Raw genomic sequence first — 138,391 nt, 5'->3', positions numbered from 1 at the left:
GCCCAGCCACAGCTGTGAGGAACGTGTAGGGTGGAGACCTGGACATGGACTGCCTCATTCTCCCCCAAGGACCAGCACGAGATGAATGCTGTCCCTGCCAAGCCAGGGGCCTGGGGCCAAACTGCAGCTGGGGCCAGCGGGAGGCGGGCCGGCCATCTGGGAGCCAGGCTGGCCTGCGAGCAGCAGGGCCACAGGTGCGCCTCTGGCCCGAGTTGTGGGAACGCTCTCCAGCCCGAGGCCCCAGCCTAGACTCAGGGGGCCAGAGTGGCTGCTCAAGGCCCCGTGTAAGCTGGACATGTCCTTCCCAGGCTGTGCATCGGTCTAGACCACACCCGACCGTCTACACCCCAAAGAACAGGCTGACCTTTGGCGGGGAAGGCTCGATTCGTCAGTCCCTCAAGGTCATGGACTCCTGACCTGAGCCAGGGAGCACTCTAGAGAGAGGGGGAGCAGGCCTGGGGAGGGGAACAGCGATGTGTACCCCTCTAGAGGTGGGGGAGGGGCAGCTAGGGTGGCGGGACTGGGGTGCAACCAGGATTGCCTCTGCCTCCCACAGGCAGGAGCGTGGCCTGGTCCACAGCAGACAGAGTGGGGGGCACTGCCAGGCAGCTTCCAGCAATGAGGTCTGAGGTGGGGGAGCTCTGGGGGAAACTGAGGCAGGAACCGGGGAGGGCTCCCGGCCGTTGCAGGCTGCAGATCAGGGAGCACAAAACCACGTGGAGCTGAGGCAGGAACCACCTGGCAGGGCAGCCCTGACCTTGGGCACCAGCCAATCCCACCCCCATCGTGAGCCAGAGGCGTTTGGGGCCAACTCATCCCGCCTCTCCCCCTCCCCATCCTGGCCTTCCCTCCCCCACCATCCCGCCTCTCCCTCAACCCCCAGCCCTCTAGCTAGTGCCCAGGGCAGCCCAGGGCCACATAGCCATGCTGGAAATCACAGAAGCCTGCCAGCCCACTCTCGCCCCACACATTTTACTGGACCCTGTCAGGAAGAGGCTGTGGGCAGAGCCAGCATGGGTGCAGGTGTGTGCTGGGGAGCCCAGGATGGTAAGACCAGCTGGGGCAGGAGCCCCACGTGCACCCCAAGGTATCTGGTACACCCAGGTGCCAGGTTCTCGTGGGGCCGCCCCAGCACAGGCGCTGAGAGCCCAGATGTGTCCAGAAGCCAGGGCACAGGGGGTCCTCAGGGTTCCAGGGGACACAGGGGGGCCTCAGTAGACCCCTTTCACCCGCTTGTTGTCAGGGTCGAAGGGCGACTTCAGGTGGGCATGGGCAGTGTAGGTGACCCCCATCCTCTCCAGAGCATAGTCCCCGCTCTTGACAAAGTCCAGCGAGACCTAGAACAGGGACAATGGCAGGGCTCATCACCAGCTAGGAGCTGGGCCTGCGCACCTGCCTTCCTGGGGTGTCCTAGCCCTGTCTCCCCTCTGTGGACAAGCCGACCCTGCAGCCCAAGCTTGCTCCCTCATGCCCCCTGGAAGCCCACCCCATGTCCCACATGCCCACAGACTCAGTAACAAGCCCAAGTCTGGGCAGTCAATGTAGCCCCTCCCTTGGGGCCACACACCTACGTCCCCAGCCAGCCTCGATCCCTGGGAACACAGGCGTGGACTGCATCCCTAGCTCGGGGCCAGCGCAGGGCTGGAGCAGAGGAGCCTGGGTTTCTCCCACAGTGGCCTTCCCTGCTTCGGCACAGGGCACTCACCCCCATCCCGTGCCTGACTGCTTGAGGCCAGCCTGAGCTGGGGGGCTGGAAGGAGGGGCAGGTGTTAGGGCCTCCAGCCCACCCTCAGCCTAGCGGTGGCCAGCGACTCAGCTGTGGGCTGTGGCTCAGACCCAGAGCTCGGGTCACTCAGGGTCACTGGGCCAGTCCTGGTCTCCATGGAGCCACGGTCCCCACCCCCCAACCTCAGGAGCTCTCTGCTGGCCTGGCAGGGGCTTCACTGGAGGAGAAACGTCCCTGGAAGGTCACTGTGGAGTGGGGTCTGTCTGCATCTTATAAACCAGGAAGCCCAAGTTCAGACAGACAAGCCACTGGTGAAGGTGACAGACCACAGAGCAAGCAGAAGGTAAAGGGCAAGACCCCACCTCCCTGCCTCGCAGCCCCCTGCGGGGCTCCGGCCACCACCTGCCACCCTCCCCAAGGCCTGGGTCGCAGCTGCGACGGCCTGTCCCTCAGTCCCTCAGCTGGCTCGCTGCAGCACCTCCCCGACCACTCCTGAGTCTGTGAACTGCAGCCCGGGAGCCCCAAGTCTGCTCGGGCTCAGACTGGAAGGTTCTGGAGCTAAGCCAGGGGTTCTGTGTGAGGGGCTGGGGCTGGGGGTCAGCCACCTCCCTCAGATTCCTTAGTGTGGTGGGAGCAGCCCAGAGCCTTTGCCCTGCCGCCAAGCAGGGGTGCCCGGGGACAGCACATGGGAGCTTGCCTGCTCCGGTCTACTCCAGCCTCCTACAGCCTGGGCCTGTGGGTGAACACTGAGCTGCTCTCTGGGCTGAGGACTCTGGGTAAGGGGGCTGGGGACAGGCCAGGTCCCTGGGCAGGTGCCTCGGGGGGTGGGGAGGAGCCATGGTTCCCAGGGCAGGGCTGGCGCACTGGACTCACGGGGCCGCCACTGGGCTCGCGGATGTAGCCATAGGCGATGCTCTTGTCAAGGGCGAAGCCGAAATCAGCCCTGCGGATGTGGCCCACCACCTGGCCACTTCTCCAGATGGCCTCCAGGCCAAACAGGGGCACCTTCCTGCAAGGAGGGCATAGCAGGGCCAGCTGAGACACAGGGCCTGCAGTGGGATTGTCCCTGCCGGGCAGCGTTGGCCTGCTGCGTCCCCTTGGCCTTCAGCTTCTGGGGTCCCAGTTGGTAGACTGGAGTGGTGGCCCCGGTCGGGCCTCTCACTCATCACAGGGTCATGGGGGCAGGGAGCGGACATCCCCCCTAGCCTGGGGCTACCTGACAGCTCTGCCCACCCCTGGCTCAGTCTCCCAGGAGAGGGTGCTGGCCTGTGGGGGTGGGCTGAGCCTGGGAGCCGCGGCGGGCAGTGGCCACTCACTCCTCCAGCGTGAAGCACACCAGGCGGCGGTGTAGGCCGTTGGCCCGCTGCGCCTGCAGGGCCTCGCGTCCCAGGAACGGCACAGCCGACCGCAGCTTGCAGGTGAAGGCCAGGCCGGCTTCCAGGGGGCTGTCGTCTGGCCGCAGGTCTGCATGCCAGTGCCGGTAGCCTGAGGGGTGGGAGGCTGGCATCAGAATCAGGAGACACCGTGGGTGATGCCCAGCCCCAGATCCCTGCCCCCAAGCACCCCAGAGCTGCTCCACGATGGCTCCAGAAAGTTCCCCTGGGAAAGCCGTGAGAATGGGCTGACCACTCAGCACCATGCCAGGGGGCTGCCAAGGTGGGCTTGTGCCAAAGTGGCAGCTGCTTTCCCAGCCTGACGTCACTGGAGCGCCAGGGAAGCCAAGGCACTCAAGACCCCCGCCCCCGGCCGCCCCATGTCCCTGGCCCCAGTGCAGGGGCCACAGCGACTGGCGGGCACTGGGGAGGGACTCACACCCGTGGGCACCACAGCTTCTGGGAGCCCCTCACCTTTCTCGGCACTCAGGGAGTCGATGGCACGGTAGCCAGCGTTGACCAGGCCGTGCTTGGCTCCCGCTGCCATCACTGCCCGGTACACTGGCACACAGGAGGCCTGGGGCACGTGCAGCTCCCAGCCCAGCTCCCCCACGAAGGACAGCCGTATGGCTCGGACCTGCAGGACACAAAGCTGGGGTCAGTGGATGGCGCCGGGCCACCATTGTGGGGATTCTCCCTGCCCCTGCTGGCCTGGGTCACCTCGGGTGAGGCGCTGTGACAAGCTCTGGGGAGGGGGGGAGAGGGCGGCTCGCTGTCCATCACAGGTGACCACAGAGGGGGGCTGGGGCTGCAGCAGGAGCACTCTCCGTGCTGGATGCTCATGGCACCCCAGAGATCCTGCGTCTTACAGCTCTGAGGAGACCCCACCTCTCCTCTGCCCCAGGGGGCCCACCTGACCCTAAAGATGCCTGCCAGGAACTCAGGCACAGTTCCTGGGAGCTGGGACACGGCAGTGACTGTGGGAAAGCTCCTGGGCCTCCTTTGGCCTCAGTTATCCTCGTCTGTGAAATGGGCTCAGATAAGCCCACTTCTGAGTCTCACCTAAGTTTCCCCCCTGAGCTGTGGTTTTCTAGGGAGCATGGGGGGTTGAGGGCCATTGCCCTGGCTACACTTGAGGGTGAGGAGCACTCGGGCTGCCCTGGCAGGTGCTGGGGTCTGCAGATGGACATGACCTCTATGCCCAGGAGGCAGGTCTTGCACAGGCCAACTGGGATCAGCGCGTGCCTTCCAGGGGCTGGCCAGGGCCTTGCTGGACCAGCAGACCCCGCTGCAGGACCCCTGCCCCCAACTACTGCCCTGGCTGCCAGTACCTGACCAGGTAAGACGCGCGGTGACTGCCCACCTGTGCACAGGGCTGGCAAGCTGGCACGGGGCGGGAGCAGACTCCTTCACACGCTTAGTCAGGGTGCGGGTCAGGCACCCCTACCTCCACACCCCCACGGCGAGGCAGCAGGAGCCCAGCAAGTGCCCAGACCCTGGGGGGCCCAGCGTGGGGGAGGGGGACTCCCGCGCCCAGCAGACTGGCCGGCTCCACACAGCTTCCGGCTGGCCAAGTCCCGCTCTGCAAACCCAACCCATCCGTCACGCGGCCGCCAGGGGCTGGGTTCGGGTTGCCATTTCCTCAGCACTTCTCAGGAAACAGAATTGACACAGAAAATGGACGGCTCACACCCGCCTGTCCCCTGTGCCTGCTGCAGGCCCCCTGACAGAAATCACCTTGTCAACCAGGTTCTAATTTTAGGCAGCCCAAGGAGCAGCCTGAGGCTCAGAGCTGCTGTCTTTGTGAAACCATGAAGATCTTCCCTACAGATTAGCACGAGTGGCCCCCTGACAGCGGCGCCTGGGCAGCCATGGGGGAGGTGTGATGAGCCATCCAGCACCCACGGGTCTCCAGGATGCCCCTGGGCAGGCCTGGCCCATGCGGGTGCAGAACAAAAGATCCCTGGTCAGGTACCCCAGGGGCAGGCAGAGCTGGTGGGAACAGTGTGTGGCACCACAGGTTAAGCCACCACTGGGACACGCATCCCCATACCAGGGGTCCCGGATGCTTCCAAGCCAGTTTCCCGTCAGCATCCTGGGAGAAGGCAGGTGATGGCTCTGATGCCCACGTGGAGCTCCTGGCCCTATCCTTAGGTGGCCCTGACCATCGCATACCCATGGGGAGTGAACCAGCAGAGGGGCGCTCTCTCTATTTCAAACAAATGTCTTAAAAATGACGACAACAAAGCCGCCAGTGTATGAGGAAGGACATTTGGACTCCCCTGGGTGGACCCTGGACAGATCGGGTAGAAACCCACTCCCATGAGGCCCCAGGGAGGTAGACCACGAGCAGGAGGAGACAACGGGGAGCTACTCCATGGGCAGTGCCCAGTGGAGAAGGTTCTGGAAATGCGTCTCGTGGCAGTGTGAGCGCCCTGATGTCACTGACTCTTGCCCCGGCTTTTCCTCATCAATTCCTCAGGGGCTGCCACAGTAAGCTAACCCACCGGCGCTGCTGGCATCCTGCATGGGTGTCGGTTCCTGTCCCACCACTGATACAGCTCCCTGCCTATGGCCTGGGAAAACCTTGGGAGGCCAGGAGAAGCTCCTGGCTTCAGATCTGCTCGCCCCGGCTACCGGGGGAGTTTGGGGCGTGAACCAGCGGAGTGAGGTCACAGCTCAGACCTCAAGCCGCAGATCCCAGCACACCGTGTCAGGGCCAGCCTCTAGCAAAGCCGACTGCTCTGCCCGTGATCAGCTCCCAAAGACACACATTGGCTTGGGGATCCAAGTGGCAATTTTGAGTCAAACCACACTTGGCCGGGCAGGGTCACTTGGGGAGGGAGGATGGTCAGGCAGGGAGGGACACGGCAGGGCTGTGGCGGAGCTGGAGCAGCGCTCTGGGCTAACGCTGCCTCCCAGTGGGAAGTGGGGTGCTTGGCACTTGGGCAGGAGGGGAGGCTCCTGAGAGTGGGAGCAGCCCCCTGGAGCCAGGCACCCTGCCATCAGCAGCCAAATATAGCTCTGTAAACAACCACCGAGCCTGGGCCCCTGCCACAGCCGCCCGGCCCTGCAGGGGCCAAGGGCTTGGGAACCCAGGGCTGGCTCCGTACAGGGATGGAGTCACAGCAGCCACAGCTTGCGGTCACTTCCTCCGGGGCTGCAGAGGACAGTGGCAGCAGAGAGCGCCTTGGGAGGGGCTGGGCCCAACCACCGCCCCATTCTTGGGTGGACGTCACTCAGAGTCGGCCCGAGGACCCACTTCTCTGGGACAGCTCTGGGCGTCGAGCCTCCAGTGGGGCGCCTGTCGCCTGTGTGTCCCCTGCCTCGCTCAGACCTTGAGGATGGCAGCCATCAGGGAGGGCAGCAAGCACAGGAGGCTGCTCTGAGCCCTGGACAGCGCCAAGGCTTATCTATCAGAGCCCAGAAAGTGCCTGCTGACCCCAGCCTGGGGCTGTGTGCACGGTGGGTACTCATGTCAGCTATGATGTCACTTGCCTAGAGAGAAGTAGGAAAACAGGGCAACATCAGGCCACCCACCGCCACTAACACCCATTTGCCACCTCCCACTGGGTCCCAGCACCCACAGCAGACGTAGGACAATCGGGTGTTGGACACCCCCAGGCGCAAACATGGGTTTGGGGCTGGCAAACCCAGCAGGGCTAAGTTCGAGTCTCCAATGTCTCACCTGCACCCCCACAAAGCCAGGATGACCACAGGTTCCTGGGAAGCCACAGGACCCTACATGATGTGGGCAGGGGCATCTGCTCAGCAGGAGGTGGCAGGCAGCTGGGGCTCAGGGAAGCCAAGTTACCCTCCGGCACCAAGAGTGGGAGCTCCTGGGCAGTCCGGGGTCGCTTGGAAGGAGCTGCTGGTTTCCATGGTGTGAACAGTCCCACCACGGCCGTTTCCAAGCCACCCACGATTTAACAACCGGCTCATGAGTTTTCCTACAAATTTAGCTCTCAGCTGCTGCGAGCTGCTGCGAGCTGCTGCGAGCCAGCTCCGGCATACGCCGAGGGGGCCCTGGGGGGTGCTCTGGGCGCACGGTGCCAGCGCAGTGTCCTCATCTGGGTACGCACCACACAGGGGCAACCCCGGTGTGCTGCACCACACAGGGGCAACGGCCCAGTCCTTCCAGACCATGTCAGGGCATGGCAGTGTTACGAGTTTCCAACAACACCCAATGCACACAGCCACCCCTGAAGAAGCAGGAGCCTGGGGGTACCAGGAGAGTACCCCCCTTGAGGATGTGCGGATTCCAGGGGTTCAGGAGCACAGGACGGACGAGAGCAGGTGCAGCTTTCTGGCACGGCTTGGGGCCCGGCCCACAGGGAAAGGAAAAAAGTGGGCAGAAGTGAAATGGCCCCATTTCACAAGCTCCCTGATTCTGCACACAGCAGTGCCCACTCTCTCCCCACTGGTGGGGTCAAAAGCCAGCAGGGGAGGGGAATGAGGGTGGCTGAGGCTGGTGATGATGGTACTGGAGCAGTGGTGTGATGATGGTGGTAGCCATGGTGATGATGGTGGTGATGACAGGCATGGCAATGTGGATGGTGGCCTTGGGGTGGTGACGGGCTGATGTCAGTGTTGGTGGTGGCTGGTGACGTGGGGTAGTGACAGGAAACTCATCGTCCAAGGATGAACAGGAAATAAGTGTGACATGCTCCAGCCACACCTGCACCTCTCTGAGGCTCAGACGGGTTCTTAGGAGCTGGCCTGTGCCCAGCACCTGCCTCCCAGCCTGCAAGAAGGTCAGGTCAGCCCCAGACCACACAGGGGGTGGCGGGGAGCTCCTCTTTCCAGCCTCCCCGTCTCTGGTCCCCAGGACCTCAGGCAGCTAGTGAGAGCCGTGTGCATACACAGACTGTGGCAGTGGTGTGCAGAGAGGACCCTGGGAAAATGGACCTGGATGTCCCAGAGGCATGGGGGGATGCCAGAGCCCAGGCCCCGGTCCCCCAGCATCGAGCCTTGCTGGTGCCCAGCCTGGCTGACCTCAAGGCCCTGGCCCCAGTGCCGACAGCCTGCCCGTCTGGTCTGGCTGTCACGGAACCAGCTCCTGGTCTCAGTGCACTGACACAGCTTCTAGGCATGGGCTGCCACCCATGGTGCAGGTGCACTTTCAGCCAGGGTGCTCTGTCCCCATGGCCCTGTGTGGCCAGAGCCCACCCAGGGTACCACAGGAAGGACCACTCACTGTCAGGAGCAGGAACAGCTTCCCACCGAGCCGAAGTTAATTCTCACAAGAAAATCAAGTTATCACCTTGTTCCTAGCCCAGTGCCTATCACTTTGCCAAAAAGGGCCTGCTCTGGGCCAGGGCACCCAGAACACCGCGTCTGGCTCACAGCTGAGCTCCGGGGGACGTGCTGGGAGGGCCCCCACTGCCCCACCGCCAAGCCTTGCTGGCCTCAAGGCAAGTATTCAGGGAGCAGCATGGACAGCTGGTGTGCTGGCTGCAGAGCGGACAGTGACGCCTCTCACGGCCGCTTTTGCTCCAGGGATGCTGGGGCACAGCCAAGTGTCTCTGGGAGCAATTATACTCTGCTGGACACAGCTGACCCCCAGACACAGCTGACCACGCGTTTCCCTGTGGCGGGGTCATCAGGCTGGGGCCGGGGTCCTGGCCCAGGCCAGGTCTGTAGCACTTGGCTCCCGGCCCTAGCATCCCACCACTGCCTCTGGTGCAGGCATGTACATTCTGTTCCCTCAGCTGGTCGGCCGGTTGGAATTTGGCCCATCTCCTGTACATGGTTGCCTGCCCCCCATCCAGGCTCCCGTTCCACAGGGAGGGGTACACCGGCTGCACGTTTGTAAAACCAGCCAAGGACACCCATGTGGGGTGGGAGGATGTGAAGTACTGTCTGGCTGCAGGAGGGAGTCCAGGGCCTGGACAGACATGTGGGTCAGCCCAGGAAGGAGCCTAGACGCTGGCTAGCCTTCTGGTCTTAGGGGGCACCCGCAGGGGCCTCACTCCCAGCCCTCCCCCACCCAGGGGCCCCCACCTGCCCCCGCCGGGGAGGCCTGGTGAGACCTAGTGCTGCTAGCCAGCGCTGCCTGGGGTAGAGGTTGGGGGAGGTGGAGGGTAACCCCGGGGGCAAAAGTCACAAAACAGAAGCCAAGCCTTGACTGTTCCTCTGCTCAGTGTGAAGTGATCCCCAGAGCAGGACCTTGTCCTACAGGATCCCAGCTGCACCACACTTTGTGGGGAGCGGGATCCTCCCAGCACGGCAGACCGCTGGGACGTGTGGCTGCTATTGGGTCCCTACACACGGTTGTAGGTTGCGCCCCAACCTCATTGGGTGGTGGGCTGCTGGAGGGGAGGGGTCATGCGGTCCAGCCACAGCCCCAATCTGGTACCTGTCACGCTGGGGGCCTAGCCAGCACATCCAGAAGTAACTGTAGAGCCAGGCGGGGCAACCAGCTCTGAGAACACACCCTGAGATTCAACAGGGTGGGCCTGCTGGACTCTGCCCCCGAGTCCAAGATGGCCAACAGGGGTGGCCAGTATGGAAACAGGGCAGGGCAGCCCACACGAACACCAGGAGTCCACCCTGTGTCCGAGTGTGACCTGTACCCCCAGCCCCTCATCAGCTTGCTGCCTCTCCCCCTGTGCCCCAGAGGTTAAGTGTTCCCCACTGCCCCTGACTTCTCCATGCAGGAACCGGCTGAGTTCTCCCACCCAGCAGAGGGCTGGGTTACACCAGGCATGCAGAAGGGTACAGAAAAGACCAGAGGACAGAAAGAGCACATGCCCAGCCCCTCCCAGCCCAGCCCTGCCCAGCCCTGCCCAGCCCTGCCCAGCCCTGCCCAGCCCTACCCAGCCCCGCCCAGCCCCTCCCAGCTCTGCCCTGTCCAGCCCTGGCCTGGCCTGACCAGCTCCTCCCAGCCCCACCCAGCTCCTCCCAGCCCTGCCCAGCTCCTCCCAGCCCTGCCCAGCCCAGCCCTGCTCCACCCAGCCCAGCCCCTCCCAGCTCCGCCCAATCCTGCCCAGCCCCTCCCAGTCCCCCAGCCCCTCCCAGGCCTGCCCAGCCCAGTCCTGACCCTCCCAGCCCCGCCCAGCCCCCAGACACTCAGGCTCAGAAACTGGAATGGCAGGAACAGGCGACCCAGAGGGCAACTTGATGGCACTGACTGCTGTGAGATGCCACCCATGGGAACACGCAGGGAAAGGCATGGGGCCTGGCAGGGCTGGGGACAGGTCTGGAGTGCCTGTGTGTGTCACCCTCGTGTCCACACATGCTGGCTCCAGGAGGGAGCTTCCTGCCGCATGGGGTGACCCCAGGTTTAGGGCTGGAAGGTTCAGGGAAGTCAAAGGTCATGCCCCAAGGCATCAGAGCCAGGCACACAGAACTCTTCTTCCCCTGGGCTGCCCACTTGGTGAGGCTGGGGATGTCCAGCCTGCAGGTGCAGCACCTGTAGTGGGGGTGGGCTGGCCCAGGGCACCTGGGACCTGGCTGTGCAGCACTCCCAGGATCACCACCCTCTCTGGTCCCATCAGGCGGCTTTCCTGCTTCAAGGAGGCAGCAAGCCAGCGAGACGGAGGTGCAGCGTGCTTCCTGCCCTGGCGGGGGAGAGCGAGTGGGGTGCCCGCTGCCTTTAAACCCCTCTGGCTGCTCTCTCCCACCACAGTCATCCTTGTGTTGTTTATTTGCGAACAAACCACAGATTCCTCCCCCAGCCCTCAGCACGGGACTGCTCCCAGCATCCCACAGCAGCCTCCATGACCCCTGGAGCCGGGATGGGGAGGGGCAGCGAGCTGGTGCCCATACGGCCCCACCCCCTCTTGGGAACCCTGGCCCCATGTCCCCAGGCCACCAACCCTCACCTCTCTGGTAACCCGACCACAGGGATCAGGGGCCACACTGCCAGGTCCTGCTGTCAGGCTCCACTGCGTGTACCCCCCACCTGGGCCACCTGCCCACAGGGACAGGATGTGTCTGAATGCCTGCCGGGATGCACAGCACCGCCCCTTGACCCCAGTGCTGGCTATGTTGGAGCTGAGCCCCTGTAACAGGCAGATGGGTCACCCCGGGAGCCCTGGGTACGGCAACAGGGAGGGTGGATATCACCATGGAAGCTTTGTTTCCAACAGGCCCAGGAGAGGGACACGCTGGATGGAGCTGGACCAGCACTGGGTCCCTGGCCAGACACAGCCCCGTGCAGGAGCCGGCTGGGATGAAGCCCTGGTCAGCTCCATTCACAGCCCCCACTTCCTGGGACTGGCAGGGATATAGGCCAGAGGCGGTCCATGGGGGTTGGCTGGCTCTTAGCGAGTGGGCAGGGGTGGGGCTGAGGCTGCCCATGGCCCTGTCATTTACAGAGGCTGGTACCCCACCCAGGGAAGAGGGGCAGGCCTTCAAGGGGCAGCATTGCCAGCATGTGCCGGGCTGGAGGCGGAGGACAAGAAATGTTTACAACAGGGCCCCTGCCCCTCAGAGCCCCCAGCAACCTGCGGGCAGGGCCTCTGCCAGGGTAAAAGGACCTCCCTGAGGCTACTTGGCGCCAGAGCCAGGCAGCATGAACCCCTTTCCATGCCCCAGGGCAGTGGTCACTGCTACTTACCAGGTGCCCGGCAGCTCTCACCAGCTTGTGGGTGGAGAAGGGAAAGGCTTCATGGCTCAGATCTGCGTCCAGCACCTCCTGCAGGATGGCCCGGCTGTGGGAGACAGCACTGGGGTGGGTGGGGGGCCTGGACCAGGCGCCAGGGTGGGGTGGGAGGCACGGTGGGAGCCCAGGCCACGGGACCATCAGGCATTGTGTATCTGTGAGACGGCACGAGGGACTGGCAGATCTGGGACAAGCTCCCTAGGGTCTTTGCTCCCCAGAGGGGTAAACTGAGGCAGAAGCTAGCCAAGAGCCTCGATGTGGTCACCACCAGCCAGTGTGAGTCACTGCCCCGGGGGCCGCTGTGCTGGAGACATGCCCCACACAGGGCAGGAGCGGCTCCCGGACGCCCCCAGCCCAGAACCCCTCCTCTCCTGGGCATGCCCCACCCGGCCTCACACCCAACCAGTCTTAAGTGGGTCTAGGGGCTGGTGCTTGCCTCAGGGGGTGGCAGGGCCTGGCTCTGCACCTCAACAGCCTTCCCAGTGGATGCCAGTTGCCCAAGGGCTGGCCAGCTTCAGGGTCCGGGCTGTTCCCAGCACAAGACACCCTCTGCCCCCGACGACAGTGCTGAGCAGACAAGGCCACATGTGTCATTCATGCAGCTGCCTGTGAGGTCAGGGCACCTCCACGGTGCCCAGCAGAGTCTGGCCCCCACCCTTGCTGAGTGACCCGAGATGAAGCTAGGCCGACCACAGTGCCCGAGGAAGCTCGCAGCCCCAGCACACCTGCTCTTTCCTCCAGGACCCCCGACCCTGTACCCCCACATCCTCACCCTGTGCCCCTGCTCTTAGTCACCCCTGAGCTCTTGGCTCAGCAGCTCTCTCCTCTAGGAAGCCCTCCCAGACTGACCGAGCCTCGGGCTTAGGGGTCCAGACCATCCTGCAAGGGTAGCTCTCCTAGGAGACGCATCCTCCTCTCTCCGCTCCTGAACCAGGAGCCCCTCCCTAATCCTGTCATGTCTGGCACGGCAGCGGAAGACAGCCCCCCACTTCTGCCATGCGGGGTCCCAGCGGATGCCAGGCGGCCATGGCTCAGAAGGGCTGCCAACCCGTCCCCACCCCCTCCATGCCAGGAGCTGCCACCCACATCGCCTTGGTGCTTGGCGCCAGGCAGCCTGCCAAGAGCCTTATGTAACCCCCGGCACCCACGCACACAGCCCCTGGAGAGCATGCAGCGGCCTGTGCACCTGCTCTCTGCACACCAAGGGGAGGCCCTGGGAAGGAGCCCCAGAGTCCTCCTCGTGAGGGGTGAGCCTGGGGTCAAGGATTTGAGGGCTCTGACCCAGGCCACCAAGAGAGGACAGGCAGGCCCCAGTCCACTGGGTCCCCGCTGGGCAGCCAGAAGCTGTCCCGCCCATGGGAAGAGCAGGAGGCGGGAGGGCTCTGCCTCACCCCATGGCGTCCTGTAGAGCGGGTCCTGCCTCATGAGGCTGTGCAGGTGAGGATGGTGTGGTGGAGTGGGACACCCATTTCCAGGACGTATGCTGTGTTGGTCATGCCAGGCTGTGTGGCTTCAAGCCCGCTGCCATGGAACACTCACGGGCAGCAGCTTAAGCTGTTCTGTGCAATGCCCACATCCCGATCTGTAGGCTTGGGTCCAAGTCCTGGCTCCATTCAGATCTAGCTCGTGCAGCTTACAGCTCAAGAAGCAGGATCCCGGTCACCGCCGTGGGAGGCGAGCTCGAGAGCTCGACCCCTGGCCTTGCCCACCCTAGCTGTGGCAGGTGTCTGCTGAGTGAAGCAGCGAGTGAACCAGCTCAAGCAAGCTGGCTGTCTCCCCACCCTGTGTGTTTCCCCCTCTGTCACTCTGCCTTTCAAAGAAGTGAATACATTTAATAACAATGTTTTCAATTACAAATGCAGCCACACAGGGCACCCCCGTGAGGCAACGTGCAGGAAGCTTCCATCACACGGTTCACATGGCAGGCAGACGCTAGCGAGGTGGCAGCGGGGCCCTGTCCCCTGGGGCGGCACCTTCCTCTGCCTGCCTGGCCCTGCTCCCCACCTTCCCCACACGGAAGGCCAGGGAGCCCCCCTTCCCTTCTCCTGGGGGACACGTGGGGTCGGGCTCCTTCAGAGCAGAGGTGCCAACCCAGCCGGGCACCGAACAGGCAGGGTCCCGAGGATGGCCTGAGGGCCGGCACCCCTCCCCTTGGCTGCTGCTCCTCACTGTCTCCTGCCCCGAACACATGTACCCCTCTTCCTTAAAACCACTCTAGCTGAGGCCTTGGGAACAGCCAAGTTGGGGCCACATCCATGTGACCCAGGAACCTCGGGATATAGCCACATGACCCAGGAACCATGGGATGCAGCCATGTGACCCAGGAACCATGGGATATAGCCACGTGACCCAGGAACCACAGGACACAGCTCTGAGGCTTCCCTTCCCATACCAGGCCTGGCCCTGCCCCAGGACATTTGCATCTGCTATGTCTTCCACCAGAATGGTCTGTCCTGAGGGCTGCTCACCTGGCTGGGCCCTGGATACTGATCAGGCCCAGGTCCTCGGAGCTGTCGAGCAGCTGGCAACGAAACTGGCGGTCTTGAAGCACAGTGGTGATGTGGGACCAGTTGTGCTGGGCCACAGCTCCACCCACGGCCAGGTAGTAGCCGTGCCCTGGAACAGAACAGACGCACCTGACTCAGCCCAGAGCTCCAGGGCCTCCTGGGCAAGAAGAAAAACGGCCTTCATTGCAAGAACTCTGTAAGAAGCCCGGCCACTCATCCGGGCACCAGGGCATGGATGGGACAGAGCCTAACCAGTGGCCTGTGCTGCCTGCAGGCTTCCTCAGCATCCGACTGTCCCGGACGAGCCGCTCCGCTGCTGCCGCCACCTGCCAGGAGACCCTGGACGGCTGCTCTTCCTTTCTCACTGCCCTCACTCGAGCCGCCCAAAGACCCAGTCTCCCTGTTTCTGTACCCCGGCCCTCAAGACAGCCCATGCTTTCCCAGCACCCACCAAGAAGCCCCCTCGTTGGCCCCGCAGCTCCCCACCCTCTCCTGGGATGCTCAGGGTGTATGCAGGCACACATACACACATGCACTGTCACACACATGCCCGTACGTGTGAGCTTGCTGGCATCCCACCCACCTGCAGCACCCCCAGCCTCTCCTGGGCTGGCCCAAATCACCAAGGCCACGGGGTCCCTGGGCAGGCAGCGGGGTGGACCCTCCTCCTCCAGGCAGCCATCTCTGGTTGACTGCTTAGAGTGCCAGGGCCCAAGGCCAGAGGTCAGTCCACCGCAGGCTGATCTCACACACCTGACTGCAGCCCCACCCACTGGCCAGGGAGTCCCTTCCAGCTGCGACCCCGGGTCCCCTCACAGGACCTCAGAGAACTGGGACAACCTCGTGCCCCCACTGTTGTCCCCGCCCCTCATGGCTCCCCCTGACACACCTCTGCTCCCACCCCACTGCTGTCCCCGCCCCTCTCACTCTCCAACAGGCCCCCACCCACTGCTGTCCCCGCCCCTCATGGTGCCCCCACACACCTCTGCTCCCACCCCTGGCCCCACTGGCTGCTCTTCCAACCCACCTCCTGCCTCCCAGACACACGTGGGCTTCCTCCCAGCGCCTGACAGAGCAGGTGCATGGAAACCACCATCCTCGCGTCTCATCCTGCCCTCCCTCCTTCCCTTCCACTCCCCGGGATCCTGACTGGGCCACGCTGATGCACCCAGAGCCTGACTGGCCCAAGATCTCAAGCTGAGACCCCTTCCTGGAGACCTGCCAGCTGGCACCTGCCACCTGCCTTCCTCCCAGGGCAGGGCACAGGACCAGGGATGGCCCTGCCCTAGTGTGAGCCAAGGGTCAGGAGCAGGAGTGCGAGCTCCAGGAGACAGCCCCTGGCTCAGTGGCATGAGGAACAGCAGCCGTGCGCTCCGGCGCTGGGAGGGTATGGGGCCAGGCGGGCTCCAGCCGGCCCGTGGAAGGTGAGACCACAGCTCTGCCAACCCGTGTGAGTGGAAAGCACAGCCTGACCCCGGCTGTCCCAACCTGGGCAGGTGAGCCAGGCACACCCACAGTGGGGCATTCCAGCCACCGTAGCCAGAATCACCAAATCACTGCCTGCTGGCACTGCCAGCCATGGGAGGACTCGGCCTGCACTTAGCTGACAGTGCAGCCGATGGTGCAGCCTGTGGCACTGCAGCCGTCACCCTGCCAGCAGCTACCACCAGTCCCCAGGGTGGTGTGCCCTGTCCTGGTGGCATCTCTTACCTTCGAAGGCGGGGGCCAGTGGGGAGGCCGTGGCCTCTGGGGCCAGGCAGCTGACGGTGAGATCGCTCTCAGTGCCACCATGTTTGTTCAGCATGCAGGTGTACACGGTGGAGCCTGGGGGGAGACAGGGCAGTGTGGGAGGGCAAAGCCCAGGCTGGAAGCCCCAACGGGAGGTGACCTCAAAGGGGTCCCTGGCTCAGCGATGCCTGTTGGGGACCCGAACAGGGCAGTAATGGGCAGGTCACCCCTTGGTGGTCCCCTACAGGCAGGCATGCTGTGTGCTGCTTAAAATGTTCTGACAGGGCCACCCCAGCCCCGCCCTGAGTCCCTCTGGGGCTCCTAGCCCTGGCCCAGTGGTCCCCCTGCCTTCAAACAACACACTGTGAGATCCCAGCCTGGGGGCCTGTGTGGCCCTCACCTGGGACCCTGCACCCCCAGGTCAATGTGAGGGCCTTAGCAGTGCCCACCTGGCATGGCCCCATCCTCATGAGAAAGGGGCGCTTAGGGCCGGGACTGCACTGCAAGACAGCATGGAGCCACCCAGGTCACCCCAAGAGCACTGGGGGGTGGAGGTGAGCATGGGACCGCCCAGGTCACCCCGAGAGCACAGGCCAGGCTGGGGTGGGGGAGAGCGTGGAAGGATGGTGGGTGAGAGTGGGGCAGCATGGTGGGTGGGAGTGGGGCAGGATGGTGGGTGGGAGTGGGGCAGGATGGTGGGTGAGTGTGGGGCAGCATGGTGGGTGAGTGTGGGGCAGGATGGTGGGTGGGAGTGGGGCAGGATGGTGGGTGGGAGTGGGGCAGGATGGTGGGTGAGTGTGGGGCAGGATGGTGGAACAGAGGCGGGCCGGTGGCTGAGCGTGGCGCACCTGGATCAGGTGAGTCAAAGGAAGTGAGGAGGAGGAGGAGGAGGGTCCTGGGGCCAGGGTCTTGGTGACAGCCGAGGGCTGGGCAGGGCCTAGGGCTGATGGTGGCCTTCCCACTGTGGGCCTGCCCAGTGCTAAGGGGAGCCAGCCCCAGCCCCGGGCCGTACCAGGGGGCCGATTGATGTCAGCGGAGAAGAGCCAGTCGGCAGCCTTCCTGGCATCCGGCCCCAGCAGGAAAAACTTCCCGAAGTAGGACATGTCGAAGAGGGCGGCGGCCCCGCGGCAGGCCAGGCACTCGGCCTTGATCTGGAAAGTCCCGGAGAGTGGGGGTAAAGGGGAGAATGGCAGGGCGTGGAGTCCCCCTCCCCCTCCCCACACAGCTGCCCAAGCCCCGTCTCCCCGTCTATCCACGCCACAGCCTTCCCAGCTGGGTAACAGTCACTCTCTGGGACTGACCACGGCAAGCTGCGAGCCAAGGCGCAGGGAGGGCAGAGTGGCTGAGGCCAGGTGACACTCTTCAGCGCCACCAGCAGTGGCGGAAAGGACCAAGGGAGGCCCACACTATGGTACCTGTGACACCAGCCTCCCACTAGACGCCAGTTCACGTCCCAGCTGCTCCACTTCCCATCCAGCTTCCTGCTTGACTCAGGAAAGCAGCGGAAGACGGCCCAAAGCCTTGGGACCCTGCACCCACATGGGTGACCTGAAAGAAGCTCCTGGCTCCTGGCTTTGGATCAGCTAAGCTTTGGCTGTTGTGGCCACTTGGGAAGTGAACCGCAGATGGAAGATTCATTCTCTCTCTCTCTCTCTCTCTCTCTCTCTCTCTCTCCTCTGTCATTCTTTCAAATAAATATATCCTCCACTACTAACAACAACAACAAAAAAGCTGGGAAGCTCACAGGGCGGGAAGTTCAGCAGCCCAGCACTGAAAAACCCAGCCCTTGAAGACAAAGCTCGCCAGGAAACTGTAGGGCCCTCAGAGACCCAACCCCGCGGGACTCGCGCCCACACCACCCGTGCCACCAGATGCTGCTGAGCCACTGTGGCCTCAGACTCCAGACACTGGGGAGGGACCACGTGAAACCCCAAGCCGGCAGCAGCAAAGAAACAAAGGAGCAGTGGAAACACAGAGAAAATTGGCAAAATCCCTAAATCGACTCTTGGAGAATGTGAGCAGATGGACAAGACTTCAGCTGGACGGACGGGAAAGAGAGAGAAAACTCAACGGGAGTCCCCAGGACGGGGCAGGGGAGAGGCCCCCTGAGCCAGGCCACAGCAGGGGGAGGCCAGGCGGGCCCGCAGGCAGCTGTCGACTGGCACCCTGGCCTCACGGGGACTGCCGTCTAGAGGCCCAGGCCCCGGGTGCCCGTCAGGTCTCAGCTGCTCCACCTCAGGTCCAGGCCAACACTGCGAGCTCAATTAACACCATGCACTCCCAGATGTCTCTGCAAGAGCCGGAAGCACTTTCCAGTTCACTGTGAGGCCAAAAGCCGCAGGGCAGCACCTCTCAGGGGACGGCAGGCAGGGGTCCCCCACAAGACACGGCAAGGCAGATTCACCCCAGCTCACAAGGTGGGTCTGACGCTGTCACCACAGTAAGGGGACAAACAGGGGCCGGCTCTGGGGGCAGGGGGCTAAGCCTGCTGCCTGTGAGCTCCAGTCCCGGCTGCTCCACTTCCCTTCCAGCTCCTGCTGATGCCAGAAGCAGCGGAGGACGGCTCAAGTCCTGGGACCCCTGCACCCACGTGGGAGACCCGGATGTGACCCCCACCTCCTGACTGCTTAGTCCAGTTTGAGCTATTATTGTAGCCACGTGGAGAGTAAACCCGCTGATGGAAAATCTCTCTCTCCCTCAGCAACTGCCTTTCCAATAACTGAGTGAATCTTCTGTAAGAAGTGAGAATAGGATCAACTGTCAGCACATCCAACGGATGCACAGAAGGCTTGGCCCAAATCCACCTGTCCCGAGCTCCAAGGCCTGCAGCTGTGGCCTGACGGCAGGGAGCCGGCCGGGCATCCATTCTGCTGAGGCCAGCTGTGGTGACTAGCCAGGGAACAAACACGAAAGGAAAAAACAAACAAAAAAACCAGCATGCAGGTAAGAGGATTTTGCTTGCTGGGCAGAAATCCCCAAGGAATCCACTAGAAACTATTAGGACGAATAGAACAGTCCACCCAGGTTACAAGATACAAGGTTCATACGGGACAACTGCGGTGTTTGCAGCCACCGGCACCAAAAAGAACCCACTGCTGGCTGGCACCGTGGCTCGGCAAATGAAGCCACTGCCCGCGACACTGGCAGCCCAGAGTTCCAGCTGCTGCACTTCCAGCCCCCACTACAGCCCGCATCAGAAGCTGGCCACGCACTCGGGCCCAGGGGGAGACTCGGCCACACCGCAGCTACCGGGAGTCCCTCACAGGCCTCTGCCGGGGCTGCCAAGTGGGAATCGGAGCAGCCGGCACCTCCTGACCCAGAGATGCCAGTGGGCGAGGACTGCCAACGGATACCAAGTTCCTCCAAGGGGACAAAAATCATTTACAACTGGATGTGGTATTGGACGCTGCAATGGCTGCACAGCAGGTGAGCCCGCCCTCTAAGGACGCCCTGCCCAGGCTGTGACCAGGGCCCGTGAAGCTGCCCAAGCCCCAAGCCCCAAGCCCAGTGCCCTGCCCTGAGCCCTCTAAGGACGCCCTGCCCAGGCTGTGACCAGGGCCCGTGAGGCTGCCCAAGCCCCAAGCCCAGCACCCTGCCCTGAGCCCTCTGGGGGTGCCCTGCCCAGGCTGTGACCAGGGCCCGTGAGGCTGCCCAAGCCCCAAGCCCAGCACCCTGCCCTGAGCCCTCTGGGGGTGCCCTGCCCAGGCTGTGACCAGGGCCCGTGAAGCTGCCCAAGCCCCAAGCCCCAAGCCCAGTGCCCTGCCCTGGACCCTCCCTCTGGGGGTGCCCTGCCCAGGCTGTGACCAGGGCCCGTGAAGCTGCCCAAGCCCCAAGCCCAACGCCCAGTGCCCTGCCCTGGGCCCTTCCTCTGGGGGTGCCCTGCCCAGGCTGTGACCAGGGCCCGTGAAGCTGCCCAAGCCCCAAGCCCAACGCCCAGTGCCCTGCCCTGGACCCTCCCTCTGGGGGTGCCCTGCCCAGGCTGTGACCAGGGCCCATGAAGCTGCCCAAGCCCCAAGCCCCAAGCCCAGTGCCCTGCCCTGGACCCTCCCTGGCCTTCTCTTTGCTCTGCTGTTCTCCCTACTTCCCACTCAGCCTCCAATGTGCCAGCAGCTGCAGAGCTGGGGTGCCAGCCCCAGGGGTTCGTTGCAAAGAGAGATCACAACAGCATAGGCCCGGCAGGCTCAGCATTGCTGGGGCCATGGCATCTCCCCTGGCCCACCTGCTCACGGCACCCCTGTGCTGAGGCCAGGGCCGGGGCAGGCAGCGCAGCCTGCTGGTGGTTCGGACGTGGTCACCCCGCCCCAGGGAGGAACCTTACACAGGGGAGCCCTGCACCTCCCAGGACAGCCCCAGGCACCGTCCTCCCTGGAACCCCACTTTGTCGTGCACTTTTGCTAATGTGGCTAGGCCTGCAGACAGCCCCAGCACAGCCTCCCCAGGCTGGGAAAGTGGCCAGTACCAGGAAGACGTGCATGTCCTCACGCATACCGTGAGGCTCAGCCATACCGTGTGGGCGGGAGGAGGCCCAAGCCCAGCTGGCATCTTCCCCAGACCGCCACCTCCTCGAAGGGCCAGGAGTTCCATGGGCACTGGCGACAGGTGGGAGTGGAGGTGCCAGAAAGACCTCTGCCACCTGCAGTGCCGTGCCGGGGACTCAGGCCCCACAGCCCCCTCGGCTGAAGCAGGGACACTTTGCACAGGGCGCGCCTTGGAGGACGCAGAGGGACAAAAGTGGGCACAAGGCGGTGCCTTCCCCAGGGATCTGTCTGCAAAGTCACCTTGCTGCCAACACAAGGTTCTGACTGTCCCTCATCCACTCGGGGAGTGACCCCCGGGCACCGTACGCAGCCCGTGCCCGGAGCAGCCTCAGCTTTCAGCTGCTGAAGAGGAGGGGCAACGAGCAGCTATCCATGCCGTCCCACAGACACCTCCTGCAGCTGCCAGGCAACTCTGCTCTGCCCCCACAGGGCCCCTCCTGGGCTCTGTGCCCACCATGGCCTGGCCTTGCAGGATGCCCCGGCCGGCTTCGCAAAGCCCCTAGAAGCACAGGGTGGAAGGCCCTGTGCCCCCCAGCCTGCCTGGAGCAATGCCCTGGGGCCTAACCACAGATAGGGGGACCCTGGACAGGAAGCTAGCAGGTGTCTGTCTGCACCCTGAGCCCCAGACAGATGGACAGGAACTCCAAGAGAGAGTGCCAAGGTGGGGGTGGGAACGCAGTGGGCTTGGCTGCTTACCACGTCATGATGGGGCGGGAAGTCGAAGGTGTACTCGTGCCGCAGCAGCCTGCCGTAGGTGGAGTCCTCGTGTGTCTGGTGCCCGTAAGCCCCGTAGTAGTCATAACCCAGTACCTGGGAGGACAAGATGCCCGGGGCAAGCACCAAGCTGGTGGGGCGGGCCAGCCAGTGCTGCCTTGCCTGCCCTCTGGCAGGTGCCACTCACACAATGTACAAATGACACAGCCGTCCTGCACAGCTGGGGCTGAGAGTGGGAGCAAGCAGGAAGTTTGGGACCCAAGGTGGAGACTGTGGGGAGGACTGTAGGGCACGCGGGGCCAGAGCTAGGGCAGCGCAAGGAAGGCAGGGATGCAGCTCACTGACCAGGGTGCCCGGGAGGAGAGGAGTGGTCACAGTGAGGATGTCGGGTACTACGGCCATGGTCACTGAGCACCCAGGCCCTGCTCTGAGCCGAGCCTCGTAGGAGCAGCCAGGTGGGCAGCAGCGTGGCCCCGGAGCTGGCCTCTGCCTGGCGGCCATCGTAACTACCAGCACGAAGCCCCAGGCCCACCTGCCTGAGCTTTACCCCGCTTCCAGGTGACAGCCGAGGTGAGGCTGCTGCACCCAGCCCGAAGGTGGGCCCAGGCCCTGGGGCAGGACAGAGCCTCCCAGCATCCTGCTCGGTGTCTGCTGCCTGGGCAGGTGCACACCTGAGCTCCTGAGACCACACTGTGGGCAGCCCCCCAGCTGCAGTGTCTCAGGTGGGGGTGAGCAGCCTGCACATCTTGGGGCCTGAGCCATCCCCCTCCCTAGGGAGCAGAGGCACCCAAGGGCAAACTGGGTCAGCCTGGATAGGCTGGGCGCACAGGGGCCAGCACGGGGGTGGGGTGGACACGGCTTGAGGCCGTCGTGCCCCCCAGCCGAGGTTGTGTTCTCACACTGGCTGTCCGCTCCTCACTGATGCCCTGACCCTGTCATGGGGCCTGGGTTGCCATGGCAATTAGAGAGGGCTGCCTTGGAGTGCATTGGGAGAGCCCAACAAGGGGCGGGGCCTCCTGGATGCCCCTGCAGCCACCGCAGCCAGCCAGCATGCCTGGCTTCACTCTCCCAGGAGAGCCCGAGGCCTGCAAGGTGCAGGGAGGTGTGGGAGGGCCTCCGAGGCCACAACGTGCGAATCTCGGTGGATAAACTGAACACGCCGATGCACAAACCCGCCTACTAACCAACCGCCCACTGGCACAAACTAACAGTTGGGACTGACAAAAATACAACGCAGCCTTCTGCACCCTGGGGGAGGGGCAGGTGTGGACTGCGGAAGGCGGAGCCCGGCAGGGCGGGGGAGGGGTGGGCAAGGGGGCTGGGCAGCTGGGCCGCACGCGTGTGCCCACTCACCGGGGCCGGCCCTCCAGGGTTAAACCAGCCTGGCCGCTCCCAGCCATGCCGCTCCTGGAACACACAGCCGTGGGCAAGCAGCTCCTGGGATGGGGGTGGTGGAGAAGCAATCACCTGTCATGGGGGGCAGCCGGGGCCCCCAGGCGGCCTAGGGCCCAGCCCAAGCTGCCCGAGACTCCCACGTCTGTGGAACGAGCTTGGTTAGGCCACCCCCTCCCTACGCCATGAGGGGAGGCCTCCAGTCCCAGGGTGGCTGCAACCACAGGGTGGGCCCCTGCTCTGCCAGGACTGCTGCCCGGGGAGTGGCAGAGGGGGCCGATTCCCCCCACACTTGACCTGTGGCCTCCGGGCCTCCAGAGCTGTGGGAAGCGGCTGCCCTCGCCGCCCAGCCTGCCCTGGCAGCCCAGCAACGCCACCCCTAGGTCAACGTCCTAGAGGCCTGGAGGCCACGTCCCCGAGGACCGGGTCCCGACAGGCTCTGCCACAGGACTCCTGGGGGAGGGACAGCCCGAGCTGGGCTTCCGTTCTGGCAGGACTAGAGCCGTACACGGGACCACACCACTCGCAGCAGCAGAAGGTGGGGACCGCCAGGGTCCCCCAGCGCATGGGCGGCCAGACCAGCAAGGCGTGCAAAGGCTTTGGGCGTTCACCCAGCCACAAGGAGAGGCCAGCCCCGACACCTGCCACAGACATGGACAGACCTGGAGAACACTCCCAGGGAACAGGAGGCTGGGCGTGTGTGCGTGTGTGTCCCCAGAGTAGCCGGCTAGTGGCCAGGGCTCAGGGAGGAATGACTGACAAGCACAGGGCTCACAGGGGGACAGGACATGAGCCAGCGGACCTGGACAGTAGCAGGGGACAGATGATGGTATACCAGCACTGCTCTCCACTGAACTGTGTTCTACGGAACAGCTCAGTGCAGCATGTGACACCACTGACTGCAGTACCGGCATCCCTATGGGCGCCGGTTCGAGTCCCGGCTGCTCCACCTACCAGCTCCCTGTTGATGCACCTGGGAGACCGGGGGGATGGCCCGTGTGCTTGGGCCCCTGCACCCACGTAGGGCATCTGGACAAAGTTCCAGGCTCTCAGCACCGGCCCGGCCCAGCCCCAGCCTCGGTGGCCATCTGGGGAGTGAGCCAGTAGATGAAGGAGCTCTCTCTCTTTCTGTAACTGCCCTTCAAACAATTCTTTCAAAAAGTGGTTAGAACTGGAGGCGACATTGGGTCTAGTGGCTGAGCTGGCCCCCAGGGCCTGGGTTCAAGTCCCAGCTCCGCTCACAGCTCTGGCTTCCGGCCAGTACAGATGCTGGGAGGCCATAGGCGCTGGCTCAGGCAGCAGGTCTGTCGCTCACACGGGAGTCCAGACCCTGGCTCCTGACTCCAAGCTGGCCCTGTCTCTGCCGCCATGGGCACTCAGGGAGCCCACCTGCCTCTCCCTGCCCTGCCACCTTTCAGATAAATGAAATAAACGGATGGAATGGCCAAGCTGGCCCGTTGCACGCGCTGTGTCCTTTGCCTCAGGAAGGTGGACACCGACCCAGTAACCCTGGCAGCAGCAGCTGTCATGGAATATAAATGTCTAGGAAAAATTCCTGCACGAACTCAGCAGGACCCTGGCCCAGGGCTAGCCACACAGGTGATGGAGCCCAGGCCAGGGCTGGGCGGGCTCAGGCAGCTGAGGCCAGCCGTCCAGGGAGACGGGCGAAGGCAGAGCCCAGGCAGACTCTGAGTGTGGAGAGACCTGGTTACACAGAGAGCGGGGACCCCCGGCGAACCCTCCCTGTAGAGGTCTCCAAGGGGCCCCGACCAAAGACAAAGCCATCCACGGAGCAGCGAGGGACAGGAGAGCCCAGAAGAGCAAGGCCCCCTCCCTCAAGGCACAGCGCCAGGGGCTGCCCAGCATGGGGCCTCTGCCCTGGGCCGGTGAGCTTGGCGTGCCCCCTCAGGTCATCACGGGACATGTCGGAGCTGCCATGAGGACAGTGGCCCTACCCTCCTGCTAGGAGATTGCTGAGCTGTCAGAATGCAAGGAGAGATTGACATGTGAGCGGCCAGCGCAGGCTGGGGACACCCAGAGGCCACGGGGACCCTGAGATCCTAGCTGACCCACCTCACCAGGCCCAGGGGCCAGCACAGGTTGGGGACACCCAGAGGCCACGGGGACCCCGAGATCCTAGCTGACTCACCTCACCAGGCCCAGAGGCCAACGCCGTCCAGGAACAACCTTGTGTCCCCTGACCTCTCCAGGCCACAGCCCAGGAGTGGCAGCTGGAGCTGGGGCCTGGGCCTTGGGGTCCCAACCCACTCCCTTCACCCCGCTACTTAGCAAGTAACTGAGCAAACTGCCCACCGCAAGATGACCACGGAGTTGCAGGGCCAGGCACAGGAGGCCGGGCAGCCCCAGGGCAGGGCACCTGCCCGCAGGTTCACCCTGGGAGGCAAAGCCCTTAGGAGTTGGGGGTTACCCCAGGCAGCCCCACAAGCAGATGCCCATCTCCCCAGCAGCCAGCAGCCCACCTGCTCCCCTTCTGCCGTGCACCTGCCATCCAGCAGTCAGAGCCTCCTGCAGGTGTGTTCCACCACTGGAGGGGGCCACTTCCACGCTGTCGCCCACACATCCCTCTTTGCTTCCCCAAGGACTTTCCCAGAGGCCGAGGCAGCCTGGGGCAGAGCTGGCGCCCAGGAGGGCTGTACCTCGTGCAGCGGGCCCGTCCTCATGTTGCGCCCAGCCAGCGGCTCGTCGTGGGGGAAGACCACAGAGTAGTTCTTGGCGTAGGACTCATGGCTACGTTCGCGTACCCAGCGGACGTGGTCGGTGAGCGAGTGATGGAAACGCCTAGCATGGAGGGGCCTGGGTCACGGCTGGCTCGGCCCACCAGGAAGGGGCCTCCTCCTGCCCTCGCCCATGCATGGCAGACCTGGGTGAGCCCAGCCGCTGCGGGCAGCCACCCCTCCCCCAGAGTGCTCCCAGGGATCCTGAGTGGGCAGTGCTGGACTAGGCCCCAGGCACCACTGAGCACCGCACCGCCCTGTCATTACGCCGCAGCCTCAAACCAGGCTGTGACCTCTTGGCAACCATCCGCCTGTCCTCAGCAGGCTACGCAGCCCCCGCGCCCACTGGGGTCTGCAAGCTGGAAGCTGGGTCGCACTCCAGCTCCACCCAGGAGCCCAGGGCACAGGCAGGTGGGCGGCCGCTGCTGGAATGCTGGGCCACAGTCCCCGCCAGCCCCAAGTGACCCCCTTCTGGGCTGGGCCTGAGGCCCACGGCTGCAGCTGAGCACACAGAAAGGCCCAAGGGAGCTGGGGCTCTGAGCACAGCCTGCCAGGGAGGTGGGGCCAGCCCTACACTGAGGCCTCCTGCAGCTTCTGGAACATTCCTCTGAGAGCCCCAGCCAGGCCCTGAGGTCACCAGGCCTGCGCAAAGCTCACCCAGGCCCAGCCGGAGAGGGGGACCTCGGCGCCCGCCTGTCTGTCTCTGAGAGGCCAGGACTGGAGGTCACCTGCCCCCTCCCTGAGTACATGCCCTCCTCAGGCCACCAAGGGACGGGCTTGGAGGACTGTGGGGTGTGCTGAGGCAAGGCAGCACTAGCCTCCCCCCACAACACCCTGGCCTCAGGCCACAGGGCAGCTGGGGGCTGTCAGGACGGCCTTCCAGAGTGTATGGTGAGCAGGGGGACCCTGGCAGGGATGGGGGCTGGGAGAGACCAGGGCGGTTCCCCTTGCAGACTGCCCGGGGTGGGGCGCAGGTGGGAGCTGCCCTCCTGGCCCTCCAGTACCCAGGTCACCAGCATGCCTGCTCTGAGATGCCTGCTGGGCAGAAGGCCACCTCACACTTAGTCACTGCTCGTGGAGCTTGGCGGCAGGGCCACCGTGACTGCGTGGATCAGCTGCCCAGCTGCCAGTCGGGGCTGCCCGTCTCCACGCCGCTGCGTGTGCTCTAACCACTGTGCCAGCTCAGCCCTGGTGCCCTGCTTCTGCTCTGTTTCCCCAACTAGAAGGCAGGATGAGACAAGCAGGCCGCTCTGGGACAGCTATGGGGGGTCCATGTGACCCGGGCGCCCCTCGGCAGCACTGCCTGCTGCCTTCCCCCCTCCTCCATGGATGCCACCACTTCCAGGAAGCCACCTGGATTAAGGAGCGCCCTTCTGTCCCGTGCCCGCGTCGCAGGGCACACACTCACCTGATGTCATAGCTGTACATGTCCTTCTCTGGGCGCCCGTGGACAATCCAGTGGGCCAGCTCCTGCCCACAGCCGCCTCCCAGCATCATTCCTGGTGGGCAACCGTGGGCTGTGGCCTCCCACTCCCGGTCACGACACGCGGCACCCCTTTCTGCAGCCCTCCCAGCGTGTCCCGGCCCTGCCCGTCAGGGGCACCCCGGCTGTGCCCTGTCAGCCCCCCGACGCTCTGGCTGTGAATCTGGGGCTGCGCTCACCTGCACTGTTGAAGCCGCATCCCAGGAAGAAGCCGCGGAGCTCCGGGGCCTCCCCCATCAGGGGCTTGTGGTCAGGCGTGAAGGACTCTACACGGCCAGGGCGGCAGGAAGAGAGCGGGACCTGCAGATGCTGGGACCCAGCACCATGCCTCCTCCTCCAGGGAGTCCTTGGGATTGCTCCCACCCATGCCCCTCTTTGCTGCCAGAACCCCCAGGGGGCCCGGAGCTGAGGGCGAGCCCCTGGCCAGCCCAGCCCCTGAGGCCTGGGGACGCCCACCGCAGCTGGGGGCCGCACACTCACCCGGGCCACAGACCGTGGATTTGATGCCCGTCTGCTCTAGCACTGGCACCCTGCGGACGGCCCCCTCGATGTGCTGGGCAAACACGTCCCAGTCCAGATCAAAGAGGCCAAAGCTGAACGTGTCTGACACCTGTGGGGGCAGCGCAGGGCGTCTCCTTGGCCCTGTGTTCTGGGGGCCAGCCTGCACCCGATCGGCAGGTGGCTTCCCAGCAGGTCCCAGGGGTCAGAGCACCGAGCGGTCAGCGAGGCTGCTGGCAACCTGTGAGCAGACCCTCAGCTCTACCACCCAACCCCTCACAGCCTCCCCGGCCCCATCTCAGGCAAAGCCCCTGTGGGCCCACTCTGGGGGAAGGGGAACCTGCTGGGCTCTGAGGGCCCAGGGAAAGGGGGACCCCACGGCCTGGGTCTTGGCAGCTCACCTCCTCCCAGAAGACAGGGTTTGTTTCATAGCCGCCCACGGAGAGCGCGTCTCCCTGGAGCCGGAGGTAGACAGAGGCATCGTGGTCACGTACGTTGGGCATGTTCTGGAAAGGGGGTGTGGACAGGCCTGGCGTCAGCCCCTCACCCAGGGGCCCCGGGCCTGCTGTGTACCACAGAGAGAGGCTGGGGAGCAGAGGGTGCAGTGGGTGGGTGGGCTCAGGGCTCACACAGGGCGATTTGGGTCCCGGCCCCCAGAACCCGCAGTGGCTGAGCCTGAAGCTAAGTCGGGGTGCGCTGACGTGTAGAGACCACACAGGGGTCTGCGGGAGAACACGATTCCACAAACGCGAGTCACATGGGCTGGGCCGGGGACGTGCGCTCTGACCATGCCCCACCCTGACACCTCCGGGGGAGCCCAGAGGCCCCGTGTACAGAGGTGAGTCCCGAGGGGCCCCACCTGGGGACCCCCAGCTGACCAGAGACCCTCCGGCTGCCTGGGGTGGCAGCTCCCTCATCATGGAATCCCATCAGAGATGGGGTGCTGCAGGAAAGGAGGGCTAGAAACCAGACGTGAGAGCCGGAAGTGCCACTCAGGAGGCGGGCACATCAGGCCGAGCTGGACGTCTAGAATGACGAGGGGAGAGGGAGGGACACAGGACGGCCCTGGTCAGCCCTGCGGGGGCTCCAGACAGCAGAGCAAAGGTCCTGGGGTAAAGGTCGCACGGAGGTCACCAAGGCAGGGGAGGTACCCCCAAATCTGCCCAGAAGCCCATCTGGGTCAGCACAGCGTCTGGCAAGCCAGTCTTCAACCCAGAATCCCCGGCCTGGCCAGACTGACCGCTGGAGATGTCCACCCGTACCTGCGTGCACACGCCTCTTCGGAGCCCCGCCGCTCTGCACCCCCGCATGCGCGCACACACACACACACACACAGAGGCACACACACGCGTCTCTCCAGAGCCCCGCTTCTCTGCACACAGCCAGGACCCTGCTGCGACAGGAGCAGATAAGCCTAAGCTGGAGGGAGAACGCCACAGGCCCCCCAGGCTGCAGACCCTCACAGTGGCGGGCAGAGGCATGCCACAGCTGACGGCCACGCCTCAGCCCACCACAGGCCAGGCTGGCGGCCACGAGCCCCTAGGCGAGGCAGTGCTGGGGTCAGGGGGCCTCTGTGGGCTCATCCGGCCTGTCCTTAGAAAACTGACATGTGTTTGGCAAGGAAAGAATGCAGCTGAACAAATAAACACATACCCAGTTAGCTCCAGAAGCAACTGGAATCCTGTGACCAACAGATTACGCCATGATGGAGTTTCCTGAGAAAATCGGTCAGCCATTGCAGCGTCCAGCCGGGGGTGGGGGCGGAGGCTGTGGCCCGGTGGGCTGGCCACCTGCTTCCCCCCGGGAGTGCCTGGGTCAATCCCAGCCTCTCAGCCTCCCATCCAACTCCCTGCTAAGGCACCTGAAAACCGGCAGGGGATGGCTTGGTGCTCGAGTCCCTGCCAGCAGGTGAATACACTCGTGGTACAGGCAGGCACTGGGAAGCCGGCCCAGCCAGGCTACGGCTGGCATCTGGGGAGTGAACCAGCACCGGGAGCTCTCTCCCTTCTCTGTCACTCTGCCTTGCACGTAAAATCATGTTGTTTACCAACACGTGAGCGTTGCAGCATGTGCAGGCACAGCACTCAACGGAGTCCCTCACGTGTCGTCATAAAAGCGACTGGACAGACACTCCACGAGTTGGCTGCAGGATTTCCTCAGCCCTGATGGCCCTCCTGGGGGAGAAGGGCTCCCTGGCTCCCCACTCGGTGCAGGCGCCCGCTGGAGGCCTGGCGAGGGGCCGGGGCAGGAAAACAGCACACCGGCCTGTCCCCCAGTCATGCCACCCGACGCCGAGTGTGTGTCCTTGATTGGAGCTGCGGCCCAGGGCCTGTGGGGTCTCTGGGCAGAGGGCTCTCCTGGAGGCTGGGCCACGGGCTCACGGTGGCGCTGCCCACAGGAGCCTCAGAGGACCCGGCTCCAAGGGCTGTGGGCAGAAGGATGGACACCAATGTGGCCTCCGTTGGGAAGAGAGGTCCAGCCCCCAGAGGAGCCAGGAACCACAAACTGAGCAGGCGGGCCTGGAACACACGGTGCCATGGCGAAAGCCAGGTACTTGGCCTGGCACCCCACACGTGACCCCAGAACACATGGGCCACCGAGAGCTGGGACTGGACTGTGGCTACTGACGGGCACGGGGCTCCAGCTGGGTAATGACAGCTCTAGGTGAGGGCACGCGGGTACACGATACATAGATGGACGGATGGGTGACCGAGAGCTGGCCGAGTGCGAGCCAGACAGAGACAGAAGGCGGTGAGGTGGGAGGACGATCACACGATGACTGGTCGAGCGGTGATGGGAGGGTGACAGGTGCTTGACAGGTGGTAGACGGGCAGGTGGAGGAAGGGTGAAGATGGAAGACCACAGGCATGGAGTGTGCACACACTCACTCGCTCACACCCACTCACACTCACTCGCTCACACCCACTCACACTCACTCGCTCACACCCACTCACACTCACACCCACACTCACACACTCACTCACACACTAACTCATACTCACACACTAACTCACACACTCTCACTCAGACACACACTAACTCACACTCACACACACTCACACACTCACACACACTCACTCACACACGATCGTGTCTTAGCAACCAGAGCAGCAACAGAGAAAACCCCTCTGATGGGCTGAGGAAGCACTTAGACCTGCTGGCTGCTCCTCATGTTGCCAACCCCACCGGCCCCTCCTGCCCCTGCTGGCCCCTCCTGCCCTGGCTGTCCTCTCCTGCCTAGCTGCCCCCCCTGCCCCTGCTAGCCCCTCCTGTCCCTGCTGGCCCCACCTCCCAAGCTGGCCCCACCTGCCCCTGTTGGCCCCACCTGCCTCTGCTGGCCCCTCCTGTCCCTGCTGGCCCCACCTCCCAAGCTGGCCCCACCTCCACGGCTGGTCCCTTCTGCTCCTGCTTGCCCTTCCTGCCCCAGCTGGCCCCTCCTGCCCCTGCTGGCCCACCTTCCCAGCTGGCCGCATCTGTCCCCATACCCCAGACTATGCCTCCTGCCCTCAGCCCCTCGGGACTGCTCCAGCCTTCACTGGCCTCCTCTTCCAGAGTGCCAGCCCCCTTAGCCCTCATGGTCAGCATCTCCATAGCTGCCACGTCCTCAGCAGTGGCCATGTGCCAGCTGCCCCCTTGGCTCCTTCACAGCCCTCCACGCCAGCCACCGTGCAGCAGGCAGGCACGGACGAGACTTGGGCACAGCTTCGCGCCACTCCTCAGCTTGGCAGTGGTAGCACGCAGGCAACAGGGATGTGAGACATTGCACAGTGCCCACCCACACCCACCTGCTGTCCCACTGCCAAGGCCAGGTCCCAGGAGGGGAGCCACCTGTGTCCTGCAGACAGCTTGTGGGGGGCACACCCCCCAAGACGGGCCACCTGGCAAGCTGCCAAGGGGTCAGACCATGGTAGGAACTGGTCAGGGCCAGAGACCTGGCTTCACCATACACAAACCCCACTTGTCCAGCGGCCACCTCTGGAAGGCCCAGCTGCCCAGAGTCCCCCGTGGCCGGGAGGCAGACCTCAGCCCCAGCCCCCAACACCCGCAGAGCTCCTGCAGTCTCCCAGCTACGGGGGTTGGGGCCAGTTCCTGGTGTTTTGTAAGCAACAACCCTGGCTTATGGCTGACTGTGGCACCATGAGGGACAGGTGCAGGAACCTGGGCTGACTGGGCCCTGTTCTTCCCTAGAAGCAGGTCTGGAAGGCAGGGGAGGCAGGGGGAGGGGGAGAGGCAGGGGGAGGGGGAGAGGCAGGGGGAGGCAGGGAGAGGCAGGGGGAGGCAGGGGAGGTGGGGGGAGGGGGGGAGGCGGGAGAGGCAGGGGGAGGGGGAGAGGCGGGAGAGGCAGGGGGAGGCAGGGGGAGGGGGAGAGGCGGGAGAGGCAGGGGGAGGCAGGGGGAGGCAGGGGGAGAGGCAGGGGGAGGCAGGGGGAGGCAGGGGGAGGCAGGGGGAGAGGCAGGGGGAGGCAGGGGGAGGGGGAGAGGCGGGAGAGGCAGGGGGAGGCAGGGGGAGGGGGGAGGCAGAGGGAGGCGGGGGAGGCAGGGGAGGCAGGGGGAGACAGCCCCAGCCCCTGCCACTCTCTTCCCTGCAGTCCTGGGATGGGCTGCAGCCTGAGGGCGACCCCTGGTGGCTGCCTGTGACAGAGCGTCGTGACACTGCTGCTGGTCCCTTGTGCTAACACAGCATGTGGAACCTCTTTGTAAGAGCGTGTTCAAGGGCAAAGAACAGCCCAGGGCAGCCGCTCTGGACAGCGGCCCTTCAGGCCCGAGCTCCGAGCCCCTCCCACTGCCACAGTCCACGCAGTGGCCAAGCCTGGCCTCATTTCCACGACGCCCAAAGGGAAGCCACGCACGTGCAGGGAGAGGTAAGGGCAAGCGGCTCCGTGAGGCAGGTGCAGGCGTCCAGGGCACCCTCCGCATGGCCTCTGAGCCGCCACTCCCACCTCTCTGTCACACTCCTGGTCTCTCTGCACCCCTTGTCCAGCAGGGCTGAGGGCCGCTACAGCCCCTGGCACACCAGAGCCCTTACCCACCTACTGGGGACCTCCGGCCTGCTCCAGCTCCATAAGCACTCGGGCAAGCACCCCCGTGCCCAGAACACAGAGCTCTGCTGGGTCACGTGGGGGGAGTGAGGGAGGAGGCTGCAGCCCCATGGGACAGTCGGGGTTCCAGGAGCCCAGTGCCCCCCAGAACAGCCCCAGGAGGCCCTGAAATCTGTACACGCCATAACAGGCAAAGTGGAGGCAAGCACCCAGCATCTCCCAAAACTCCCGGACACAGAGCAGGGTGAGGGGCTAGGGCATGGCAGGGAGGGGCTAGATGGGTCCCAGGACGCAGGGGGACATGGACTGAGGCTGTAGCAAGAAACTGTACCACCTCCAGGACACACCAGCAGAACAACCGGTATCACATGCCCAGGTCACAGACCAGGCGGCAAGGGGACCGGGAGTGCCCGGCCCGGCAGAACAGGCAGCTGCCCACCTACCTGGATGCCCTCGATACGCTCCGTGACCACATAGGCATGGTGCATGGCCACCAGCGGGACCTTGACCCCTGCCATCCGGCCCACGGCACTGGCCCACACTCCTGTGGATACAACACTGAGCTCAACTCAGCTGGGCTCGGCTGCAGCAGGGGGCTGCCTCCATGTGGGATCCAGCAACCTCTGCCCCAACAGAGACCTCATATCTCTGCACAGCCCACCCCAGGGACGCCCCGCTCCTCACCCCTGCACAGTCCACCCGGGGGATGCCCCTCTGTGCCCTACCTGCACAGTTGACCACGCAGGGTGTCTGGATGGAGCCGTGCGCCGTCTCCACCGCCACAACCCGCCGCACCCCAAAGTCATCTGTCCGCACACGGATGCCAGTCACCGGGCAGTTCTCAATGACCTGGGACAGATACGAGCTGCTTCCTAAAGCCAGGGGGCTCCCCAGGGCCCTGCCCACATACCCTCGATACCATCTGGGAGCTGGCATGAGCCGTCAACCAGCAGAGCTCCCACTTGTGGTGGGGGCAGGGTGTGGCAGGCTCAATGTGGACACAGCCATGTTTGTGGTGGGCAGGGGTGGGGGTATGTGGAGAGAGGTCACTTCCCCTTGGCTAATCTGCATCTTGGCTTTTTTCTTGCATTTACATGTGCGGAGCAGACAAGCATCAGTACACATGCCTGGCAGGGACCGGGAAGCCAGCATAGGCAGGCCCCTGGGGAGGCTGGGGAGGGTTTGCAGTAGGCAGGGGCAGTGGGTACCTGTGCTCCTCGGGCAGTGGCCGCCCTGCTGAGGGCGGTGCAGGTGCCAGCAGGGTCCATGGTGCCGTCGTGGGGTACATATAGAGTGCCATAGAGGTCAGCCACATTCATCAGCGGGTACAGGGCCTTGGTCTCGGCTGGGCTCAGTACGTGGGACTCCACGCCATAGGCCTTGCCCAGCTAGGGGAGGGGAGGGAGGAGCTGAGTGGCCAGGGGCTGTGGGCCAACCTCCTGCTGGCAGACCCTGGGGCAGAGGGAACACGGGTGTGCCTGGGCCACTGGTCTTACTCTGTTAGGACACCAGGAAGCCTTGAAGCCTGGAACTGGTTGCCACCAGATAGAAAGCTAAGGCCACAGCTGGCAGAGTGTCCCCCAAGCAACAAAAGGCAGCAGCCCCACTCCCAGCCCACGTCCTGCCCAGGCAGGCTCCTTGGGAACAGCCCATTGGGTCCTGGGTTCCAGGGCCCAGCACGGGTCTGAGACCACACCCCCTCCACATGCGATTGGTTCAAAGGCAATCAATCAAGTGTTCCACTTAATAATGGACAGGTAGGGCCAGTCAGGGTCCTGCTCCAGGGATTCTGAATGGAGAGTGGTACAGGCCGCGTGTCGGACGGTGATGGGGGGCAGTGTCAGGGACACCTGTCCCGCCTCCTTCCCCCATCGCTCTAATGCGGGCGCCCACCGACATGAGCCTCTTGTATTCGTCCAGACGCTGCCGGCTGGAGGCGATGAAGAGGCCACCGTTCTGGATCCAGCCCGTGTGCAGTCCCGTCTCTTCCCCTAGCTGGCGGCTCACCAGGTGTCGCGTGTGTGCGAGCAGTTCCACCTCCACATCGCTGGGCCGCAGCTGCCACAGCAGGCCTGGCCGGGAGAGACGCCCGCGTTAGGCCCCCAACACTCCGTGGCCTGACCACTGAGTCCGTGCCGGGGGTTCTGTGGACCTGGCATCGGGCGGCTGCCCGCCAGGGCCCCAGGGGTGCCCAGCAAGGAAGGAGGGCTTGTCTGCAGGCAGAGCAGGTGCTCCCTGCCCCCACCAAGGCCACAGAGCAGGGCAGCTGTGGGGCTGGACAGCCCTGCGGGCTGGTTGGAGCCATGTCCATGCTGTGGCCAACAGCATAGGCTGGGAAGCGAAGCCAGGCATGTGGCCAGTGGGACGCTGAGGAGCCAGCTCAGGGCCAGCTCAGGGCCAGCTCAGGGCCAGGGCCCGCTCCCTCACTGCGCCCGGGGTGGGGGAGGGTTTGTCCAGACAGGGCTCACCTGCTCCTCGAGGCCAACAGCTGCCCGGGTTCCCAGCCCCAGCCCCTCCCGGTCCCCGCCTGCTCCGGCTCCTACCCGCCGTGTGCCAGGTGGTCCCCGCCGTCAGCCGTGCTCGCTCCAGCAGGACGGCGTCGCTCACGCCCAGCTTGGCCAGGTGGTACAGGGTCTGGCAACCCAGGCTGCCTCCGCCGATGACCACCACGCTGGCTGTGCGGGGCAGGGGCCGGCTCGGGCCCCTGGCCTCCCCCGAGGGCCTCGGGGCCTCCTTCAGGGTCTGCTGGTACGGGACGCTCTTCTCAGCCGTGGGACCCGCTGGCCTGGTTGGAGCCTGAAGCCCCAAGCCCCGGGTGGGGCTCCAGCGAGGGGGCACGGCAGCTGCGCGCCAGGCTCGGCTCAGGGAGGCCATGGCCACACCACACTTCAGCACCATGGGCAGCTGGGGAGAGAGCAGGGCTGGGGCGGGTGCTGGGGCCGTGCGCCACCCACAGACACTGCCCATGCACATGGCATGCGGCAAGCTCGGGCTGGCCCCAGGGCTGGTGGAGAGCCGGTGATAGAGACAGCAAGGATCCCTGGGGGTCCCCAAGGACACACAGCAGGAGCTGCTGGAGGGGGAGGGGAAGGCCGGGTGGGGGTGGGGAGCCTTGAGTGCTGGTCAGAGTCCAGGCTGCTTCCTGGGCGGGGGTGGGCGGAGGGGGCCTCTGCAGGGTTCTAGAAACCTGGCCCCAGGGGCTTGCATCACAGGAGGCCAACAGACGCTGTGACCCACCGTGGAGCCATCCACACGCGGAGTGGGGGGCCTTGGGGGACACTGGCAAGGACAAGGGACCTTGGGACTGGACACCCCTTCCTCCAGCCTGGCCTGGCTGTCCCCCACCCCAGGATCGTCCCTGGTGAGCCAAGGCCAAGAGGCCAGTGGTGACCAGGTGGTCCCAGGGAGTTGGGGCTCCCTGACCTGCTATTTTCCTCAGTGTCCACCCAGGAGGCGGTGAGGCTCAGCCTAGACACCCCCTCCAGGCAGTCCTTCTAGATCTCCCCAGCCAAAGCCCACCTTCTTCCTGCTCCCGTAGGGGTGGGGAGGTACAAAGAAGGGTGTCCCGTTCTGGGATCACAGAGGCAGTGGGGGCTGTGGTGGCTCTGCCAGCTGCATATGGTGCATGGTGCTGGCATGGACGTGGCCATCGGCTCCAGTTCACAGGGGAGGACTCTGCCCCAGCCAGCCGAGGCTTGGGGAGCCATGTTGCCTGCAGCCCCAGCATAGCCCTTGCCGGGAGCAGACCAACGTCCAGGTGCAGGGGCCAGGGTGGAGCCCCTGCTCTGGGGCGGGGGAGGAGGTAGAGCCCGGGTCGGGGAGAGGCTGGTGGGGGCACTGCAGGAGGCCCCCACTGCTGTCACCTCCGGGCACACCCCCACACCACATACCTCCAGTCCTTGAGGGCCTCAACCCAGCAGAAGCCGCGGAGAGCCGTCCTAGGAGAAGAATGCGGGCATGTTCTTCAAGGCCCGCCCCACTCCCACTGCGGGGCCTGCCAGGCACACCGTGCCCGCCGGGCCTCCTGCGGCTGGCTGCCACGGCCTCGGCCCACCACCGGCAGGGCTGCCTCCCGGGAGCAGCTGCTTCCACAGTTGCCGCTGGCCTGCCCGGAGTCGGTGGCCCGGGGTGGAGTCGCACAGACAGGGCTTGGTCAAGGACCAAAGCCCACCTCCTGTAGGAGAGTGGGGAGTGAGGTTCCCCCCTTCCGGCGCTGCAGGAAGGTGGGGCACCAGGCGGGGCCTGCACGGCCTTCACCCTGTGGAGGGCAGGAGAGGGTCGGCCTCGGTTAGGCCCTCCAAGCCAGATGGCCTCTGCAGAGCCAGGCGAGGCCCAGGGCAGGGGCGTGCCTCTAGGTGCAGGACGGGGCAGTCACCCCTTCGCTGCTCTCCAGTGGCCGCTGGGCCAGAACCAGCCGCCCCGCCCCGCCCCTCCCCAGCCCCCTTCCCCGCCCAGAGGGAAGGCACCGCCCACCACCCCAGGCTTGGAGCCAGATGGCCAGCGGCCAAGTGGGCAGCTCCCCGCACCAGCTCCGTTCACTCTGCGCGGCCTGAAGCAGGGGTCACCATGCCAGAGCAGCGGGAGAGGGGCATACACCCCCACAGGCCCACACCTGCCAGGAAGAAGGAACAGAGGCAGGAGCTGCTGCTAAGCGGTGGCCTTGGGCCCAGGGACGCGGGTCCAGCAGGTGCCACATGCTGTCAGGGCCTGGGGAATCCCCCGGGACCTGCCTTCTGGGGTGCCTTCCTGGGCCAGCTTTCCTGACTGTGGGGATACCGAGGCCCAGAGAGGGAGCCAGCTTAAGAAGGGTGACGTGGAGAGCCGGGCATTCAGCCAGGGCCAGCAGTCGGCCTCACTGGCCCGCCACCTGGCCCAGCCTAGAGGAAATTGGGTGTGTGTGGCCACGGGCAGAGGCTGACAAAAGACCAGACCCCACAGAGCCATGCAGCATGCGGAGCCCGTCCTTGGTGCCGGCCACTCCACCCTCTGCATTTATTGAGCACCCGTTGTACACAACGCACCCACAGGCGACATAAGACGCCAGAAAGACAAAGATGGGGGAGGGGCCGCGACGGCTGGCTGGCTGTGTTGGGGTCACTCAGAGCAAGCTGTCCTCCTTTGCAGAGCCAAGAGGACTTCCCAAAGGGAGGTGGCCCAGCCATGACTGGCCACCAGGGCTACACATGCCCTGGGCAGTGCCTGGGATGCCCAGACCTGAGCTCAGGCGTCCAGACTGGACCAGGGCTGGCGGCAGCTCAGCATGCCAGGGTTCACCTGCTCAAGTCTGGAAGCAGTCGTGGGGGAAGGAGTCTCTCCAAGGATGCCAGGATGGTACCCCTGGACCTGCACCACCCTGGACTGGCCCTGGGGCTGCACCCTTTGCTGGGTCTCCGCTAAGGGCTCCCCTTCTGGTCAGGAGGTCCCTCCTGGTTGGGACAGACCAGGGTGTGTGTGTGTGAGCACAACAGTGTGTTGGTCACACATGTTCACAGGGTGTGTGAGTACAGTGGTGTGTGCTGATCAGACGGGGTTTGGGCACAAACCCACAATGTCTTCAGTCCACCTCCCACGGACGTGCCGGCCGCCGAGCCTGCCCAGCCCCTGCTCGCACTGTCTCCCCTCGGACGGCCCGGTCGCCCCTACTTCTTCCTCAGGCGTGTCCTTCAGTGTGGGTCTTCACAGTGCTGTGAAGCTGTGAGCGTCCACGACATGGGGGGATGACAGTGTCCCTGGTGGCCAGCAGGGTGGCTGTCAGCAGGTACAGCCTTGGCCACAGGCGGCAGCCTTGGACCCCAGCCCTGGAGAGAGCCCAACAGCAGGATGCCGAGGAGACACACGTGTGCGCCTGAGCAGGTATGCAGCCGAGGCCTGGAAGCCGCTCCATCCACATTGGGAGAGCCGGAGGAAGCTCCTGGCTCCTGGCTTTCAGCCCAGGCCTGGCCACCGCAGCCACTGCTGAGGAGTGAAGCAGTGCACAGAAGACTCTTTCAAACAAGCAAGTCTTTTCAAAACGGTTTGCTTCCATTGAATTGAAAAGTAGGGAGAGGTCTTCCACACACTGATCCGCTGCCCAAATGTTCCCAGGGGCCAGGGCTCGGGGCGGCCAAAGCCGGGAGCCTGGATCTCCACCCCAGTCTCCCACGTGGGCAGCAGGGACCCGCACACTGCAGCCAGCACCTATTGCCTCCCAGGGTGAGCATGAGCGAGGAGCTGGCTAGAGTGGAGAGCTGGGAACACGCGGTGTTTATTTTACTTGAAAGAATGGAGCGGGAATACAGAGAGATCTTCCATCCGCTGGTTTGCTCCCCAGATGGCTGCGGCAGCCAGAGCTGGGTCAGTCCACAGCTGGGAGCCAGGAGCTTCTTCCGCATCTCCCCTGTGCGTACAGGGACTCGAGCACTTGGACAGTCCTCTGTGGCATTTCTCAGGCTGTGAGCAGGAGTGGGGTGGGAAGTGGAGCAGCCGGGACACAAACTGGCGCCCTTACGGAATGCTGGAGCCAGAGGTGGACGGCTAGGCTGCTAGGCTGCTAGCCCACTGCTCCGGCCCCAGACATGGTGTCCTGCAGGGATCACCTGAAACGCTGCGTGGAAACAGGAGCCTTTGTTCAGGGAGCGAGGGGGACAGGCAGTGGCCTGATCTTCCTCGGGGACAGGAGCTGTGAGGTTGCCAGGGTTAGGGCCAGGAGGTGGCAGCAGGACCATATAACAAGGCGCTAGGTTCAGGGCTGCGAGGCCAACCGATTCTCACATGGCATCCTCTCGCTGCCAGGAGTCGCCACAGCCACTCTGGGCCACGCTGAGGAGTGTGGAGGTGGGGCTGGGGTCGGAGAAGGGGGCAAGGCTGACCACACCTGGCTGCCCCGCTGGGGGTGCACCGGGCATCCCAGGTCCCAGCCTGCAGCTCAGCCCGCCGCCTGCGTCACCTTGCCACACAGTAGAGCCCACCTGGGGAGAGGGTCCCACCTGCCCGGACACTGGGGTCTATCCACCCAGGATCACGGGGTGCTTCCCATCTCAGCCTGCCCTTTAGGTCCTGCCCCGGCTGCGCCCACCTGCCCACCCTTGCCCCGAGTGAGGCCCGGCCCCTTCCCCATGTCACAGAAGACCAATTACTCCTGCAGGAAACATCTCAGGTTTATTGACATTGAAAACCGTGGTCTGGAAAAAACCCTTGCCAATGTACAGTTTCGAGTTCTCCTTGGGGGTGCCGCCGGCCGTGGGCCCCCCCGAAGCCTGGCTCTCCAGAGTGCTTCACAGCTGATGGGAGCACCCCCCACCCCAGGAGGGCGCCCTGTCCCCCGCTGCCCCAGCCCACCAGCACAGTGCAAAACCGAGCCAGACACAAGTCCACACAGACGCACGCGTCACGAGGCCGCAAACGCCACCACCAGCAGGCTTTCGGAGCTTTGTTCTCAGTGTCTCGCGATCATGACGCCAGTTTCATGGGCAACTAAAATATACATCATCTTCTCGATAGTATAAAATCTCTCCCCTGTCCTCACAGACACGTAACGGGCGTTCAGAGGAAAGTCGCAAACCGTGGCGGGTTTCTTTTTCTCTCCCTTCAACACAAACAAACAAGCCAAAGACAAGACAACAAAAGAGGACCGAAGACCTCCCTGGCGACAGCAGACGCAGACAAGGGCAGGGGGTGGTGTCCTGCCCACCCCAGGGGCCCCCGCACAAAGTGCTAGGTGCGCCCGGCTCCCCAGCCCCGCCGGGGCTCCTCTCTCCCAGGGCCCCCTCTTTCGCCCCAGATCCAGTGCACAGAGCCAGGGGGCGACCCTGGGAGGAGCCCCCAATCCTGGCCCTTGGCTGGGCCAGCCTTGGCCAAGCTTCTCTCCTCACCCGGGGCTGTGCAGCTGACCCACGGGAGCCGGCTCTCAGCGGATGCTCTCAGTTGGAAGCTGGGCAGGGCCACCAGCCCCCAGGGTCTACCAGGGCAGGGAGGGTCTAGAGGAGGCAGCTGGCGGCCAAAGGCCAGGAGACGACAGGAGGGGGCAGGCCACCCCCAAGAGCACTTAGTCAGGGCTGGCCCCAGGCCCTGGAGGACAGGCGGCGGTGGCAGGCAAAGGCTGGGCTCCCACACTTCCACTGCCCTGGGCACCTGCTACAGAGGAACGTGGGTCGCAGAGACCTGACCGGAGCAGAGCCTGTCCCCTACTGCCTGTCCCAGGGTTACGGAAGCTTCATCCCCTGGCATGGCAGGTGGGTACCTGGGGTGAGATGAGAGCAGTACCAGTGACGGGAGGAGGGGCAGGCAGCAGCTTCCCTGTTCCTGAGGCCCGGGCCCACCTGCCTCGGGCATGGAGGGAAGAGACGGGCATGGAAGGTTCTGGAAGCTGGAGTGTCTCTGGAGTTCCCCCGCAGGTTCCCTGGTCCCCAACCCTGCACAGCTGGGCTCTGGTCCCTCCTGCCTCCCAGGCCCCAAGACCCCCTGAGAGAAGTAGGAAGAAACAGGGTGGGGCTGGCCAGAGGCCAGGTCCCTCTGCGGCCCCCAGCCCTCCCTGGGAAGGCTCTGGAACACTGTGCCAGCCGGACACACACGGCAGCTGCTTTCTTCTATGTACAAGCAGGCGCCCCGGGCAGAAGACGGCCACGCGTCGCTCGGGCGCCCTCAGCAACACCTGCCCCTCCCCGCAGGGTGTCGAGGCCTGCAAGGTCTGCGGGCGTCTCGCCAAGCATGGCTTCGTTGGTCTCTCCCGGGACTGCCCCCGGCCTGCAGGCTGTCACTGGACACCCTCCTCCTCCACGTACGTCGAAGGGAACCAGCCGATCTGGAAGAGACGGCAGGAGAGTGTGTGGGGTGCCGCTGAGGCAGCAAACTAGGGTCGAGGGTCCCTCCACCTCCTGGAGGGCCAGGCCAGCTGCACAGCGAGCCCCCAGAAGGAGCCAGGCCTGGGCTAACACCCCGGAAATGCGCCAGCCTTGGCCAGGTCCGCCATCAGCAAGGGGCGGGGGCCAGCATCCTCTGGAACGTTCTCCATTTGTTAGATACCAACCCAGGGGTGCTCAGGCTGTGAATAAGCGAGTCGTACTGTAAGAAAGCCAAAGAAAAGGCGAGAGACTGGAATCAGAAATTTTACAAGTGAAAGCAAAGCACGGCGATTGGTACACAGGGTCCAGGGATGTGGACGGGCAGGAGGGGGACACGAGAGGCCAGGTGGGCAGGAGGGGGACACGAGAGGCCAGGTGGGCAGGAGGGGGACAGGCCAGGTGGGCAGGAGGGGGGACACGAGAGGCCAGGTGCCAGGAAGTCGGTGGTCAGAAAGGCTGGGACGACACACGCACCACGGCCAGCAGACCTCCCCCCACGGGACACCCAACAGCTTCTAGCCAGGGCTGCCGCAAGTGGGACTGCGCCTGCCGGAGGACGAGGGACGGGGCGCTGTGTGGGAGGGGATCACTCACAGCGGGGACACGCTGCGGCCCGGGGGAGGAAGTGGGAGGCAGGACTCGAGCTGGCTCCTGGGCCCTTCGCAGACTCCAGGAGCTGAGTAGCTCGAGGTCCTCATGCCTGCAGGTCGTCACACAGCCTTCCGGGGACGAAGAACGGCCCCAACTGGTTCACTCCCCAAACGGCCCCAACGGCCAGAGCTAAGCCGATCCGAAGCCAGGAGCCAGAAGCCTCCTCAGGGTCTCCCACGTGGGTGCAGGCTTGGGCCATCCTCCATTGCTTTCCCAGGCCACAAGCAAGGAGCTGGGTGGGAAGCAGAGCTGCCGGGATTTGAACCGGCTGGCACTAGAGGCTTTACTTGCTACACAACAGCACCAGGCCAGGTCTGCTATCTGAAATTAGCGGAGGAACCTGGCAATATCAGCTCAACCAAGTGGCCTCAGGTGGCACCCACATGACCAGGAAGACCCTCCGGCCTGTGCGTCTTGAGACGGAGAGCCCGGCTCCCTGCCGTGCCCCTGGCACCTCAACCCAACCACAGAGCAACAGCGAAGCGCCCTCACATGGAGGGGCAGGATGCTGCCCAAACAGCCCGAACATTCCAGATGAAAGACAGTCCCTGAGGGCTGGGGAAGGCGGCAGGTGGACTCTGGGGACACACCACAGGAGGCTCAGGGAACCACAGAGTGAGTAACCAGCCAGCCATGGGACGGGAGGTTTATAGAGAGGAGAGTCAGAGCAAGGATGTGCCTCTGGGACAGCACAGCAAGCAGAGGCATCGGAAGCTCCATGGCCAGTAAACACACCAGACATAAACGAACCACAAACACCCACCGAAAGGCAGAGACTGTAGGATGGATGGGCTTGTCAGAGACTTGTCTTCAGTAAGAGTATCCCAAACAAGAAGACAGGAGGAAGTGCGCCCCACAACGCAACAACCACAAGAAGACAAGTATAGGAGTGACCTGGGGGCCCGGCGGCGTGGCCTAGCGGCTAAGGTCCTCGCCTTGAAGGCACCAGGATCCCATATGGGCGCCAGTTCTAATCCTGGCAGCTCCACTTCCCATCCAGCTCCCTGCTTGTGGCCTAGGAAAGCAGTGGAGGACGGCCCAAAGCTTTGGGATCCTGCACCCGCGTGGGAGACCCGGAAGAGATTCCTGGTTCCCAGCTTCGGATCGGTGCAGCACCGGCCGTTGCGGCTCACTTGGGGAGTGAATCATCGGATGGAAGATCTTCCTCTCTGTCTCTCCTCCTCTCTGTATATCTGGCTTTCCAATAAAAATAAATAAATCTTAAAAAAAAAAAAAGAGTGGCCTGGGTGCTGCCGCTGGACGGCGTCTGTACCGCCTGCGCCTGAGCCGGCCTTGGCCGTCATAACCCCGGGACCCTGCAGCGGCACACGGCCCGGTGCTTTCTGCCAGGGATCCGTGGCTGCCACACTCCAGGGCCAGCTGGAGGCCAGTGATCAGACCCAAGGTCCTCCAGTGGACAGGCCCAGGCCGAGAGCACAGACTGGCTCCCGTCCCCAGCAATGGCAGCCAGAGGCTCGTTGACCACTGCCCAGTAGCCCTGTCACGGCAGCTGCAGCCCCCAAGCAGAGCTCTGCACTCAGAGGTCTGGTGAGAAACCTGGGCCACTGCCAGGGCGCTTGGATGGGGGACTGGACCCAAGGGCCTATGAGCTAGGCAGGAACAACAGGCCTTGGCCACCTCACTCAGGGGGCAGGACCATGACAGGCCCCGCCCATCCACTCAGGGGGCAGGACCGTGACAGGCCCCGCCCATCCACTCAGGTGGGCAGGACCATGACAGGCCCCGCCCATCCACTCAGGGGGTAGGAAGCAGGTTTGATCCATGTTAGAACTGTCCCAATTCCTGGGGTGCCCACGGCACATCTGGGGCCTGACTGGACCTCCCCAGCATGGGTCAGGAGGCCATGGGTCAGGAGGCCATGGGTCAGCGCCTACGTGCAGGGGCCTGCAGGGCAGGGCCGGCCCACTCACCCGTCCGTTGGTCTCGCCCTTCCACCAGCCTTGGTCCCCACCTATGCGGCTGTAGATCTTGACCAGGTCGCCTTCCCGCAGCGAGAGCTCCCGCATGTCCCGGGCAGCGAAGTTGTACCTGGCCACGGCTGTGCCGATGACCCGGGGTGTGAACACTGTAGGGGGAGACAGGGTGGTGGGCCATGGCCTCCCTTGGAGCGCAGAGCCAACATCACGCCCCCGGAAGGACAAACCATCCCCAGCTACGACACCCTGGTGGCCAAGGGACATGTCCTTGGGGACAAGAGCACCTGTGAGTGCTCAGGCTCCGAGGCCCCGCCCTGCACCAGCTCAGCCCAGCCCCGGAAGTCTAAGCAGAGTGACCACAGAGCAGGCCAAGGAAAGGTGCAGAACAGCAGGCCACATGCTGGGGCAGGGGCAGCGGCTGCACGTGGGCTGGGGTCTGCTCCCCACCGTGTGCCGAGGGCCCCACGGGGAGCCCCGAGACAGGCCATGGGGTGGGCGCGGCTGGAACGCAGCACGTGCCCAGGGCCCGCAGCAGCTCTGCCCACCTCCCCCCACCCCAGCCGAGCAGCAGCGGTACCTGACCAGAAGGGAGCGGAGGGGCCCTGGGCACCAGAGCCAAAGCCCTGAGGGCTGAGGAAAGAGAAGTTGTAGGAAGCGCAGGAAGCTGCAGAGAGGCAAGGGCGCGTTAGGAAGGGCGCGTTAGCACGGTGCGGGGCCGTGGGATGATCGGGCAGCGGGGTGAAGCGAAGGCCAGCAGCTCAGCGGGCAGAACCTACCCCCTGCATCTGGGAACCACCTGCTCCCACCCCGGGCGTGCCAGCCTTCACTGCAGGCCCTTGGCTCCCATCCTGTCCTGCTGTGCCCGGGTGCCGCCCCATCCCCTGCTATGCCAGTATGGCTGACGGCGAGGGGCCTGCCCGATGCTCCAGGCCTGGGTCAGGCCTGGGCAGTACCTGGGGTGCGGCTGCAGGCCCTGGAGGTGGCGCGCTCCCGGGACTTGTAGGGGTACTTGAGTGTCGTGTCCAGCTGTTTGAAGCTCTCCTTGAGTGAGTGGCACTGGTAGTACTCCACCAGCTCCTGTGGGCCCACGCACTCCTGACCACCACCGCCTCCAGGCAGTCCTCCCTGCTGACCAGCCTCCCCAGGGTCACGGCGGGAACGCCTGCCCCTGCCACCTGGGTGCTCTCCACTCCTCCTCCCTACGGCCCACCCACAGGGGAGGTCACTTCCTGAAGACCTCGGACCCACGACCACTCAGAAAGAAGCTTCTGAGGGAAGTGACATGGCAGGTGGGGGGCCAAGACCGACCCCTGGTCACTTAGAACCACTCGTGGAGCCGTGTCCTGGCTGGGTGAGGTGGGCAGGACAGGGACGGGGGTGGGGGACGGGGCGTGCGTCACCATGAGACTGCGACACAGCCTCTGATCCTGGCTCTCCCAAGGTGGTCAGCGTGCCCCAGGGCGGGCTTCAGGGAGCAGGAGTCAGGACTGTGCCCAGCCCACACAGCTCCCAAGGCCCTCGCGGACCCGCTTCCCTGGGCGTCTACACCTGGCGGGGAACACCTGCTCAGGGGCGCCCGGCTCACGCACCAGGAGGCTTTCAAACTTCTTGGCCTCTGTGATGTGAATCCAGCTGTCCTTCTCCACCACCTTGATGTGTTTGACCTCATCGTTGAACCTGGTGGGTGCGGGGGCCAGCTCATCCCATGCCCCCGGCTCCCTCTGCGCCCCCTGAGCTCCCTCTGTGCCCCCTGGGCTCCCTCTGAGCCCCCGACTCCCTCTGCGCCCCCGGCTCCCTCTGCGCCCCCCTGGCTCCCTCTGCGGCCCCCGCTCCCTCTGCGGCCCCCGGGCTCCCTCTACGCCCCTGGGCTCCCTCTGCGCCCCCCCGCTCCCTCTGTGGCCCCCGGCTCCCTCTGCGCCCCCGGCTCCCTCTGCGCCCCCTGGGCTCCTCCTGCGCCCCCGGTTCCCTCTGCGCCCCCCCGGCTCCCTCTGCACCCCCGGCTCCCTCTGCGCTCCCCCCGCTCCCTCTGCGCCCCCGGCTCCCTCTGCGCCCCCGGCTCCCTCTGCGCCCCCTGGGCTCCTCCTGCGCCCCCGGTTCCCTCTGCGCCCCCCCGGCTCCCTCTGCACCCCCCCGCTCCCTCTGCGTCCCCCGACTCCCTCTAGGCCCTTTAGGTGTGGGGCTATAGGAAGACCCTGGGGCTACTGCCCCCGGCCCAGCCCCTCTCTGCCCACAGCCAGACGCCACGTCTCTGTCAAGTGGCCTCAGAGCATGGGCCATGCCGTATTCTTGCTGGCTGTCCACCCTGGGGCACGCTGTGCCAAGCCTCATGCCCACGGGCTGGCTGAGTTCCTTGGACTCAGCCCGGTGGGTTTGCTTCTCGACACAGGAACCTCTCTCTCCTCCCCCGATGGCCTGCCCTGCACCCCAGCTCTGGCCCAGCCGCACCTTAGAAGCACCAAGTTCAAGTCTGCCCGGGCCTTCCTTGGGACGTGCCTCTCCATGCCCACAGGCACCAGGCCAGACAACAAAGATAGCCGAGGTCACGGCCAACCAGCGTCCCTCACACTGCCAGAGCATCTTCTCCCCAGCCCACATACACCAGACGTAGGAGGAGGTCCCTTCATGACCAGCGGTATGCAGTGAGGGGGCATGGCCACTCGGAGCTCTAGGTTCCATGAGGGCAAGCACTGCCCACTGGCCGCCGCCTCCGTGGGAGGCCCATGCACACGGCGCCTGCCAGGCCAGGTATGGCCAGAGTATGGAGTGCTACCCAGCTCCCCGTGGGCGTGGTGCTGCGGGGCAGGCCGCACCCACCAAGCTGTCGTGTCCAGCTGAGACCCCAGGGGCCTCGGCCACCGCAGCATGGCCACCACGGCATGGCCACTCCCTGGAGGCATCTGTGGGACCTCCTGGAGAGCTCTGTCTACTGTCACCCTCCCTCTGGCTCCCCACACCCCTGCCTTCACCCCTGGGTGACTGAAAGGGGAACCCCAGACCCGGGTCAGAGGGGCAGTCTCGTTCCGCACCCGTCGACCTCAGCGCACCCTCTGCCTGGCTGCAGGGCTCAGGAGAATCACAGCGCCCTGGGGTGGGCGTGGAGGAGGCGAGGGCAGAGAAGGGGTGTAACAGAGCTGAGAGGGGGGACGAGGTGGTCATGCATGTGGGCCTGTGGGACCATGAGGTACTCCTCGTCCTGCCCAGGACCCCTGCCCTCAGTCACGCGTGCCGGCCTGGGTCACTGCGGTCACAGCCGTGCAGCCACAGCTCCATCCAGCCCTGCTGACTGGATGCCCCTCCTGGGTAGGCACCCCTACTGGGGTGCCCCGTAGGACACAGTGTCAGGAAAGCAGCCTGAGCGTCAGGTCCACACAGGCTGTGGACAGGAGGCTGGCAGGACAAGGGTCACAGGCCACAGCAGCCCCTCTGCCAGGCTCTCCAGCAGCCCCCGGCTGCCCCTCCAAGTCCTGCCCGGGGGCTGCAGGGCTGTGCCAGGCTCTCCGGGGACCCCAGCTACACTGCCACCCCCGTACTTGATGCTGATGGCAAAGCGCTCGGCTTCGGCGGGCCGCTCGCGGACGAGGTAGGTGCCGCTGGCATGGGGCTTGAGCAGGTTGTCTGTCTGCTGCCTCTCCATGTTGCCTGCAAACCTACAGGGAGAGGACAGAATCAGGAGGCGCTCAGGCAGGGTGGTGGAGGCCAGGCTGGGAGAGCGATGGCTTAAGAAGAGGGGAAGGCCTGGCACATGGTGTGCCCACACAAGGACAGGGAGAGGGGCCTGGCACACGGTGTGCCCACAAGAACAGGGAGAGGGGTGTGGCACACATGTGCCCACACAAGGACAGGAGAGGGGCCTGGCACACAGTGCACACGAACACAGGAGAGGGGCCTGGCACACAGAGCACACAAGGACAGGAGAGGGGCCTGGCACACATGTGCCCACAAGGACAGGAGAGGGGCCAGGCACACATGTGCCTACAAGGACAGGAGAGGGGCAGGCCCCACAGCCACGTGGGAGACCCCAATGCAGTTCCTGCTTCCTGACTTTGGCCTGCCCTTGAAGCCTTTTGGGGCGTGGTGTGAACTGACAGCTAGAAGGGCGCCCCCGCCCCAGTCCCTCCTTCTCTGCCCCCAACCTTTCACAGTCAGCCTGGGACGCACACAGTGCAGCCGAGGAGACTTGACCTTCAAACCTCAAGTTCCTGCCACTCACCAGGGGTACACGGTGTAGTCCATCTCCCGAGACGGCGGCCGGCTGACGGGCGGCTGCGGACAGAGCACATCAGGGTTAACGTGCCAGCAGGGGCGGGCTGGCCAGAGTGGGTGCCAGAGGGAGCGGTCATGAGCGCACCCCTGGACTGCCAGGGTCCCCCAGGAGGGGCACTGTGACTGGGACTCCGCCAGCTCTGCTTCAGGTCAATGAGTGTGAGTAACCAGCCTGGAACTGCTGAACCTGACAGGAGGGGAGGAGCAGGGTGGGGACCCAGCCCAGCACCGGCATGCAGCGGTGGGCCGTCCTCCGGGGTGCCGCCGTGCCTGCAAGGCCAGCCCCTCACTGGCCACAGCCCAGCTGTCTCAGGGGGCCTCCAACATAGATGCACCCCTGTCCACCCCAGTCACCATGCGGACAGGGAAACTCAGGCCATGGACCTGCCCCAGGCCATCCAGGGAGATGGTGACACCTGCCTTTCCCCACCCCTGCTGGCCCAAGGGACACAGCAGCCTGCTTGGTGGACAGGCCCAGGGAGTGGGTGGGGCCAGGGTGGGCGAGCTGGGGAGGCCTGGAGGGCGGGGCCGGCAAAGGGGTGCAGGGCACCCCAGAGGAGAAGCCCCCCTCCTAACCTCAGCCGACTGTGCCTCCCGAGGCTGACGCCTGTTGCTGCCCTCCAGGACAGAGAGCTAGGATCTGCAGGAACCCCTGATGGTGAGTCCCCCTCTGCAGGCCAATAGCAGCCCTCCTCCACGGCAAAAGCGACCCGGCTGTAGTGTTCTGAAAGCTTCCAGAAGAAAAAACTCACCCTTCCATCCACCGGGCAGGGCTTCACAGAAGAGCTGGGGAAATAGCCCGACTTCCTGGTCTGCAGCAGCCGGCCCTGCGGGAGGAACAGGATGGTGGGCGCTGGGGCTGGACCGTGGCCACAGGAAAGGCCCCGTCATGGGGACAGCAGGGTGGAACCCTTCCAATCCTTGTCTGGGAGAGTGGGGGTGTAGGTGCAGACGGCACCTGCTCTCACAGGGCCAGGGAGAGGGGCGGGCCGCACCTCCCACCACGGAGCCTCGGGGTCCCCTCGCAGCAGCTCAATGACGTCTCCCGTCTGGAAGGTGAGTGCGGCCTTCCCGGGAGGGGCTGGCGCGCCATGGTAGTTCTGCACGGCCACCATCTTGGGACCTGCAGACAGCAAGTGGCACTTGGTAACTGGGAGTCCTGGCTGGCGCTAGGTCTTTCCTGGCACCTGGGAGCCCTGTGCCCAGCACACAGCCCCAGGCCCAACTGGGCGGCTACAGGGTCTGAGTGCATCACCCGTGTCTCGTGGACACGTGCTACCATTGTGGTGGCAGACCCTCACACTGAACTGCTATTTTGCTTACAGGGTGTCGAGTCACAGGCCCAGAAACCCTCATGTGACGGATGGGCAGCCCAGGGGGTGGGCTGGCTGCACCCCCAGAGGCTCCAAGGTGCTCCTTCACGGAGCTCCCGATCCACCTGGCCTGCCCCAGGACGCCCAGAAGCCTCCTGCCCTGCCCGCCCGCCACACCCTGGGCCCTGCAAGGTGATGCCGGGCCAGGTGGAGGCAGGGGCCAGCAACCGGCCACGCGCTGGCCTTGAGCCCTGTCCCATCCTCCCGAGGCTGGGACCGGTGCCCACGAGTGCCAGGCGTCCTGAGGACTGGGGAGAGCAAATGTGGCCAGGCACGCCAGCCAGGCCAGGCCCTGCTCCCAGGGGACCCCCGACGGGCTGCAGCAGAGGGAACCCCCGTCCAGCAGACTCACCAGGTCCTGCTCCAGATGTGTCCTGTGAGGACAGAGAGCAGAGCTGAGGGACAGGGCTCCTCCGTCACCGGACCCAGCATCAACCCGTCCCCCACTGAGAGAGGGTCAAGGCGGGGGCTGGGGCCCCGCGACATCGGTTCCTCAGGTGACACAGCCCACCAGTCCTCAGGGTGTCCTTCCTCCACAACCTCCCCCTCCCTTGCCACTCCCTCCAGTGTGCGCCTTCCCTCCCGAGAGGCTCCTAGGACCCCAGGCCTGGGGGCCTTCGATGCTGGCGTTGCAAGGACCCCAGAACTCCAGGGAGACACGAAGCAGCCTTGGGGACCCACACTGGGGACGCTGGCCATGTGGGGGCTAGGGGTCGGGGCCCTGGGGCACGCACGGGGGAAGCGCAGGTTCACCCGCAGCCTGGGGTGGCCCGGGGTGGGCTGTGTGGGCACAATGGAGGCCGTTTGGGGGACTCACCAGGTCCGCCGGTGACACTGCAAAGGAAGCAGAGTGGAGTTAGCGGAGACAGCTCCCGGACCACCCTGCTGGGCCGGGCTCAGCCGCGAGCAGGGACCCAAGCCCGTGGGAGGGGGAGTCACTGCACACTGAGGGTCGGCTCGGGGCTCCCGGGCTGGGCTCCTGCGTGGGCAGCTTGGCGTCGGGGGCCCACAGGGGAGGCTTCTGCAATAAATTAGCAACGCCTGCTGTGGGAGAGGTTTCTGGGGGACCCCGTTTCCGGGAGCAGCTCGGGTGGCTCACACACAGGGCCCCAACACCCACCCGTGTGTGAGGCCACGGTTCCTGGATTCAGACCGGCCCAACCCCAACCACTACAGGCACTGGCGGGGTGCACCAGAGGAGGAAAACTTAGTTTCAGAGAAATAAATAAGCTCTCTCTTTTAATTCCATTTTCTATGAGTCACATGAAGTCCACTCAAGTAGCAACAAGAAAAAGACTGGAAAAAGACACTGTGGGGGGACAGGTCCATGAGGCGTGTAAGCAGGTGTGGGGTGTGGGACAGGTGCGTGAGGTGTGGGAGGTGTGTGGGGCATGTGAGCAGGTGTGTAAGCAGGTGTGTGGGGCATGTGAGCAGGTGTGTTAGCAGGTGCGTGAGGTGTGGGACAGGTGCATGAGGTGTGTGAGGGGTGTGGGGCGTGTGAACAGGTGTGTGAGCAGGTGTGTGGGGCATGTGAACAGGTGTGTGAGCAGGTGTATGAGGCGTGGGGAGGGTCAGGCAGGTCACGGGCTGCCCTGCGTGGGTCCGTGCGGGAGCAGCTGTGTCAGCCCATGCTGGGGAGGGCCTGCCTGGTACAAGGGTGAGTGGCTTGTTCCCCTCCAAGCTCCCCAAGCTTTCTGTGGAAGTGTCTATTTTACACCTGGGTCAAACCCCAACCCGAGGACTTGGACAGGAGAGGAGGCAAGGTCACCACGGGGTCGCGAGATGTGTTCCTTCTCGGCTTCACGCCCTCCCTTCCGCAATCCCCACAACGTCTGCCAGTCATTGGACAGGATGCTCTTAAGTTTAAAACCTGCACGAGGGGTGTGTGGCCAGCAGGGGGCCGCTGACGCACAGGTGGTACGCAACAGCGTGCCAGGGGTGCAGCAGCTCACGCCCAGCAGACAAGTCCTGGCCCACGGGAGACTGCGGGGCACGGTCCCCAGGGCTGGATGGGGACATGGGAGTGCGGGTGGCCCCCCGGGGCACAGGGCCAGAGGGCCTGGCACTCACTGATCTTGCAGGCGGGCATGACCTCCAGGCACTCCTTGTGTGCACCAACACCGCACTTGGTGCATAGGTAACCCTGGTAGAAGGTCCCCCTGCAGGAAGGGCCGGGCAGGGGTGAGGAGGGCCGGGCAGGGGTGGCACGGCACGCTCGTCGCCCCTCTCACACACAGGGTGCTGGTCCCCCGGGGGTGCCCCGCCGCCCCCATTCCATCGGTGTGTTGGAGTGGGCTGCGCCCCCGGCCATGCGGGGCCACGGCCATGCACTGACTCCCACGGGGGTGCCCCGCCACCCCCATTCTATCGGTGTGTTGGAGTGGGCTGCGCCCCAGCCACGCGGGGCCACGGCCGTGCACTGACTCCCACGGGCCGCACCTGAGGAACATCCTGCAGGCCTTGCAGCTCGTGGCCTTCTCGAACGTGTACATCTGGAAGCTGTGGTGGTTGGCGTTGGCCTTGTCGGGCTTGATGTTGGACCTGAGGAGAGGGAACCTGTGCTCTGGCCTGTCCAGCGAGGCCCCGGGCCTGCCCGCCTCCCACAGCCACAGCTCAGGAGGAAGACACCAAAGAAGTGGGGGAGTGCCCGCCCAGAGCCCTAGCTCACCATGCAGTCCCCCCACAACCACCCATGCAACTGACAGACGGGGGGCTCCAGGACTTCATGCAAAACCAGTTTGGGTCCCTTCCTACAGGAGCCAAGCCCTGGTGAGGTCCCAAGGCCCCAGGTCCCCAGGAAGCCATCGGGCACTGCCCTGTTGTCCTCCCGGGAGGCAGGGCCCACCTGTCTCTGCCCTCCTCCCACAGGTCAGCAGACCCCAGACCCTGGGGGTTCTGGACACCCCCTGCCCTCTCCGCACAGCCCCGGGCTCCCCAGCAGCTCACATGGCCATCTCAAACTGCTCCATCCACTTCCTCTTCATGTCTTCCGTCTTGCAGAAGAGCTGGAAGCCCTGCTTCCCTTGGAGGTGGATCAGATAGAAGCCGTACGACCACTGCGGGGGGCGGGGGAGGCAGGTGGATCAGATAGAAGCCGTACGACCACTGCGGGGGCACGAGCTCACGTGTGCCATCGTCAGCGTGCGCACACACACCCGCCCACGGAGCCCACTCACAGGGGACAAGCACACAGTGTGCTCCTCCCACGTGAACACTGCGTGCATGTCTGATGTGTGTTCTCATGTGCCCTGTCTCTGGGTGTGCTGTACTCTTGTGTATGTATGCACACGTGTGTGCCCTGGTGCCCGGGGCCGAGTGTACACGGTTCCTTCATGTGTGCACGTGTATGCCCTGGTGCCCGGGGCCGAGTGTACACGGTTCCTTCATGTGTGCATGTGTATGCCCTGGTGCCCGGGGCCGAGTGCACACAGTTCCTTCATGTGTGCCCACGTGTGTGCCCTGGTGCCCGGGGCCGAGTGCACATGGTTCCTGCATGTGTGCCCATGTGTGTGCCCTGGTGCTCAGGGCCAAGTGCACACGGTTCCTGCATGTGTGCCCATGTGTGTGCCCTGGTGTCCATAGTGCACATTTCTTGTGCATGTGCACGTGTGTCCTGCCAGGTTGTGGCAATGCTGCATGTGTACCGGTGTCCACATGGACATGGGGTTTACACACACGAGTGCGTGCAAGGATGCACTGTTGCTTGCCGGCCGTGTGCCTGTGTGTGCAGAACCAACCCTCACCACACATCCTGTGGCCCCACCCCCCCGCAGGTCACTGCTGCTTGGTCCGCCTGGTCCCCAGGGAGCAGGCGCACTGGCCCAGGCCCCCATCAGGGCTGCCCACCCACTTTCACTTCCTAATACGACCGACTCTAGGCAAACTCTCTCTGAAGAGGAAACATGAAGGCAGGCCGGCCGTGGGCCCAGGAGCCCTCAGCTGGGCTGGCCCCGCGGGCGGGTGGCAGCGCCAAGAGACATGCAAGGGCTGCCCAGGGTGGAGGCAGTGGCCAGGAGACACCAAGGGGGGCAAAACAACAAGGAGATGCCAAGCCAGGCTCCTCTAGGGCCCACATGGAGCCCCCAGACCCAGCTGAGGCAGGAGGGCTGTGCGCCAGGCTGGGCCAGGTCCCTCTGGGGCCCACGTGGAGCCCCCAGACCCAGCTGAGGCAGGAGGGCTGTGCACCAGGCTGGGCCAGGTCCCTCTGGGGCCCACGTGGAGCCCCCAGACCCAGCTGAGGCGGGAGGGCTGTGCGCCAGGTGCTTGGTGCGGACAGCAGGAGGCGAGGGGACAGCGCTTACCGTCTTCCCATGCGACTGGGCAGCGTGGGGAGGAGAGGGGGAGAGAATGCCATTAGGAGAGGTGGTCCGGCCCACAGAGGTACTACAGCCCCAGCAGCTGGCAGTGGCACAGGTGGGACCACATTTCTACCCGGCTTGGCACTCGCCCCCAGCCCCAGGGTGGGGCCACGACCCCGCAGGGCTGCACACACACCGCAAGGCCAGGGCCTGAGCTTTGGCACTCCCGCACCTGCACCCTATGCGGCACGTGCCCAAGGGCCATGGGCAGAGCCTTGGCACACGCAGGCCCAACTCTGTGGCCCTGGCACTGGTCATCACACCCACAGCCTCCCTAAGTGTGGTGCTGACCCTGGAAGCTGAACCCCCACTGCACAGGCCACGGTCACCCCTGTAGTCAGGGGACCCGGCTCTGCACTTCTGAGCCGCAGCCAGAGCCACCCACCCACTCTACCCCATGGAGCAGAGGAAGGGTGGGACAAGGAGACATGGCTGGAGCTGGGCCCTTACTCCCTGAGGAGCCCTGCGCCGGCAGAAGGTCCTGCGGTCAGCCACATCCCACGGGGCAGAGACGAGGCCCCAGCCGGCACGGCCACCCTCGCCCACACGGGGCAGGGACGAGGCCCCAGCCGGCACAGCCACACCACCACCCTTGCCCACTGGAGCAGGGATGAGGTCCCAGTCACCCGGCCACCCTCGCCCACACGGGGCAGGGACGAGGCCCCGGCCACCTGGCCACCCTCGCCCACACGGGGCAGGGACGAGGCCCCGGCCACCCTCACCCACCTTCTTGATGTCCTTGTTGTTCATGGGGTCGTCGGTCATCTTGTGGAAGAGCAGCTCGATGACCTCCTTCAGCTCGTAGCTGTAGCCTCTCCTCTTGCACACAATGACTACCTTGTCAAACAGGAACAGGTACCTGGCCCAACAGCACGGCCAGGGGATGGTCAGCACGGCCAGGGGACGGTCAGCGCGGCCAGGGGATGGTCAACGCGGCCAGGGGCCCGGCAGCACGGCCAGGGGATGGTCAGCACGGCCAGGGGACGGTCAGCACGGCCAGGGGCCGGTCAGTCCAGCCCAGCCCAGCCCAGCCTTGTGTACACAGCGGCCCCTGCCCACCACCTGGGGGAGACGACAAGCATGCACACATCCAGGATGAACCTCTCACGCCCTGTCCCAGCAGGGGTCTCCTGCTTAGCCCTCCTAAGGCCGGGCTGGGGTCCTGAACCACAGAGGCACTCCAACCAGGCCGGGAGCCAGCCGGCACCTTCTGTCCCCCACCAGTCACCCTCCTCCCCAGCAGTCACTCGGACAAAAGCATTGGGCCTATCCTGGCTGCCTGGGACCTGGATATCCCAACCCAGCCCGGCCCAGCCCAGCCCAGTCCGGCCCAACCCAGCCCGGCCCAGCCCAGCCTGGCCCAGCCCAGCCCAGCCCAGCGCAGTGGCCGTCACAGACAGGGCAGCGCACCATGGACTCACGCACAGGAACCCCGCGGGTGTCGCTCACCTGTCCTGTTTGGTGTGGTTGACTATGGAGCGTACTTTGAGCTCGCCGTCAATCTTGGGCCTCCCGAACTCCTCCAGCTTCACTTGCTGGGGAAGGAAAGACGAGGCTGTCAGCCCCAAGGGCAGCTGCCTGCTGCCTGCCTGGTCTGACCACGCACCCAGGGCTGGGCGTGCTGCACGCAGTGCAGCGGCAAGGGGCGAGCTGCGTCCGTGTTGGACAGGGAGGGGCAGAGAGGGAGGGCCCAGCAGCTCTGCCTCCATGGGACAAGGAGCCATTGAAGGCCCGGCTGCAGAAACAGGGCGCCCTTGTGCGGCGCCCAGAGCAGGCCCTGGACAGGGGGCCAGCCAGCAGCCCCAGACACCAGGGGAACAACTGGCGCCTGTTAGCGGGGGGTGGCTGGCGCCAGGCTGGGGTCCCACAGTGGCTTCGGGTCCACACCCCACGTGTTCCCAGGATCTCAGCCCCTCTGCTCTGTCCCCAAGAATGCCACGGCTTTCAGGACACATGGAGGAGACACCGGAGCAGTGGGCCACGGGGCCCTGTCCCTCCCTGCCCTCTGCACCCTGCAAACCACCAAGGGTATGGCACATGGAGCAGCATGCACCTCCTCGGGGATGGACAGCAGGTCTCCAAGTGCCCTCCCCATGAGGGCGGAGGAGGCAGCCAGCCCTTGGCAGACGGCGTTGTCCAGGGGTGCACGACCCCCACTGCCCAGCTCTGCTGCTACACTGAGGACGAGGATGGAGAACCAAAAAGCCAAACTTCTTTCCTCGAGCTGCAAAGCCACGCCCACCGAGGACAGTGCTCCACACACAGCCCTGGATGCCAATGAGGGGGCGGCTGGTCGGTCTGGAGGGACACGGCCCCCACCCCCCGACACCTCATTCCTCTGGTGAAGCCGGGGTGACTGCCGCCCAGGGCCCCACGGCCACACTGGAGATGCTGCAGCAGGGTTCACCCCGGGGGTGCCGCTGTACACCCCACATCACACAAGGCAGGTCCTACGTGCAGTGGGGCGGATGAGGGGAGCAGACCCCCAAGCAAGGCAGCTCGAGGTGGTGAGCAACTCTTCCCAACCGCCAACGCAACAGGCAGCCACACAACTGCAGGGGGCTGGGAGTGACGCCAGACGCTGCCAGACACCAGCATGCGGGCAGGCAGTCCTGGCTGGGCCGTGCACAGAGCCGAGCCCATGGAGTCTCCGAGGGGCGGGCCCGTGAGGCCGTGACACTCACGAGGTTCTCGATGGAGCTCTGGAACTCGCTGATCTTCTTTAAGGTCTCTTTATCCCGCTTGACCTCGTTTATGTACATGGCCAGGTCCTGGCAGACGGGGAGGGAGGGCACCCTCAGCCAGGGGCACCCTCAAACAGGGAGGGGGACAACCTCAGCCAGGGGCATGCTCGGCCGGGAGGGGGAAAAGGCCAGCTCTGTAGCTAGCCAGTGAAGCATCACACAGCACTCTCGTGAGCACACCCCGTGGGGGACAACACCCAAACCTCCCAGTGCCTCCCGCCTGCCACACACTCCTCAGAGAATGGAAAGAAACAGCCTGTGTGTCGGCCACAGAGCAGCTCGCCAGGCCTGGGCCAGCCCACCCTCTCCTCCCTGGGACTCCCCCAAGCAGCCACCGCCTCCCCCTTGGAGTCTGGGTACAAGGTGAGGTCATCAAGTCCCTTTTTGCCGGGACTTGTCCAAGTCCAGCCGAGCACCTGTCCACCGTGCAGCAACCTTCCTGCCAGCCACCAGGGGGCAGTGCCCACTTCAAGGTGAACGATGCAGACTCGCCACAGAGCCCAGCGCTCAGCGCCCAGTGCCCTCGGCGCACCCCCACCGCCAGAATGTGGAAATCCCCGAAATGCAAACGACTGAACCGCAGCCAGGCCCACTGCCCGTCCCTTCCGTGTTCCTGGAAGACCCCACTGCGCGCTGCTGGCCTGGACTTGGCTCAGGAAGTCAGAGCCTGCCAGGGGGTGCAAGGTGCTGAGTCCTTGTCCCCAGCGTTCCAGTGAAAGAACACCCAGAGCCCCTGTCCTGCCAGCAGGACGGCCCTGGCGGGCAGCAGAGGTGCCAGGTGCAGCTCTCAGCTACCCACAGCCTGGCTGCTGCCCTGCCTCAGTTTACCCACCCACCTGCATGGCTTCCAGTGCCTCCTTGAGCTGCTGCCTCTCGGGCCGGTCGGCCGAATGGCTCACAAGTTCCTGGAACAGGGGGAGGGCAGCCGAGGGTCACCACTCAGGGGCCGTGGCCCTGGTCCGGGGCCCTGCCAGGCTGGGGTGTGCCCAGAGCCGGGTCCTCAGGTCACACCCTGCCCGCTGGGCTCTCAGGCAGTGGCTCCACTCAGAGGAAGCCCCCAGCTCAGCGAGGCAGTTGTGCGGAGAAGGGACGGCATGGTGGGCCTGCCAGCACGTTTCCTCTCCCACCACGGCTGCCAGGCAGCTCACCCATCACAGCCTCCCTCTGCTCTCCTCCTACAGGGTCATGGTGCAGCCTATGCGCACCTGCTCAGAGGGCCCGTCTGTGGCCGCCCCCCATCACGGTGGGACCCGAGGAACAGCCCACCTTGAGCAGCAGGTGGTATTTGAGGACCCTCTGCATGGGCACCACCAGCAGGTCCTGCAGCTTGAACTTGCCCTCCTGGACCTTCAGCGTGCACTCCTGGTGGGGGAGAGCGGCGGGCGGTGAGGGGACCCTGCCCGAGGCTAGCCTGGCCCCTTGCGCCCCTCAGGGTGGGCAGCTCGGGCCCCTACCTCCACCTTCTGCCGGAAGTCCTCCCGGCTGGCCAGCAGCTGGTTCAGTGTGTGCTGTGCGTGCTCCATGTGGCTGCAGTATTCCCCGTAGATCAGGAGCCTGCGTGGAACCCGCACACGTGAACACACACGTGCACCACTCACACCAGGAGCCCGTGTCCCCCCGTGTCCCCTCCCAGCATGCTGCGGGCACAGTGAAGGTGCCACCCACTCGAGACCCAGCCCCTGGGGTTTTCCCCTTCCCAGCTCCACCACCCCCACCATGGCTCTGACACTGTGCCCTTCACCCCAGGGGTTCCAACTGACTTGAAACTGGATCCCTCGGGCCCAGTCTGAAAACCGTCACCTTGCAACCCTCATCCCGGACCCCCAGAAGCTGACAGGGGAGCCAGCCAGGCGGCTGTCAGGTGAGCAGGGACAAATCCACTAGGCTGGACTTCCTTATTGCCATGGAGGGAACCGCCCCCGGTTCTGGGAACACTCCCTCCCCCCACACAAACACGCAACTTCCCGTGATCCGAGAGAACACCTACTTGCCCCGGGTACCTGAGGGCTCAGGCGATGTGGCCTGGTGGGACAGAGGCCGGCTGTCCCCGCGGGGGTCAACAGCTCTGAGGAGACCCCACTGGTGTGTGTGGCAATGTTGCCCAGGACTGGCCCAAGCAGTGTCCCCACTTTTCTGGCAGGTGTCTGGCCCAAGCCCACATGCAGGGGTCAGGTTAAGCTCTGCTGACATTTGAAGGCGGGCCTCTGGCAGGGAGGGAGGGGTGTGACCCTGGATAGACCCAGGTCCTGAGGCCTCGCCGGGTGCCAGTGACTTGGGCTTTGCAGGACCTGCGAGCCTAGCTGAACCTAAGCCGCCCCTTACGCCGCAGACAGCCTCCGACCTGCCTGCTCCCTCCCCACTTCACTTCCGCCCCATGTCTAGGATCACGTTGACTCCACGGTCCAGGCTGCAGGTTGGCCAAGCGGGGCAAGCGGAGAGCTCTGCACATTCCCAGCACCCCCGCTCCATCTCCCCATCGGGGGCGTGGGCACGAGCCAGAACACAAGGCCAAGGGCATCCCGGCCCAGCAGCCACACACCAGGACCATCGAGCCTCGGGCTTGTGGCCCTGGACCTTGCAAAAGGAGACCCCATCCCCGGGTCCTGAGGCCAAGATGGAGCCATGGGAGTGACTCACAGCCGACTGCCTCCACCCCCAGCTCCAAGGATGCTAATCCAAAGGGACACGCAGGAAGGAGCCCTTCATACTGGTCTCCTGGCCTGGGCTGCAGCCAATGTGTGCTCCCCATCACTGCGGCTCAGGTCCTGCCACCTGCCAGGCCCAGCAGCCATCAGCAGACAGGCCCCGCACCATCCTCAGGCCTCGGAGACACCCAGCGCCACCTTGCCGCCCTGACCCCCCGGCCCTGGCCCCGACTGCCCAGGTCCCATCCCTCGTCAGAAGCAGCAGGTGCTGGGATCGGGGCAGAACTTGCAGGAGGCCCGGGCCAGGCAGGCTGAGCCCATCAGCACAGCTACCAAAACCGCACGAGTGAGAGGTGGCAGGGGTGGGGAAGGGGTGGGCAAGTGCCGAGGGCCCCACCGGGTGACCCTGCGGGCTGGGTGGGGTGGGCAGGGCCCAGGTCTGCAGAGAGGATAGGGTCTGGAGGGCAGAGGCCACGGCCTCAGAGCCCCGGGGCCAGCCGGCCGCTCACCTCTCCTTGAAATCCAGGAAGACTTTGGCCAGTGTGCCACCCCCTGCCATCATGGACACGTCGATGGCCCGCAGGAAGCTGTGGTGTACCTTGATCAAGTCCTGGGTGGGCAGCAGCGGGGAGTGGCTGAGCGGCCAGGCTGAGCACAGGCTGAGCACAGGCCAAGCCCCTCGAGGCCAGTGTCCCTTGGCAAGGGCTCTCCAGCAGGGCAATGCCCAGGGCCCTGGGACTTGGCCGCAGGGAGCTCCCCACGCCCGCACAGGCTCTGCTGCCTCACAGGGCTCAGGGTCAGCCAGGGGTGTTGTGGTTCCCACACCTCAGACTGGACAGGAGTCCTGCAGGCAGCCCTGCGGACTTCACAGAGTGACACACTGGGGTCTGAGCCAGCCTCCTCCAGGGCCATGGCACCACAGCACACCCCTCCTGCGGGCCTGAGGCCAGGTGTCGGGGAAGCAGTTCTGGAGCAAGCCACATGGGTGGGGTCTGCTCGGCTGGCCAGGGCAGAGGGCTGGCCAGCCGGCCAGGGTGAGTGGAGCCTGCACACAGGCGCAACATGGCATATCTCTCCCTGTGGGTGACCCTTCCAGAGCCTTGGGCATCTATGCCACCCATCCCAACTGGTAGAGAGAGCAGCCCAGGAGAGCTGCTCCACGCCCCTACTCTCCAGGAGGAGGAGGGGCAGCTGAGACGGGCTCGGCCATCCAGGGTCCCCTTAGCAGCTGGCACAGGGGCAGGACCATGGCCAGCCATGTCCAATGTCCAGGGCTGTCCCAGCTCCCTCACCTCCAGGTTGATGAAGACAGCAGCCATGTCGGCGGGGCTCAGCACCAGCCTCAGGGGGCTCATGTAGTTCTGAAAAAGAACAGCAAGATCTGCCCTGTGGCCCCCGGCTCTGAGGGTCTGCCCTGTGGCCCCCGGCTCTGAGGACCTGCCCTGTGGCCCCCGGCTCTGAGGACCTGCCCACCCACCCCAGGCCCGGAGGACCTTCCCAGGCTCGCAGGGCTGCGCGGTGCCACGCCCACCTTCTCGATGTCTTCCAGCGTGCGGTAGTACTTGGCCTCCGTCTCCTGGATCTCCAGCAGGCAGCAGTTGCGTTTGTCATCCTCGCTCATGCTCATTTTCTGCAGGAGTCACGGGAGGCGTAAGCCAGTGTCGCTCGCTGCCCAGCCACGGGGAGGCCCCAGCTGCCCCACACCCCGGCTCTGGCCGTGAGGTGGTCACGGGTAACATGTGGGGCAGGCAGGAGACAGAGGAGTGCCCACTCTGCAGGTGGGGAAATGAGGCCCGAGGAGGGGGATAGCACCTCCTCTTCCAGGAGCTAGGCAGAGAAGCCCCTGGCAGGACAGCCCCTACTCCCCAGGGACCAGACCCCAATCCGCCCCGCAGTCGGCAGCACAGGCCTCCAGCTGGCAGGTGCACGGGCCCCGTCCACACAGGCCCAACAAGGCGCCACTTTCTGGTACCAAACACCCCACAGGCTCCCTGAACCGGAGCCTGCAGCTAAGTCTGTGAGCACCGCAGGGACCCCGCCTGCCTGGCCACAGGATGGCTCACTGTGCAGGGCACTAGGTCTGGCCCACTCTGCTGGGATCCTTCCAGACCAGCTCGGCCATGTCTGCCCTGAACTGACTCAGGGAGGCCCTGACACCATCGCCACCCTTCGCGAACACCCCCAGGCTGCAGCTCTTCAATGCAGTGTGGCTGTGCAGAGGCGAGGAAGCCCATGACTTGCCCAGGACAGGGTCCCTCATCCCCAGGGATTTACGGCGGCTCCCTGTGTGCCTGATGGAGACTTGGGAGAAGGTACAGCCGGGCTTGCCCTGCTGGCCAGCACCTGCACTTACCTGCACGTAGCGGATCTGCAAGCATGCAGGAAGGAATAAGAGAGGACCCGTTAGCCATGGACTTGGGGAGTCAGGGGCCCACAGCCCAGTTAGCCAAAGCCCCTGGCCATGGCTGGGCTCCCACAGCAGCTCTCATGGTGACAGCTGCCATCCCAGGGACAACAGGAAGAGAGGCATGAGCACTTTATCTCAGAGACCCCTGGCAGGAAGCAGGTGCCCCCACAGGGACACAATGTCCTCAACCCATTCCCAGGCCCAGGCCGCGTGTCCCCCAGCCAGCTGGGCCTGCAACCAGCACCAGGTCCCTCCATGGCAGCTCCAGGACCGGGGATAGCACGGGCTCCAGGAACCATCAGCTCAGGCTTCTGGCTGGGAGCAGACTGTCCTCAAACACCTCAAGGCCATGGACGTCCATGGCTTCCTCCCGCTGGGCACAGCAGCAGGTCCAGCCGTCAAAGGGAGGCCGGGGAAATGGCACTTCTGGCCAACCCCAGAGTCACTAGATTCTTGAGGAGTCCTGGGCCAGCTCCGGGGGCTGAGGGGACCCCTAGCTCTCCTGAACGTCTGGGAGTGACAGCCCTGGGGGAGGAGCCCCCTTCGTGAGTCCCCAAGGGCGTGTCCGTGGCTGGGAGACCCAGGGTGCAGGGCGGGGGCCAGGGGCCCGCTGCGAGCCCACAAGCAGGTGGTCACTCCCATGGAGCTGGGAAACACTGGGACTCTACAGGAAACTTCCACTGCATTCAGGGCAGAAATGGCACCAAGAACTCCACCGTTGGCAAGAGAAGCGTGGTAACAGGGCCAGCCCACCCCGCCATGCTGCCCTGCTGCGCCGGTTGGACAGCCGCATCCCACAGGGCAGCTGCCCACAAGAAACCCACGGTGATACTAGCTGGTGTCTCAGAGATGAGAAGTTAGGACTGCTCGGAAACACGCGGGCCCTCCTCGCTCGGGCACACGGGCACGAGGGCTCGGAAAGGCCGGGTGCACACGGGGCCTCCTTGCCCCAGCACACAGGCACGAGGGCTCAGAAAGGCTGTGTGCACACGGGGCCTCCTCACTCGGGCACACAGGCATGAGGTGGCACCACAGGGCAGCAGCACTCAGTCACCCATCACAGCGACCCGGGTGTCCCGGGCCCCCACTCACCATGGGCTGCTGCACCTCCACCTTGATGATGTCCTCATAGATGTCGTCCCCTTCCTCCTCGCAGGGGACACAGTCATAAATGTCCTCCCCCAGGTCATGTTCACTGCACGGGAGACAAGGGGCGGTGAGCGCGAGGCTGGGCTCAGTTAGCTCCTGACACAGCTGCCACCCAGCAGGTGCACGAGGTGACGTGGCCCGAGGCGCTCTTGGGAGGCAAGAGGTGGCTGGGGTCATGCCAGGGCCCCCCAGCCTTGTCTACATCACGGGTCAAGGCACCTGCCTCCTGGGGCTGACTGGAATCAGGCAGTGTAGACAGCATCACCCAGACCAGGGCTCACTAGGAACACTGGGAATGCACTCCAGGGCAGCGGCCTCGGCCTCCAGACCACACAGCCCTGTCCCCAGCCCCGCCTGCCAAGCCCACCATCCTCAACCTCCTCCCCTTGAAGGGTCAGGTGGCAGGGAAGCCATGAGGAGGCCCACCAAGTGTGCCGCGTGTCTCCAATACCAGCACTTCCAAGACCTCATGCAGCAAGCCTGAAGGCAAGCAAACCTGGCCTCAGCTCAGGGTGGCAGCGAGCTCCACCCACGGGCTCAGGTCACACACCTCCTCCAGGAGGCCTCTGGGATCCCCGGGCACCAGCACTTGGCCTCAGCTCAGGATGGCAGCGGGCTCCACCCACGGGCTCGGGTCACACACACCTCCTCCAGGAGGCCTCTGGGATCCCCGGGCACCAGCAGTTGGTTCTCACCCTGCTGCCCTCTGGCTGTGCTCTCAGCGCCTACCAGGGAGTCGCGGGTCCTCAACCTCCCGACCCTCTCCTGACACACGCACGTGACTCAGCACCGTCTCTCAGAACCCACCAAGCAGCCCCTCCACCCAGGCCATGCTCACCCGGGTTCCCTGCGCCCTGGGGCTCAACCAGGCAGGCTGCATCCAGAGGCCCACCCTGTGTGGCAGGCAGCTCACAGGCTGCTAAGCGGTGGAGCTTGGCTGGGTCCCCATGCCAGTGGGGAGCAGAGGTCAGGAGGGAGGGAGCACAAGAGGGGCTGGAAGTGCCAGGGCCCCCCTCACAGCCCCTGGCACCTGCCCTGCCATGGACAGAGCTCGCCACCTGCGGGCAGAGGCACAGGGACCCCAAACAGGCAGCTATTGCCAGCGTTCGCACCCCATCCTGGCGTGGGGGCCCTAAGAGTTGGCCAGAGGACAAAAGGTGACACGGTGACAAACCAAGACAAGCCTGTGATGATGACACGCGCCAGCTACCCCCAGGCACCAGGGTCTGCGCCAGTTACCCCCAGGCACCAGGGTCTGCGCCAGGCCCTTGCAAAGCCCTCGCAGCTGAGGGCAAACGCAGCAGTGAGGTGCCAGCAAGCAGGCGCAGGACCCAGCCGCGTCCCTTCCTCCCACCCCCCTCCCTGTGCCCGCCGGGCAGTCACCGTCCGGGAAGCTGACCCTGGGGCAGGGGCTCTGCCCAGGCACAGCAGCAGGTGAGGGCGTTGGGCGCGTGGGAGTTTTCGGACTAAACCACCTTGAAGGGCTGTCCCTGGGGCAGATCGGGAGGTCACCCTCGATGACACAGTCACCTCCCGTGCTGCTTGGCCCGCCAGGTTCCAGGCGCTCCGAGTGAGGGCCCGCAGGGCTGCTGGTCAGCAGGAGTGGCCAGCCCGGGACGGCGTGCAACGGAGCAAGGCTGCCACTCCAGGCAACGCGCGGAGGGCCAACGGTGTGGAACTGAGGCGTGAGCTGGGCACGGTGTCCACACACGGACACGCTGCGCTCCAGCAGCTCCAGGGCACGGGGGAAGGGGTGGGCGCAGGCTGCTGAAGACGCCAGAGCTGACGGAGTGGGCAAACACAGGGCCTCATGGGGCAGCCGGGGCATGGGCACTCCCCCCGATCTTCCTCCTGCTCTTGCTGGGGCACCCCGAGCACACCCCAGTCGCCTTCCACATAGGACACAGGCCTCCTGCTTCCCAGCAAACCTCAGGCTCCCTGCACAGGTCCACCACATGACCCGAGCGTGCCCACAGCCCAGCTCCCAGCCTCACACCTGGGCGCCAGCCCGAGCCTCGGCCTTCTGAGGGGTCTACGAGAAAGGCAGGGGCAAGGTCAGTTTTGGGGCCGGGGTCCTCCTGAGTGGATGAGGCTGACAGACACTCCAGGAACCCTAAACGGGGGCTCCATTCCAGGTCTACACGCCTGGTTCCCACTTAGCGGAGAACCCACTCCCCCACTCCCTGACCCAGGCACACAAGCTTGGAGAGACACGGCATATGTAGGTGCCTCTGAAGCTTGAATAAGATCCATGTGCTCCCACCCCTGGTCATCCCGTGTGGACCAGGGCACGCCTGGGCCACTCACATCCTACACAGAGGGGCCTCCTCCCCGCCTCCTGCCCTGTCCCCTCACCGCCCTGCTGGCTGTTCCTGTCCGGGACAGCCTGGGCCCGGGCTCATCGCCTTGGCCACAACTTTTGCATGAAGAACATGCGTGTATCTCCCTGAAGGCGGAAGGTTCTGGGAACTTCCTGTTCCACGGCCTGCTGACCGGGGCAGGACTTCCCTCCCTGCCTTCCTGCCTTCCTGCAAACCACGTGTCTGGCGCTGTGTTGTCGAATTCCAGGGGCTCTTGACGGAGGCTGATTCCTGCGCGCATGCCCACACATGTAGAGACATGGGCACCCTTGCACACGCATGTTCAAACACACATGGTTGAACATACCTGGACAAGGACACAGCTGTCATCCGACAAAGCCGACCTCAGCCAGTCGGTCCTCCGCACTGTCCTCCCGCCTGTCTGCCTTGCAGCAGCCGGCCCAAGAAGCCGTGTGCTCCTGCCAAACCCCCAAAGCTTTCCTGGTCCACCTCAGATCCAGGCGCATGTGTGGCATGAGACACGGGACCGTTTACCTAGATGGTCCAGGGCGGATGGTTCGGTCAGCTGCTCACCTGTGTGTGGCTCTGCGCCGGGCCCCGGGCGGCCCCGCCTGGTACTGACCCCGGTATTAACCCGGGAGAACAGCCCCTCCATGACTACAGCATGCTCCCACGTACTCGGTTATTCCCCCATCTCCCTCGTCCTGTAACCCCGCCAGAGGACGTCACGAGCTTTTCTGTATTTTCACATTTCATTCTGCCTCCGTCACTGTCCCTCTGGAATCCCAACGTCACCCGCTCTGGACAGCCTACGCCGTCCCCGACATCACGTCCTCTCTCGCGGCATGTGGGTCCACTGAACCGGGCTCAGGGTCGCCGACTCCTCGGCCACCTGCACGCCTCCATCAAGCAGCCCGGGGCCGCTCACCCTCGTCTCACGCTCTGCCTCCTGAATCCTCATGTCACCCTTATCTTTCTCTTTTCATCTGAGCCTCTCGTCAGTCCGTTCATAGCTCACGCGTCTTCCTCGAAGCCCTTTACATATAAGAGGTGCTGTGACGGCCGCGCTGCCACCATCACAGCTAGGTGTGTCAGGACGGAGCCCCGGGAGGGCTGCTGCCCGGAGCGGCCACCCTCCAGGCCACTGCAGACCCTGGGAGAACAGAGGGACGAGGGCCTCACCTTCCCCTACTGAACACAAACTACTTCCTGAGAGTCACACTAGTGTCCTCCCACTGTCTGCCCGCTGCCTGGAAAGCCTTCAGCTTCGGTCTGAATCACACCAGTGGCCAACGCGACAATCCAGTGTCCAGGCAGCAGGTCGGGCGTCTCTGCTTTGGGGACACCATCAGCCACTTCCCCAGGGACCCCCCCCCCACGTCCCATCAGCTTTGTCTCCGCAAGGCCCCAGGCCAGCTGCCCCAAGGCTCGGAGCACTCAGGGCCAGCATGCAGGGTGCCCTTGTTCCATAGTCCACTTTCCCTGGCTCTGTGCAACCCTGGAGCCCCCCTAAAGGAGTCTGCCCCTTGCGGGAGGCACCCCCAGTTCTCTCAGCTTCCCATCCCTCTCCAATGCCTCCAAATATACTTCCGTGGGTTTCTGCACAACTCCCTGCCACTGCCAGCTGCAGGCGACAGCCCGATACTAGCCCTCCTTAACTTCACAGGACATCTGACCCCGGGACACGCACTTCACACCCGCGGCAATTGAGGCCCAGTGTGTGCGTGCCCCAGCACAGAGCACCCCCGAAGCCTGGGGTAGCGGTGAGCTGACACGGCCCCTCCCTCAGCCTTGTACCTGCAGGAAGGACAAGACCACAGGGGCAAGAAGCCGGCCATGTAATCAGAGGTTATCTGACACGGAGACACCTGGAGACCACCCGAACATGGGGCAGAGACACGGAGACACCCGGAGGCCACCCCAACACGGGGCAGAGACTCGGAGACACTAGGAGGCCACCCCAAAACGGGGCAGAGACATGGAGACACCCAGAGACCACCCCAACATGGGGCAGAGACACGGAGACACCTGGAGGCCACCCCAACACGGGGCAGAGACACGGAGACACCCAGAGACCACCCCAACATGGGACAGAGACACGGAGACACCTGGAGGCCACCCCAACACGGGGCAGAGAGGTCATCTGACATGGGGGGATCTGGAGGTCACCCCACATGTGTCGGCTCCATTTCGGGGCTTGCTCTCTCGGACCACAGGGAGCTTTGGCTCACGGGGGGGGCACTTCCTCCACCATGGCCCCTCCCTCCCTGTCCCCAGGGCCTGGGTCAGCCACACACAGCTCCCCCTCAGCTGCACAGCCCTCCCTCGGCTGCACACAGCCACTAGCCAAGGCTGGGGCCCAGCGGAGAGCCCGCCAAGCTCTCACTGGACTCCGCCAACGGCAGCACGTCCCGTGAACCAGGTTCCTCCAGCCATCACAGAACCGAGGCCAGCAGACACGGAGTCGGCACAGCACAGTGTCACACACGCTAGCATGTCACGGAGTCACACACATTACCAGAGATCACAAACCACACCCACGCTGCCTAGGGACAGTTTCTGAAATAAAAACAAACTGCCAACGTCACAGCAGAGACTTTTCTTCAGAACCACAAATGTCCATAAGGTAAACGGCCTGTCGGATCCGCGCGGGGTCGCCAGTACGGGTCCTGTGATTAATGGCACCAGAACCTCATGGGTCCCGTGGGACACGAAGGTGACAAAGCAGCAGACTCCGCCCCCTGACCAGGTGTGCCAGCTGGGCCAGGACTAAGTTCTAGAACCACTGGGAAGACAGGTTCTGAGCCCCAGCAGCTCCTTGTGGTGGCCACGGCTGGCGTGGACACTCCGCAGTGACCGCGTCCCTGTGGGAGGGTCTGAGTGCCGCCAGGTACAGCAGCGTTGGGGTGGTGGGTCCAGGGGCCCTGCCTGCAGGAGGGGCCCAGGCTGCTCTGCCAGGGTGCACTGGTTCTCCCGGGAGCGGGCAGCACCAGGGCCGGCCGACTGGAGGCTCATGGGAGCAGCTGTGCCCCCCTTTCCAGCCAAGGTTCATGCGGGTCATGCAGCCAGACGCGAGCTGACTCCGGTGCCTGCTCAGGGACAAGCTGCGTGCTGCAGACACAGCAGCTGTGTGCGACTCCAAGGCTGGGCAGGCAGGACAGGGCAGAGGCAGGAGTGGATGGCGAGGGGCAGAGGTCGGGCCCTGCTTTCCTATGACACACGGGCTGGTCCCTGCGGTCCCACACACCATGGGGCTTCGTGTGGCCAGAGGCCAGGACGTGGGCCCTTCGCAGGACAGTCGCACAGCAGCTGTGCTGGGGAACCACCAAGACCCGGAAGCAGAAGGCCAGGCCCAGGGGTCTGCAGTCCAGAACACAGGAGACCTGACACGAGGGAGCGGCGGCCAGGGGCAGGAACGTGGACAGCCAGCCATGCGTGGCCCCAGCCCACACCAGGTGAGGCCACCCTCGAGCCCCCGCACCCCCAGCCCACACCAGGTGAGGCCACCCTCGAGCCCCCACACCCCCAGCCCACACCAGGTGAGGCTACCCTCGAGCCCCCGCACCCCCAGCCCACACCAGGTGAGGCCACCCTCGAGCCCCCGCACCCCCAGCCCACACCAGGTGAGGCCACCCTCGAGCCCCCGCATCCCCACGCCGGCGCTCAGCTGCACACAGCCAAGTCCCGGCCAACACCGTGTGCTCACAACAGCCCGGAAGTCACACAGGAGCCAGCTGTGGCCTCAGGAGCTCCAGAGACCCCCGCCCCCACCCGAGAGCCTGCAACCTGGCCCTCAAACCTCACCCACCAGCCAAGGAGTTATCCAGAAAGGCATTTATTTGCTCAGGGGCCACATCTCTGCCCGCTCTGCCCAAGGGGGTCCTGTGTCCTGCTTTGGCGAGCCTGAGGAGGCACAGCAACTGTTGGTAGCCCAGGGGTAACCACTGCCCCAGGGCTCTGCTGCCAGGAAACCAAACATGTACGGAGCAGTCCCAGGTCCCCAGTGCCGGCACACAGCGGCTCACCTCCTGGGGTCCGGGCTGGGTCTGAACTCTGCAGCTGGGGGGGGTCTCCCCATGAGGAGGTAGCCGCCCCCCTCCACAGGGCCCAGGGCGGGGGAGTCCCTTGGGCCCCAAAGTCACTCTCAGACCCCAGAGGGAGCCCCACTCTGCCACACAGCGCCCCCCAAGTTCCGCCCTCCTCCAGGAAAGGGGGCGGAAGACCCTCCCACCATCTGAAACCCTCAGGGACACCTTGGGGTCCCATCACAGGGCCCCGCAGCAGATGGCCAGGGTTTCAATTCCTCCTTCAGCCTGTGACCTCCCCAGCCACTTCCCCTCTCTGAACAAGGGCAAAACAGGGTCCCCAGGCCCCCCTTGAGGTGAGAACGGCAGAGCCAGGCCCGGGACCTGCCAACCACAGGCACGGCTGCCACGGAGTGGGGGCCTCTTGCCTGCACTGTGACCGCCCCTCTGTGCTCTGCTCAGCATGGACAGGGCCTCCAGGGCGTGGGAAGCAGGCAGGACACTGCCTGCGGTGACCATCAGGGTGGTGTGCACCACCAGGCGTCCTTCGGCAGCCTGGACAGCTCCCTGGAGGAGACTCGGGCTGGGCTCTGCAGGGTGAACAAGAGTGGGGTGGTCAAACCAGGACTGTCGCCAGGCCAGCTCCACACGTCCTTCCTACGGGCCACTGTGTGCCGCATGCAACAGAACCATCGGAAGAGGTGGAGCCCGGCCCCTAGTGCGCTGCAGCAGCCCATGGCAGCCAGCACGGCCAAAGAGGTCCCAACAGGCAGGACGTGGCCCTCACCCCAGCCATGTCCAGCTGTCCCTGCAACCTGTCAGAGGCAGAGAACGGATGCATGTGGCTTCCAGACGGCGCCTCCCAGCAGACGCTGCCTTCCAGAGAAGCCCGCCTGTGATGGCCGGGTCCTGAGAGAGCCTGTGTCTGAGCAGGCTCTGAGAAGGGACACAAGGCAATCCACGGGGCTGAGGGGAGCCGTGCTCCTCAACCCAGGGTCAGCAGGGTGGAGGTGGAAAGGCGGTGTGCTCCCCAGCCCAGGGTCAGCGGGGTGGAGGTGGAAAGGTGGTGTGCTCCCCAGCCCAGGGTCAGCGGGGTGGAGGACGATGGGCGGTGGGTTCAGTCATGGGACCTCGGCCCTCTGCAGGGGTGCACACACATGGAAGGGCCACACACACACAGAGGGACGCACACACGGAAGGCCCGTCCACACACATGAAGAACCAACACACGGGAGGGGCCAGCGAGGTGTCCCAGAGGGCAGGGCAGGTAGCAGAGAGCAAGTGTTACCGCGCCACCCGCAGCCAGCTGCCTCACCCCTAGACACAGGAGGTGAACATGGCACACGTGGGCAGGGAAGGCAGGGCCAGGGCTGGGCACAGGGGGCAGAGGAGGTTGGGGGCAGGGCTGGCACACGGGGACAGGGGACGTCCAGGGCACAGGACCAGAACCACAGACATACACGGTCTCCTGGACGCCAGAGCCCCAATAGGACAGTGAGTCCTAGCCTGGTGGGCCACTGTGGACATGGCTCTCTAGACACACATCAGCAAATAGCACTGCAAGCAACACCTCCTCCAGGAAGTCCTCCCACCTTCCTAGCCTGGTAAGGTCCAGCCCAGGGGACACTGCCTGAACAGCACCGTGGGAGCTGACGGGACTCTAGGGTGACAAGTATGGGGTCCCCAACAGAGGGACACAGGACTCAGCTGGGCACAGGCACAGCCTCACCTGGCTCCACTCCTACAGCCCCACATATGGGCATTTCCTCTGACCGTGAACCTGACTTAACGAGCTGAGGGGTGCCGGGGTGGGAGGAACAGGTGCAGGGTGATAGGGTGGGGTCAGGGTGAGCTCCCGTCGGGCCCACTTCTTCACCTCTCATCTCCTGGCTGACAAGAGGTGCCGCAGATCACGGCCCATCCCAGGGTCATGGGGAAAAGTGAGGCCTGTGTCCTCCCAGGACACTGCCCACTTGCAGCCCCAGCGCCCACCTGCGTGCCTCCAGCCCCGTCCCTGGGGGTGGGGGGAAGAGGCACACAAGCCCCCTCCACACGGGAAGCTCCTTTTGAAGTTACAGCACCTTAGGGAATTACCCCAGCGGCACGGGCGCGACCACACATCCGACAGGCTGGCGGGAGGAGCCGCTCCGGCCTGACAGTATTTCCAAAAGGCAGTGCTAGGGTTCCAGCCAATGACTTCATTAACGATTGCACCTCACCTGGCGCGTTAAAGTGTGAGCTTAGAGCTCCTGAGCAAATGGCCCGCGTCCAACACTCACCATCCCCACGCGGGGGTGGGGAGGGGTCCCGAAAGGACACGAAGCTGCCGCACGCAGAAACCATCGCGTGGATGGCCCAATGAACTCCGTAAGACTGTGCGCAGACAGGGTCAACACACACTCAAGCCATCGGGTCAGGTCTGTCTCTTAAACATTTACAACCGTCCCCCCAGGGCCAGCGACTGGCCACTACTGGGCAGTCTCGTCACAGCCACCGGGAGGCAGGAGGGAAAGCGAGGCAGGAACCGGCTCCTGGGGTGCCTGCCAGGCCCCAGGAGCACATGCCACTCCCAGAGACACCGGGCAGCGGGGGCCAGCAGGAGGAGGTGAAGGAAAGACAGGACGCCCAGGGCCACACGGACCAACGGGGCCTCAGCCAGGTCTGCTGGGGGCCCCGCACGGCACTGGGCAGCTTGAGGCCAAAGCAGGACAGACATCCGGGGACCCGACAGGTGCAACCTCAGCTGTGAGATGCACCAAGCTTCCACCACCCCAGGACCCATCGTCCTCCAACACCCTAGTGAGGGCTTCCCTCCCCACCAGCCGCAGGGCCATGTGGCCAGGTGGAACAGCAAGTCTATCCCTGTCCTGTGATGCAGAATTGGCACTGGGACCCCGTAGACCAGAGCCGCTGGCAGGAACCCGACCCTGGGACCCCGTAGACCAGAGCCGCTGGCAGGAACCCGACCCTGGGACCCCGTAGACCAGAGCCGCTGGCAGGAACCCGACCCTGGGACCGCGCAGACCAGAGCCGCCGGCATGATGTCGTCACACATGGCCAAGACAGGGCTGAGCAGAGGCCCATGCCCCCCAGAGTAGGGTGCTGGGGGGCCATGCTGTCCTGCCCAAGGAATCCCACTGCACCATCTAGAGACAGGCTGCAGCTGGAACGGAACGCGGGGAGCGGTACCCTGGAGTCCAGGTCCAGCAGGCACTTAGGACTCCTTAAGACTAAATGTCAGACCAAGTACAGTGGCTCAGTGGCTAAATCATCGCTTTGCACCTGCCGGGATCCCACACGGGCCCCGGTTCTGTTCCAGCTGCTCCAGCTCCCACCCAGCTCCCTGCTTGTGACCTGGAAAAGCAGTCAAGGACAGTCCAAAGCCTTGGGACCCTGCACCCACGTGGGAGACCCGGAAGAAGCTCCAGGCTCCTGGCTTCAGATCGGCTCAGCTCTGACCATTGTGGCTACTTGGGGAGTGATTCCATGGACAGAAGATCTTTCCCTCTGCTTCTCCTTCTCTCTATAAATCGGACTTTCCAATAAAAATAAATAAATATTAGAAAACAATACTAAATGTATTGCACCCAGGCCTGGCCTCACCCTCCTCGGGCCCCTCCTCTGTGTGCCTGCTGGGAAGCTTCTGAAAGGCCTCAGACTGGCTTCTCGGGAGGGCGGGCAGGTCAAGGCAGGGGCTCTTGCAGCCAGGACTCCCCCTCTGGACTAGTGTCCTTGTCTGCTCAACAGGGCGCAGCCGCAGCACAGAGCACACAGGGCGCCTGGGCATGGCCAGCCCGGCTGGGGCAGGGAACATTATTTGCTTGGATGCCCAGAGGCTGCAGGGGGCTCTGGGTGAGGAGCAGAGTGGGGCCTCTGAGCGGCCACTCCTGGGAAGGGAGGGGTGGCTTCCAAGCCTGGGCTCAGTGGAGGGGCTGGACCCTCAGCCCAGGGCCCAGGGAGGGGGCTTCCTCCATCTGTACTGAGCGCCTGTATCCCTGGCTCATTCAGGCTACACCGCAGGATGCCATGTGCCGGTCCACTTTCAGGACACCGGCCAAGTCCCTCTCCAATCCGCGGCCTGCTGGGGGCGGGTAGTGCCATTCAGCGGGGTAGCTCTGGGCCCAGGGCCCCATGTCAGCTGTTGCCGGGCCCTGCGACCAGCCCAGCTTCGAGAAGCCCACCTCGTGGCTGCTACTCTGCCCTCCGAGTAAGTGAGCAAGAGAGGGCCGAATCACAGGTGACTCCCGTGTTTATACACACAGGTCCTGTGAAGACTCGCGGGCAGGGGGTCAGCACCCACAGGGTGCCCTGCATGGCTTGGGCAGCCAGGCAGCAAAGGGCCCGGGCAGCGGCCAAACACGGCAGGCACACAGTAAGTGCTGGCTCTCAGCTCCTCCTGGGACCGGAGATGAAGGCAACGCGGACCGGTAATTGCCTTCCCAGGAGGAACACGCAGTTTATCCAGGAACAAAGAGAAGCTTGCAATCTCAGAGCCGGAAACCAGGATGGGAGGGCGGCCAGGAAGCCCGGGGAAGGAGGGTGGCAGCCACGCCCCTGGGGCCAGGAGACACAGCGGCCCAGCCTGGCCTGGGGCGGGGGACAGTGCAAAGTGGCCAGGCCAGGACTGGGTGCGGGCGGAGCCAAGATCGGGGCCACAGGGAGAGTGATACCCTCTCCGCTCAGGGCCTGGTGAGGGCTGATACCATCAACACCATCGCAACCCCAGCCGCTGCTGGGCCCTGGGAACAGCTGCCCAGCCCTCCTAGCACAGCCCCGAGGGCGGAGGGTCCGGGCGGCGGGAGGAGCTCCCAGCTAGCCCCCGGGACCACACCCTGGTCCACAGGCAGGCTGGCTGGGTCCTGGTGTGTGTGTGTTCGCTGCTCCTCTCCCACGCCTTAGGATCACGGGCACTCCAGGAGGTCAGCCTCCTGGGCCGTTGTGAGAGACCCTGGCAGGGTCTGCCCCCCCCGGAGTGCACCCCCACCTCCCCCCCCCGGAGTGCACCCCCACCTCCCCCCCCGGAGTGCACCCCACCCCCCTCCTTACTCAGCCAGCTCCTCCAGGCTACGATAGACGTCATCGTCGTTTTCTGTCGTCTCCTCTGAGGGAAACGGCCTGTGGGATGGAAGGGGACAGTGAGCTCAGCAGGCGCAGGGCCCGGGCCGGAGCCCTGCCTGGCCCGCACAGGGCCTGGGTCTCCTCCACGCTCAGCACCCCAGGGAACCGGCCAGGCAGGGCAGGGAGAGGACCCTTGGCCGGCTCAGCCCAGGGGCGCAGGACCAGTCAGCACATCCCAAGTCCCGGCCCGCAGGGTGCTGCCACCACGTGGAATGTGGGGTGCTGGGGGCACAGGGCAGGGGTCTGTGAGCAAGTGCAGCACAGGCTGGGGGGCAGCACCCCTGCACACTCGCCACAGCCCCCTCCCTGGCAGGTTCCCTCCCTGGCCAGCCAGGTCACACTCCAGGATCAGCAGAGCTCCCACCCAGTCGCCGACACCCCTGGGGACCCCCAGTCCTGATGCCGCCTCTTCTCCCAGCCCGGGACCCTGCAGGGGCCTTACAGTCCACATCCACCCTCCCAATCGGGACTGCTGGGGTCAAAGAGCCCACCCAGCCTGCCAGACCCGGCCGGGCCTCCATTCCTGCCAGAGAGCTGACCCCTCCCAGTCTCCGACGCCCCCTGGGCTCACCCCGGCTCCCTCTCACCTCTGACCTCTAACACTGGCGTGGGGGTCGCCCTCCCCCCATCTCGCCTCTTCTCCTGACCTGGGCTTCCTACGGCCACAGGCTCCGGCCTGGCCGCCCGGCATCTCCCAACTGGGGCCAGTGCAGCAGTCACCTGGCCATCCCGGGCCACTGTGACCCTGGTTCCAGCCCAGCCTACACTGGGCGGGGCCGGCGACCAAGATACGGCAGACCCGCCGGCTCGGCTTCCTGTGGCCCCTGGAGGCTTCCACCTTGTACACCTCGGCCCCGCCCCCGCACACAGTACAAGGGTACGCACACCCTCCCTGCCTACAGAGCATCTCCCAGAGGGGGAGCCCCCCTCCACGCCCCACACCCTCCCTGCCTCAGTCCTCTTCCTGGGAGGACCCGTCCACGTGCCTCACTGTGTACGGCTTCCCACTGACCCAGCACCTATGCTATGCTTGCAGGCATCAGCGGCGGGGCAGGCTGTGAGCTGGAGGTAGGTGTGTTGGGCACCTGGCCGATGGAGCCTGGCTCGGCGCCTGGCAGGGAGGGGGCTGACAGTGCCCCTGTGCATGGCAGGAGTCGGAGGGCACACCTGAGGCCGCCTTTATCTGAACTCGAAACATTTTTGCCACGAAGCTCTCGCAGCTTCTTGTGCGCAGTAGGCCTGGTGCCCCCAACAACTGTGACGATCCATGACGCGTGGAAAGATGGGGTGTCGGCTCCCCTCCCCACCAGGCTGTGTGTGTGTGTGTGTGTGTGTGTGTGTGTGTGAGCGTGCGTGTGCGCTCACCAGCTACAGGCCTCGGCACACGGTGTGTCCACCTGGGGATGGGAACTGACGGGAACCAGAAGCTCCCCAGCACAAGGTGGCACCCCAGGCCCCATCCCCATGTCCAGGGCATCCTGGTCTGAGAAGCCACTGCGGTGGGGACGGCACCTGCTTAGGGATGTTGGCTCCCAGTACCCTCCCCAGAGACCCCCATGCCCGCAGGCAAGGGGCATGTCCTGCCCACCAAGCACCGAGCTGACCCCCGCAGTGAGGACCGCTTAGCGCCAAAGGGGTACTACATCACCTGGGGGTACGGGGCAGACAGGAAGTGGGCTCAGAACTGTCACCCCACCACCCACCACCTGGCCACACCCAACAGAACCACGTCCTGCACAAAGAGCTCCTTCGCCCTCCTCCCCAGCAGCTACCCAGGGCACTAACCCCCCTCAGGTGCCCCAGGCGCTCCCAGACAGCCCCACAATACCCCACTGGGGGATACCTGGTCGCACCATGCCACCTCCTTCTGCCCTCCTCCCCGCCTCCCACCCTCGCCCCTGGAGCCTCAAGCCCCATCCCATCAAAGGTGGAGCTGGATCCGACACAATGGCTCAGGGACTGTGTGCTCACCTTGTGTGCACCAGGCAGCCCAACCCTCTGTGCCACCAGGCCGAGTCCTGGGGTTCTGCGGGAGTCCCGGGTCAAGGTACTGAACTGAAATGATTTTTCTCACATGTACTCATGGCAGCTGAGTTGGTGGTACTGCTGGGGCTGGGGCGCTGAGTGGGGGGCACCCCAGGGGCTGGGCCTCCCCGCAAAGCCAAAGACCAGAATGCTGAACCAGGGCAAGAGGCGGATCCAAGGCCCCGGGAGGGGCCGCCCGCTGGTTCGCAGAGGCCGGTGACCAACCCTCAGTCGGTGTGCTGGGCAGCAGCCTGTCCCTAGGGTCCTGCGGGACAGCCAGCTAGGACGTGTGCTGAGACAGCGTGTGCAGAGACAGCCGCCAGGCTGCACTGACTCAGCAAGGCAGGCCCAGCCCTGGGTCCTGCCAGGCCCTGAGCCTTACTCCTGAGGCCTAGGGCAGTGGGTCAGTCCATATCCAGCCCCCAGGGTGGCTTCCCGCAGCTGCCTATGTCCCATGGTCAGGGGCAGAGCAGAGGCCGCCCCAGCAGCCCTGGCCGTTGGCGCCACAGAGCCCGGGGCACAAGCGGGTCCCGCATCGCTGGCGGGGCACAGGCCCCACAGCCCACCATCTGGTTGCCTCAGCTGGCCTCGCCAGACAAAGAGACCAGAGCACTGACAGGTGACCACACCTGCAGGGGGGATGGCTGGGCACGCTGCAGACCCCAGAAGGAAAGCCCCACCCCCACGGCGGGCCCACCACAGTCTCTGCCCCTCCCCAGCCACCTGCGCTCGGACGGAGGGCATCACTGTTTCGGTTTGTTCCAAAGCTTCAGTGAGGACAGGGTGGCTCTGGTGTGCCTGACCTATACAAGCACGTTGGGCATCCAAGAACACATTGAGAGCGTATTTAGGGAGAGGGAGAGGCAGAACATTTGAAGTTCTAGAAGACGAGCATGCCCGCTTTCTAACACGGGGTGCAGCTGACGGCTTGCGGGGCGCTTCAGCAGGTGTACGCTGACCACCCAGGGACTCCCCCTGCTAAGTCTTCAGAGACGACCACCGAGCGCCTCCTCTCCCCACACCTGTGCCCAGGCAGACATGACCAGTCAACCACAGCACCCCATCCTCGACGTCCAGGTGAGCTGGGCCGTGCAGGGGTGGTGGGGATGCGAGCCAGTCCGCCCAGGTCTTGCCTGCCCCGCCCAAGAGCACCTCCCTGGCCAGGCCTCTGAGGGCACAATGGCTGAACGCCGCATTTCCCAAGACTCAAAACACAGCAGGAACTTGTCGCCATTTCTAGAACCTTCCTCATTCCTCCTCAGGCTTCGCGCACACCCCAAGAAACTTTCCTTCCAAGGCCTCACAAGGGCCCTGTTCCCGTTCCTGTTCCCAGCTGGTGCCACCGACATAACAGCCAAACGGTAATTTTATCAGTTTCTGAACTTTTTTTTGAAAAGATGGTTTTCTTCACTTCCTCTCCCCATGTCTCTTTTGGGGTCTGGGTTGGACCCCCTGACCTGCCCTGACCCATAGACACAAAACAGGAACCGTCAAGCACGAATGGGACAGAGTCCTGCCCATGTGGGGGCAGCAGGAGAGGAGGGTCCACGAGAGACCCTGCAGGGCTCGCCTGCCAGGCTGTAGCGGGGTCCATCCTGAGAAGCCCCATGCCTTCTTGCTGACCTTGTGGTCATCCTGAGCCCCGACCCCACGTCCCAGGGCCCAGCTGGGCCTCCACCTGCAGCACCTCCCAGCCTGCCCCGACCAAAGGGCAGGCACCTGGGCCAGTCACCCCAGCAGGACCCTCCTGGGACCATTCGCTTCCTGTGCCAAGCTCCCCACTGTCCTGCGAGGAGCTCTAAGAACACTGCCTGCCCCCCACCTCGCTGGCGCTGCTGTCGGCACACAGCCCACCGGGCTCGGACCCATCCACCTTGGAGTCAGCAGCACGGAGACCCCACGGCCTCTGCCCCCTTGGCTTCAGGGAAGGTCTGGCAGGGACAGCAAGCAGGGACAACGTCCCAAGCCACTCTGCTTGTCTCAGCCCGTTTCCCCAACTGCGGGTCAGGACTGGCAGAGCGACCACCCCTTGGGGCTCCCAGCACCAGCTCCGGCTGCTCCACTTGCCACCCAGCACCCACGAATGTGCCCAGGAAGGCAGCAGACGGCTCGGGTCCCCGCACCCACAGAGGAGACCCGGAGGGAGCTCCTGGCCCCCAGCTCTGGTCTGGCCCAGTCCTGGCCATTGCAGCCATCTGGAGAGTTAGGGAGTGAATCAGCAAGTGGAAGATCTCTCTCTCTCTCTCTCTCTCTCTCTCCCTTTCTGCCTTTCAAGTCAACAAAATAAGTCTTAAAGCAGCAAGATGAGGTGGGAAGGCTGTCACACAAGTCCTGCCTGTGTCCCTCAGGCTGGCTCAGCTCACAGCTTCCGGACCCAGCTGGGGACACCGTGCTGGGCCTCCATCCTGCTGGGAAGGGCTCGGGAGGGCCAGCCCTGACCAGTCGCCAACCCTGATCCGTCCCGCAGTATGACAGAGGAACACAGGACCCAAGCAGCACCAGGATTCCAGAGGGTTCCAAAGCAACGTTTCAGGTCCATGAGCACCTCCAGCATGCTCAGCCCCCACAGTGCCAGACCCAGGATCTGGGGGTCTCTCAAGGTTGACCCCAACACCCACATTCCCAACAAAGTGACCTCCAGGGCTCCTGCTGTCCGGCAGCACCAACGGGCAGTGGCTGCAGCCAGACGCTGTGGGGCCAGGGGCAGGCTGCTGTCCTAAGGGGCAGGGCAGCTCCCAGCCTGGAGGGGGTGCTGGGGGCATGGCCGGGTGACAGAGACAGCAGGACCACGAGCATGGACGCTGGCAGTAAGGAGCCCGCGGCCACAGGAACCTGCAAGTTCCAACCGGTGACTGACCACGCCCCAGGGTCTTGCTCAACAGCCTAGAGGCCAAATAAGCCCCACGGCCACGGGGCCGAGACAGAGCGTGGGAGCCAGGCAGACAGCAGTCCTGGGCGGGAAGGGCGGGGAGGACTTCTCAGGGGGAGCGGCAGGACCTCGGCCGAGCTCAGAGTGGCAGGCTGGGGTCACAGGAACCCGGCCACACAGCCTCCCGACCTGCAAGCCTCCTGGAGAGTCCACACCCCGGCTCACCCAGCCAGGCGGTGGGCGCAAGCCTGCCTCACAGGCGCTCCTATCACACACCAGGTGGGCCACTTAGAACAGAGCTGGGCCTCAGACCCGCTGGACACTGCCAGGCCTGGCCCTGGGTGGCCCTGGGTGCAGGCCGATGTCCTGGACTCCAGCTGCCCTGCTCAGAGCCCCGGACTGGGCTGAAGCCTCCAGGCTGCTGCTCCCGCTGCCCGCCGCACACCCAGTCCGCAGCACCAGCCGCTGCTCGGAGCGACGTGGCTTTGCACTAACACGCACAGCTGCCTCGTCAGTGTCTAATGGGGACATTTGCAGAACATGCGTCTGGCTTGGTGCTGCTGTGACACAGGGAGATCGTCTCACTCCTGTGGGGAGGAGGGACGTGTGCTGAGGGGACGGTGGCCGGGGCCAGCGGCCAGGCACGTGCATGCTGCCACTACGCCGGGAGCCAACGTTGCTCAGGCTGCGGCATCCGCGGCAGGAAGAGCATCACTGTGCAGTGAAGCGAGAGCCCGCCCAGCCCTGCTCACCTGGTGTGACCCCAAGCTCCCTCCCAGCTGCTGGCCACAGCGGGGAGCTGAGGAAGGGGCCCTGGACCTCAATGCCCAAAGCCTCCATCCAGGGCAGGCCGGGGACTGGGGACACAGTGGGGGTCACCCCTGCCCCAGAGTTTGCTGCTCAGCAAAGCCCGCATTCCCACTCGGCTAGACGGCTGCCCAGCACCGTCCAGCTCACAACCACAGACGTTACCTCTCCTGGGCCCGGGCAGCAACGGGCCTACACCCAAAAGTCAGCAGGGCCACAGTCCCCGGGGAAAGCAGGGGAGACCCCCACCTGCCCTGGCAGCGGCCCCAGTCCTGCCCCATCCCACGGGGCATCTCTCGGGAGGCCCCTGGCCTTGGAGGCAGGGCCCCAGGCTCGTCTCCCCACCAGCTCCCTGACCTTTCTACTGAAAGGTAATGAGGTCCCAGCTCCTGGGGACACCTCTCTGGAGGCAGCGTCACCTAGCTGCCCAAGCTGGCTGGGCACCCAGGCTGCAGCCCTGGCACACGTGCTGCCAGGTGCTTGGGTCTGCGTTTGGAACCAACAAACCGGCTCAGAGCTAAGAAATACTGTGGCGAGGACCAGAGCTAGGCCACAAACCCAGCTCTCCTCACTCCAGCCCAGGCCCTGGGCACAGCCCACAGATGGCTCCATGCTGCCCTGCGCCCTGCCCGCCCTTGGGTGGCCCCGAGTGCCTTCAGCCACATGGGAATCAGGGCAGTGTCCATCTGCCCACAGGGCCAACAGGGTCCCCAGGAGCCACATGGTGACCCAGCCCTGGCACAGCCAGGCAGCTGCAAAGGAAGAGGGCAGAACGGGACATGTAAGTGAAGAACTAATGATTACATGGGGAGTCGGGACCTGCAGGGCAGTGGCAGCCACTGGGCCTCGGTCTCCCATCTGTAAAGAGGGGTTCCCTCCCGTGTCAGTGACCCAGGCTTAGCGAGCGCCCCCCACAGGGGTCCAGGAACTGAGCCTAGCATGGCACTCCGGGTCGTCATCACGGCGACGCAGGCCGACCCTGGCCCAGGACTGGCAGCTAGAGGTCTCATGTTCTGTCTTGCTCGCTCTCGGCCAGGAGGAAACCAGGTTTCCATCAGACTGCACCATTTTCTCATCGTGATGCAGTGGCACCTGTCAGTCGAGATCCACTGATAGGCACCCTGGGACGTGGGCATGGGCCAGAGAACAAGCAGCCTGGAGGAGGCCCGGGGCGTCCATGTGATGCCCCGAGCTGCAAACCGGAGCCGACAGGCGAGTGCGGCTGCACGTGCTGTGCTCACGTCTGCTCCAGCTGCTCCCCTGCACATTCAGAGCCCCGAGGCTGCTGGGACAGGCGAGAGCTCAGATCGCGAGCTCCCCCAGGGACCCAGCTTCAGCAGCCGCCACTACAGAGTGAGGAGACCACCTTCCCGGCCACCTGCTGCGGGCAGACTTCCGGAGACCTGGCCGCCTCTTGCCCTCCCAGCCTGCCGGGGGAGACGCTCATCATCCTCTCTCTGCAAATGGAGGCCCAAACAGGCAGCCCCTCCCCCACCTGAAGACCAGCTTGCGAACCTACCATGGTCAGGCCCGAGACTGAGGACATCCGGGACGTGCCCTCTGCGCCCCAGAGCCCCACGAGGGCTACACCGGGTCCTCGGCTTGCTGGGGGGGATGCTGAGGCTTATGGGTAAGGAGGACTCAGCCTTTGCTTGCTCCCCACCAGTCCTACCATGCGTCCACCCTCCCCCCTTACAAGACCCTTGTGTGCCAATAGTGGGGCGGGCGGGGGATGTGAACCCTGACCCTACACAGCTGGAGTACAGAGGCTGCAACCATAACAACACAGGCAAAGGAGTGACAGACAGGTGGGTGGATAACCGGGTCAGGGCCTGGGTGGGCGCACGGACAGACGGAAGCAGTGAGCAGGTGGGTTGGTGGGAGGGAGGGGTGAAGGAAGGGGACCCAGTGCAGTAGCCTAGTGACTAAAGCTCTCACCTTGCATGTGCTGGGATCTATATCGGCGCCAGCTCCTGTCCCAGCTGCCCCACTTCCCATCCAGCTCCTTGCCTATGCCCTGGGAAAGCAGTGGAGGACGGCCCAAGGCCTTGAGACCATGCACTCATATGGGAGACCCAGAAGAAGCTCCTGGCTCCTGGCTTTGGATTGGTTCAGCTCCGCCCATTGCAGCCACTTGGGGAGTGAATCAGTAGAAGATTTTTCTGCCTCTGCTTCTCTGTAAATCTGACGTTCCAATTAAAAAAAAAAGAGAGATACAGCGGTGTTTCTGACTCTATACAGACACAAGTGCCCCCTGCCCGCTGTGGAGGCCCCAGAGGCTGTCCCACACCTGCCCTGTGCTGCCATCCTCAACTGTCGCCTGCCCCAGCCCAGCTAGCCACGCAGCAGCCTTGGGCAGGCCACATGGCGTTGCACCACCACACCACAGGGTGGCGCTGAAGAGCACGCAGCAGCCTTCCCTGGACCTTCTGCCCAGCAGTGGGTCAAGGGGCTGGGGGTGGTCTGGACACACTTCCACTCTGCCAGACAAGCATGTCACGGACATGTCCCTCAGTCCTTAGGAAAGCCTCTGAGTTGGGGACTAGCGTCACCCCAGTGACGTGTGGTGCCCTGGCTCCCCGCAGGGAGCGGCAGGACTGGAGTCCGAGCCCTTATCGGCCACTCAGGCGTCCAGGGGAAGGCAGCTGCAGGTCTGTAAGGGAGTGGGTTCAAAGCCCTCCCCCGAGGCTGGGAGACAGGAAGGCTTCAGAGAAGTCAGTGTGTGGGGGTGGGGCAAAGGGGGGTCACTGGAAACGGAGAAGGAAGCTACAGCCATGAATCCCAGGAGAGGTTGTTTCTCCTGCCCCTTCGTCAACCCAGCCTGACCACTGTCACCCCGAAGTCTATCCGGGAAGCGCAAGATGTGGTCACCTCACACACATATGCAGGGAGGCATCAGTACCTACGACAGCATGGAAGGACCCACAACACAGCTCCCAGCTGAGGTCACTTGGCCACCACACAGACCCAGCCACACAGACCACGGCACCCACTACAGTGAACAGCCACACCAGCCACAGCACCCGGAGGCCACCACACAGACCCAGCCACACCAGCCATGGCACCCGGAGGCCACCACAGGGACCCAGCCACACCTGCCACAGCACCCGGAGGCCACCACACAGACCCAGCCACACCAGCCATGGCACCAACCATGGGGACCCAGCCACACCTGCCACAGCACCCGGAGGCCACCACACAGACCCGGCCACACCAGCCACAGCACTCACCATGGGGACCCAGCCACACCAGCCACAGCACCCGAGGTCAACACACAGACCCAGCCACACAGACCACAGCACCCGGAGGTCAACACACAGACCCAGCCACATAGACCACAGCACCCACCACGGGGACCCAGCCACACCTGCCACGGCACCCACCACAGGGACCCAGTCACACCTGCCACAGCACCCAGAGGCCACCACACAGATCCAGCCACACCTGCCACAGCATCCAGAGGCCACCACGGGAACCCAGCCACACAGACCACGGCACCCACCACAGTGAACAGCCACACCTGCCACAGCACCCAGAGGCCACCACACAGACCCAGCCACACCTGCAACAGCACCCAGAGGCCACCACAGGGACCCAGCCACACCTGCAACAGCACCCAGAGGCCACCACACAGACCCAGCCACACCTGCAACAGCACCCAGAGGCCACCACAGGGACCCAGCCACACCTGCCACAGCCCCCGGAGGCCACCACGGGGACCCAGCCACATCTGCCACAGCACCCAGAGGCCACCACGGGAACCCAGCCACACCTGCCACAGCACAGATGCATCTGTCACAGCTCTCACCTCCTTCAGTTCGACTCATCCTTCACCATCCCCACACTCCCCGCCACGCTGGGCTCCAATCAAGACCTCCACCCCAGCTGTGACAAGGACCCCCTTTGCCACATGCCAAGCAGGTGTCTGGCCCTGGGACTGCCCTGGTCTCCATACCTACCTACCAAAGCTGAGTCTCCCAGCCAGCACCAGGGTGGGATTCTTAGATTAAATCTGATTCGGCAGCCTCTGCAGTACACAACTGGGATTTTATAGGAAATCAGCTCATTGTACAAGCACAGGGCCATACTTTTAGAGCAGTGTGGCTGGCTCCTTCCCAGCCAAGGAGATGGAGCAGTGAGCTTGGCTTGAGGGTTTCAGATGAGGGACAGGCTGTTGGAAGGCACCAGGAGGCGCTGGAAGGCTCGGGAGCCCACATGGAGGAAGGACATGGCTCACGTGTGCACACCCAAGCAGATGCCCTGCTTGGGCGGCCCTGTCCCAGGGTAGAGGGGCTGCAGAGGGAAAGCTCCCAGAACATTCCAGACTGGGCTCAAACAAGGCAGGGAGCAGGGGAGGCCACACGAAAGGGTGGAGAGGAGAGCAGGCATGTGCGAGCGGAGCTCCCGCTCAGGAAGCCCCGGACCGCTGCTTCCCGCTTCCCCTGCACGGCGCCCTCCCGGCACACTGCCTCTGATGGTGCGTGCCCCCCGCTCCCTGCCCCATCCTGTGCCTTCCCTCCTGCGCCCCGGCCAGCAGTGATCGCGCCCGTGGGTGTCGCTGAGCCCTTCTGGGCAATGGTGGACAACAGAGGAAGGTGTTGGGAGCCCGGGGCACCTGGACTGCCCTCGGACCGGCCTTTGCAGCACCCTTGTCTACATGGGCACAGTGAGCGGGCGCTGACCGGGAAGCTCCAGCTCGCCGGCAGGAAGGGCCCCTCGGGGGTCTGGCCACAGGACCCACGGACCAATCAAAGCAGGCACAGGGGACGCCAGCAGCAGGGAGTCCACCCTGACCTCGAGGGTCCACCATCGTGTCAGGGGACAGGACACACACTGTGCTCCACGCCATCCCCACCCCATCCCAGGGCTCACAGCCCCCTCAAGGACCGGCACGGGCAGTGCTGCTCGGAGGCCCGGCAGCTCGGCACTCTAAACCCAGGGAGAGCGTGCCACGCTGCCCAGAAACGACACACGTGTTAGAGAAATCCTCACTTGGCAGCAGGGAACGCCTAGAAGGGCCTCGGGGGGTGCTGGCATGTTCTAGAAAGTTCTTGGGACAGGGGAAGGCTCTTTGCTGGCTCCCTCCCTCTCTCCCTTTCCATTTACCGAGAAGCACAGGATGTCTATGCTGGCAGGGCTGAGCCGAGCCACAGCCACGAACACCAATGGGCGTCCCAAGCGGTGGCAGTGACAGCTACCTGAGCCCTCCGCCCCCTCTCACAGGGAGCTGTGGTTGGAAGCCACCTGGACCCTGACCCGTCTGCAGGGGTAGTTGTCCAATTTGTTCTGCTCTCCTTTAGACACACCCCCACGCCATTCCGCCCCACCTGGCTCCCGGTGCGGGGGAGGGGCTGCCGATGGCCTGGAGTGACAGCATGCTTGACGGGTAAGGACCGACCTCTGGGGGCTTCCACGGACCGGGCCGCTGCACTCGCTACACTCAAGGGAGCCAAGACGGGGCGGTTTAGAGGCACGGAACCGGAGGGCATGTCCGGGTCAGGCTGACCTGGCCTCACATCAGGGTCTTAAAGGCATCCAAGGACCGCCCCCCAAAGCCGGGTGCTGGTGCAGTTGGAGGGCAAGGAGTGACTCCCTGCACCTCCCGTGGACACAGGAGAAAAAAATTGAAACATGTGTCCCCACGTACCTTCCTCCACACCTGCCCCTGGCCACCTAATCAGAGGCCCACATGGGCGTACAGCCCTCTCAATTATGTAAACAATATGAAAAATAAATTAAAATATATACTTAAAAAAAGTCCAACATAAAGGCAAATCTAAGGCCTCCAAGAACCCAAAGGCAGAAGAAACTCAGCAAGGCCAGTGACACTGCCCTGCCCGTGACCCCGCCCCCAGCCAGGGCACCTGCCCCGTGACCCCGCCCCCAGCCAGGGCACCTGCCCGTGACCCCGACCCCAGGACATGGCTCCCAGCAGGGGTACCTGCCCCGTGACCCCGCCCCCAGCCAGGGCATCTGCCCGTGACCCCAACCCCAGGACATGGCTCCCAGCAGGGGCACCTGCTCCATGACCCCGCCCCCAGCCAGGGCATCTGCCCGTGACCCCAACCCCAGGACATGGCTCCCAGCAGGGGCACCTGCCCCGTGACCCCGACCCCAGCCAGGGCATCTGCCCGTTACCCTGACCCCAGGACATGGCTCCCAGCCACGGCCATTGTGCTCCCCTCATATGCCAAGGCACATGGTCCCATGTCTCCCTCCCGCCCAAGGACATGGCCAGCGTCCCTGTGGTAGCCATCAAGGTGAGCCCCCACCCAGCAGCCAGGGCACCCACACAGCGCTGCCTGGGCCTCATCCACGCCACTCCACGCCCGGGGGGGCGCTCAATGCCGTGGTGGCCTACAGGACGGGGGTCCCCACTCCCTGCCGGTGGGGTCTCTGTGCCCAGCCACAGGCTGCCTGGGAGCACCAAATCCTTGGTTCCTGCCCCTGGGAGGTGCTCTCACCTGGGCTGCCCATCCCCTTCCCGAGACCACATGCCCCACGCACGAGGCCAACACTCCCGGGATTCCCAAGCAGGAAGCTGGGACACAAGCAGGAGTAAAAGTGGCACCAAGAGAGACCCCCCCAAAACTGGCCAGGTCTGCTGGGCCCATCACCTTGGTTGCCAGCGTCTCTTCCAGCGACAGAGCCCCTGTGGGGGTGCACACTTAGTTAGACAACAATCTGTGAGTTAATCTGCTGATCTTATTATCTAAATCAAAAGAGATCCTGCAGCTAGCAGTCACATGCTCCGCGGCTTCCCAGCCATGCACGAAGTCCCTCCTTCACGCCCCTCAGCCGCCACCAGCAGGCAGCTCCCACACAGAATTCACACAACAGACACGGGCCCCACGACAGCGGCCCACAGCGGAACTGTGGCTCCTGGGCTCACCTGATGCCTTTGTTCTGGGCGATGCTGTGCAGGGAAAGTCGCGACACTGCTGAGATGACCTGGGGGGGACAAGAGAGAGAGCACCTGTGATTCCGCCCAAAGCCACGCACGCAGGTGCCACCAAGCCACGCATGGCTGCCACACACACAGGTGCCACAAAACCCACTTGTGGTCGCACATAAGCAGGTGCCACCAAGCCCACGCATGATCACACATAAGCAGGTGCCACCAAGCCACACATGGTCACACGTAAGCAGGTGCCACCAAGCCCATACACGGTCCCATGGCTGCTGGAACCACAAGCCCAGTGTCTCCCTCTTACTATTCTCAGGCTCACACCGTGTGTTCACGGCCCCAAATCCAACCCTGTTCACACACTCCTGTCCCCTCCTGCCTGCCGTTAACAGAGGGCTCATCCCACGCTACCACTGTTTTGGAAGCTTCCATGTGGCGCCCTACAGGGGCCTGCCTAACTCACAGCAGGGGATATACAAGCCCAAGGAGGTTGTGCGACAGACCCAGGATCACACAGTAGACAGGGTCACGCGGATGCACAGGTGACCACACAGGGCTGGATGCCCCTTTGTGCAGGACACAGAGACAGGCACCCAGAGCGTGACTGCCCCCAGCATAGTGCCCGGCTGGGCCCTTTCCAACGTGGGACACATGAAGAGCAGTGGTATCCCCCTGCCACCCCACCCCTTCTCCCAGCACCCTTAGCCCTAAACAAAGCAGCTACTCCCAGAAGCCCCAGAAGCACAGCAGGTGGCAGATGGAGAAGCCATTGGCGATTCAGCAGGCAGGACGAGGGCCCCCACAGGATCAGGCAGGGCAGGAGCAAGTGCAGCGCTGGCACAGCAGAGCGCATGTGTAGGGGCTCGTGGATGCAGACACGCCTGTGTGCGTGACCTTTCTGGGCTCGGCCCCACGCCAGTGGCCTTCCCAGCAGCAGACCTCACAAAGCCTGCGAGTGCTAGAACCACAGGGCTGTGAGGGTCTCCCCCAAAAGGTCTGACTGGCTTCTGATGCTGTGAGCCGCAGCGGGGTCCCCACACTGCAGTCTCCCGAGGGGGCTCTCAGACGCAAGTGGCAACTGGGTCTGGCTGTGTCTGCCGAGTTAAGAACTCTGGAAGCTGACAGCAAACAGAAAATACAGGGAGACCACTGTGTGCCCCCCATTCGAGGCCCTGGAGGGCTCAGCCAGCAAACTGCATGAGCCATCCTTCTCCTGCGCCGCCCTGGCAGGCCTGCTGATCACCTCCTCTGGGAGCGGCACTAGGGCACGGACTCCTCCTTACCAACGCATCGTCAGCACCCAGGGAGGAGGGTGGGGATGAGGCCCCTCTCTGGGCAGTGGCACCCAAAACAGTGAGGCAGCCAGGACCCACAGGCACACAGGCAGGTCTCCCGCGGTCACGGCCCCGACACCAGCACTCAGCTTCGCACAGGGCTTAAGTGTCTCCGAGTCAGGGCAGCTCCTGACCTGGGCCACACTGGCCAGCAGGCAGGAGCCAGAGCCCTACCACCAACAACCAGCCCCGCTGCCTGCTGAGGCTACAGACACCCCCCGGGCATCGTGCAGGACCCACTGTGGGGGCCCGACTGCAGCAACCCAGCCCAGGGGTGAGCAGACCCTGGGATGGCCAGGGCTCAGGCGAGACCACCGTCTGCGGGGGTGGAGAGAGGCAGTGCTGCCCCTCCCAGGATGGAGCTCCAGGTCCCTGTGGACCGTGATTCCTCCCGCAAAGCAAATGTCAGACTGTGACATTTTCACAGCTTTTACTTCCACTCCAGCGAAGCGAATGAAAGCAGACCCCTGCCCTGCCTCCCTCCCCTCGCTCCCCGACACACGGCTTCGCCCCTCCGAGAGAAGGGGTGCTAGGGAGCAAGACGAGAGGACCCGGCGCCCCTACCCGGGAGGACCAGCCTCGCGGGTGACCCAGCCGCACGGCCAGCTGTGCTGCTCGCCGAGTCCACTGCGGGCCAGGGCCAACACCGCCGGTCAGATCGCAGCCTCCGCTCCAGCCACATCCGGCGGGGGCAGCCCAGCCCCCCATTCCACAACACCTGCAACCATCACAGGAGGCTCAAAGGCCAAGAATCTGCATTCCCTGGGGGTCACGTGTCCCTGAAGGATAGAATGACCTGCTATGGCACCCCTGCAAATTCCTCCCATCTAGCAGGGGTCACAGCGCGACCTCCCCACGGTCAGCCTCCGTGCTGGGCAGGGCTGTGGGGCTGAGGGCCTGGACCCCGGCTCCAAGTCCATAGCAACGGTCATCCCAGGTCACCCCACACTCAGTGACCTCAACTACTGGACCGCAGCGTGTGGTTGGATCCACTGGGCCCACGTCCACTGTGGCAACACACCCTCACAACCCTTCTGGCCGCAGCTGGAGTTCGTGGAGGTCTCTGTGTGCACAGGAGCAGAGACACCAAGCACCCTCACGTGCCCTCCTGCCCCAGCGCAAGCTCAGCAGCACTGGGGCAAAGCCTCCCTGCCAACCCGGGTCCCAGAGGGTCCCATCCCCCACGCCGCCATGCTCCATGCCCCAAGAACCGGCTGCACAGCCTCAGCCTGAGCCACAGCCGGACGGTGAGGTGACAGCCTCACTCTACACGCTGCCCAGGCAGCTCCCGTCACAGCGGAAGCCAGGGGCGACCCATCACTCCCCCACTCTGAGCAGAGCCCACTGTGTTTCCTTCCTGGACACTGGGAGTGAGGTCAGGGAAACCTTGAGGCAGCCCACGAGGGGGCTTCACCAGAAAACTGTCCCAGCCACAGGAGGGGCCTCCAGCGTTCTGCACGGCGCAGGGACGGGGCGGGGGGAGGCCGTCGTGGAAGGTGCTGCAAGCCAGCCTGAGACCCCAACACAGCTGAGCATCAAATCTGGAACATGCCCATCTATGACGCATGGGCAGCACGGAGGGGAGGTAAGAGCGCCTGGCTGGCCCCAGGAAGAAGTCCGAGCAACACCCACTCAGGAGCCAAGGAGAGGCCGGGTGGGGCCTCAGTTAGGGTCTCAGAACCGCAGTCCTCCCACTGAGCTCTCACTGTGACCCGGACAGTGCCCCAAAGCCAGACACCTGCTTGTTCTCAGGGGATCTGCAAGACCTTCAGCTGCCAGGGTGTGGGGGCCAGCCAGGTCCCAGGGACTGACGCCTGACCCTTTGCACCCTGCTCTCTGAGGTCACCTGTTCACTGCGTGGGTGGGTGGCAGAGGGACAGAAGTGAGCGTGAGGCGGGATGGGAGGAAGATGGGCAGACGGACACAGGACGGCTGTGGGATGGGCGGTGCAGGGATGATGGGTGAGGAGCCAATGGATGAGCGGACGAGTAGGTGGACGGGTGGGTGGACAGAAGGACAGGCAGGCAGGTGGGTGGGTAGGTGGACGGAGGGATGATGGGCAGGCGGGCGGGTGGACGGACGGCTGGATGGATGATGGGCAGGGGGATATGACCCTCTGTCTCATACCTCCTGATGCAAAAAGCGGAGAACCAAGCAAAGACTGACCCCAATGGCTCCACACCAACCCAAGGCTACCCACACCTTCCTACTCCACCCCACCTCCCACTGCCCCGGTGAAGGTACTGCAGCTGAGGGGGCAGGGTTGGAGGGGCAAGGGGAGGACAGCCTCACATGACCAAGTGACCGAGGTCTCGTGGCAAGGGTGGGCCTGAGCGGGCAACTCTGGAACCCCAGCTGCCACCCACCCAGGAAGCATGGCATAGGACACCCTGGTGTCCCTGCAGCTGCCAGCTCGGAGCCGGGACTCAACCCTGCCCACCCATTGAGGAAGCATGGCATAGGACGTCCAGGTGTCCCTGCAGCTGCCAGCTCGGAGCTGGAACTCAACCCTGCCCATGACCTTAGGCAGCTCCCTTGGAGCAGACAGCATGGAGCCAGGACCTGTCCTCCAGGGGCCACTCCCACCCCTCCCTTCCCCAGGAGTGAAGGTGCAGGCTCTGGCTGGCTTGGACCACCCCGGGAGTCTTGGGCAGGTGCAGAGAACAGGCTGGAAGGCGTGACTGAGCCCCTCCCAGTGGTGGCCTGGGGGAAGCTGTCACCACTGTGACCATGGCACAGTCCAGGGCAGGCAGACGCCCTGGGGAGGTGGACAGCTGGGCACAGCAGAGGCGACAGGTGCAGAGCATGGGAACCTGGCTCGCTCTCACAGCCTCAGCTCCCAGCACCCTCTCCTCTGTGGCTCCACAGCGCCAGCTCCCCGTGTGTGCCCCTGCAGAGGACGGGGCGGGAACCAACCCCTCGCCTCCACTCACCTCCCCCCACTCGCCTCCCTGGAGACGAGAATTCAGGACCAGCACAGGCGGCAGGAGTCGGCCTGCAAACCCCGAGACCTGGGGCTGTGGGTCACACTGCACCTCGGGCGCCACAGCGGGAAGAAACAGGCTGCAGGGTGACGCCAGGCCATGACCCATGCAGGGAAGGAGGCCACAGGCGGCTTTGTCCCTCCACGGCCACCCCGCCCACCACGAGAGTCCACAGTTCCCAGGAGGGAGGGCGGAGCGGGCCACGGGAGCTCCGTGGCAGGCCTGTCACTGAAACAGCTATTAGAACTCATCAGAGGTCACGAGGGAGCCGAGCCAGGACGGAACCGGGCTCGGGCCCCGGCCTGACCCACTGGCCCGGCCTGACCCAATGCCCCGGTCTGACCCACTGCCCCCACTGGCCCGGCCTGACCCACTGCCCCGGCCTGACCCACTGCCCCGGCCTGAGCCACTGCCCCCACTGCCCCGGCCTGAGCCACTGCCCCCACTGCCCCGGCCTGACCCACTGCCCCGGCCTGACCCACTGTCCCGGCCTGACTCACTGCCCCCACTGCCCCCACTGCCCCGGACTGACCCACTGCCCCGGCCTGAGCCACTGCCCCCACTGCCCCGGCCTGACCCACTGCCCCGGCCTGACCCACTGCCCCGGCCTGACCCACTGTCCCGGCCTGACCCACTGCCCCGGCCTGACCCACTGCCCCGGCCTCTCCCAGCTTGCCCAGGCCTGCCCCCGCCACCCCCTCCTCTCTGGCCTCCAGGTCCCTGCCTGTGGGGCTGGCACACACGGGGCCATCACATCCTCACCACGCCCAGGGCAGGCATCACCAATCGATAACCCTACAGAGGTCAGCAGCTGCCTCCGTGCCTCTCTCCGTGTGCTGGTTGCATCAGGCCCTGCCCATCAGGCCTGGGAATCCCACCGACACTGGCCACGTCCTGCCGCAGCCCCAGACATCAGGACAAATGTCTGTGAGCCACAGGGCTTGGACAGCGCCAGACGAGGCCCTGAGGGGTCGCTGTTTCCACTGTCAAGAGAACTTCCTGACAGGAACCAGCCCAGGAAAGGAGGGGCGGGACCTTGGCCACAATCTGGGCCAAGTCTTCATCTTACAGAGGAAAATCACAAACCCAGCTGGAAGAGAGGCAAGTCACTCCTGGACACCACCCAGCAACTTCCAGAACCAGGGTCCCCGAGTTTGAGGCTGACTCCTCGTGGGTGTGGTGGCAGAGGGCACCATGCAGACTCAGGTGGTAAATGCCCCCTAACAAAGCCCATGAGGCTGCCCTGGGGTCCTCTGGGGTGTCGCAGGCCCACAGCATGCTGGCCGATGAGGCAGATGCCACGTGTCCATCTGACTCCATCCCATCCATAAGTCCAGCCAACTGGCCGTCCACCCTAAGACCCAGGCCATCAGCTGGGGACGGGCCACAGCCCCCCAACACCAAAGCGAGGTCCCCGAGCGGCGCCCTCTGGTTCTCCGAGCCTGCAATGTGCCGACAGCAATGGTGGCCGGAAGCTGGCTGGGGGGCTGGCCAAGGCCACTCACTGTTCATGCCTTCTCCAGACACTCCCAGCCACAGCCCAGCTCAGCACCCCAGGGAGCGGCAGGCGGTGACTGGCCGGGCAGGAGGCTGGCCCTAGCCTGAGCCGCATCAGCACCACCCTCCCCCGCTCCTCCCTCTCAGGGCAAGGCGCCTGCGAGACACCGGCTGCTGCCCAGCAGGCTGAGTCACCGCCTGCAAGGTACAAGAATCCCCAAGGAAGCCCCGGGCAGTGGCCGCCTCACTGCCAACTCGTACAGTTACGGGAACAGCGCTGGGTGGGGCAGGGCGTGCTGGGTGCGGCCTCCCCCAGTTCCACGTGGTGCTTTGCCCAGGGAGGGGGCCAGGGAGCCGGTGTCTGCACAGGTGGGCTCACGTGGGTCCCCAGTGCTGAGAAGGCCCCCAACTCACATTCACTCTGCCACTGTCTCACTGTCCTGGTCCTGTACAAGGAAGCCACCAGGAAACTGCTTCAAGGGGCGGTGTCAGGCCCTGGGCCTGTTCCACTTCACTCAAAGCCCTGTCGCCTGCAAGTCAGTGTGGGCGCCACTTCCCCAGCACCCCCACCCTCCACGGCTGCCATCACAGAGTATGAGCCTCAGCACAACACCTGCTCACACCTGGTCACACCCACCCAGAGCACACACCTGGTCACACCTGGTCACACCCAGAGCACACACCTGGTCACATCCACTCAGAGCATATACCTGTTCACACCTGCTCACACCCACCCAGAGCACACACCTGGTCACACTTGGTCATACCCACAGAGCTCACACCTGGTCAATCCACTCAGAGCATACACCTGTTCACACCTGCTCACACCTACCCAGAGCACACACCTACTCACACCTGCTCACACCCAGAGCTCACACCTGGTCACATCCACCCAGCCACACACCTGCTCATACCTGGTCACATCCACTCGGAGCATACACCTATTCACACCTGCTCACACCCACCCAGAGCACACACCTGCTCACAACCACAGACACCTGCTCACACCTGCCCCCACACTCATTCACAGCTGCTCTCACACAGCCACAAGAGCAAAGAACAAACAGCGGTGCCCTGGAGGGGGTAGGGGGAGTCTCTCATCTGCAGCAGGAGAGCCAGAGGCAGTGTCTGTGCAGAACCTGAGGGCTGGGCAGGTGCAAGCCAGTGGGCAGTGGTGTTGAGTGTCAGAGGAGCAGGTGGGCACAGACCAAGGCCAGCCAGAGCTCCAGCCCATCGGGGGACCTCAGTGAGGACACAGGTGCCCCCACCCCAGCCTCGATTCTCTCCTGTGGGAAGAACAGGTCCACAGGCCATTTCCCACAGACACAGGTCCCACGGGCCACTTTACAGGAGCCCAGGATGGTCCATTCCAGACCCCTGCATGGGCCCAGTGAACTGAGGTTCCCCCAGCCTGGACTTGTCCCAGGGCCATGGGAAGGGCAGCACCTACCCATACAAGAGAGTGCCACCTGCACCACCCCAGTGCCCAGGAACCCAAGCATTACTCATGTGCACACAGCTATGCACCCCCACACAGATGCGTGTCACTGGCTAAGCATTCCATCACCAACTGCCACCAGTTCCCTGGTCTACTTCCTGCTCCCACTCCAGGGCCCCTGCCCCCTGGGGAGCAGCCTGCCCTCCTGCTGGATGCCAGATTCCCTAAGGTGCAGCTCGAAGGGGCTCACACAAGAAGCTGCCATGCACGTAACATCAGCCGACGGGCTCCCTCGGCTGCCCCTACACCACTGGCTGAGTAGGGCAGACAGCGTAGGCACTCCGGGGCACTCGGCAGACGCTGGCCATGTGCCACCTCACCCCACCCCCTTCACAGCAGGTGCCTGCCCCTTACCTCAGGGGGCCTCCCTCAAACGCCAGATGTTTGCAAACACACGGCCCCAGCTTCACACTTCCAAGGACGCGGAGGCAGCTTTACTCACTCACACGGAAGCAAGGCCTCCTGGGGACCCAGCAGCTCAGAGAGGATGCTGGGAGCAGAGCAGCCCCACGTCTGCACCCAGCACTCCCCCTCTCCCATGTCAGCCACAAAGCCAGGCATGGGACCATCCCTGGGCAGAGGACTGAGGCCGTCCACAGCAGGGGGCTTCCCCTCAAGGTCCTGGGACGGCCTCCATGACAGGCAACGTCTCCTGCAGGACACACGCTAGGTCAGCTCAAGTCAGCACAGGCAGGCACATGGACAGCCACACGGGGCACACACCAGCCTGCCAGCCAACACCCCCTCTAAACACACAAGACCTGTGTCCACCACAGGCAGGCCGCGCAGGGAGGATCCATGAACCAGGCCCCAGGTCAGCAGGAATGCCACAGGCTCGTGGCCGCCACCCTCCCCCAGGAACCTGCACAGAGCACTGAGCACACACAGCCAGGGCTCTGAAGCGGGAACACTGTTCTAGGACATACAGGCCACCCTGGTCCCTGCCGCTGCCCTGGCCCAGGACGTACAGGCCACACTGGTCCCTGCAAGGGCCCATGAGGCAGAACCAGCCCGGCCACAAGGAGGGAAAAGGCCAAATCCTGGATGCCTTCTGGGGATGGAGGTGGGGCAGGCCCAGAAGTCATGGCCTCCCTTAGGGCAAGGCCATCTGCCAAGGTCCATTCAGCCAAGGGGATCCCCCCCCCCTTACCCTCACCCCCACAGCCCAGGGGATTTGCCACCAAAACTGATGCTGCGTGCATGTGGCCCAGGGTTGGGGTGGGATGGGCAGCAAGGCCCCCACACCTCCTCCCACTTTGGGACACAAAGCAGAGGCACAGCTGCTCAGAGTCCCCAACCCCAGCCATGTCCCCAGGGAGGAGACACCCTGCAGGCGCTAGGCACCACCCCCTACCCTGCCTCTGCAAGCAGCAACAGCCAGCCCAGGGCCAGGCCGCCCACAGACGCTCCCCACACACACATACATCACAGTTGTCACTCACCCTTTCCTGAGAGCCCCAACAAAGACCTGCCCAGACCCCAGGAACCAAGGCAACACCGGGGCCCACAGGCCCAGCCCGCAAGCCTGCACGCTCAGGAGCCTCATCTTCACACCTCCTCAGACCCCACAGCACCTGGGACACCCACCAAGTGGCCCAACTGGGGAGGTGACTGTCCAAGGTCCCGGAGGGGTGACACAGCCCAAGCACCTAAGTCACTGCGGATCCCAGCTCCACACCTGACCAGCCAATCCTGTCCCCTGACCAGCCTGCCCACCCCCGTGGGCTCAGCCTGTCCCGGCCCCGGACGCCCCGTCTTCTCTGTGGGCTCAGCCTGTCCTGGCCCTGGGCGCCCCATCTCCTGTGAGCTCAGCCTGTCCCGGCCCTGGGCGCCCCGTCTCCTGTGGGCTCCACTGACGTCTGACCCTGGCCCCAGCACCTCCAGAGTCGGGCGGGGCTGACAGGTCCTTGTGTCCAGCAGGCAGCTTAGGAGTGAGCTCAGGCAGGTGACTTGAATGTGCTTACAAGTGTGCGGGGCATGCCTGGGAGGGCTCTGATGGTGTCACCTTTCATTCCTCCACCCTGGGCCCCCACGTTTCCAAAATAAACAGGTGTGTTGACCAAACCTCACCAGGAAGGCAAGGAGGGCCTGGAGCAGCTGATCCAGGGACACACCAGGCGGCAATCTCCAGCCTCTGGCCTGCAGTGCTCAATCCAGGCATCCCGAGCTGACCAGCACAGGAGGTCCATGCACAGACAGGAAGCCGGCGAGACACAGCTCAGGGCTCGAGGAAGAGCTCTCGGAGCGGCTGCGGTGCGGCATGCCAGGCTGCTGCTTGGGACGCCGGCAGCTCACAGAGCCATGCCGGTTCTGCACAAGCTACTCCGCTTCCCCCTCAGCTCCCTGCTAAAGCACCCTGGGAGGCAGCAAGTGAAGGCCCGAGTACTAGGTCCCCGGTGCCCCACGCGGGAGACCCAGATGGAGTGTTGGTTCCTGGCTTCAGCCTGAGGGGTGGGCCTTCGGGAAGCAGATCAATCAATTCCTCTCTCTCTCTCTCTCTCTCTCTCTCTCTCTCTGCCTGTCAGAATCAGCTCTCAGAGCTCAAAGCCAACACAGCGTGGCCGTCTCCCTCCCTAACCGCTGCCCTCAGGCCCCCTCCATCCACCCCAGCAACCACCTGCCTGCCCTGGGACTCTGTTCTCTCCACCTGCCTGCCCCGCTTCTGAGCAGTTCTGAGCAGCTCCAGCCAGAGCTGCCTTGCTCCCCAGGCACCCATCAGCCCTTAGAAGCCAGATGCTGAGCTGAGTGCCCCACCACAGGCCAGCACCACTTGCACCTGCTGGCAGGAGGGGACTTGTTCACCAGGCACCTCTGGGGAAAGATGGGGGGCACACGAGCCGCCCCACCCCCGCCAGGCTCCCGTGACACCTACCTGCGGCCATGGGTGGGAGCCTCCTAAGCGAGGCCACCAGGGCAAACAGCCCTGAGCAGGACACCCTCTGGTCCTTCCCCAGGCTCCAGCCCCAGGGAGGCAGCCTGCAGGATGAGTTTCACAGGCCAGGAATGGAAAGGGCGATGTTACAGCAACGCGCCTTGTCACAACAATGACAACTGAGCCCAACTCGCGACTGGATCATCTCTCCCAGCCGCCCGCTCTGGACCCCTCTGACTCAGGGGGTCTGCTGCTTCCTGCCATCGGACACCCACACACGAGTGGCGCCCCGGCCCCCCACGCTGGCCTCTTGGCCACATGCAGCGCTGTCCCCAGAGAACCCAATAACAGCGCCTTTTTCCAGATACTCTGAGAGCTTCAAGGGACAGGGACAAGCCTGGGTTGCCCCTCTCATAACCAGGGAGAAGTGGGGCCATGCCGTGGTGCTCGTGGCTCCTGGCTCCTGGCTCCAGCCTGGCCCAGTCCTGGCTGTCGCTGCCATTAGGGAGTGAGCCAGCGGAAGGAGACCTCGTTCCCTCTCAATGATCCCTCTGTAATCCCGCCTTCCAAATAAATAAATCTTTTTCTTAAAAAAGTGGACTGAGACCCGAGTGTCCCGCTCCCACTGAGGCCTGGGCACGTTTCCAAGAGTAGAGGCAAAGCAGCAGCCCCCGGCCCTGGCCCACCCCCCACCAGGCACACCCTTACCAACCCTGTGTGCCCACCTGGGCCATGAACCAGACCCCCGTGCAGAGAGAACCAGGGAGGTGCTCTGTGTGGCGATGCCCCATCACTGCTCACTTGGGCTGCACACCTGCTCTCTACACACAGCTGAGGTGCCTCGTGGGCCTTCCCAGGCGCCCTCCACGGCCCAACGGCGCCCTGGGCCAGCACACCCAGCCTCTGGTCCAAGCTCGGAGCCCCTGGAGCTGACATGGGGAGGGGAAGAGGCCTGGCAGGCCCAGCCCTGATTTATGGAGTCGGGGCTTGCTGGTCCCACCGCCAGGCTCATTAATCAACCCCTCTCCCAGCTCGGCTCAGGCACCAGCCTCCAGGGACGTGCCAAGCCTCGCACACCCTGAGACAGGCAGAGGACAGAGACACGGAAAGGACAGCCAGCGGGCAATGCCCTGCGATCCCACTGCAGACGGCAGAGCCATATGTCCTGGAAGAGAGGACAAGGGGACATGCAGGAGCCCCGGGCATCAGCCTACCCCACCCCCACCCTGTCAGCCATGCCACAGAGCCCCCCGCAGCCAGCCCTGCCCACCCCGTCAGCCACGCCACAGAGCCCCCCGCAGCCAGCCCACCCCCACCCCATCAGCCTTGTGATGTGCGGTGGCCACTGAGGGCCAAGCCTTCTTCCAGGGCCACCCGTCGGTGGCGCCACCATCATGACACCTCCACCAACAATGCTGGAGGCCACAGTGGGGCAACCTAGACAAGGGTTCCTGCCCCCAGGCAACCCCTGGCTTGGTGCCAGGTCAGTAATGGCGGACAGCACCCACCTGCAACACCTTCAAGGCAAGAGAGCCACACGCCACATTGGGCGGTGAGGCCCCAAGCACCTGCCATCCCCCAGGACACATCAACAGGGAGCTGTACCAGAAATGGGGGAGCCAGGACTCCAACAAGCACTCACATGCGGGGTGCACAGGCCCCCGGCAGGAGCTTGACACAGCACCACAAGACCTCCCCGCAAGGACGCGTTTACAACCTACACTCCCGCCCAAACCATGCTCCCGCCTACCCATGCTCCCGGCCTGAACCGCCTGCAGGCCCTGACCCACGCTCCCGCCTGAACCCACGCTCCTGCCTGACCCATGCTCCCGCCTGACCCACGCTCCCGCCCAACCCACACTCCCACCTGAACCGCCTGCAGGCCCTGACCCACGCTCCCGCCCGACCCATGCTCCCGCCTGACCCACGCTCCCACCTGAACCGCCTGTAGGCCCTGACCCACACTCCCGCCTGAACCCACGCTCCCGCCTACCCACGCTCCCACCTGAATCGCCTGTAGGCCCTGACCCACGCTCCGGCCTGAACCCACGCTCCCACCCGACCCACGCTCCCGCCCGACCCACGCTCCCGCCTGAACCCATGCTCCCGCCTGAACCGCCTGCAGGCCCTGAACCCACGCTCCCGCCCGACCCACACTCCCACCTGAACCGCCTGCAGGCCCTGAACCCACGCGCCCACCTGACCCATGCTCCCGCCTGAACCGCCTGTAGGCCCTGACCCACACTCCCGCCTGAACCCACGCTCCCGCCTACCCACGCTCCCACCTGAATCGCCTGTAGGCCCTGACCCACGCTCCGGCCTGAACCCACGCTCCCACCCGACCCACGCTCCCGCCCGACCCACGCTCCCGCCTGAACCCATGCTCCCGCCTGAACCGCCTGCAGGCCCTGAACCCACGCTCCCGCCCGACCCACACTCCCACCTGAACCGCCTGCAGGCCCTGAACCCACGCGCCCACCTGACCCATGCTCCCGCCTGAACCCACGCTCCCACCTGAACCGCCTGCAGGCCCTGACCCAGCCTGCAGCCTCAGTGGCCACCCCAGCACCCTCAGGGCGACCCATGCCATGCACACTGCGAGGACAGTGCACGGAGCTGCGGACACATGCACCTCCCTTGGCTTCGCTCCTGTCCCTGAATGCAGAGGACACCTGGAGCCCCTGCGGCCAGTTGCGGTGCTGAGGAGAGCAGATCAGAGGAAGGGAGTACCTGGTCAAACCAGAGGAAAATAGAGCCCTGAGGCAGGGCTAGGGAAGGGTGAGCAACTGTTAGGAAGTTTCTGCCCTCGAGGGAACGGATCAGGGTCCCTGCACGTACCGGGTGAACGGCCAGGCCTGGCCGGCAGGGGCACAGGGAGAGACTGCCGGCCAGGCTCCAGGCCCCTCCTGCTCCCCGCAGCAGCTTCCGGCTCACCACAAGCTCGCTTTTGTGATCTCTCTGAATTTTCATCTCTCTCCACGGACTCGGGACAGTAGCAACCCAACCGGGACATGACAAGATCCTCTGTGGGCAATCAAGGCAGGGTGGGCGGCTCAGGGACCCCAGGAACCCCTGCGGCCGAGGGGCCCTCTGCAACGCCGCATGGGAGGACGGCACCGCCCCCCACAGGCCAGGAGCAACCCCACGCCTCCTGGGAGGTCCATGGGCCCACCTGGGGCTGAGACAAACCTCTCTCCCCACCCTCGCCCACGTCAGAGGGCAGTATGCTTGATCTGAAGGTAAAAACACCCGTGGATTCCGGCATCATGGAGATGCCACGTGCACTCAGCCAGTTCCCCAGTCACTGGGAGCCGTGCTGAACTCACAGCACCCATGGGAGGGGATGCGGAGACACGGGTCCCAAAATGGAGCCACTACGCATGAAGCGTGAGGGGTGGGTAGGGACGCAGGGGGCTGGGATTCCGGGGCATCCTGGCAGCCCACCAGGAGCAGGGTCCCCTTGGATAACTGGAGGCAGAAGCTGGAATGTTCGCCAGGAGCAGGTGCCAGCTCTGCACGCTTCTTGGCAGGGTGCTGAAGGACAGTCCCCCCAGTGGACGGCCATGCTGGCCCGGACAGGTGTCTTCACTGGAAACCAGACAGTACACTCAGGAAACAGCCCGGGTGGGGGTAGGCAGGCAGCCGGACCCTCCCTCCCTACACAGCACACAGCCCTGACTCTGGCACAGAGCTGGGGGCTCTGCTGCAGCCGGCCCCCAGCAAAGATGGCAGGACACCCCAGGGGCACCCTTCTCTAGAAGGTGAAAAGGCTTCCCCCAGCCCCCAGCGCCAAGAGACGAGGTTTTCTGGAATCTTCTGTGGCCTGGATATCAATAGGCTCCCCCACAGGCTGTGTCACCAGTGGGCACAAGCCCATGTGGCAAGGGGTCCCAGGAAGCTCAGCTGCAGTGCCACGGATGACAATCCCAGGGTCTTCTGTTACAGGGTGCAGCCAGTGAGACAGCCAGCACCCACTGACAGTGGGCAAATGGAATGCAGCTGTGTCCCCTGCCCTCTGTCCTGAAGGTGGGGCCTAACAGCAGTGGAATGTTAATTCCATCCTCAGCCACTCCCCCCCACACCTGCGACTCAGCTATCAACTGAGGGGACGGTATTGCATTGTTGTGTAGCCACGCCCCTCACAAGCCCCTTTAAAAGGCCCGTGAAGCAGGGGCTTGCTCTCTTTCTGGTCAGGTGCTTCTGTTACTCTGGCACCTCGGCTATTGGCTGACCAGGACAGGTGATCCCCTGAGCATGGTCCCCGTGTACTGCTTAGATGGGACAATGGATATAGTCATGCTGTTTTTGGTTTGTGCGCTATCAGGAGTTCCAGGAGAGGGAGGCCTGGCAGTGATGGAGTGTGGGCAGAGAAGCCAGGGAAAGGTGCCTGTCTGCAGCTTTGGAAGTGTGTCCAGGTTGTTCGTTGCATGTCTCTTAGGATAACTTATATTGTTGGGGAAGCTGGGACATCGGTCTTCAGCTTAACGGACAGACTTCAGGGTAAGCACCGTTTGTTCCTCTTGGGGTTATGAGTGGTTGGATTATGATTAGTTGGACTGCCGTATGGACCTGTGATTTGCTATTTCTAGCGTGCTCTGTTGTCACCAATCTTGGTTAATAAAGACTCCTTAATAAACCTTAGACAGGTCTGTGTGTTCTCACTCACACCCTGTAACACTCCCAGACCTGCTCGGCAAGAATCCCTGGGACCCTGCATTTGCCGGCAGACCCCTTCCCTGTCCTTCCCTAACCAGGGGCTGTGCGGGCCAGCAGGGCTGCGGACACCCGGTGTGGGGAAGGAGCGGCTCCATAGCCAGAAGCCACTGCAGGAACCCAGTGGCCAGGCTAGCCCGTCCACTGGACACCAGCGAGAGACCCGACCCGCTCTGGGCTCCCACGGGCTCCCCCACCAAAGAGTTGGGGAGGGGCCTCGCCCCTTCCTAAGCTCCCTTCGAGGGGTCCCCAGCCCCTCAGGAGGATCGCAGAATGCAAAACACAGCCCCTCAGCACAGGCCCATGCTGACACAAGCACTTCTCAAAGCCCGGCAGGAAGCAGGTGCAGGCAGCATGCGGGTGCTGAGCACAGTCCCCCCTCCCCGGCTGGGTTTCCCCGGAGACCCGCCAGGGCTGGGCCGCACAGATAAGAGGAATGAAGGAGCAGACATGAGCACTGCACAGCAACCATGACTCACGTGGGACAAAACCCAGGCTCGCAAGGGAGGGCGGCAGACGAACAAAGGTGGGCGCTGCTCCAGCCCACAGCAAACCAAGTCCCAGGAGAGCGGGGGTCTCCACGCAAGGTGGGCAGGGGGAGCTGTGCAGCCCCGCTGCAGTGGTGACAGCCTCAGCACCACCCCGGCTGAGGGTACCTTCAAGTGCCAGACACCAGGCTGGGGACAGGGTCCTGGCTCCGGCCGGTCACTCCACTGTGGTGCAGCCCCTCCCCAGATAGGGACACACCTACACGGGTTCCATGACCACACACAAGCAGACACGGCCCCACGCAGGCCTGGGAGCAGCCCTGACCGCCGAGCGGGCCAGCCCCCAGTCTCGGCAGCCCTGAGCACAGCCAGATGGGCCATGGACAGCTCCTGGGCAGCAAGCGGCAGGCAGTCACAGCCACGGGGTCGGCCGCGTCCACAGGAACGACTCTCCAGGGGCAGGAGGGCGCACTGAGGCGGTCTGCAGACCCGAGAGCCAGGAGCCCACCCCTGCAAATCCGAGCACTCACGCTCCCTTCTCTTTTTTGGCCAAAAAGCATGTCCGCGAGAGAACTTTCACTCTGAGGACGCTGCTAAGACACGAAGCGCCACGGCACCATTGGCCTCATGGAGTCGCTGTCCCGAGGCCCAGTCGCCCAGTGCCCCTGCGGCTCGCTCTGCAGCCCCCGTCAGCTGAGGGGGCACTGAAGCACACAGCAGGGAGCGGAGTGGCCGAAGGACTGGCGTGGCCCCATCGGACACCCATCTGTGCCTCTGTCCCAAGCATACAACCAGGGAGATCCCAGGAAGCAGCCGGGGGATGGAGGAGGCTGCACCTGTGGCCTCTGGATTGCCCACTAAAGGGTAAAGCTACGACTATATGCTGTTCTAGAACCTTCTAGGGGCTGACAGGGGGCACCCCTTCACCCACGTTCTCACAGTAACCCAGTGAAGACGGCCCGGGGGGGGAAGGGCCTGCCCAATGCCATGTCCACCCTTTGCTCCCCGATGGAGGGCCTCCCCGGACCCCGGCTTGGGACAGCAGCAGCTGTCCAGTCTCCCTGCCCATCGGGGGGTTCCGTTCAGCAAGCCAGAGCTCCAGGACATGGGATTTTTCCAGCACATTCCTGTGTCTTGGGCGGGAGCCAGGGCGCTCAGCCATTTTTGCCACCAGCTAAAATATTTCAGGCCCCAGTCACAGCAGATTGTAAGGCGGAAGCTGCACACGGCCTGGGGCAGGAGGGCGCGGTTGGCCTCAGGAAGCCAACAAACAGCCCAGCCTGGGCATCCCTGGGGTAGCAGGAGATGGACGTCCTGCCCCCACCCCAACCCTGGCACAGGCTGTCAGCACCTGCCGATGGGCGCCGGCTGAGTCCTGAGCTAGGGCACTGAGGGCTCCCTCCTGCGGGCCCTGGTCTCAACAGTCCGTGGTCCAGCTGCAGCAGCCACAGGGCCTACACCGTCAGAGGCAGGGCCCAGCCCCATCTCCCCTTTCCCCTTCCCAAGCTGGACGCCCCAGGGCCGGGAGGCCCAGCCCAGGCTCTGCCACCAGCCCTTAGCAGCCACAACGTCCAGTCCCTGCAGCTACAAGATCGGGGACAACTACTGAATGGCAGAGTGCCCCCTCCCTAGCCACCCCAGGCACCGTGCCTGCTGTAGTGCTCTGGGGCAGTCCAGGACAGCTTCCCAGGGGCGGTTCCAGGCCCCCGGGGCTTTCCACAAGAGGACCCTGCCCAGCGGGCAGAGGTGCCAGGGTCCTCCACAGCTGCCAGCCCAATCTGCAGGCGTACGTGGCCACCCAGAAACCACCATCCCAAGTCCCTAGCAGACCCTTTCGGAATCAGGCCCTGCCCACCTAGGGAACCCCTTCCCCACCCAGGACAAAGGAGCCTTGGGTTGGGGTGCTGCCTGCCACCCCTCAATCTGTGTCTGTTGCACTGGTATCCCTCAAGGTCACAGGGTCCATGGCGTCCACAGGTCCCCAAGCCCCGGCAATTCTGACTCTTAACTCAGGGCTTAGTGCATCAGGCAGCCTCCGTGGCCCCCACATGGGGCTCAGAGACCCGGCAAGGACCAGGAACTCTGACTCATGTGTCTCTAATTAAAAACCAAGTAAGCTAATGCCTGCACAAGGGCTACCGGCAAGCCTGTGTGGGCTATGAGAAGAGGAGGGATGCCAGTCGGTCAGGGACAAAGCAGACACACACCACGCACCACACACCAGACAAGCAGAGGACACTGCCCCGCAGCCTCTGCCACTCACACCAGAAGTGGGGCCCAGCCGCAGCTCACCCCGCACCTGCCCGCGAGCGGCAGGAGCGCCAGGAGCGCCAGGAGCGCCATGGACTGCTCCTGAGCAGGCAGGTGGCCACACAGACAAGCAGAGGACACTGCCCCGCAGCCTCTGCCACTCACACCAGAAGTGGGGCCCAGCCGCAGCTCACCCCGCACCTGCCCGCGAGCGGCAGGAGCGCCAGGAGCGCCAGGAGCGCCATGGACTGCTCCTGAGCAGGCAGGTGGCCACACAGACCACTGAATGCCACATCCCGGTTGCTCCAGACCGCACCGTGCTCAGGCCCTGGCCAAGGAGAAACCAAGGACACACAGCAGGCCCCAGGAAGCCCGCCCGTGTCTGGGGACTGCACAGGAACAGGCTCTGGCGCCCGCATGGTACAAGCCGAGGGGCCAGCACATTCCTCCAGGAGACCCAGCCTGCACTCCCACGCCCGGCAAGCCTCTTCCAGGAATCGACTTCACTTCCCCGCTGCATGAGACTGCGTCACCCAGGATGGCCCCCCAAGGTCAGCCCCCCTTGGGCGACTCAGTGACAGGGCCACAAGGATGCCTGAGGCCTCAGGGAACACAGGAAGTGACCACAGGGACTGGCGGGAGGGCTGCTGGCTGCTGGCCTGCCTGCTGACCTGTGTGTTCCCAGCATGGGGGTTCAGGACAAGGCACAATCTGTTGGGGTCCCTCGCCACGGCACACCACAGCACATCTCAGACGCGCAGGGCTGGGGTGCCCACCTGCTCCTGGCTGGGCTGGGGGCAGGCTCTGCTCTGGCCCTGCCACAACTGTGACCTAACCCTGTCTGGACCTCACACCCTGGAAGGGGCTTGCTATGGTCCTGGGGGTCCCCACAGACCCAGGTATTAAAAGCTTATGCCCCCAAAGTCTCATGTCTGGGAATGGCAAATGACTGACCGATAGGTTAAGGGCGGGAGTGATGCCAGGGAGAGGCCTTGGGGAGGGTCTGCATGGGACTAGGGGTTCAGGGCCCCAAGATGGGTGCTTGGTGGCTTTCTCGGGAGAGATCACACAAGCACACACGTCCTGCTCCTGACAGATGACCGTGTGCCCAGCGTCACCCCACAAACCTCCCTCCGATCCCCCCAGCACTGCCCCTCTCAGCCGCTCTGGGACTGCGACGTGGAACACAGCCGCAGCCTTCCCAAGAGGCCCGTCTCAGGCATGCAGCTGCAGGACTCAGGTCCCGGCAGCCACAACGCACACTGGGGACCAAGGGCCCGGCCAGGGCAGCACCGGGGAGGGTGCAGCGGAGAGAGCCGGGCTCACCTGGGCACACTGAGGTGGGCACCCGGCTGGCCTGGCCACAGCGGGGAGAGCCTGGGGCAGCGGCACACAGCGACCGAAGCCCCAGTGCATCATGCAGACTGAGTCGGGATCTCCCCAGCAGGTCCAGTCAGCTCAGCCAGGCCAAGGAGCCCGCGCAAAGACACGCCACAGCACGGACCGCGAGGGAAGCACCGCCAGGAAACAAGGAGACGCAGCCGGCGCTCCAGAGGGAGGCGGCTCATCAACACACAGACACTTGTGAGGGCACACGTACACCACACACGTGCTGTGCTCAGCACACACACACACCACACACACACACACCACACACCAATGCTCACACACAGGAACCGACACAGGCAGGCGAGGGCACAAAGGAGCTGGATGGGCCGGGCACTGCTGGCCGGCAGAACCTGCCTTGCTGCGCAGGACCCCCCGTGAGTTCAGGAGGAGAGTTCAAGTGAGATCCGGCCATTCAACACCTGCCCGCCAGGACCCAGCCTGCCAAGGCGGCCCAGCCTCACCCAACGCCACAGCTACCCCTGGGGGCCTGGGCACCGGTGACCAAGCCAAGGTGCTCATGGTGAGAGGGGCAGCGGTGGCCCTGTGCATGGACAGTGGGATCCACCCCACCATAAGGGGCTGCAGGCTTCCATAGCCCTGAGACCTACAAGTGGGGGGCGCTGGGGCCCAACGCAGAGGGGTTGTTCAACTAAAAGCCACCTAGTACCTGCGTACCAACATCCAATGCAGCCCAACCGGCAGGACACTGGAGGCACGATGCAGGCTGCTGCTTATCACATTGAAAAAAGCAATACTGAAGCTTAGGGGCCAGACTGCCACACGGTGTTGGCTCCAGTCCTGGCTGCTCCACTTGCGACCCAGTTCCCGGCTAAGGCACCTGGGAAAGAGCACACAAGGGTGGTCCAAGGGGCTCTACGTCCATGCAGGAGACCTGGAAGAAGCTCCCAGCTCCAGCAGGGCCAGCTCTGGACTGGCTGCGGCCACTTCAGGGAACAAACCAGCATCATCTCTCTCTGACTCCGCCTCTCTGGAACTGTCTTCCCAGTAAATAAACTAATCTGTTTGAAAGGCAGAGTCCTGCAGAGAGCTCAGGGCGGGGCAGATGCCCCCATAGTCACAGTTTAGGTCGGGGCAGACGCCCCCGCGGCCACGGCTCAGGTCGGGGCAGACGCCCCCGCGGCCACGGTTCAGGTCGGGGTAGACGCCCCCGCGGCCACAGCTCAGGTCGGGGTAGATGCCCCCGTGGCCGCAGGTGAAGGAGACCCACGTGGCCCGGAGCTGCCTCCTGCAACAGGGGAGCAGGGGCTCAGTGCAGCCCAGGAACCTCTACCACCAGTGGATCCAAAAACAACCCCAGGTCCGCCGTTGCCATGGAGCCTGAGCAGCACAGGTCGCTAGCCTCAGCCTGGGCAGGGCCCGGGCACAGGGTGGGAGGGGCTCAGCTCTGGGTGCCCAGGAGGCCGCTCAACGGAATTGGCAAGCGAGACCCGGCACTCCCCCAGACCGCACCGGCAGACAAGCTGCAACCCGAAGTTCCCCAGCTGGGCACAAAGTTTTCTTTCTTTCTTTAAATTTTTATTGCAAAGTCAGATACACAGAGAGGAGAGACAGAGAGGAAGATCTTTCGCCCAATGATTCATTCCCCAGGTGACCACAACGGCCGGTGCTGCGCCGACCTGAAGCCAGGAGTCAGGAACTTCCTCCAGGTCTCCCACGTGGGTGCAGGGTCCCAAGACATTGGGCCATCCTTGACTGCCTTCCCAGGCCACAAGCAGGGAGCTGGATGGGAAGTGGAGCTGCCAGGATTAGAACCGGCACTGATATGAATCCCGGTGCATGCAAGGTGAGCACTTTAGCTGCTAGGCCACCGCACTGAGCCCCGGCACAATATTTTCACAAACAAGGAGCAGGCGCGGGCGCTCACCAGGGGCACAGCCCCGTAGCTCCCTTCCGGGTCTCCTGCTTCCCCTGCTGGGGTGCCTGGGTGGGGGCCAGCAGAGGCGCACAGGCCACGCAGCTCCACCTCAAGAGAGAATTCGGGTTGGGCCCTGGAGGGAGCGTGGAGCCTCCTACCAAAGGCAGTTCAGCCCTTCCCCCTGGTCAGGAGCCCTGCGCTCACACACAGCCCGCCCTGCCTCGGGACGCAGAGGTGGCTGCAAGCAATGAACCCCAGAGCGAGCCGAGGCCGGGCCGAAGTGGACAGGACCGGCCAGGGTGCACAGCACCCAGAGGGCCAGCCTCGCTGAACCGGGCTGAGCCTGAACCTAAGCGCAGAGCAAGGCGGCCCGGAGTCCCACCCAGAGAATCTTCTAGGGGGCAGGCCCCAGAAGGGACACAGAAACCACCTCGGGCCTGGAGGGCTTAGGAATTCTTCCCAATGCCCCTTGACTTTGCCAAGTCATCCCACCAAGGAAACAATAGCAAAAATGGCTCCCCTGTCACTGCTGCCTGCTGGCCCCAAGGGCCACTTGTGGCGGGGCCCCTGGGCGGCTGGGCAGCCTGTCCTCGCTCGAGAGGACGCTGACCTTCACTGGGTGCTGCAGGGCAAGCCGCCATCGGAGCAGTGGTTCCCAGCTCCCAGTTAGGGTGCCAGAGGAGGACCCGACACTCTTGTGAGACCGGATGCAGCTCCCAGCCCAACCCCTGCCACCGCCACCATTCAGGGAGTGAGCCAGATGGAAGGTCTTTGCTGTCAGGTCCAAATGCTGTGGCCATTTGGGGAGTGAGCCAGAGGACAAGAGAGTTCTCTGTAACTCTGCCTTTCAAATAAAAATTAATCTTTTTAAGTATAAGGCTCAAGGACAGCCACCTGGCCTGAAGGTGCTGCCCAGATGTCAAGGCCAGAGGCTCTGCCCAGCTGTGTCTGGGGCCTAGCAGGGCCGGGGGAAACCAGGAGGGACAGGCAGGGCTGGGGACTGAGAACTCCCAGGGTGCCAGTCCTCCACGAGCCTCCACGTCCCGTTCTGCACCACCGGGCCGTGAGGTCCCAGGGAGCAGGGAGGATGTGGGAGCCATGGTGATGTGCGGGGCCGGGCCATCCCAACCATCCTCACCCGCAGCCCCCAGGGGCACAGCCTGGGCAGGGAGCTGTGCCAGAGCCCTCCCTCCCACGCTCCAGCCATCCCCCACGCCCTGGCAGGCAGCCCCAGCAGGGACAGCCTGGGCCGGCCATCCCGAGCCTGCCCCCCTGGGGGGGCGGCTGTGCCACCGACAGACCACCCAGGGAGACACAGAGAGAGGCCCCCGGTGCCCTCAGGGAGGGGCAGCCTGGTGAGCCCCACTGGCTCTCCTCGGCCCTTGGCATGGCCACTCGGGCAGCACAGGAGTTGAAACCCCTGATCCTTAACTTAACCCTTCGGAAAAATACCAGCGAAGGCAGCGAGACGGCAAAGCTCCGGGAAGGGCTTTGCACAGCCACAAAGCGAGCCAACGGCAGGAAGAAGGCTGCAGCAGAAAGGCCGGGCCCTACAGGCTCATTTTCACAGCCACCAGCACGGCCGGCACACCCTTCGGGCCCTGCGGTCCCATCCAACCCTACAGAGCACCCCATTCAGACAAGCACAGATGGCGACATCCTCCCGGACGGGACACCTGGGCCCCCACCTGCACGGCACACCTGGGGACTCCGCCTGAGCCACAGCCTGCCTCCCTGGCCACACACAGAAGCGGGCGGCCAGAGCTCAGCATCCTCCGCCAGCTCCTCCCCTGCTCTGGACGGTACCCCTCTCCCTCGCAGTGGGCAGGGGCCCGAAGGCCGAGACTGGCAAGCACCCAGCCAGAGCGGCCAGCAGGCGAGCCCAGGCCATCAGTGGGACTCAAGACAGTGGGGCTGGGTACAGCGCCCAAGCCTGTGCCAGCTCGGGACAACACGGCACACAGGTCACAGAAGGATGATACAGGGAAGGAAGGAGACGGGCAACGGTGGCAGGTGGGGCCAGCTCGCACCATGCCCTTCCGGGGAGGTGACACGCCCCCCCACAGCCCTGGAGGCCAAGAACAGGCACAGCCACAGGAGACCCTGTGCGGTAGCCCTGGAGCCAACCAAGCTGCTGTGCAGGACACCCAGGCACACGGCAGGTGTTGGGTGGGATGGTATATGATCAGGCCACAGGAAGGTGCCCCTCAGAGGGCCACCTCTGGGGGGCTCAGCCCCTCCTGATCCAACCCCGCACAGGTCAGAAGAGGTTCGCGTGTCACGGTGTGGCAGAGACAACGCCACTACATGCCCTCAGCCACCCTGGGAGCAGGTGCCAGCACCAGCCACCTCCCACTGTAAGGCGGCAAGTCCTGGGCAACAGGCGACCAGAGACCCCCTGCCTGGAAGGCAGTGTCAGCACAGCCCACACGGCTGCCCCTCTGCCAGCAGGCTCTTGGCAGAGAGGGAAGGGTGTCTGCTGCCCCCCACACACATATCCCGACCTGGCTGTGGCCCCCCCGAATTCGTGCGTCATCCCCAAGGATGCAGAACCCCACCACCACCCTGGCTCTACTCATGTCAGGCCAGGCTGTGCCCCCACCCGGCTCAGCTCCATGTCAAGCTGCCCACCTGCCACCTCCCTGGCACAGCTGCGTGGCAGGCTCTGCCCCCGTCCATACGTCCTGCTCACCTTTCCAAAGTCGCGGACATCGAAGAGGTCGAAGGGGTCGAAGAGCTCACTGTTCCTCAGTCCGAACTTGTCATGGCACACTTTGAGGAAGGTGCGAATGTTCTTCAGGCACAGGAACTGCGGGTGAGAGCGGGCAGCGTCAGTACCAGGCGGAGCGGGCAGCATAGTATTGGCCAACAACAGCCACCACGGCTCAGGGGCTCGGAGGACTTCCCCCCAGGCTAAGGATGCTGTTGGGGAGTAGGGGACCATCCCACGGCTTTGACACAGCCCTGCCCTTCCCTCAGCCCACAGCCCTTTGGGGCTCCCTCGGCCACTGCTCCCAGCCGGGCTGTCAGCACACACGGCGGACACTGCCTCGCTGGCTGTGCCGCTGCTCCCCCACCACCACATCCCCACTTTTCTGACTCAGGGCCAACCATGAGTCCACTTTCCCTGTCTCTCACCACCCTCATATGGTATCCTAAAGAACCTTCTAGAACGAGGGCTGTGGCTCTCCCATGGGCTGGCCAACAGGGAAGCCACTAGACATGTGTGCTCACTCGGCCACGGAAATGTGGCTGGTCCACCTGGAACAGTGGGATTGTCATTTTCCTGCTACAGGAAGATCCAAAATACATCCTTTTCTACAGTTTTATGTATTTGACGGTCATGGAGTTACTGAGAAGAGAGGAGTGAGACCCTCCCACTGGCTGGCTCACCCCCCAGAGCCAGGAGCCAGGAGTCAGGAGCTTCCTCCGGCTCTCCCACACCGAGTGGCTAGAGCCCCAGCCCTGGGCCATCCCCCACCGCTTAGCCCAGGCATCAGCAGGGAGCGGGGCCAGAAGGGGAGCGGCCAGGACACGAGTCGGTGCCTCAACACAGGCCCCTCAAAACGTCTGATTTGGGTGTGCGGTGCCATGACATTCCTGAAGGCTCTGTCCACAAAGACCACTTATGCCAGGTGACCAGGATGACCGTGGAGTCAGGAAGCGGAAACAGGGGTGCCGGAGGCTGGCTGGCAGGGGGTGAGGAGACAGCATTTTCAGGGGCGACAGAGGCTCAGTTCAAGGAGATGGAGGGGTCTCGGGCGTAACGTGGCCCAACGTGCCTGTGTGCCTCCTGGCACTCAACAGAGCTGAAACGGCAACTTTTATCTTCTGTGTATGTTGTCACAGTAGAAAGGAGAGAGGGCGGTACACACACAGATCCCCAGACAGGGGAGGTGCGGAGGGCCACCGGGGATGGCCAGCAGCCGCAGCAGGGGCAGGGAGACCAACCCCCGACCCTGCCCCAAGTCTCCACTGCCAGAAGCCACCAAGCCGGCAACCCCGCCCAGGCACCTGGGGACCCCTCCGGCCCACCCCACCCTCGCCCGCTGTGCCCGCACCTCCTCCTCAGCAGCATCCACTTATTTTAATACCGCTTGGCCTCCCGTTTTAGAGCTAATTACACAGGCCCTTCCCAGTAACCACAGCCGGCCAGAACCAGGCTTCCTCTCGGGCCCCGCCCCACCCCCAGGCACTCCCTCAGACACAAGCCAGTGCCCTTGCAGACTTCAGGGCCAGGGGAAGACAAAGAGAGGTCACAGAGCAGACCACTTACCACCCCCCGCCCAGGTTGTCCTGAGCTCAGCCCACCATCCCCCAGCTGCAGGTCCCCCAGAACCCAAGGCACAGTGGAGGGCCTGGCACCCAGCTGGAAGGCAGAACCAGGCCGGGCCCCCGTCTGCCCTAGGAAAGAGGGCTGTGCGCAGGTGGGGACCCCTGTGCTATCCCCCTGGGACTGTGCAACCAAACCCCTTCATCTCTAAGCAGTCCAGCTCGGGCTACACAGCGCCCCCCTACGCCTGCCACCCCAGTACCACCACGACCCGTGAGAGTGGAGCCGGGGCTGGAGGGATGAGGGGGCAGAACCTCCCCAAACTGCCTAAGAACTGGAGCTTCATCGGGGCTTCCCACGTGGGTGCAGGGCCCCAGGCACCTGGGCTGTCCTCGGCTGCTTCCCCTGGCCACAGGCAGGGAGCTGGATGGGAAGCAGGGCAGCCGGGACTCAAACCAGTGCCACACCAGCCCCCCAGACCCTCAGCTCCTGCTGCTGGGGTCCCCTGGCCCAGCGCAGCCCTAAGGTACTGACCAATCACAGCCTCTGAGATTGGCCCATGGGAGGCCAGCACGTCCCTGGCCGTCAGGGACAGGTGCCATTCTCCTCCCACTGGCCTGACTGCCCGCAGGGCCCCCCAATGAGCAGCTGGTGCTTCCTGGGGCTGGTTCCCCAGGAGCGAGCCCAGCCGAGCCCCCCAGTCAGGGTCTGTCCCCACAACACCGGGCACGAGAGTGGACAGCAGGGCCCCCTCCCAGCCATGTTTGTTTAGGGCACTCACAAGGGATGCCCCACCTGCTGAACCCCCAGCCCCACAGCAGGGGCTCCGCCCCTGGGCAGCAAACAGGCTCATAAGCTGCATCCCCAGTCTAATCAAGCAGAAAATGGAATTAGCAGGTCCCAGGCCTCGCCCATGCCCAGCCTCCCACCTGCCCAGCTCAACTGGACGACACACCCCCTCAGGGAGGGGGCGGACAGGTGGGAGGACAGAGCAGGCCTGAAAGCCAGGACCCCATGTGACCTGCCAGGGAGGAGGGGTAGATGCCAGGGGGCGCAGGACCATGCCCAGGGCCCCCCACAATGTCCCCCAGTCTCTTGGGGCCTTTGATGTCTCTCACTACAGCAGGACACAATGCAGAGACAGCCCGGCCCCCCACAGGACACCTGCAGCCCAGCCAGCGTGACCACCACAGGGGCTGCCCTGAGCACCCCCTGGAACACCCAGCACCCCCGTGCCCCCCTCCAGAGCAGCCAGACCCCAACACTCCCACCACAGCACCTGACACGCCTGTGCCATGGCAACCTAACCCACATGTGGCAACTGTCACAGCGCCGTTTCACAGCCTAACCTGTGTGGGGTACCCAGCATCAAAGCGCCCTGGCCAGCAGGTGACCACCTCAGGGCCCTCAGTGCCACCTCGCAGGCTGGTGCAAAAGGCCGCAGTGGCACCACCCGGCCACGGTAGCCCTGGCCTGGCCACGGTCGGCCATCACATCCTCCAGTACCTCGCTCTTCCAGTCCACAGAGTGGCCCAAGAGAACACTGCCCTTGGCCATTCACGAGGCCCAGCACCAGGGCCAGCTCTCGGGGAGGCCAGCTGTTCCCAAGACCAGAAGCCCCGATGAGCTGGACGGGGGCTGGTGCTGGGCCTGGGCCGCCTCAGCAGATCCAGGAGATAGCAACTCCCCAGGGCACCTGGGCACGCCGAGCTTTCCTGGACATCAACAGGTGCCACCCAGACCGCCTGGCAGTGATCTATGGTGGCAACTGACCCCATGCCGCCTCTGCGCCCGAAAGGAGGAGTGCCGACTCCCCATCGCAAGTGCCGGCTGGCAGCTGAGGAGTCTTTGATCAATAAACAACAGGAAATGAATTAATTTCTTGCCTCATTTCTACAGCAGTCCTCCTAAAACCCTTTTAAACGGTCTCATTACTGCCTCACAGACGCGGCCTGCCAAAGGGACCACACGGATCCCATGGCAGGGATGCCCACCTGACCACCTGCTCCCTCTGGGTGCCCGACACCATGGACAGCATGGACATGGTCCACAGAAGACTGAGCAGCAGCTGGGGACAGGCGTCTGGCACCATGGCTAAGGTGCTGCGCAGGACGCCCACAGCCAAGCGCCTGGGTTCGAATCCCAGCTCTGCTCCCAGCACCAGCTCCCTGCTGAGGGATACCCAGAGAGGCGGCAACACTCGGGTGCCACTGCCCCAGGAGACCTGCATGGCATTCCAGGCCCAGCTGTGGCCTGGCCCAGCCCTGCGTGGCTGTGGCAGGCGTCGGGAGAATGAATCAGCCAGCCAGCCCGCCGGCGCTCTCTCAAAAACAAAACCACAACGGGCCACAGGCTGATCCTCCACCAGCATCTCATATGGGTGCACCTCCACTCTGCACTGCTCCCTGCCTGTGACCTGGGAAAGCAGCAGAGGACGGCCCAAGGCCTTGGGACCCTGCACCTGCCTGGAAGACCAGGAGCAGCTCCTGGCTCCTGGCTCTGGACTGGCCCAGCTCTGGCTGTTGCAGCCATTTAGGGAGTGAATGCAGCAGATGGAAGATCTCTCTCTCTCTCTCTTTCCCTGTAACTCTTTCAAGTAAAACAAATCAATTTTAAAATAAAAGCAAAAATGCAACATCACACTGGTCCCACACAGCCTCTGCTGCGGTCAACTCTCTCCAATGGCTCTTCTATAGGTGGGGTCCGCCCACACATCCAGGCAGCAAGGAGAGCGTCCCGCGGCAGCCCCAGAACCACTGGTGGGGCAGCGGGGCGGAGGGTGGGAGGTGGTCACACCCTCTGGGAAGGCCGTTGGGAGAAGACTGACCCACCATCCCTCCCTCTGACTTCGTCTTAGCAAGAGAGAAAAGGGCCTCTCCCCTGCAGATCCCAGGACACGGGCCACCACACCCAGACAGTACTGAGAGCTGGGCAGGAGCCACCCCAGAGAGCAGAAGGGATTGGCCGGTGGTCTGGAAGCAGAGGTGGACTTGACAAATATCACCAGAGCCAAGACGCCCCCCCCAGGCAGCGCAGGCAGGGCAACCCCAGGTCTCCTAGAAAAGACGGGGGCCAGGGGTCTGCAGCTCCAAGTCCCCCACACTCACAGACCAGGCCCCTCTGCTTCTCCTGGGGCCCACTCTCACGAGCTCTCTGCCAGGGACCTCAAGCTCGCGGTAGGCACAGTCAGACCCAGTGAGAATGAAGCCCCAGGGTCACCCGCCCACAGCCAGGGTCGCTCTGTATCACAGACCCTGGACCACAGGGGAGCATCACACACAGGTGGCCGGGAAGACCAGGGGCACTGGTCCAGGCTGTGCCAAGCTGCAAGCTGACTCCAGGACACAGCCCTACCAGGAACAGCCACCGACCAGGGCCATCCTGGGACAGTGCCCTCTGGAGGTGAGCAGCCCGGGGGGCGCGGGGAGGGGAGGGACTTGGTTCTCAACTCTGCAATCAGCCGACACAGCCGACACTGTACAGGCACTGGCCATATGCCAAGCCCACAGCCTCCTCCCAGTATCTGGATAGGGACTGCCTGGCAGCAGGTTCACCCAGCAGGGGCAGGGGAGAAGCAAACAGAGAGCCAGAGGTACCAAGACTTCATGTTCAGGGTCAAAGTCAGCGGGAACTTGTGTGTCTGGCATCTCTGCACAGCGGTGTTCCCTGACAAGCCACAGACACGCCGAGGCGGGGGTGATTTCCAATCCCACTCGCCAGTGGCTGGGTCTGCAAGCAGGCAGGGCTCAAAGACAAGCCTCCCCCAGTGCTCACTAGGTCCCCGGCCCTCCTCTCCCTGCTGTGGTCTGGCAGCCGGACTGTGGACCACGCCTGCTGCCCTCAAGCCGACTGAGGAATCGCCCACTCTCCACGGCTTCATCTTCTCCCCCTCTTCTGGCAGGGCGGCCCCGAGCCTCCACTGGCTTTTTGCCACTCCTCCCAGCGCCCCTTCCATCCTGTGAGGGGGACACCCCCACCATCCACTGCCCCAGGCAGCAGTCTCCCACTGCCCGGTGGGAGCGTGGGCAAACGCAGCCGGAGCCCTCCAGGCTGAAGCAGGGCTCCGGCTATTATCCCTTCCTGCCGAGCAGAAAACACTGAAGGAAAGCTGTAATTGTAGCACCAGGGAGCTTCCCGAGCAGCGAGGGCAAAAACACGCGAACCCTGCACTCCCACCAGAGGCAAGACAGCCTTGCTGGGGACACGGCTGACACAGGTGGCAGGAGCCTGCCACGCCCACACAAAGCCCCCAAATTCGTCCCAGGCCAAATGCCAGAAGGGTGGGAGCGGGCACACAGGGAAGCCAAGGCAGAAGGCACAGGCTCCCAGGGACGCCCCCAAGGTCACCCCCAATATCCCAATTAGACGTAGTTCAGTCACACCCACGGCAGGCCCCAGCAGACTCCCACAGGGCACAAACCCCATCCAGCAGCCTCCCTACCTCCCCCCAGCACCCATAGGCCCTATGAGCCCCAGAGCAAGGAGCCGGAATAGCTGACCCAACCCACTGCCCAGCCTGTACAAAGGGACACCCCCCAATCCCTGCCACCTGGTAAAGTCAGTAACTTTACCAGCCCTGCACGGGCTGCCCGTCTCCCCACCCCTGCACAGGCCACTCGTCTCCCCAGCCCTGCACAGGCCGCTTGTCTCCCCAGCCCTGGACTTGGGCCTGTGGCCTCCTTACCCACATGGGGACCAATTCCTGTCGCAGGGCAGTCTGTGGTGACTGATCACAGCAGCCACAGGCGGTGCCCCCAACACCTGTGCTCCAGGCACTCGGCAGGCCCTGGGAGAGTGTCTGCAAAGCAACTAGCAAAAGATGGCACACACGGAGGACAGACAGATGGGAGCAGGTAGGGAGAGGGGAAGAAGGAAGGAAGGGAGGATAATTTATAGACAGATGGGTGGATGGGTGGTAGATGGGTGAGTGGGTGAGTGGATGGGTGGATGGGTGAGTGGGTGGTAGATGGGTGGTGGATGGGTGAGTGGATGGGTGGATGGATGGGTGGATGGGTGGATGGGTGGATGGATGGATGGGTGGATGGATGGATGGGTGAGTGGGTGAGTGGATGGATGGATGGATGGATGGGTGGATGGGTGGTGGATGGGTGGTGGATGGGTGAGTGGATGGGTGGATGGGTGGATGGATGGATGGGTGAGTGGATGGATGGATGGGTGGGTGGGTGGATGGGTGGATGGATGGATGGGTGGATGGGTGGATGGGTGGATGGGTGGGTGGGTGAGTGGATGGATGGATGGGTGGATGGGTGGATGGATGGATGGATGGATGGATGGATGGGTGGATGGGTGGATGGGTGGATGGGTAGATGGGTAGATGGGTGGGTGGGTGAGTGGATGGATGGATGGGTGGATGGATGGGTGGATGGGTGGATGGGTGGATGGGTGGGTGGATGGGTGGGTGGATGGGTAGATGGGTGGGTGGGTGAGTGGATGGATGGATGGGTGGATGGATGGGTGGATGGATGGGTGGATGGGTGGATGGGTGGGTAGATGGGTGGGTGGGTGAGTGGATGGATGGATGGGTGGATGGGTGGGTGGGTGGGTGGATGGATGGATGGATGGGTTGGATGGGTGGTGGATGGGTGGGTGGGTGGATGGGTGGTGGATGGGTGGGTGGATGGAGAGACAGAGAAGGAGAGACAGACAGCTAGTACAATGATGAGACATGCAGACAGATGGACAGAGGTGCATGGACGATGGACTGGTGAATGGGTAAACGGAACTTTGCAGAGCATAAGCCAGAATCCTCGTGGATTCTCCCATCTGTCACCACACCTCTGCCATCTGCCAGTGTGCAGGTTCCCAACGACTGGAAACTCCGGGCCCTCACAAAGTGCGATGCTGGGCTCTATGGGAATCAAGGAGGGGGGCCAGGACCGACCCACCGCCTTGAGCAGGACTCAGCTGCGACTGCTTCAGTGGACTGCAGCTCAGGGACGGGACCAGGCGGACACCCTGGGATCCAGAACTCCACTCCTACCACCACCACCGCTGGACCAGGGCCCCAGGTCTGCTCACCAGGCACCATTTCGAGAAGGCATCGAAGTCCATGGCCTGTGCCACCCGGGTGCCACCAGGCACTCTGAGCAGCAGGTGGGGCCTGTGTGAGCAGCTGTCTCCGGGGACGTGCAGGCAGCTCTGGTCTGTCTGCTGGCCACCTCACTCATGCTGACAGCCTGGGCACCGGGCAGTGGCGGGACAGTCACTGCAGACACAGCAGCCCTGGTCTGGGAGCAGCTGCGCTGCGGGGGTGCCCAGCTGGACAGGACATCCGGCCTCCTCACGCACTGGCACGTTCCTTGTAAAGTCTGAGGCAGCAGTGGCTGGGAGCTCGCCATGCCACCAACCTGCCCGCTTCCCCAGCACACCCAGAGGCGACACCAACCTGCCCGCTTCCCCAGCACACCCAGAGGCGACACCAACCTGCCCGCTTCCCCAGCACACCCAGAGGTGACACGACAGATGGCCCAGCTGGCAGGGTGTGGGGGTACCTGTGGACCTCCAACTCTGCCTCCTCTTGTGAAAGCCGCTGCCTCGTAGGTGCCCAACCCTTCAAGGGGTCCCCCATTTAGGCCTCTGGTTCTGGGGCGCGACCAGAGAAAGGGCATGACCAATAATGGACAGCACCCAGGACGCACACACAGCCAGCCCCGAGCTCCCCACTCCTGCCCTCTGCAGCCCTTGAACATGGCACTGTGGCGTTGTCGGCTGACCTGCTCCTGTAGCACCAGCACCCCCAGGGCTGCCAGTGTGACGTCAGAAAGACATCACTTCCTGCTCAGACCGGGAGGTGGGAACCATGGTCCTGCTGCGCAGGGTCTGAGATCGTCCAAGAAGCTGCACTTTCTGGAAATTCCGGTCACATCAGCACCAGGGCAGAGCTCACAGGGCACTGGTGGGAAGGGAGGCACCTCTGCGAACCCCCAGTCACCAGACCAGCCAGCCAGCCAGGTACGGAATGCCTGCAGCCAACACCGAGTGCCCCATGCCCACTCCCAGCAGGGCTGCCCTGGTCATCCGGGACTGGCACTGCAGCTGGAAGGGCAGCTCCAGGCTGCCAGAAACCCTGCCCACCCACCACGTGTCCTTGAAGGCTGCCTCTGGCTCCTCACTGTCTCGAAGGCCCTCCCATCCAGTGCCCGCTGTGGCAAGTGCGGAGACCAAGGTCCAACCTGGCACAAGCTGGCAGGCTGCCAGTGGGCCCGGGGGCAGGAAAGGCAGCACCCAGGATGCCACCATGGGGGCGCCTCCCTTGGTGCCTGACACCCCCAGGTCAGAAATCGCTGCCGTAAGCAGGGGTGGGATGACCACAGAGCAGGCCCTGCAGGACCCTGACCTGACCCCTCCTCCAACCTCAGTGCACTGCACCCCGGGTCTCCTCCAGCTGCACGCTCAGAATCTGCTCCGGCCACCAACGGCGCGCGCCGCCGCCTCGGTGGGTCTTTGCTCAGAAGTGACTCAGGCAGATGTCCAGCCCTGGCCAGGGTGGACCGGGCTGGACCTGGCAATCCCTGGACACCAACCCCCTCAACCGTCATGGGGGAAGCACGGGGGACTGTCCCCATCCAACGTCCAGTGAAAAGCTCTGAGAGTGATAGGGCCCCATCACCCCACTCTCGCCCCTCCACCCTAGGGACAGTGACCAAGCGGAGTGAGGGGGCAGCAGAGCAACTCCAACAGAGGGGCCAGATCGGGGGAGGGAACGGTGTAGCCACGGTATTGGGACCTCGGACCGGACTGGCGGGGCAGGCGTCCACCCCAACAGCCAGGTCTCCCACACACCACACCAGAGTGGGTATCCCAGCCTGGCTCCCAGCTGCCCCTTCCACCCCTGGAGGCGGTGCTGATGGCTCTAGGCCCTGGGTCCCCACACCCTCACAGCTGGAGCGAGCTCCTAGCTCTGGGCTGCTGCCAGGCCTGGCCACGGCCACTGCAGGCACTGGATTGGAGAAGTGACCTGGACCCCCTACACCCTAAGTCACCACCTGTTCCGGGGCAAGTTCAGCCCTGAGGCCGGGGACACCACACAGCTCAGATGACCTGAGAATACAGGTGCCACAGCAATAGCTTCCCGTGTGGGCATGGGAACCCCTGGGGTGAGGGCTGCCTGGGAACACGGACACCAGCCCGGAGCGAGACCTGGGGACCCACTTCCTCCCTGAGCCCCAGCACACCCGGGCACACTGGGGAGAGCCCCTCCACCCCCCCCGCCGCAGCCACACACCAGGACGTCAGCCATCCTCAGGCACACGAGGGGTCTGGCCGGCTGCAAGGGCACCAGCCCTCGCACCCTGGTCCCTATACAGCCTCCTCGAGCACCACAAGCTCTTCTCCCACCCCAGCCTGGGTGTGCCCCGCTCAGTCACTCCTGGCCCTCCTGCAAGTCCACGCTGCAGCCAGAGCCCCGCTGGCTAATGGCTGAATTAACACCCCACACACCAGGGTGAGGAGAGGAGCCAGTTCGTGTCCTAGCTGCTCCACTGGCCTAGGAAAGCAGCAGAAAATGAACCAAAGCCTTGGGCCCCTGCACCCGCATGGGAGACCCAGAGAAGGCTCCTGGCTCCTGGCTTTGGATTGGCTCAGCTCCAGACACTGAAGCCACTTGGGTAGTGAGCCAGTAGACGGAAGATTTTCCTCTCTGTCTCTCCCTCTGTAAATCTGATTTTCCAATAAAAATAAATAAATATGTTTAAAAATTTTAATTAAAAAAGTACATTGTGCTATGCACAAATTAGGATGATGGACGACAGTGCTGCAGCGGCCAGCTCAGGACCCGCCCGCTCCTGGTGCCACAGGACGCCATGTCTCAGGTCTGCGGGAAGCCCTGGGCCCCACAGGTGAACCCAGACACGCTGTCCTCAGCCGCCACCCGAGGGACTGCCGGGGCAGGCGAGGCCCTAGGCAGAGGCCTGAGCCACAGCTGAGCCCCTCCACGCGTGCTCGTAACCGACCCCCACGAGCACGCAGGCCCAGGAGCAGCCAGGGCAGGCGCGTGTGTGGCAGGGTCAGCTCCCGGGAGTCGGAGGAGGGCTGAGGTGGGCTGCTCTGCTGGGGCACGCGAGGCGGCCTTGGCGGTGACATGCTGGCCGCACAGCCGGGGTGACCACTTCCCACGGCCAGCGCAATGGGACCTCCTAAGCCACAAGGGTGCAGGCTCAGGCGAGGGGGGCAGGGCAGCTGGTCCAGCTCGTTCCCACGCCCCAAAAAGCAGCTACGCGGATTGGCCAGAGCGCAGAACACACGCATACACACGGCACACACACAGTGCAGGCCCGAAGGCCCCAAGGTGACCCAGTCGCTGGGCAGGGGAGATGGAGCTACGAAAGCCATGGCTAAGCAGGCTGTTCTAGAACCTCCCACCAGCACCTGGCTGCCTCAGACAGCTAAAAGACCACTTCCTCCAGGAAGCCCTCCCCCAACTCTGTCCACCCACCCACTGGACACATGCTCCTGGTGTGCCCGCACCTCCCAGCTCCCATGTGACAGTGTCAAGTCCCCATCTCCCCCAACTCAGAGCTGGCCAGGGACCCCTCATTCCATTCCCGCAAAGGACACCAAGAAAGGCACAGATACCCCCACCCCCTCCTGGGGCCCAGACTGGCCCAGTTCAGGCAGGTGCAGATCTGGGATGGATGGGAGCGTGTGGGCCCCAGCAACAGCAGAGGGGGCTGAAGCTGTGCCCTCCCCGGCAACACAGCAGGTGACAGGCCAGACACTGACCAGGGCACCCCAAGAGTGGCAGCCTCCAGGCCAGCCTGCCGTCACTCAGGCCGGGGAGACCCCCTGGAGGGGGTGTCCCCACCTTGCCCAACCCCTCAGGCCCGCCGCTGCCTGCACACAGGGAGCCAAGTGCGTGCAGACCAGGCCCAGCTGAGCAATCCCACCAGTGACGTGCAGGCTCAAGGACACGCAGGGGTCAGCAGCCAAGCCAGGAGTCAACCCTGACACCAGAAGCCTTTCCTTCGCTGCCATGGGCACAGAGGCTGGGGAGGGGCAGGGGCAGCCCAACAGGCCACACAGCCTGGCCAGGACACATCGCCCGCCCTGCCCTGAACCACTTCCTTCCAGTTCTGGGATACAGCATGGAAGGCCCTAACCTGCCAGCACCCACACTCAGCGCACACGGGGTTGGGCTCCCCAGCCCTACAAAGGCCCAGAGTACGGGAATGTTGGCCACTACCTCTGAGACCAAGTCACACAAGGTCCACTTGGCGAGGGGCATGGTCAGCCCAAGCAAATAACCTGCTCCTTAGGCAAACTGCCAAGACTCCCGCACGAACTCCGCAGTGGAATCCTGCGTCTGGGGGAACCAGGGGGTGGCCCGGGCACAAGCTCTCCAGGTCGCGACCCGCCCAGCCTTGGGGAACAGTTCCTCTGCTTTGTCCTTCTCAGGACTCGGAAGCCAGCAGCAGTGCCACCATGCTACAGCATGTCCTCGGCCTCGGAGCAGCCAGGACCACGCAATGAGCACCCAGGACCACGCAATGAGCACCCAGGAACATGCATCGAGCAGCCAGGACCACGCAGGACCACATGCCGAGTACCCAGGACCACTCACCAAGCACCCAGGACCACACACTGGACATCCAAGACCACACACCTGCTGGTGGAGGGCTTGTCCTGCAGGGGAAGGCCACCAGCTGCGGAGTCCACCCTGCAGCCTGATCCCAGCCCTGTCAGGGACCTGTACAGAGTGGGCAGCCCCTGGGTGTCACAGCGCCCAAGCGCCCAGTGCCAAGAGCCCACTCTGCACTGGCACGGGCTGGACACTGGGGTCCAGATCCACTGTCTCCTCGAGTCAGTCCACAGGCCCCAGGAGGCAACTCCAACAAAGCCCCTTCCTGCAGTCACTGTGGTAGTTCAACAGGATAACCCTCCACCTCCAACACCCATATGGGCACCGGTTCAAGTCCCGGCTGCCCCACTTCCCATCCAGCTCCCTGCTTGTGGCCTGGGAAAGCGGCAAAGGATGCACCCATGTGGGAGACCTGGAAGAGGTTCCTGGCTACTGGCTTCAGATCAGCTCAGCTCTGGCCATTGAAGCTAACTGGAGAGTGAACCAGCAGATGGAAGATCTTTCTCTCTCTCTGACTCTGTAAATCTGCCTTTACAAAAACAGATTAAAAAATCTTAAAATAGAAAAAAAAAAAAGCAGCAGCCTCTTCCGCACACAGGAAGTGAGGGTCCCAGAGGACTGCTCTGTGGTCCCCACCAGGGACAAGTGGCCAGGCCAGGTGGGGTAGCACGTCCCAGGCGAGGGCCACACAGGAGGGGCTCAGCCCGAGTGGGCGGGCCTGGGGCTCTGGCGATCCAGGAGGGACGGGGGGCCACAGACGGGGCACTTCCTGGTAGCAGGAGCACAGGGCGCTGACACAGCATTGGGGAACACAGGAGCGGGGGTCAAAAAACAAGCCCCATCGAGGGGCAGGGGTGTCCCCATCACAGGACATCCCATGCGCCTCAGACACATCTGTGTTTCTCCACCGGCAGGAGGAGGCGGGGGGGAGGGGGCAGTAAGCCTCCGCCAGCCCAGAGGGACAGGGCCAGCCAGCCTAGGGCGCCCCGTCGGACTCGGGCACTGGGCTCTGAGCCGGTGACCACATCTCAGCCCCAGCTGCAGAGGCGGCAGCAGCCGGGGAAACAGCACCCGGACAAGCATGACCGGCAGGCTAGGCTCGCCAGGGCCGCGCAGCACCATCTCGCCACTGTCAGAGCTGTCTGGTGACTGCTACTGGGACGTGGATCCCACACAGCTCGGCCTGGGAAAGACACGGCTCCCACACAGCCAGGCCTGCTCCGGAATGGGTCGGGGGAGGGCAGCCTGGGGGCAGCTCCGGGCCTTCACCTACAGAGCCCTGGCTAGAAAACCCCTCCATTTCCACTTCTGGTCACCAGAAAGCCAGCTCAAGGCCACCTTCCCCAGGAAGCCAGCTGCAGTCACCCTGGCCCCAGGCATCCAGACACATGAACACAGCCCCAAGCAGGGTGACCCACACTGTCCCTGCAGCACTGGCCACACTCACGGCCACCTTTCCCGAGCTTTGTCCAGGCACAGGGGCTCCGCTGCCTCCTCCAGGGAGCAGACTTGGGGCGGAGCGTCCAGGTGCTCCCCGGGAGCCAAGGCCACCCAGGCAGCTCTGTGGGCCCCGGGGCCCAGCGTTCCACAGGACTGCACACTGGCTTGAGTCTGGCAGCAGGCAAGGGCACAAGGCCAAGACAGGACTCAACACTGGCCGCCACCGGGGTGTGCAGGGCCTGTGGCCTGGTTCCATGGCATCTGCCACCTGACAGGCCATGAAAAGCTTTTACGCTTGCAAATGAAAGAGGGGTCAAAGTAAAACTTCATGACACAACAAGATATAAAACTCACACGTGGTCCTCCGTCAGTAAGTTTTTACAGGGCGTCTGGTTAAACCTCCACCCACAGTGTTGGCATCCCATCCAGACACAGGTTCCAGGCCCAGCTGCTCCACTTCTGAGCCAGCTCCCTGTTTCCCTTGCCTGGGAAAGCAGCAGAGGGTGGGCCAGGTGCTGGGGCCCCTGCATCCACGTGGGAGACCTGGCCAGACAGAACAAGCTAATGGAAGCTCTCTCTGTGACCCTGCCTGTCAAAGAAACACGGTAAATCTTCATGTAAGTAGGTTTGGTCAGAGCACAGGTCGGCTGCAAATGGCAAAGGGTATCATGTGTCTGTAGCTTGGGACACCATGAGATGCGGGTGGCCAGGCCAGGGCCAGAGCAGACAAAGAGGCAGTTGGGAGGGAGGTGGTGGGAGCTGGGCTGCAGAGCTGGGGTCCTACTGCACCGTGTGGTCTCAGGCTCACCAGCTTGATGGCCACTCGTCCCTCATCTATGGGGTCCTTTCTGCCCACCTGTGAGGCTCACCATCCTCACCTGGAACCTGCATTGGTGCATAACCACGCCCCTCGAAGCCCCCCAGAAGGCCTGTGACAGGGAAGGGCTCACCCTCCTGCTCAGGTGCCTCCACCGCCCTGGCACTCTGACTCTTGGCCTCCCCAGCACCTGCCTGCTCTCTGGCTTCCTGAGGACAGGTGTGCCCTGAACGTGGCCCTGTGTGTCTGTTCCTCACCCTCTGTCCACTGCTTGGGCGGGACAGTGAAGACAGCAATGCTAAGATGTTTGTATTTCTAATGTGTGTGCTATCAGGAGTTCCAGGAGAGGGAGGCCTGGCAGTGATGGAGTGTGGGCAGAGAAGCCAGGGAAAGGTGCCTGTCTGCAGCTTTGGAAGTGTGTCCAGGTTATTCATTGCACGTCTCTTAGGATAACTTATATTGTTGGGGAAGCTGGGACATCGGGCTTCAGCTTAACGGACAGACTCCATGGTAATGGCCGTTTGTTCCTCTCAATCTTCGATTCAGACTGGATTGCCATATGGACTTGCGATTTGTCATTTCTAGTGGGCCCTGTTATCACCAGGCTTGGTTAATAAAGACTCATTAAGACATCCTAGACTTGTCTGGTGTGATCTCAGCTCACCCCCATCTCAGGACGCCACAGCTCACAGCCCATGGCCACGGCCTGGGCATGGGGCCAGGAGCCGGGACAAACCAGCAACCCAGCGGACAAACACCCCTTCTGGCCCAGCCTGGTCCAAAGGGGTCCCTAGCCTGGTCCTGCTTCCAGGTAAGGTTGCCACACCCCCCAGGGCCCCCACAGAGTGCCTCTGCCCCCCAGTCCAGGAGGCACGAAGTGCCCAGGGCCCTGGACGGCACACACAGCAGACGGCATGCAGGTACATGGGCATCCCCGCCCCAGACCCAGGCCTGGCCAGAACCAGATCTCCCACACAGCACGGAGCAGCCCTGTATGCCCCCGAAGTGACCCCTCAGGTCACGTGGACATCCCCTGGCAGGGTCACCTCTGCCCAGCCACCAGGGCCACAAACAGCCTGGTTCCATACTCCTGACGGCCCCACTTCCGGGCGAGGACAGCACGTAGGTACCAGAGGTGCCATTTCCACGCTTCCACTCTACTCTCGGTTACTCTAAAGACAGCGACAGACACAGAGAAAGATCTTCCACCTGCTGGTTCCCTCCCCAGGCACCCACAACAGGGCTGAGCCAAAAGCCAGGCCAAAGCCAGAAGCCAGAAGCTTCTTCCGGGACTTCCAGGTGGGTGCAGGAGCCACCATCAGCCATGTCCCCAGCCATGAGCAGGGAGCTGGACCGGAAGCGGAGCAGCCAGGACTTGAACCGGCGCCCGTTCGGGATGTCAATGCCCTGGGCAGTGGCCTAAGCCCAAGGTACAAGGCTGGCCCAGGCTCTGTTGGTACTGCACACAGCTCACTCTGCAGGCCACAGCAGAGGCCAGAATTCTGTAGCCTCAAGGCCTGAACCGTGGTCTCCTCAGCCATCCTGAGTCCTGGCGCCACAGCCAACCCCAGCTCCCTGCACCCCAGCAGCCGGCAAGGACGTCAGCATCTGGGTCCCTGCTCTGTGCAGGGGGCCACAATGGAGCTCCTGGCTCCTGGTTTCTGCCTGGCCCAGCCAGCTGTTCAAGCAATTGCAGAGAGGACCAGCAGAAAGATCTCTCTCTCTCTCTCTCTCTCTGTCTTTCAAATCTGTAAGAAATAAACAATGAACTCGCTGTTTACTATAACACTGAAATCTTAAGCTGCAGAGATGGGCCTGGTACAGTAGCCTAGTGGCTAAAGTCTTTGCCTTACATGCTCCAGGATCCCATATGGGCACCGGTTCATCTCTCAGCTGCTCCACTTCCCATCCAGCTCCCTGCTTGTGGCCTGGGAAAGCAGTCGAGGACGGTCCAAAGCCTTGGGACCCTGCACCCGTGCGGGAGACCTGGAAAGGCTCCTGGCTCCTGGCTTCAGATAGGCTCAGCTCCGGCTGTGGAGGCCACTTGGAGAGTGAACCAGCGAATGGAAGATCTGTCTCTCCTCCTCTCTGCATATCTGACTTTCCAATAAAAATAGATAAACCTTTAAAAAAAAACCTGCAAAGATGGCACGTACTGTATTTCTACTTGACAATAATGATGTGTGTAACTATAAAACAACCCTGGCCTGTACATACACACACATCCATGTTACACAGCCATGTCCAGACACACACACGTCCACCCCAATGCAGACCCTGAGAACGCCTGGAAGCAAGCCCAGTCCCCGAGCCCCTGGCTCCTAACAGCCCGCAGGGCCACCACGCCCCCGCTGGCCGGCACAGAGGTGCCAGGAAGCGGGCAGCACCGGGAATGGTGGCACAGGACAAGATGCACGCGGCAGGCTGAAGGCCCACACACCGCACCATGCGAGCAGCGACGAGCCGGCACGGCACGGTGTGGCACAGCAAGCCAGAATGCCGAGCGGTGGGAAGGAGGGAGGTGGGGAGGGGCCAGGGAAGGAGAGGAGTGGGCAGAGGGAGGGAACGAGATAGGCAGGCTTCCCCGAGACGCGTGGAAAATGCGAGTTATGAAAAACTATGCAAGGACTGCAACATTCTTGCTGCCAAGATAAGCATCTTGTAGGGCTTTGATGAGAGCCACGAGAAAGACAAGAGAGCGAACAGAGCAAGCAGAGAACAGGCGGGCAGGGCTCCCCAGAGGCCGGCGGCAGCTGGGCCAGGCGGGGGAATGCGGGAGCGTCGAGGAGGCCAGGCCTGCCACGTGCTTGGCAGCGGCCAGCTCACTGCAGCTGTGCCCTGTGGCCTGCACAGGATGGGCATCAGCCAGGAGCCAGGAGCCAGAGCCCGGCACGGCCTCCGCACCATGGGGACATCCTCACTTGTCAGCCCAAATGCCCGGCGCGATAGCCTCGTGGCTAACTCCTCGCCTTGCATGCACTGAGGTCCCATGTGAGCACCAGTTTGTATCCCAGCGGCCCCGCTTCCCATCCAGCTCCCTGCTTGTGGCCTGGGAAAGCAGTCGAGGACGGCCCAGAGCCTTGGGACCCTGCACCCGCGTGGGAGACCTGGAAAAAGCTCCCGGCTCCTGCTTTCGTATCGGCTCAGCTCTGGCCTTTGTGGTCACTTGGGGAGTGAATCATCAGGCAAAAGATCTTCCTCTCTGTATATCTGCCTTTCCAATAAAAATAGAATATGTTTAAAATTAAAATAAAAAGCAAACCTACTCTTAACTCCTTATTCCCACCCAGTAGTCCCGTCTACTTAGGCTGTGACAAAGTACCTAAGGTTCATGCTTGCTACCTTAGGAACAAAGTCATATTCAGCCGTGGAGTATGGGAGCTCACCCCCCAGCCAAGGAGGACTCCAGACCACCTGCCACCTGCCAGAACACCAGGTGTTCAGGGCCAAAGTCAGGCAGAACTAGGAAAGGCGAAGGGCCAGGTGGAGAGGGGCTGCTGGGTGGGGGGAGGCACAGCACCTGCCCGGCCACCCCCCGCATCAACTGGGAAACCACCAGGCCAGGCTGGCAACGGGCACCACACACACGGTGCTGTGACCCGGTCTAGGCAGCTGTGGCCACAGAGAATGCCCTGCGTATAGTCAATTCTGAGACATTGAGAGGTGCAGGGCACCCCAGGTGCCCCACTCCCCCCCGATCAGCCGGCCAAAGTGTCTCAGAAGGCAGACACTGCCCAGAATCATAGCCCTAGCCCTCCACTGCCTGGCACTCCCTGGCTGGCCACGAGCTTGCTTCACCGGTGATCCACAGCCCTCGGGCTGCCCGTCAGGGCTTTCTGGGAGGACTGGCTGCTCCCCTCCCCACGAGGCGGCAGGGCACCCAAAGGTGAGCCCAGCAGGAGGGCTCACCCGCACATACACTACTACCCCCAGGTGCCGCTCGCAGGGAGACAAGGGATGGCAAGCACGTCTCGGGCCAACGCCTACCACACCAGCATCCACATGGGCACCGGTTCAAGCCCCGGCTGCGCCACTTCCCATCCAGCTCCCTGCTCATTCGCCTGGGAAAGCAGAAGATGACCCCAGTGCTTGGACCCCTGACCCCACGTGGGCAACCAGGCTCTAGGCTTCACCCTGGCCCTGCCCTGGGGCACCTGAGGGATGGTCCACTGGGCACAAGAGCTGCCTGTGTTTCCATCAAACAGAGGAACCCTAACAAAACATGTGCATACCTGAGCCTCAGGAGCGAGCATGAAACCCAAGGTTTCCTGGCGGAGGGCCCTGAGTCAAGCCAGGAGAGGGGCGGGCTCACTGGGAGACTACAACATGGCCCTGGGTGGAGGCTGCAGCAGAGAGAGGAGCTGGCTCCGGAGAGCAAGTGAGAGAGGCTGGCGGGGCTGCGGGTAGGAGTGGGGGGCAGCTTCCTCTGTGCAATGACCCCGGGCAGACGGAGGCCGCGTGGGGGCCGCCCTGCAAGTGCCACCTGCAGACCCCAGCTAGGCCCTCGCGAAGCAGCTGCTCCAAATACAGCCCTGCCGCACAGTCAGCCGGCTGTGGCCTCGGCTAATTAGCTTAATTAAACCCAAGGCAGCTTCCAGGCCTTGTGGAGAGATTACACCCAGCGCAGCCCACTGCCTCCAGGAGCGGTGGAACAAGTCACCGCACCTTCCCGGCCAGAGATCCAGCACCGCCTGAGACACAGCAGGTGCTCCTTAAGTGCCTACAGCTAAGATGCTGCTGGGGCAACCGTCCCAGCTGAGACAACACCACCGGAGAGGGACCCAGCCCTCAGGAGCAGCCCGTGTGGCATTCCCAAAGCAGGAGACACAGGACATGCCTCTCCAAGCTGGACACATCCCGACTGGCCACGGCAGGCAATGGCAGGCCGGGAGCCTGCTGGCACCAGACAGCCAGGGCCGCAGCCCAGAGCCCACGGCCCACTGCCCACAGCCCAGAGCCCACGGCCTACAGCCTGCAGTTTAGTGCCCACGGCCATGGCCCACGACACGCCACACACCATCAACCACCCCAGAGAACCTGGCAACAGCGAGAGGGTAGCAGGAGCTGGGCTGCCCAACATACGCTGGGCGTCTGGCCCGCGCCACACAGCCCCTCTGAGCAGCTCCTCCCAGGAGGGCGCAGGATTCATAGGCCAGGCCAGAGGAGGCAGCCGTGGCTTCTCCGGCTCCCTGCCCCCATGGCCTGACCATAACACCTCCTCCCCCAACCTGGGAGCCCCCAAGTTCCTCTCCCGCCCCACGGGCCCCCAGGTAACACCTCTTCCTTACTTGTGGATGTGGGCACTTGGCAGGAAAATGGGGTGAACAGATCATTTCCGATGCAAAAGCACATCAGGCAGGCGTTGGCCTAGCGGCCAGGAGCCGGCCTGGGAGGCCAGTGTCCCCTAGCCAGTGCCTGGCTTCAATTCCTGGCCCTACTACCGAGTCCAGTCCGCCGCTAACGCACCCCTGGGAGCCCGCAGCGTGGCCCATACATGCTCCACGAGCCTTTCTTCCACCCACCCTGCCTACCCAGGCACGGTCGGAACCATCTGAGCTGACACGACACAGACCTACAGGCGCCTCTGTGAGGACAGCAGCCGTCCGAGCATGGAGCGAACACCCCACAGGGCTGTGCCATGGTGGAGCGAACACCCCACAGGGCTGTGCCAGGGTGGAGCGACCACCCCACAGGGCTGTGCAAGGGTGCAGTGACCACCCCACAGGTCGTGCAAGGGTGCAGTGACCACCCCACAGGGCGTGCAAGGGTGCAGTGACCACCCCACAGGGCTGTGCCAGGGTGCAGTGACCACCCCACAGGGCTATGCCAGGGTGCAGTGACCACCCCACAGGTCGTGCAAGGGTGCAGTGACCACCCCACAGGTCGTGCAAGGGTGCAGTGACCACCCCATGGCCCATCCGAGAGAGCAGTGACCACCCCACAGGCCCATCCGAGAGTGCAGTGACCACCCCACGGATCTCCCGCCACGGCGCAGACTGTACCTCCCTCTCCCAGCCTGTCCCCACAGCAGAGCCACGAGTCAGCCCGTCACCTGCCCCGGACAGGGCCACTCAGAGGTACTGACAGCTGCAGGATGTGGTCGGAGCACGTGGCTGTACAGACGCCAGGACAGCCGCTGCCGGCCAGTCCCCCAGACATCCTGCTGGGGGGACCCCAGAAGGCTCTGACCCCAACTTCCAGCACAGCGGTGGAGCCCAGCCACCGGCTCTGGCCAGCCAGGCCCCTCCTCTTCCCACCCTGCCCAAACCACAGCTGGGAGAGCAGCTCCACTGCCAGGCTCCTCCCAGCCTGCTGTGCCCACCCTCCCAGCCCTGCCTGAGCCCCAGCCTCCTGCCCCGGCAGCTCCCAGCTCACAGAATAAGGGAGCCCCTCCCCGGGACCCCAGGAGAGGACAGCCTGGTGGGGAGCTGGCTGCAGGGGACCCCCAGCACAGCCCGATCCTTACTGCATTCGAGGGGAGGGCAGTGCTCCCCCCACACACCCTGCACAGGGGAACCACGTCCTCCTCAGGCAGCCCAGCCAAAGGCCAGAGGCCGCGGGCCGCCGGGAAGCGGAAGGGGTGCTGACTCAGGCCAGCCCCCCCCCCAGGCCCGCTCCCACCACGAACGGCCGCTGTGCCCCCTACACCGTTACTGAGGACGGCAGGGCGCACGGCGCACCCTGACGGGAAGGTCGAGCGCCGAGCAGCGCCAGCCCAGACTCGGGCAGCGCCGGCCAGACCGAGCCCTCCTGAGCCGCCGCCGCGACACCCCAGTCCCCAGCGCGGGACGGAAGCCTCCCCCGCGTCCAAATCTTCGCCAAGTTCCCTTCCAGGGGCCAAGGAAGGCCGGTCCGGCCGGAGGAACGGACATTTTCCAGGCCGGCCCAACAGCCGCACGCGCCTCCGCCGCGACAAAGGCCACACTCCAGGGCCCGTCGGAGAGGCGGGGGTGCGGAGGAAGCGGCCGGGACGCTCTGGCCGGCCGGCGCCGAGGCGTCTTGCCTTGGGGATCCCCCAGGCGGCTCGCCGCGAGACACGGGGTCCAGGAGGAGGCGGAGGCCGCGAGGGGGCGGCACCCCGCCCCCCCACAGTGCGCCCCGCAGACCCCGAGGACTCGCGCCTGCGCCCCGCCCGAGCCCTCCCTCCGCGCTCCCAGCGCCCGCGCGTTGGTCCCCGGCGCTCGGCCACCGCGACGCTAAGCCCCGAGACTCGGCCTCCCCGCTCCCCGCAGCGGCGTGGCTGCGGACACTCGGCAGGGTGCCCGGGAGGCGGGGACCGGAGCTGGGGCGCAACCCGGCAGCAGCGCGGCCGGCGAAGGCGCTCCCCGGCATTGGGCGACTTGGGCCAACTTGGCACCCGCGGAGGTCGCCGCTCGCAGCAGCCGCCCCCGCACCCCCGCAGGCCGGGTCGCGCGCCCCTGTCCTGCGCCCTCACCTGGGACATCTGCGGCCGGAAGTTGATGTCCTTGAGGTCAATGGAGCCCGGAGAGAGGTTATGCAGCAGCTGGCACAGGAGGACCCCATCGCGCAGAGCCTGCGCCAGGTCGAAGACCACGGCCGAGGGCCACACGACGCGGTGGTTGGGCGGCAGGACCTTGCAGTCGATGAGCCAGCGGCCGCACTGCCGCCACTGCTCCATGGCGCCCGCGGCGCCGGCCGCGCGCTCAGCACCGCGCTCCGGCCCAAGTGCGGCGGCCGCGGGGCATCCCGCCCGCCCGCGCGGGGCTCGGCGGCCGGGGCGGGGCTTTGCGCGGACGGCCCCGGGTCCCCGCTGCACCGCCGCGCGTCTCCTCCTCTTCCTCCTCTTCCTCCTCCTCCTGCCGGGGCTCCCAGCCGTCCGCAGCTCCCGCCCACGTGCGGCCGCGCCGGTGTCCGCTTCACGCACACAAGTGCCCGCGGGCCCCAGGCCGGGCTCCACGCCGGCGGCCGCCACAGCGCTCCCCGATCCGCCCGGCCGTGCGCCTCATCCTGCGCTCGGGGCGCCCCGCGGCCGCCGCGCCTGCCCTGCCCGAGACAAAGGCCCGGCGGGTCGCCGGCTCCGCGCGTCCGGGGCCTGGCCGCTACGCCGCCGCCGCCGCTTTGTCCACCCCGCCCGAGGGCTGCGCGCTCCGCGCCGCTCGCTGCGACTCGCGGGCGCCGGGCTCCGGGGCGCGGGGGGCGCGGGGGGCGCGGCCGCGGCGGGCGGGGCGGGGCGCATCGCGGACACCGCCCCGCGCCCCCAAGCGCCGCCCCCGCCTCCCCCACTTCCTGCCCCGCCGCGGCCGGCGAAAGTTGCGGCGGCGTGGGCTGGGGGCTGGAGTTCCGCCCCCTCTTCTCCCAGGGCCGGGGGGGCTTTGGGGGTGCCTTGCGCCCCGGGCGGCGACCCCGCCTGCCCAGCGATGGCCGCGTCGCCGTCCCTGCGTGTCCCCCGGGACCGCCGAACCCCCGTGGGGGTCGGGAGCGGATTCTTGGGGTGCGGGGCGTCATCACGTGGCCCTCCGGAAGGACTGGCCGGCACCGGGTCCGGCCGAGGCTTCCCAACAACGGGGTCGCCGCCGTCCAGGGGCCCGCAGGACGGCCCTCCTGGGATCCCGCGCGCGGCCAAAGTCCGTCGCCCCGCGGGCAGAGGCGGGCGCTCTGGGATGAGTGGGGTAAAGGGGGACCGAGGGGTGTCCGGCCGCACGCTGACCCGCGCTGAACTCCGTCCAGGGCTACACCCCGAGGGGGAGGGGAGGGGACAGTGTTTGTCCAGCTGGCGCCTGTGGCAGTGGGCGGGGCCTCGCGGACATAAACAGCCGACTGGGCGATGGAAGCGATCGGACCGGCTCAGCTGTCAGGGGTCCCAGACCCGCGGCTGAGGCTGCTGGGCAGCCCGGGGTGGGCCGGCCAAGGCCGCGGCCTCCGCTCCCCGCGCCCTGCGGCCCCCTAGCCCGAGGCCCCTTCTCCTTGGGCAGCCGGGGCAGTGATCTCACACCCAGCCCAAGAGAGGGTCCCCCTGCCCAGGGTTGTCAGCAGGGCTCTGGTCTAGGGGAGTGGGCTCTGCACCGAAGCGAGCGTCCTGGCTGGGGCTGGGTTGGGGGCACTGCTGAACCCCATCAGCTGGAGCCCCCTCGGAGACGCTGGTCTGCTCTGCCCACCCTGCGGCACACCTGCTTGTGAGGGATGAGGGGGTGGGTCAGCCCGCGACCGCGGGAGGAGGCGCTGCCCTGTCCTGCCTGGTCCTCCCTGCCAGCCTGGGGGAGTGGTCAGGCACCTGCCGCGGGCGGACGGGCGGCTGCCGCCCTCTGGCGGTGCCGAGGGCGGCTCAGCCGCTCCCAGGAGGGCACCCCAAGAAGCCAGGGCCAGGGCAGATCTGCGGTGCAGCCAGAACAGTTCTTAGGAAGGCCAGGAGTCCAGCGCTCCTCCTCGTTAAGTAGAACTTGGGGGCAGCACAGGCCTGTGTGTTCCGGGACAGAATTTGCCAGCTGGCACTGGCCAAGCTGACCCCTTAATCGGTCAACATTCCATTCCCCCTGCTCTTTTTTTAGCTCCTGCTGCAGTGCGAGGCAGAGGTGAGGAGGGTCAGGACACAGGGGCTCCCTGGTCCCCTCCACACAGATGCCTGGCAAGCCACCACATGTGTGCCCGGGGATGCCCAGTGCAGGGGAGGAGCACAGGGCCCTGAACCCGGGACACCAGCTGCGGGTGGACAGAGGCGGGGTGGCATGGGGAGCCACGGTGGACATACACCTGAGCAGGGCAGCAACTGGGCTTCCCCGGGACTGGCTGGTTCCTCTTGACTATTGTGCAGGTCAGAAGAAAGGAGGCAAGTCAAGAAAGGGTGCCCCCGAGCCTGTGGTGGTGGGCTCTGAATGGACATGGGCCCCCGGCGGAAGCTCAGGCAGCCTCAGCCGCTCCTGCAGTTTTCTGGCCCGGCAGCATCTGGTTTGCTGTTCAGAGACCGACAGGCAGTTGAGCCCACCCCAGAGCTGTTACCCTGACAGCCTGCCCCTGGGGAGACACAGCCCCCAGCCCCACAGGAAGTACATGGGGGCAGGGCTTGCCTGCCTGGCATCCCCTCTGCTATCGCTGCCTAGCTGCAACACTCGCTATGGCAACAGTCAGTGCTACACTGTGTGCCAGCACTGCAGGATGGCCTGTGGCTCCCAGGAGTGCACAGAGCGCCTGGGGGAGCTGCTCCCTGGTCAGTGGCATGGGAGAAGGGCACCAGGACCTGCACCAGGCCTCACCTGTGCACACACGCCCGGACACACAGACTTGGGCAGGTAGGCAGCGGGTGAGTGCAGGGATGCTGCACCAGTCCGGGCGCTTTCACACGTGTGTGCACAGGGCTGCACACACACATACACACACACACGCTTGCCTGCTGTGGTGCCACTAGGCTGGCACTGACAGACCAAAGTGCATAGTGGGATGGCATGAAAGCCCACCCCTGCCTCTGAGGATGGAAGGGCCACGGGACCACGGCCTCGCGGCCTGTAGCCAAAGCCTGACTGGTCCAGGGCCCGGAGAGGAGGGGACGGCTCCGGCCCACCTCTGTGCTGCTGCAGTCCCGGGGGTGCCGTGCAGCCAGGAGGAGGCTCCACGTGTGACCATGGTCCAGGACCCGTGTCCCTCCATGTGCTCTGCACCCCATCCAGCTTTGGCTGAGGAGTGCCTGCCGGGGTGACGCCAGGCCCCGCCTTCCCAGGAGCTGCCCTATGGGAGTCCAGGTCCCCACTGGCTTCTGAACAGGAGAGCAGGTGCCCTCCCCCCAAGCCTCTTCTCTTGCCAAGGGGTTCCTCAGAGCCTGCACAGCCAGACCAGGGGGTCCCCAAACCACGGGCAGGGAGACCAGCCGAGGGACACAGCCGAAGCTAATCCTTCGAGGGGACGCAGGCGTCCTGCCCCTCCTCCCACCCCCCCAACCGGCTGTTTGGGAGCAGGCTGGCTCTGTGCCTGGCGGGGAGGGGGAGGGGGCTTTTATTCTTCCCGACGTGACCCGGTAAGGGAATCATTTTGCAAATTCCATTTGTGGCTGCCTCATGCAAATTCAGCTGTCACCATTTGCCGGGAAATTATAGGTGTAGAAAAAGGCCCATCCGGCCTGCCAGGAGCAGGCTGCGCCCAGCTGCATCATGGCGCCGGGCAGCCCGCCCTGCCTTGGCGAAGGCGCCATGTTGCCTTCTGCTGATGGTCGCCACGGAGCGTGCCCCTGAGCCATCATGCTCCCGCTGCCTGTGTGGGAGCCCACGGCTTCCTCTGCCGGCAGCATCATCTTCCCCAGGAAGTGCCCAGCAGGGAGGGGATGTGGAATGGGGCAGGTGTGAGGCTGAGTGAGAGTCCATATCACCACCTCGTGTCCAGGAAAGCCTCGCAGGGCTGCCTTGCGGTTCTGGGCACAGCTCGAGCCCCCAGCACCTGGGGGTATCCCCAGAGGGAAGGAGATTTCGTTTCCACTGATCACCAAAGGCCCACTGTGTAAGGGGCCAGGAGCGCCAACCGGGTCCCCCCTCGCAAGAGCAGGGGCCCGAGTCCTGGCTCGGCTGCTTTCCCGGGCCTCGAGCCTGGATGTGAGGTGGAGCAGCCAGGACGCACAGGATGCTGTGTCCTAAGGGCCACTTCACCTGCTGAACCTTGAATTTACCAGAAAACCTTGATCTGGATTTATAACACCTGAGATTGGAAAAGCTTGTTTCCACTTGCGGGGGCGTGGAAAGCACCAGGAAGCACGCTGGTGGGTCAGGGTTAAGCAGAACTCCGCCTCCAAAGTCTTGCTGCCACAGGCAGCCTCTCGGGGGCTCAGAACCACCAGTCCTGGGATGGTGGCTGTCGAGGGGGCGGCGCTGTGAGAGGCCTCTGCTCCCCTCAGCCTGACCTGGGGGTCTTGGGGAGGCCGAAGTGGGATGTTGAGGTGGCTGGGCCCTCGAATAGTGGCATGAGGATTGTTCCCAAAGATACATCCGCCTGAGCCTGCCATGCCCGGTTGTGGGGACGTGCAGCAAAGGGGTCCTCAGCCGCTCCACTGCGTACAGGCGTGTATGTGTGTGTGTGTGTGCGCACAATCGATGGTGTGTGTTGTGGATGTCTCTGTATGCATATTGACAAGTGTGTGTCCTGGGAACTTGTTTTAAACACCCTAAAACTTTATAACTACTCCCAATAGTGCAGGCAACCCTATTCCCACATCCACACAAAACTACAGACACAAGATATATACACTGTGGTGCTACTGTGTGTAGTAGCTACACCCACACTGACGTGGTCTCCGTGTGTAGCTACACCACACACGGTTGCTCTGTGTCGTCCGTGTGTGGCTGCACCCACACGCACCCTACCCCCTTTGCACAGCAGCCCTGGGACACCCTGGTCTCCAGCGGAGCTGATTCTCCCCCTTCCCTTCTTTGGAACCCGGCGGCACGCTGGGCCCTCGGGTGTTCCCTGTGTGTGTTCTTTAGGGTCCCTTGTTGAGGCACAGGCCACACAGCCACAGCTCACAGGGTCACATTCATGCACGTGTCTGTCACCTCTACCCAAGTGTCGTGTCCCCAAGGCTCCTAGTAACACAGCACTCTCGTCTGCTTGTGCCTGCTCACTGGCCACCAGGGCAAGGTCAGTCTGTCCCGGGACTTGAGCCCTCCCTGCTGTGTCCCGGCTAAGCTGGCAGCAAGCCCACACTGGCTTTGGGGTCTAGGGTCAGCCCAGGCCCTCCAAGGTGCCATCAGCTGTCTTAGTTGTGTCTAAAGCCATCTCTGCACAGTGTCCTTACACACTCAGCTTTTCAGCCTATGAAATTTGTATATTTAATTTTTCTTTAAGATTTATTTATTTTGGGGGGCTTGATGAGGTAACCTAGTGGCTAAAGCCCTCACCTTGCATGCACCAGGATCCCATATGGGTGTTGGTTCATATCTTAGCTACTTCACTTCCCATCCAGCTCCCTGTTTATGGCCTGAGAAAGCAGTCGAGGATGGCCCAGAGCCTTGGGACCCTGCACCCACGTGGGTGATCCAGAAGAGGCTCCTGGCTCCTGGCTTCAGACTGGCTCAGCTCCAGCTGTTGTGGCCGCTTGGAAAGTGAACCAGCAGATGGAAGATCTTTGTCTCTGGTTTACTCTATAAATCTGAGTTTCCAATAAAAATAAATAAAATTTTTTTTAAAGATTGATTAATGTTTTTGGAAAGGTAGATCCACAGAGAAGAAGAGAGAGAGAGAGAGAGAGATCTTCCATCCGCTGGCTCACTGCCCAAATGGCAGCAACAGCCGGAGCTGAGCTGACCTGAAACCAGGAGCCAGGAGACTCTTCTGCGTCTTCCAAGCACTTGAGCCATCTTCTGCTGCTTTCCAGGGCATTAGCAGGGAGTTGGATGGGAAATGGAGCAGCCGGGACTCGAACCACTGTCCGTATGGGATGGCACAGCACCAGGCCCTATGTATCTATTCTTATTCTCTCATTATACAGGCTAGAACCTTCACCTCACTGTGGAATGGTACACACCAGCACCTGCCAAGACATGCCACTGTCCAAACCTGCACACCCTGTGTGGCCAACAGCGAGGACGAAGCTGCTGTGGTCACCTCATCCCCACGGCCAGGGAAAGCATGGAGAGGAGTGTGTGTGCGGGCTCACTGCAGGCCCCCAGGCAG

At 64.2% G+C, this 138,391-nt stretch overlaps 2 protein-coding genes across 3 annotated transcripts; both read right to left on the bottom strand.

The window, feature by feature from the left end:
* Nucleotides 1-1,204: 1,204 nt before the first annotated feature.
* On the bottom strand, nt 1,205-35,287 carry SARDH (sarcosine dehydrogenase). Its single transcript, XM_004593450.2, has 20 exons — nt 34,884-35,287; nt 34,234-34,412; nt 33,549-33,728; nt 33,066-33,189; nt 32,784-32,884; nt 27,704-27,808; nt 27,285-27,414; nt 26,984-27,070; nt 26,730-26,820; nt 25,244-25,385; nt 22,548-22,631; nt 21,177-21,290; nt 16,955-17,093; nt 15,925-16,038; nt 14,176-14,323; nt 11,663-11,756; nt 3,574-3,736; nt 3,043-3,211; nt 2,600-2,735; nt 1,205-1,337 (listed from the first exon to the last, which is right to left on the bottom strand). Exons 1-20 carry the CDS (start codon nt 35,236-35,238, stop codon nt 1,212-1,214), a joined length of 2,781 nt encoding a protein of 926 aa, XP_004593507.2. The 5' UTR covers nt 35,239-35,287; the 3' UTR covers nt 1,205-1,211.
* Nucleotides 35,288-40,744: 5,457 nt separating this feature from the next.
* Nucleotides 40,745-132,887, bottom strand: VAV2 (vav guanine nucleotide exchange factor 2). 2 transcript variants are annotated; one of them, XM_058672925.1, is made up of 28 exons: nt 132,222-132,887; nt 110,352-110,468; nt 86,744-86,802; nt 74,079-74,147; nt 62,630-62,732; nt 60,662-60,760; nt 60,423-60,491; nt 59,640-59,740; nt 57,940-58,039; nt 57,752-57,847; nt 57,322-57,390; nt 56,426-56,512; nt 55,191-55,276; nt 54,468-54,600; nt 52,330-52,439; nt 51,823-51,924; nt 51,454-51,542; nt 50,201-50,217; nt 49,736-49,757; nt 49,006-49,133; nt 48,763-48,837; nt 47,958-48,010; nt 47,278-47,394; nt 45,337-45,424; nt 44,701-44,824; nt 44,325-44,411; nt 43,742-43,896; nt 40,745-41,119 (listed from the first exon to the last, which is right to left on the bottom strand). In XM_058672925.1, the coding sequence occupies exons 1-28, from the start codon at nt 132,423-132,425 to the stop codon at nt 41,072-41,074; spliced, it is 2,607 nt and encodes an 868-aa protein (XP_058528908.1). In that variant the 5' UTR covers nt 132,426-132,887; the 3' UTR covers nt 40,745-41,071. The 2 variants fall into 2 exon arrangements, with proteins under 2 accessions (XP_058528908.1, XP_058528909.1); XM_058672926.1 differs by lacking the exon at nt 44,325-44,411 and having other exon boundaries at nt 132,222-132,885.
* Nucleotides 132,888-138,391: the final 5,504 nt, after the last annotated feature.

The sequence above is a fragment of the Ochotona princeps genome, chromosome 14 (genome assembly GCF_030435755.1).
Source record: "Ochotona princeps isolate mOchPri1 chromosome 14, mOchPri1.hap1, whole genome shotgun sequence".
Taxonomy (NCBI): domain Eukaryota; kingdom Metazoa; phylum Chordata; class Mammalia; order Lagomorpha; family Ochotonidae; genus Ochotona; species Ochotona princeps.
Note: the sequence above shows the minus strand (reverse complement) of the source record. Positions and strands in the feature narration are given on the sequence as shown.

Bases quoted from the DNA above. Each gene is read 5' to 3' on its own strand.
- SARDH (XM_004593450.2), bottom strand. From the start codon at position 35,238: ATGGTGCTGAAGTGTGGTGTGGCCATGGCCTCCCTGAGCCGAGCCTGG. The intron at 21,291-22,547 runs GTGAGTGGGCAC...TTGTCCTCCCAG, and splicing joins ACCCTGGAGGGCCGGCCCCG to GTACTGGGTTATGACTACTA. The intron at 3,737-11,662 runs GTAAGTAGCAGT...TGTGTCCTGCAG, and splicing joins TGAGAGCTGCCGGGCACCTG to GTCCGAGCCATACGGCTGTC.
- VAV2 (XM_058672925.1), bottom strand. From the start codon at position 132,425: ATGGAGCAGTGGCGGCAGTGCGGCCGCTGGCTCATCGACTGCAAGGTC. The intron at 47,395-47,957 runs GTGAGTGGCAGG...CTCTCCCTGTAG, and splicing joins GACTACACCGTGTACCCCTG to GTTTGCAGGCAACATGGAGA. The intron at 43,897-44,324 runs GTACCGCTGCTG...CTCCCCCTACAG, and splicing joins CTCCGCTCCCTTCTGGTCAG to TGTTCACACCCCGGGTCATC.